The sequence below is a fragment of the Chlamydotis macqueenii genome, chromosome Z (assembly GCF_036417535.1).
Source record: "Chlamydotis macqueenii isolate bChlMac1 chromosome Z, bChlMac1.mat, whole genome shotgun sequence".
NCBI classification, from domain to species: domain Eukaryota; kingdom Metazoa; phylum Chordata; class Aves; order Otidiformes; family Otididae; genus Chlamydotis; species Chlamydotis macqueenii.
In genome coordinates, this window is record NC_141593.1 from 43,850,950 (window position 1) to 43,995,128 (window position 144,179).

Genomic DNA, 144,179 nt, shown 5'->3' on the forward strand with positions numbered 1-144,179 from the left:
GAGAAAGTCATCGGCCCCGCCTCCAGAGGCGGGGTCTGAGCGGGACGCGGCTTCGCTTCTGCCGCCCTATTGGACAGGCGCCCGGCTCGCCGGCGGAATTCGAAACTGAGTGGGCTCGCGGGCCGCTGGGGCCGCCCCGCCCCGCCGCAGCGCCCTGCCTCAGAGCAGGCGCTGATTGGCCCAGCGCGGCAGGGAGTTAGCGGGGGGAGAAGGGCGGGGAGGCGCGGCTGGCGCGCCCTGGCAGGCTTGGCGCGCGCTGGCTGTGGTTGGGCTGCCCGGGCCAATCGCTGCAGCTGGGCAGGGGCCTTGGCGCGCTCCGCGCGCGGCGGGGCGCGTCACGTGCGCAGTTTAAAGGGGCCGCGTCGCGGGATAGCGCGCCACGCCGTGGTGGTGGGGTTCAGTGGGTGTTGTTCCGTGTCGCTTTCTTCTTCCTTCGAGGGGGGACCCCCTTCTCCTGCCGCGGCCGTACCCTCACCGGAGCAGGGAGGGGTTCCCCTGTGAGGTGCCGCCGTAGGGCGGGAGGGCGCTGCGGAGGCAGCGGCGCGGCCGTTTCGGCCGTTGCTGGGCGGTGGCGGGGGCGCGTGGAAAGAAACTCCCTCCCGCTCCGTCCCCCCCGCCCAACTTGGCAGCGGCCCCCCGCGGCGATAAGCGGTGAGGGGGGTGGCTGGGGCGGTGTGCCCCGCGGAGGTCGCCAGCCCGGCCTGGTGGGGGTCCCGCTGCCCACGGGGCTGGCCGGCCCGACCGGTACCGCCGCCGTGTTGCTGTAGAGCCACCGGTACCGGTGCCAGGAGGGCAAGAAGCGGGTAGGAGGAGCGCGAAATGGCCGCGGGGGTAGCCCTGGGCCGCAGCCACTTTACCGGCTCCCATGGGCCGCCAGTCGGGAGTTGTAGGAGGTTTTTGAGGCAGGTGGTATTAAAAGTTTGTACATTTTAGTATAATATTGTTTGAGGGGGGTGTTGTGGGGTTTTTTTTTTTCCTTCCCAATCTAATATACCTGTTTGGGTATTTATACTGAAATATTTTATTTTAAAATCTAGATTTTCAGCCTGTGCCCTTTGAAACTGAGGCCCAGTCTGGTTCTGCAGCCTGGTAGCACAAACTGTTGCACACAGAGGGGCTGCAGGTCCGCTTGCGTGCAAGCCTCCCATGGCCCCAGGAAACTGGGATTCGGGTTGGCTTTTAACTCAGGTATCTATGTGACTAAGAGGTACATGGCAGATCACTGAAAGGTTCAGTGGTAACGAGGAATGATTTGGGAATACAGTGGCATACGCTGATCTGGCTTTAGTTGGTAAAAACACTGGAACAAGTTACATGTTCAGTTTTTAAATCTGCAAGTAGCCATCGTGCCTCATTTACCAAATCTTTTGGAAGTCTGGTTACTGGAAACGAAAAAGGATTTAGCTTTGTCAGATACAGCAGCACTTAATTTATTTTATGGTGGTTTTCTGCTTTTTTTTTTTTTTAAGCAGTAGATCACACTGTTCTAAAGCAGTACATTTCTTGGCACCTGGTGCAGGCCTTTTATGCTGAAGCTAGCTAGTAGCATTACGTAAACATGCCAGTTTTGTCTCACTGTCTTAGCATCAGTGAGTTTTACTGACTAGCTACACGTTCTGAAATATGAACTCATATTTCTTACATTAACAGCTGAATTTTGAGACAAATATCAAGAGCCCAGAGAAGACATGAAGCTGTAAAAACAGTGAAGTTTTTTTTTCCCAGTTACGCTTTGTCCACTGCAGTTCATATGCTGTAGAAGGCTGCCTTTAGCAACCATGACTGCTGACAAGAATGGGAACGTGCAGGGGAGGGCAAATTCACAGTGTGTGACCACTGTCCCCCTCTGGATAACGAGAAACTCCTACCAGTTCTTCCAACTTAGAGACTGTAGTACTGGACTGCAGTATTAAGTATCCATCCAGAGAGAGGCAGCCCTTTTGTTGTGAATGATGGTTCAGTTTGTCACACTGTTCTTTTAAACTAACTAAAAAACCCCCCATAATTTTTGCTTAGGGAAATTCTTGTTCATTGTAGTGACACCCCAACTTCTCAAACTTGGTGTTACATGTCAAAGTCCCACCACTACTGTGCTGGGTCGGGCCATGCTTTACCAGGCCAGAAGGAAAACACTACAGCCTGTAACTTTTGTTTCCAAAATCACCTGACCGGCTTAAAAAGTTTCAGCCCTAAAAATAAACTGTGGAAGAAAGTTCCAGTAAGAGAACGATGTTGTAGAGGAGTGGTATTAAAGATATGTTAAAGTCTATTGGGGGAAAAAATTATTTGTCTTAAAATAATTGCATCCCAAAAAGCAAACTGTGAATACCCTTCATGACCTTCCAAAACTACACAACTGATGCTTCAGGTCGTACATGTAGCTGCCGAGGAACTCCAGTGACCGACGGAATCAATGCTATGATCTGGTTCATAAAATTGTATATACTGTGAGTGGTGCAATGCATTGCAAGTAACTGAATATCTCTGTGCTTACCCTGTGTCACCTCGGTGTGCACATGCAATTTTGTAATGACATTCAAGGGCCTGGCAGCAGATTAACTTCTTTATGTGGATCTTGTACGTTTTTCTAATGCCAAATAATGGATCTTTGTTAATGGAGGGAGCACAAAAGGAGGAAGAGGTGAGCTAATGCCACTTCTGGTATTTTAACTGCTATGAACAACAGTGTTTCTTTCAAGTGGTGATAACAATGACCAAAAAGAGACAAGGCACCTCTCTGTCCAGCTCCTGCTACTGAAAGAGGAAACATACACACAGAGAACATGTGGCTTAAAGGCTTGCTTTTCAGTACATACAGTCATCTCTATTAAACTAATAGCTCATGTATCACAATGTGAAAACAGTTCTAAAGTAATCATCTGAACTGTAGTGTCTTAACAATATTAAATGCTCTTGATAGTATTTTGATGCTACTAGCTTAAAGTATAAAAGCATTAATATTTTAAAGTTAGTGTAGAAACAAGAAAAAGTTTTCTCTGAGAGGTAAAAGACTAAGATAATGAAGCATTATACAACCCACAATTGAATCAAATCCCACTTACTGTTACAGCAAAGCATACCCTTTATTACACACAACATAATATGGAAATAGTGAAAGGACAGGGAGCATGAATTCAACAGAAAACAAGGAGAAAGAACCTGTGTTCTATCCGGCTAGAAGGACTCAAGAAGGACTTCCCAATTCAGGAGTCTGAGAATAATAAACTATTTGAGAAATAAAAAGTAGAACAACTAACTCTGAGGTAGGTAAATGTATATTTCTGAAAGTGAAACAGAACACAAATACATGATAAACAAAGAGGAAAGAAAGTACTTTGTCTCTCTGCAGCATGGTTCAACCATTTCTAGTGATATTCCAAAGTTCAAGCAAGAAAACTTTGAGACAGTGATGGTCTTTAGGCATATACTAGCAAATACTTAACCACACTGCAAGTAACTTTACTGTATGTTGTAATATGGATTTATATAATAACTTAGCAATAGTCATAATATCTTTTATCTAAGTGTTTGTTATTACACTTTCCAAGTTTTGCTTTATATCAAAGCAATATATCAAGACAATAAAATTGCTTATGTTAATAGCACACTTGAAGCTAGCTACTAAGTATTCCAGAGGGAAGAGAAGAGAACGAGGTAAGCATACCCATAACAAAGATAAATTCCCATGCCTTCCTTTGAAGGTGAGAGAAGAATAGTAGTTAGCATAAGCAGGTCTATCTTTGGTGACATAGCTCTTTAGCGCTCAACTTAAAACTCCATGTAGTCGGTTGAATTCAGTAGAATTACATTGATGGAAAATGTATGTGATGGCTAGATCCAGTAAGTGACACAGTGTTGCCCTCTCTACCTGTTTGGGTGCTCTTCCCCAGAACAGGACCTTGAGCCCTGCCGTAGATTCAGAATGTTTCTACTCCAGGCAGGGGAGATTTAGGCACTAGAGAATGAGATTCATGTCTAGGGATGAGAGAGTGGCTGTAGGAAAGGTCAAGGACAGGATGCCCCTCGCTGGTGATTAAATGCTTAGCTGTAAAGGTCAGAGGAACATCAGCCTCCATTTGCAATTTAGTCTCCTATAATTAGGCACCTTTGCCCTTTAAAAAAAAAAAAAAACCATGAAGCAAGGAGTCTTTTGGTAAAGATGCCATATTCCATATCTATACTTACTTGAGAAGCTTGTGTAGGGCTGCTGTTCTGCACGTGTGTCGTAGTTTAGGCCCACTCGGGACCAGGCTACACAGTCTCCTGCTTTACTGACTGAGCTGGCTGGGCTGGGCCGAATCAGGCCCAGACGGCTGCCTGGCGGGAGGCCAGAGGGTGAGGGGCGCAAAACCCCCAAGGCTCATGCCTCCCCTCTCTGCCCTGGCTTCAGCTTCTTCACATCATATTTTTTTTTTCTCCTGTTTTTCCCCTTCTTAAATACATTATCGCAGAGGCGTTATCAGGGAACATTCTGCTACCAATTGGTTCGGCCTTGGCCAGCAGCGGGTCCACTCTAGGCCCGGCTGAGTCCACCAGACAAAGGGGAAAAACTTCTACCAGCTTCTTACCAGAAGCTGCCACCATAGATCCCCCTCACTAAATAAAACCCGAACAACATGTGAAAAATCCACTTGTGGAGAGAACCTCGATGGAGGAGCAAGTTTGGCAGGCAGCCCTTGTCTTGACTGAAATAAAATGAGTAATCTGGTGTTAGAAAGGTTAAGCACCCGTGCTCAGCACTACAAATGTGAGAGTCAGGCTTTGCGCGCAAAATCCATCACTGTTACTTATTCAGTATAAAAATCCAGGCAGAACATTTGGTTTCATGTCAACTGTAAAATTGAGGTTTTCTTTGTCCATCTCTTGTTGTTTGTCTAAGTATGTAATTTGACAATCACACACTGATTACACATAGTGAAAAGCTGTAAATGAAGAGATTACACTAATCTGCCATGCAAGAATTTTAATCAATTGAAGTTTAAATTACAGAAATTTTGCTTTGAAATTTTGCTTTAATTGACAACTCAGAGCATCAGAAAACATAACTTTTTGTAAAGGTTTACTTGCCTTTTAGAATTACACAAATAAAGACAATGTATTTGTAAATAGCGCTATTTTTGGCTATCATTGTGGAATCTCTCTGAGAAATTACACTTTTGTCTCTTGAAACTTTGTGAAAAGAAAGCCAGATTCCACAAAACACCAACTCTTTAATCTTACTGCTGAAATATTTCCAAATTCCTCCTATTCATCCCTCTCTAAGGATAATTTGACCTTCAAAATGCCTGTTAAAACTGCAAGCACATTGTCTCTATAGTCAACAGTCTGCTGTCTTTCATATACAGCATAACTTCAGGAGGCTTTGATTCAAGCTTGTAGAATGCTTTAAATAAAAATAATGTTTCAAAAATTTCTAGAAAGCTTTCTAGGTACAGCATTTGTTGAGGAAATCTAGAGTTGATGATGCTTTTGATACCAAAGGGCTCCACAGAAGCCCGCAAAAGATTTGGTGTTTTTTTGTTGATGTGTTGTGGTAATGTGGTGTTTCTCTAGACTAGAACATGACAAAGTAGCTTTCCAATTCCTTCTTTGGACCAAAAATACATGTAGGTTCACCTTTCTACAAAATAAAGCAACTATTCAGAGGCAAGCAGTTGATCTAGGTGAACATTTATTCAGTTGATCTAGATAAAAATTACTTATATAGTATTTTATTACTGTATCATATTCAAGGAAGTATCATCAGAAATTTTTATTTTGTTGTTAATTATGGATAGCTATTTTTTACAATTTAAGAACTGTGCAGAAATAATGATAATGTATTCTCTTTGCTGAGTTAAAATTTTCTGCTTCGAGTTGAAGTATGTCAGAGCCTAAGAGATCTGACTTCACTATCAGGATTTTGTAAAGCTGTCTGTGGGCAGGTAGTAGCCCTAACTTAGTTACTGTCATTATTTCCATTGATGCCAAACTCTTTGTGATGTCTTAAATTAGGATGAAGCTAGACAGGGCACAGTCTAATGAAGTTCGTTTTATTCAGTAGCAAGCATACTCTTTGTAAGTGGGTCTACATGAGAGCTGTGGGAGATGCAGTGATTATGTTCAGGGCTTGGAGCAACGTGTCGAGGATGCATCGTATTTTGTTTTACTGTTGTGTCCAGACCTGTCGGCACCTCAAGATGGAAGGAGTCGTCTGTTGTTCTTCTGCCAGTGCTATCTCTAATCCCAATTTTTGAAGCACAGCAGGGACTCTGATTTATTTTCAAGGTCCTGTACTAAGGATAAGATAAATTTCAAAGCCAGGTGGAGATAAAGTGAAGTTATCATAGTAGACTAAGTGTTGTTTTCCCGTGAACCGTCAGGATAAAAACATAGCCTTGTCACAGAAAGTCACAAGTGCTATCAGCATTTTTTGGGCAATTGTGTCTGAAGGCCTGAGATTTGTATAGCCTGTGTTTGGGGTTATTGTAGCTGACAAGAGAGGGCAGGGTTGTTTTGTCTGCACATTCCCCAGTCCCCTGTGAACGTACTCTGTTGAGTCTCCAGCGGTGTATACACTGTTGGTCATATTTATAAACCTCAGAGATAGCAAAAGGACATGCAGCTCGTTCCAGGCATCGCCGCCTGTGACCCACCTGGCTCCTGCAGTCACAGGGGTGCCCACACATACGGGCTGATGTTGCGGAGCCTCAGCGATGGCCAGGGAGCTCCTGTCACTGCTTTGCTGAACAGAGCAGTTCTCCAGCTCAAACTGTGAAAGCCGCACGCCTCACTGTGGCGCTGCATTTGTCAGCTGTTGGAAGCATTACTGCATGCGCTTGTGGGGGTCCGCTGCTGTAGTGACCACCACCACCACAGTTTTAAGCAGAAAGGGGCAATTCAGAAACTTTGTGGGAACACCAGGCTAGTTCATGCCGGTGTGCTGGCCACCTAAAGCGGGGTTGCCCTTGGAACTCCCAGTTCAGTGTGCTCAACTCTGCCTTCCTTAAAGCCACTCATTAGGGACCCATGGTGACACCGTTGGGTGATGACATCAGATGACAAGCTCTTACTCTTACGTTTGCCAGCCTTCTGCGGCCGCTGTGTCCAAAGCGCCGCCGGGCGGGCGCCGGGGCTGCGGGCCCGGCAATAAGCGCAGCCCCACCCCGCGCGAGGGCCGCGGTCTTGAATAATGCACAGCTCATGAATAATTAATCAGGTCGGCGCGTTGGTCAGCGGTCCGCTTATTGACTGTGCCGGCGCTGCACGCTAATTGGCCGTAGCCGCACGCCAGGGGCGGGGCGGAGTCTAAGGCCGGGATTGGTTGCTCGCGCCTGTCGTTATTTAGCATTGGTCGCGCGTGCTGGTGGTGGGTGGGCTTGGTGACGTTGATAGGTAGCGGCTGCCGGGCTGCTCGGAGCTCCGAAGCCCGATTGGCTGTTGGGTGCTCGGCGAAGGGCGGGGTAATAGCAGCGGTGCAGGGGTCTGGGTCGCGGTGAGCTGGGGCCGGCGCCGCGGCAGTTGCCGTGCTCGTGCACGCGCGCGTTGGTTCAGCCCTACGCAGCGGCGGTGCGGGGCAGAGGCGGGCGGCTGTCGCCCGCGGCGATGATGAAGGGGACGGTGGGCAGCCCAGTGGCTGCCGTTATGCAGGAGAGCTTCGGTTGCGCCGTCGCCAACCGGTTCTACCAGCTCCTGGACGACGAGTCGGACCCCTTCGACATCCTGCGCGAGGCCGAGCGCCGCCAGCAGCAGCGCAAGAAGCGCGACGAGGCGGCGGCGGCCGCGGCCGCCAGGAGAGCCGGTCCCAGCGGCAGGGCGGGCGGCGGCAGGAGGGAGTCCCAGAAGGAGCGCAGGCAGCCCGGGAGCCCCCCGGCGCCCGGCGGGGCGCCGCAGCTCGGTACGCTGGCAGCGCCTCCTCGGCGGGGGGTGGGTGGCGGCTCGGGGCGGGCGGGCCGGCGGGGCGAGCCGGTTTCCCTGAGGAGCGAGGCCCCTCAGGGCGCGGTGGCAGTGCGGGCAGCCCGGGCCCTGCGGCGCGGCGCGGCTCGGTGCCGGCCCCACGCTTGCCCTGCCTCTGGGCAGCCGTGGTGTGGCATGCAGCTTGCTGTCGGGTCGAAGCAGGGGTGAGAAAATCCAGTTCGCTGTGGTTTTGTCGTGGTGAATGGATACGTGAAAGTCCATTGGAGAAACGAGTGACAACCGGAGCGTCGCTCCGGCTGGCCGCGGTCTTGCAGAGCTCTCCCAGCCTGCGTGGGAGGCTTCAGATGGGAAACGAGTCTTTGGAGCTGTAAATTAAAACTTCAGAAATAGTCCTGAGAGGCAAATGGCAGAGCATTAGCTCTTCTGCTGCAGCACCTGTAGTTTTCATGCTGGTTTAGCATCCCTGTTGATGCAGTTCGTCACTTGTGATCCTGGCCATCTCCTGCGGTGTTTGATGCTTTCAGGTTTGTTTCTTGGTACCGGTGAGTTTTCCGGCACTTCAGCTTCTTCAGGGTTATAGCGTGTCTGGTGATCTGTGCTTAGTTTGCTCTAAACCTGCATTGATATCCAAACCTTTAATAAAAACTTATTTCTTTGGTGAACTCTTTAGCACAGTGTTCAGGGCTGGTCTAGGTTGTTTGTCAGCTGCTAAGTTTTGGTGCTGAATGTTGCTTGGGGGAATAGGGAGCCGATCAGCTTTTATATCAGAATGTCTGGCACAGTCCTCTTGGCGGTTGAAGGCTTTGCTGGGCTATAGCTCCTTGCATTTAGAGGTGCTTTTGTGAGTGTGATTGATATAACTTAACTGGTATTGAGCTTGCTGGATTCAGTATTTGAAGTATCTGAGATGGTGGTTTCCAGATATTGAGAATCTCTGCACAAAAAACCTCCTGTTTTACCTTCTTGAGTTGTTGTTAATTCCCATTCTCCTGCAGTAGGCATGAAGCTTAACAGACTAACTATTCTTAAAATATTAATTTCTTCCTGTAGTAAAAACTCATGTTAAATTCACAGTAACTGAACTGTGTGTTTAAATGCCCTAGAAGAAGGTGTGGCCTTTGAATCGGGTGCTGCCAGTTCTGTTGTTTAGATTGACAGTCTCACACTGCTCCAACAGCAATCATTTGACCTTGTTGGAGCAGAGAATCTTTTGGTGCCAAATACGCACTATTTAATGAGCATCTTTGTAGAGAATGATCTTAACAAATTGTCACTGTCGCTTTGGACAGTTGTGTGAAACTCGTCTTTTGAGATTCCTATGCAGTTGTTAATGTGACTTTGTTAGAGATCTCTGCCTGCAAGACCGATAGTCACACTAGTAGCAGGCTTATCTTATTTAAAGGCTGCTTTACGGTGGTTATCAACAGAAGGCGATGGAACTTGTTTGGTGGAACAGCAGGGCCTCCAGTTTTGATGGAAAAGTTCTTGAACAAGAACTGGTGGTTATCAGTAACATACTAGGAGTGTGGAAGGATGTGAAGAACATCCTTTTCCTCCTACTTCTCTGTAGGTATCTTAAGCATACAGGTTCTGAGTGTAATTCTGTGGTAATACACAGTGACCCTATGGAGTATCTTCGACTATTTTCTGCTATGTTGATATTAAAAAACACAGTTTCTCATATAGAGACATCAGGCACGTGCACCTTGTTTTAATTTCCTGCCAATTTAAAATGGAGAAAAAACTTATAGGCGCCTTTGTGAAAGTGAATTAACATCTATATTAAAAAGAGTTATTTGCTCTGAAAAATGCTGCAGTTTCTTGTTTAATGAAAGTGATGATCCCGGACTTCGTATGTACAATAGGTTTATGTCTTGGGCTTGTTGTGAAGTAAGGACTGTAAGTATATGTTCTGGTTTAACCTCAGTCAGCAACTGTGCAGCCGCTTGCTCCCCCTTCCTAGTGGGATTGGAGGGAGAGTCGGGAAGAAAGGAAAACTCGTGGGTTGAGATGAAGACAGTTTACTAGGATAGCAAGAGAAGATGACAGTAATAACAAAATATAGGGATAATAAAATGTACAAAAAGAATGATGCACAATTTCTCACCACCTGACAGCCTGATGACTGGTATGACCCATCCCGAGCAGTGATCATGGGGGAAAAAAAAATGAAAAGTGATCCTGGAAGATATCAAGCAGTAAGTGAAAGAATGAGAGCCCTGCCTATCAGCCAGACCTCACTTATATACTGAGCATGACGTGAATGGTATGGAATAGTCTCTTTGGCCAGTTTAGGTCAGCTGTAGTGGCTATACCCCTCCCAGCTTCCTGCACCTGCACATTAGCAAAACCTGGGAAGCTGGAAAATGTTCTTGGTCTCTTTAGCAACAACTCATAACATCAGTGTGTTACCAACATTCTTCACATACCAAATCCCACGCTAAATCCAAAATATAGCAGTTACTCAGAAGAAAATTCTCTCCATCCCAGTCAAAACCAGGACAATGTCTAGTGCTGAGGATGCTAAACCAGGGCAGAGAGTTGAGACTTGGACCTGTCTGCATGCTCCTCCTTTAGATGTGCTGTCTTAGCAAGCCTGTTCTGAAGGACAGAGATCACCTTCTGACTTAAGGCAAATACAGTGTTGGTGTAGCTGACAAATACAAACCAAGTGGTGGGCTGAGGGAATAATCTAGATTTTTTGGGGGAAGAGAAGAGGTAGCTTTTTATCTAAGTTGATTTGTTATACAGGATTCAACCAGAAAACTTCTGGATACAGTAAAAGATTCAGGGCACTATCAGCTTAATAATTGGGAATGAGTAACCACTTGGGAAGGTCCTTGTACTCAACTTGTACTCAACTTGGCATAAAGCTTCTAATGATGGATGGAGAGCACCTCTGTTTGACGAAATAAGTCAAAATAGTATTGATTAAAATTACTAAATTGTGAAACTAATGACTAAACTTGTATTCAAAAAAACCAAACCAAAACAAAAGATTTTGTTTCCAGTCGTCTTAGTGGTTTTTTTGTTGTTTGTTTTTTTTTTTTCCTCCAGATTTTGGGCATAACTCCCTCTAATGTCATTTCACTGATTAGGAATGAAACACCATGAGGAAGCATGTAGACCCACCTGAACAGCTGAATCAGATTATAGTATTATGGTTGAAATGACAATTTAGTCTGTTTTGTATTAGTGTTCATAGAATCATCACGGAACAGCCCAGGTTGGACGGGATCTCAAAGGACTGTCTAGTCCAACCTTTTCTGTGAAAGGCAGTGTACAAAAGATCTAGCACCCTGTCCAGTCACTTCTTGTAAACTTTCAGTGACAGGGACTCCACTGTGTCCTTGGGGAGGTCGTTCCAGTGAATGATTGTTATAATTTTCTTTCTGATACTGAAATGAAACCTCTCCTCCTCAACTTGTATCTGTTGGCTCTTGTCTTCTCCATGTGGTTCCTTGTGAAGACAGTCTCCATCCTTTTTTTAAGCTACCCTTCAAGTACTGGAGTACTGTGATGTGGCCCCCACCAAGCCTTCTCTTCTCTGGGGAGAAAAGACCTAGCTCCTTCAGTCTTTCCTCTCAAAGTGCGGGCTCTCCAGCACTTCGATCATCGTCTTCCTTTTGGACCCTCTCCAATCTGTGATCGTCTTCATGGCCCTTTGTTGGACCCCCTCCAGACTGTTTTATCTAGTTACTGGGATGTTCTGCTCCTTTGGCTTACGAAAAGTCTTGTTAAAAAGTTTCACGATTTTTGTTTTATTATTGTATTGTTTCTTGAGCATACTAAATCTGAGCAAAATAGTCTTTACTTTTAGAAATACTTGAAGCAAGCCTAGTCTGTGATCTTGCAAGATATAAAAAGTTTTACAGTAGTCTGAGATATTTCTTTTAGTGTTATGTTTTGATGTTAAAGTGGAAAACTTACTCAGAAAGTCTGGAAGTTGGCATTTTTTAAATTTAGTTTTTCACTGCATTTTCCAGAGGAGTCTTTACTTAATTTCTGGAGATGTTTTCAGTTTGAAACAAACCTCCAAAGAGGACATTGCCAGATAATCCAGTACTTTGACCTTTAGCATCCAAACTATTTATTATAAATTGACACAACTGTAAGGAGACTATTTTTTTAATCTTTCTTTGAGGAGAAAATAGAATTCTGTTTCATAGGCTACCAAAACATACACTTTTGACCCTAATTATGTATTTTTTCACTTACTGACTGTATTTTGTGATTTTTAGACTATATGCTGAGGATTTGGGTAAAGGCTCTTTGTAGGTATTACAACTCTTACAGTTGCACCACTTAATGTTAACTCAGTTCATTCTTAGCGCAGCAGCCAAACTGCATTTGCCAGCTCTTTATTCAAAAGGCCTAGTTGCAGAGCTTGCATTCTTTACCAGTCCAGGCAAATTAAATTTGTTGATCATGCAGTAATAAGCTCTGTTCTGTTGAAATCTCTAAACCTTTGTTGCTAATACCTCTAAAAGGTTTTCTTCTTTCATGTACATTTGATGACCCGTGTAACATTCAGATGTAGTTCCTGGGTACTATGCGTTTGAGTTTTTAGCTATGGTTTTTAAGTTACTATGGCACAGGGTGTTTCCAGGGAATTTTGTCTTATACTGACTGTGGTTTTCTTATTTTTAAATAATTTATTCCAATGTCATTCTTTCAGCTACATAGTCATAAGAGTTGTCCAGAGGAAAGCTGCAGTAGGCAGTTCTGTAATTGAATACTGGCACACATGAAAACAAAATACTGCAGAGTAGAGTCCAGCTTTCTTTAATGTGTTGCATGCAGTAGCTGAAGCCTTTTTTTTTTTTTTTTTCCCCCAAATTTTTGGTTACTGTGGTATTTTGCAAATCATGTAATTAACTATGCTTTAGTTAAAAAAATTAATTACTTGAAGTTTGGAATTAAAATCATATGGACACACAAATGCAAAGGGGAGGAAGTAAGACTGTGGTGTCTTAAATCTCCTATACTTTAAAATACAACAAAATAAGTCCTTGAGAGTGTGAACTGTCTTTTACTATTTCCAGTTGTGAAGCTTTATTGTAAAGGAACATCAGTTGTTCGTGTTTAGGTATTATTGTGTTACTGAGATGGTAATGAAATAGTGTATTTGCATGCAGCCATAATTAATGACCGAGATCCTTGAATTATAGCAGTTTCTCCACTTGCCCTCATTCCAGACCGACTGGAGCAGTATTCGTGTTTGATTTTTGTACTTAATTCATCTCCTCTGAACTATCATTAAATTGTTTCTTGAAGCTCAGATTTTTTCCTTTTAAACATGAGCTGTTAAGCTGAAAGCAGAGGAAATAAGATTCTCTTGGAATAAGTGGAAAGAGAGATTTGAATTTAGGACTAGTGATTGTGCTGCTGTTAGCTTTGTTTTGACATCAAGGCAGTTGAAACTTGTCTGAAATGAAAAATTTTAAGCACAGTTTAAATTTTTATTTTTGTGTGTATGTAGGTGACTGTGAGAGGGATCAATAACTGAAGTTTGCTAATACAAGGTTATTTAGCCCAGTAGAAGAAGAGTTGTAAGGCAATGACACAAATTACATACTATAAATAAGCTATAAAATGGCAGAGGAAGTTTAGGGTCAGTAACTGTAAAGCAATACGTATGGGAGAACACAGATCGAGGTTGGGGGGCAGCATTGCAAGCTATACTGCAATGTGAAAGATTTTTCTAACTCAAACTTTGGCAGTTCAGAAAAGAGAGCTTGGAGTCATTTGGACTGTTAATAGTAGAACAGCAGATCTGTTTCCAGTTGCCATCTAGGAGAAAAGCAGTGTTGGGAATTACTGAGGTAGCAGTAGCAAGGAAAATAGAAAAGGAATTGTTATACCTTTTGAAGGAATTTCATCTTCCCACTTCTGAAGTTTGTCTGCTCTTTTGGTCACCTCAATGATGTTAAAACTAGAAAAAGCACACTGCAGTGATGTGCATGATGAAGCTTATGCAATAGTTTACGTACGGGGAGAAATTTGAATTAAGGTTTTTGTTCTGAGAGAAGATGTCTGAGGATACAGAAGGAGTGTATACGGAACTGCAGGTGAGACTTGGAAAAGGCAAAGAATATTTATTTTTTCTTATTTTACAGAAATACAGGGATATAATTTCCAACAGTTTTTGTGAGATAAGGAGAAAGAATGCTTCACAGAGACTATAATTGACCTGTGGCAGTTCTTGCTATAGAGTGATGTTGATATATCAAAGCATGTATCTATTCAGACAGCAGTTTGGGTAAAGACATGGCAGCCTATCTATGGATCTGTCACCCATAAATCAGTGCTTATAGTCTTTGATTCAGAAAAGCTCTAAGTGTAGATTGCCACATGGAAAGTATTTTGTCTTTTTTGTTTGTTTGTTTCTCCAAATACATGCTGTAAGATATACAAGTCTTTCATCTACTACTATGCTTGCTCTACTGTTCATCCTAACTGAATCAAAACTACACCCAGTTTGTGTTTGCTGTTTTCCAGTGTGTGCTACTTGGGCAAAATAGAAATAACATCCCAGGTTGCATTTCTGGGAATTGAATATTGATAGAATTGCCTCACTGGATTTGAATGTCACCAGTTTTGGTGGTCTTGGGCTTGTGAGAATATATAAAACATTATAGTGCAGTATTGTCAGCTAGATTTTAGGTTAGAAGACAAGGCTTTGGTGCCCTTTGCAGCAGTAACCTCCCTCAGCCTGTGAATTGCATGCCAGCTACCCACCCTCACCTGCTGTGCCCCTTACATAAGGAAATGGGAGAAACAGAGCAAGATTTCTGCTCTAGCTCGTAGTCCCTGATAGCAGTTGCAGGCTGGGCTCCTTGTGGCGTTTGTCGGAAGTCAGTTTGCTGCACAAAAAAACCTCATTTTTCCCTTAACACTAAAAATAATTTTTAAAAGGTGACAGCACGCTGTCTCAGTGAGGGCCAGTGGAGAGCCCACAAAACCCAGAACACTGTCTCTTCCCAAGCAAAAGTCCCACTTGTTTGGGGACAGATGATAAGGATAGAGAACCTTGGTGTGAGCTAGACAACAACACTGCAAAGACAGCTAGATTTTGCTGTGTTGTTTTAAATCTGTGTGGTAATATATCCAGTGTCTGGGAAACCAGGCAAGGCAGGTCTTAAAAATACAGTTTCTGCTTTCTCAGTTGTGAGTTCTGTGATAACATGCTTGCTGAAAACACTTTTCTAGGAAGTCGTCCTATCTAGCAGCTGCACTATGAACAAAACTAATCCGGATAGTGAAGTGTTACTGTGGGGAAAGTGAAAACTACTTATGTTTGTTAGCTCTGTATGATTTAGAGTTTTAATAATAGCTTGTAAAACTGGGCTTTTTTGTTTAGTAATGTCTACTTCTAGTACCTGGTAATTTTAGTATTTGCATATGTCTTTCTCTCTAAAAGTAGTTTGGCTGCTTCTTCTCGCAAAGGAAAAAAAAAAAAAAAAACCCAACCAAAACAACAAGCTGGTTCTGTTGTGACAGTTTAAGCATCAGATTTATTTTTTGATTCCTCAGTTTAGAAAGTAAAGTGACAGGCAACTCAGCTGACAGCCTGCACTGCTGCAGTAACCTTCCAGGGAAGCAGTAGTGAGGTGGGGAATGATGGGCAATGTTTTCGGCTGAATATGGGTTACAGATGTAACTGTAAGACATAGGAAAACCACATTAAAGAGAGGCTAAACTTGATAACTGGGAAAGAGTGGTCTTAGTTTTCAGCACAGTGTTTGCAAGACCTTGAGTAGATGATCTGCAAAACTCCAGAGCTTTCTTTGTAGTTTTGAAGAAAACTTGCATACCAGTCTATATATGCAAACAAGCAGACAAAAATGGGGTGTACCTGGAGAGGTGGTTAATAAACATTCAGAGCATAGCCCAGTTCTTTTTATGTGAAAGCTATTATGGCAGTGCTACACAAGATTGCTCATGGTTTTGTTTGGTTTTTTGTTTGTTTGTTTGTTTTTTCCCAAAGGGTAGGTGGCCCTTCATCTCCTTAAATAAAAATGAGTCTGCATTGGGACAGACATATGGCAGAGAATTAAAATTGGATAGCTTATACTGTCACTGATGCCAAGTTCCAGTTTAGTTTGCCCTTATATGCAGAAAGGGAAGTTGTGCTGGTATTTCAAGTGATTTACAAGCAGGTCACAAGCTTCTGCCCTGTGGGTGACTGCTGATTAGAGAGGTGTCATTACTGCATACCGTGTTATTCCACTGCTGCATGTCTGTCAAACCAGTTTAAAATGGTTTTATACAGGTAATAATTCTTTCTAGTATTTAAAATTCATCTGCAATAATTATAAGCACCTGTTAAAATCAAAGTGAAATAGTCTTGTACTGAAATCAGAGTATAGCAAACTGCTTTGTCTAGTACAGTCAGTGCTAGTGACACGTAATACACATATGAAGTTTAGAAGTACTTTTAGGTGGTACAGGGTAACAGAATCGGAGACCATCTTTTTAAAATGACTTTTGCGTCTTCTTTTTTTTTTTTTTTTTTGACATGGCTTTACTAGTTCTAAGGAGCTCTTTGAATCTGAAAGTGAGATTGATGTTAATACTAAGTACATAGGTCTCTGAGTATGGCATTCTTACCAGGTTACTCTGCTTAGAATAGCTGATGTTTCTGATAGCCAGTGAGAGGCTAAAAAATAAAAAAAAATGCACTCTTGTATTGCAGTTGCACATTCAGATCCAAGCAAAATAAGTAAAAATTAGGTCAGAAATGAGTAGTCACTTCTTCCACAGCAAATTTCCAATTTGGAGTTAACAGTTATGTAGTTGGTAGTGTAGCTGAAATGTGTGTAAAGCAGACATGTTTCCCGACAGCATGTACAATTTTGTATTTTTTTTTTAATTTTGCTTTTTATTAAAGCATCCTGGTTTGAAACACTTACCCTGAAACTGGTTTTAAAAGTTGTCCTTTGTCCAGAGATTATGTTGCAATTTTTGGGATGCAAATATGCTCAATGTTCTAAGGACTGAGCAACTCTGAATCTTGAGAAGAGAGAATTACTGGAATATATTATGTCAAGTGGTGTGTAATTTGAAGGAAACCAAAACTAGGGTTATTTCTGCAGCACACATAAAACTATCTTCTGTATACAGGTATGACTGTCCTTACTGCATAACAAAAAACTTTATTTACCACCCTTCTACATTATTCACCGAGTGGATAGTTCTTTGAAGTTTTCTTTTTAAAGATGATGTTATACTTCATGCTTGCCACCTAAGCTGTCATCAGAGATCTTATACAGGCATTTCTATGGAGCTGTGAGTTAATTTTAATCTTAATATTGTGACATAGAATAGGGTTTTTTTTTCTCTTTGTGTGCTAGCAAGAGAGGCACTGTAGCCAGGACTGTTGCTTGTTTACTAACCTGAGTTCAGTAACTTGCTCAGCATTGCATAGATGCTTCTTATGGTAAGATTAGCTCAGCTTCATTGGTCTGAGAGCAGTGTTTCTGTAGTCACTTGCTTGATTGACTTAAACCAACACCTTTTTCAGCCAGTAATGTAAGTATAGGGGCCTAGCGAACAAAAGGCTTCCTTGTTTCTGGAGAACTTTGTCCTAAATACAGCACAGAATTTGGGAAAATGGGGAAGGAAGCACATAATTAATGTGCATGAGTTGAGTGATAATCTCAGTTTATTCTCCCTTATACTACACAATTTCTTTGCATTCACCCTACTAAGCCTGCTCCTCCTTAACAGCGACAATGGCTGAACAAAACCCCAGAAAGCTTAAATACATTTTTCTATTGAAATATGTTGACATTCTAGAATCAATTGGTGGTGTTGGAGCCTTGGTACTTACTGCTTGGGTTTCTGCTACTTAAACTCAGTGACTTTGTGTTGGTGAATGATCTTCTCCTTCATAGAACAGTAATAGAAGGAGGTGACTCTCTCTTGGTTGTTGGATACCATAGCTGTGAGCTTAAAGTAGAGGTGTGTGTTCAGATTTCTAAATTCAGCTCATCTGGCAAGAAGTGTGTTGTCCCATGATCAACAACTAATGCTTGTCCCTAACGACCCTCCTCTTTCCCCTACCTTCCTTGCTCCTGCAACCATCTTGCAATTCATGTTTTCTGTTGAAGCTTCTCTGCCTTGTCCTGTAGTACACTAGCAAGATCTTTGAAAGAGCATGAGAAACAGTTTTTCTTCTCCATTTCTGCAACTTAATGTGAGCTAAATTAGGTTTTTCTTTATCTTGTGTTTTCTGTAAATGTCTGAGCTGTGTCAGTACCCGTAGTAGTTTTTTGCCTGAGGCAAGTTCATCAATACAGAAGGAAAAGTAAGTAAATATCTTTAAAACAGAAGTGCCTCACAACATTAACTGTAAGTGCTTTTAATATTTTGGTGGACTTGCAATTGGAGAGGGTAAGGCAGAAGTCTGTGGGGTGTAGTCAACTCACTTCAATCAGTAGTTTAGTAACTGCAATTCAGTTATTAAACTGTTTGTACTCTATATGTGTGTGTGTGTGTAGGCCAGAAGCAAGTACCTAAGCGGGGAGAACAGCAAGGATTCAGTAACAGAGGAGCAGAGGTGAAACAAGACAAAACTGAATGGAGGCCATCCTTCAGGGAGTACCGTTCCTATGAAACAGGAAGACAATCGGAATCCACAGTGGAAAGGTATGTATCGTACAGGGAGAAGTCAGGTGCCTGATGGAGGATCGGCACAGGGTGGGAAGGTAAAGACTTAACCTTCTTAAAACAGATCTGGTAGCCAAATGTGACTTGGAGGCATGGTTGCATTATTAGTGTGTGGATTTGTTGCAAGACGACTTATTTCACGCCCCTCAGAGCTGTAGTTTCAGCTTCCTCGCAAATTGATTTGGAGTGGTTTTGTTAAATGTTAGAAATATAAGGTGAAACTGAAAAGTGTAAAGATCTGAAAATACAGCCCCTAGTCTCCAACATAAATGAGCTCCTGTACCAAGCTTTGCAGAACATTTGGTGCAGGTTCTAAGTTGAATGAATTTTACTGTTCAAACTGAAAATAAACCTTTGTCATACTACTTTCTGCTTGGACAGTGAATATGTATCAATTTTGGTTGTTTTTTTTTTTTGTAAGTACTAGAAAATTCCACCTAAACCTTTAAAGCTTGAGAGCGTGGCTGTTCTTACTTTACATCACAATAGATGGTGTTTAACAAGTTCCCTGAAATTTTTAGCAGTTGCATATAAATCTAGGTTTAGACAGTGGAGCTATTGCCTGATGAAGTTGCTGAAAAATTGACAGTTTTATAGTGTTTTGTTTAACTTCTGTAATGTTTTTAGTATTATCAATAAACAGCTGAACTTCTCTATTCCTGTTCCCTGTAATAATTCCCCCTGAGTTCAGTTCACATCTGTTTTTAATGACAAAACTAGTACAGCTGTACTGTGTGCTGCGTAAAGGTGCACTCTGAAAGTTGTACAGTAGTTCTCATATGCTGCTGTCTTTCAGAGGTGCACAAATAGAACCATATGAATTTTTTTCTCCGTGTTAACTGTTCTGTAGGAACAAAAATCTGACTAGAAATCCTCTTTTTAGACCAAATGAAAGATTAGATCGTGAAAGGCCAATAAGAGGACGTGGTGGAGGAAGAGGTGGAATGCGAGGTAGAGGAAGAGGTGGTGGAATAAATAGAAGTTTCAATGGCTTTGACCAAAGAGGAAAACGGGAATTCGAAAGACAAAGTGGGAATGATAAAATGTAAGTGTTCTGTGTGTTGCTTCTTACTTGGTGTACAAGTAAACAGTAGTCAGCACTGCAGTCATGTCTCTTAAATATTATTTTCCCTTCTTCTGTATCCAAGTTGGCTTGCAAAAAGCTAATCCTGTTTTCAGTTTGAGGTCCTAGTGAAAGAAAACTCTGAAACTCACAGGACCCTGTTTCTCTCTCTAGAGGAGTGAAAGCAGATGACAAAAAGGGTGGAGCTGGAGCTCACAACTGGGGAACAGTTAAAGATGAGACAAGGTACAATATATACTTGTGCCCACCATAGATCATAATTTTCTGTTCATCTGTTTCATGTCCATTTTGAGCTTTATAAGCCTTGCTTTCTATTAATTGTTGTGATGAAAGCAGTTTTATAGTTTTCTGAACTCTTTGTCGTCATGATGGTGAGATTAAATTGTAGCAAAAGCATGGTGATGTTTCTTCATTGAAGACTACCAAAATCTTTTGACTGGGGCCAACTTGTCTTTTAACTGAAGTAAGTTATGACTTTTCTCAATGGTCAAATAAGTGGGACTCAAGTTCTTCTGAGAGGTTGTACAAACTTCTAACTCTTCTGCTGTACTAAAAGTAAAAGATTGGTTGGGCGATCTGGCTTTTCAAAACAAAAGATTGGCTAGATTAACATAGTTCTGAGCTGATAGTATGAAACTAACTTCCGTAGGATGTCAGGGAAGGTTGTATGAAGTTCATAAAGTAAAATAAATTTAAGTTTCCTTATATTTATTCTCCCTAATTAAGTTTTTGGTTTTTTTTTTTTTGTTTTGTTTTGGTTTTTAGTTCAGTAGCATCACAGCCTATGATATAAACATGAGATATGAATGCTTTCTTGTGATGTGTTGTGTGTGGTAGAAGTGACATTAAATTGGAGTTGTTTAAACAATTCTAAAAGCATATCTGTGCCTTAATTGTGCTCAATGATGCATCAAAGCTAGCAGGTGTTAATTTTAAATATGTATGCCCACTAGTGGAATGAAAGTAAGTGAGCTCCTGCTGTCATTTGACAGTGATCTAATGTTTGTGTTACAGAAAAGAAGAACTTGAAGTATGAATGTTACTATTTTAGTAGTTGAAAAGAAACAAAAAGGCAAACCTAAACGTCAATGATATACTGTAATCAAACTAGCATTAGTTTTAATGATTGAATTATTTTGTCTTCCTGCATTCTTTTTCCTTTTTTAATTAAAAGTACATAGAAGTTGAATTTTCCTAATACTTCTCATTTTGTTAGTTGCTTAACTTGTCACTTAGTAGATAAACTCTAGGATTATAAGCAGAAAGTATTTCTCCTCTATTTTGTTTCCCTTTCCAAGGAATTCTGAAAAAAAAAAAAGTGATGTGTTGATCTGCAGGTTTTTTTCCATTGTGACCCATGAAGACTTTGTGGTTTTTTGTTTACTGTTTCAGTGGGATGGAACAGACTGCTCCTGTGGAAGAGACTGCAGAAACAGCTGAGCAGCCAGGGGCATCTGAAGGAGAGCCTCTGAACAAGTATAGTCTGACTGAAATATTTTATTTATAAATGCAAAGAAAACAGTTGACTGCCACTGATATACTTTTATTGGGAGGCACATTTGAAATGTGAACTGTGTAGTTTTGCTAGTGCACGTATTTAAAAATAGAAAACTTTGTCTATACTTGTAAGTCTAGAAAATATATCCCTAATTCTGACTAAAACTTGGTTTATATGGCTGCAGATTCCATTTAATTGCCCAATGATGCTTACGTTCCAAAGATCTGGTGATAATTTAAGGGGGCGCTACATATTGTTTCTTACCTTTTTAACTTGGCTAATTTGTAAACACTACCCTGCTTTTTCAAGTTCTCTGTGAAAAAAAGGTATTCAGGGTGCCTATGCAATCGTACAAATGCAATTAAAATACACTAAGATAATAGTATTTAAGACAGTATTTATCAATCACTAATACCATGTAGTTATCATCTGTTCATGAAGACTCTCTAGAACTTGAAAAACTTGCTAGAAATGGTCTTGTGGTGAGCCTTAGAAGTAGGGATATTGAGAGAGAAATCTGCCCCTCGTCTTCTGGCTTCTGTTCTTATTAGTGTACAGTGGGAATTTACTTTACAGTAAATAAACACTGGCTTAAGAAAGGTAACAAGACAATCTTCTCCAAGTAAGAGACTTCAAAGAATAATCATGTGGTGCATATCTCCTAATTAGTGAAAGCAGGTCAGTGCAATATGTCAGCCTTCTGTTCTGTTGCTGCAAAGTCTTTTTTACCTAATGATCCAGGTATTAGTGGCCTTGGTTAGTTTCTTAATTATATAGCTGACTAGACTACAAAACTTGTTTTATATGTTCAGGTTGTGTAACCTTGTAAGAAGTTGAGTTGATATAGCTTTGATTCTTTTAATTTTAAACTAGCTTTTAATAAATAGTTAGAGGTTTTTATACATGAGGAAGTCTGTCTGTGAAATTGAATGACTATGATTGGATTTCCAGAAAACTGTTTATACACTAACTTAAATCAAATACCTACTATAGATAAACTGTCAAAAATGTACTATGTTAGCTAAATATGAGAACAGTTATTCAGCATCTTGGCAGCTACTGGTACCTTTACTTGTTTCGTATTTGTATTTGTTTCTACTCCAATTCAAGCTCTTTGTAGATGTGTCCTCGCATCAGGTCCTTGTAGAGTGTAAGGCATGAGAAGTGTAAGTAGTAGCAAAGGCATCTGACAGAATCTGCTGGTTGTTTTTAATTCTTTTTTGTTTCTCAGACATCACTAGGTATTTAGTCAGATTGTGAGCCTTTCTGGAGATTTTACTCCTCTTCATGTTTTTAAGAAAAGCTTTGTTTAGGAGTAGTCCACTGAAATCTGTAAGATTAAAAAATACAGGTAACCTACAAGTACAAAATTCTGTATTGTGTTCTCTTTTCAGTGCGATAAATAGTCTCCTGGAGACTCACAAATCTGTATACAAAATACAAATTACACATACCTCATTGCACTTACGTTTGGGAGCAGGGCCAACTTGGTAGCTCTATGTGTTTTAAGATAGAAGAGGAGACATTGTGCGAATAGTGCCTAGGTAATTAGGGATGGTTGTATGACTGACATCTTAACAATGTGTAATTTGTTCTTTTAATATTTAAAAGCAAAAGCTGATAGCGTATGGCTTTCAGGCTTCAGAATTTTAAGATATTGTGTGCTTAGGTTGCCCCTGCTCTCCAGAGTTGCTGTCTTTTGGCAGGTAACATACACCAGCAAAAGATTCTGGCTAGGCTACATTCTATTTTTGCTACAGGCTCAATATTGAGGGTGTACGGGTATGTGTGTGTTCACTTGAGCTACTGCTAAGATTGTTCTCATTTTGGCTCTTAAATGCACCAATTCCAAGGAATCAATTTCTTTTTCTACTGCTTTGTTGTATGCTTGTATTGAGGAAAAGATGGAAAGCTTGGGTGTTTTTCTCTCATTCACTTTCCTATTGTAACTATTTCCATTTAAAAGGGGAAAAAAAAAAGTATTCCTGGAAATAGGGAATAATCTCTCTATATGGAGATACAGGTTTCTCATGTGGTACTAGCTAATTTCAGTGCAACTCTGGAAAGACTTCTGTGGTCTTCTGTAACTTATGGGAGCTTGCCTTCAGGACTGCATCGGAAGTGCTGTTCTTGAGCTTCCATTTGTATAGTACTGCAGGACAAGAGTTTCTTTAGTACTTCTGTAATATAAATCCAGTTATTTCTTTCCATATCTTCAAGTTCCCTTGAGTATATATAAAAAAAAAATCTATCTCTGTTTATAGCACCCCAACCTGCATGCTAGTAGGTGTGGGGTTTTTTGCTGCAGGTAATAAGTGTAAAACATACAAGCAGTGCAGCAGTATAAGCTTTCCTCACAGCTACTTTCTGTTGAACTTGTCTTCACAGTCTAAACAATGTAACATACATATGTTGACTGGTAATTCAAATGAATAGATTTTTATTCTTATTCTGTATGACAGATAGTCTAATCAATTCCTATTGAAGGTATTTGCAGAGGTTTTTCTTCATTTTTTCACACAGGACTTTATTCCTTTTTTGGTGGAGCTATGTATTCTTCTGGTCACTTAATAGGAGGCTTTCAAAACTTGTCTTCAAGTTTACTGGGCTATTTACCTCTCTTGTTTCTTTGGGGGTTGTTTGCTTTTTTTCTTTTTTTTTTTTTTTTTTTTTTTTTAGTGACATAAAGCCATCCATTGACCAGGCTAAATCTTCATGAGTATTTGCTTCAGTGTTTTTCTTCTATACTTTACTTGTACGGTTGTCACTTGGTCTTTATTTAAGTTTGAATTTTGCTATAAGTGGTGGTAATGCTCCTGTAAATTATGTTTAATAGGAAATATTAATGTCAGTGATTTCTTGATAAAAGATGAATAAAAATTTGCTTTGTGCAGCTGAATAGTACAAAAACTGGTTTGAAACAGAACCGCTATCATTATTTTCAATGATCTGAAAATAATCAACTAAACAACTGAGCTGAATGCCGTTGTTTTCCTTTTGCATTTCTTCTGCGTATTAGTGGATGCACGTAGAGCAGTTCCCACAAGAAAGGTATGCACAGTAAACAAGGCATAGCTAGAGGCTTATGGCCATCCATCGAAAACACTGAAGCAGTAGGAACCATTACTGAAGGGTCTCATTTGATGGGACTTCTTTGGTGGCATGTACTTGCATTGTGAATTCAGTTTGTTCATGTCCAGAGGCCGCACTTAGGTTTCTGGCAGTATTTTATTAGCGTGATTGTTGGTGTGCCAAGGAGCTTATTAACTTGATTAATGAAAATGCACACCAAGCAGTTACTAAAAATGCGTAAGGTTAGAAGGTAGAAAGTAATGCAGAGAGTGCACTTCCATGCAGACTTGATGCTCAAAATAACCTGCTATAATTGAGTCTCTCTCCAAAATGTAATATGCAGGTTCCTGTTGCTGTGCTTCACTAATGGGAAGTGTTTCCTCTTGGGAATCTTGGCATCCTAAAATAAATTAGTACTGCTAATAACCTAGCAGTTGAAACCATTCTTTGGGGTAAAAATCAAGCCATACTTTGCAGTTGAAAAAACAAACATCTGCAGTATATATCTACCAGTATTCCCTTTAGAACAGGCAAGTGGTCGCTTTTGATAGAGGTGTGTTTTTCAAAGCAATACCTGTGACTGCTCTTTTGAGAGGTCAAGTTGCTGTGTAGTGAAGTGTCTTCATGTTGTCTTATAATCACAGTAATTCAGGTCTGAAAGGGGTCTTGCTGACCCAAGGCACGACCAACTGTACCTGTACCGCTTCTCATACCTGTCTAGTTTATTTTAATGTCCTCTATTGATAGAGATTTTGGTGTCCCTTGATGGTCTTTCTCACACTATGAAAATAAAAACTGCTGTATCTGCTTTTTTTTTTCTCATGAGTGTCTTGCTGTAACATCATGGATATGCAAAATTTTCTTTTTCTTTTTTTTTTTTTTAGCATTATGTGTGTTTCCTCCTCAGCATCTCTTTAAGGGCTTCCCATGTAGATCATGTATTTTAGACTTCATGTGTGTCTTGCAGTTCTATTCTGGGCTTTCTACCTGTTCCTACATAGAAGACATTACTCAGTTGAGACCTTGTTCCACCCTACCAGCAGTGACATCTGTTCCAAACAAAACTGTTGATGTATCTTCTTATAATAGTACACTCCTGCAGGAGGGACAAATGCTGTTGATTTAAAGTTCAGCTTGACTGGGTTACTTGCAATACTCTTGCGTGGTTTGGGAGGTGCCTTGCTAGTCGTTCTTTGTGTGTTTGGGTGGCTGATACTTATACCTGAGAGTATGTATTTTTGCTTGTCCTTGGGACTTCTCGGTGGTGGTTGTTTTTGTTGTTTATTTTCAAATCACTTACTTAATCTCTTTAGCATCTCAAACCACTGGTCAGTCCTTCAGTATTCTTCAATGCTTCTGTTATTCCCCTTTTCTTTCAAGCTTTGCGTCGTAGAAAATGTGGTAAATGTATTACACTGTGGATAACTGAACAGAGTGGCCTTGCAGCTCCACTCAAATGCTTGTTTTTCTTTTGCAAATTGAAAGATTGATAGTTACTTTTCAAGTACTCGTTACAATCAGTTCGGTATCTTTCTACAGCTCTTGCCAAGGACTGAAACAGTGTCTCCCTAAGGTGGGAGAGGACAAAAGACTTCCTGAAGTTCAGATATGCAATTTACTTGTTCTGTCCTGAGGTACTAGCTTAGGAAGAAATTAAACCAATTTAATAGAGCCCTTTTTTATTCATTTACTTTCTCTTTTTTCCTTCCTCTGGCTGCTTGCAACTAGTCTTGTTTTTCCAGCACCTGTTCCCAAAACTGAAGCTTCAGATAATTCATTAAAAACTGTCTGCCTTCTTACTCCTGAAGACAACAAGTTTAAATGGTTGGGGTGCAGCTGGTTCTTAATGCTCTTACATGTGGAACAGTATCTGTTGGTGTTTTTCCAGTAGCTACATCTTTCACCAGTATCCTTTTTATTTAACTCAATAAGCCGGTTGATTTTTTTTCCTTAATAGTCCTTCTAATATAGTTTCAGATCTTCTTAATCAGTATGGTACTACAGACTGCTTACTAGTCTTTAAACCTTTAAGTTCTGGTTAATATAGCTGGAATTTTCAAAATAACAGAGCATGAAGGCATGTCAGAGGGTAGGCATGTAGTACAGGACTTGTGTCTTAATTTTTATTTATTTTTTCTGCAAAGTGCATTTAAAACTGTTTTCATGCTAGAACCAAAATTAAGGGCTGTCTTACTATTCATTTCTGCTTCTACCTGTCGTATGCTTCAAGGATTCTATAATTTTGACTGGCAAGAAATAGAATGATTCTCAGCAAGGTCAGGTAGGAAGAGGAAGCAGACCTGTGCCTACATAGGCTAGTTCTAAATGTACAGGACACTCCCAGCAAATGTGTGTGTGTTCTGATGGAGTGCTTGTAGAACTTCAAAAACAAATGCGCCGTTAACTGACTATCATTTGACTCTGCATCTTTCCATGATAAAATGTATTTCCAGCTTGCAGATCATCAGTTGTATATTTACATTGGAAAAATAATCAGCATTTGGTTGAAGAATACTTGGAACCTGGACTGCGTGAGGAAAGACAAATTCATAGTTCTTTCACCAGAGAAGACGTAATGAAAGAGTTTTCTGGAAAAAATCAGTGTTAGGGAAATACTTAACCAACTTCAACTGCTATTGCAACGCATAATAGTTTTGTGTGGGAGAAGGGAGAAATGGTTTCTCAAATGTCTGGGAGTGATCAGAGCATGTTTTCCTGTAATTCATGGTATTTGACTTGTTTCTACAGCAAACAGTTTTGGTGATGAAGTGAGTTGTGCTCCCTGCATGTGATGCTGCTTAGTAGGGAATAGCTTTCAGCAAATATTATTAAGTAGTACACCTGTAGTATACTCTAATAGCTGCTAATGAGTCTTGGTCAGCATCAGAAAAGCGGCAGAAGAGTAGTCAAGACAAAACTAAAGATTCTCCTCCACTCATCGCTGCTTATGTATCTTGTCTTACGAATACAGACATAAAGCCTTGGACTTTAGTCTTTCCAGTTCAAAAATATGCAAGGCAGACTCCAGTGTTCTCAATATGTTTTCCTTGAACACACATATCATCATTATTGCACTTTGTGTGAAATTAAAACTGGACTAGAATTTATCTGGTTTTGCCTGCTGATAAATACTGTCTCTTTGTGTGCTACTGCATCTGACAGAAGAAACCGAAGAAAAGTCTTTTGAAACTAACAAACAACATATTAATAATTACCTAGAAGATCCCATGGTACAATCATCATGTCTTTTTGATGACTGAAAGCTGCACACTGAAACGTGAATCCATCTCATATTGTCATCTTGCAGTATAAGTCAATAAAACCATGCAATTGGGGTTGTTTTAAATTGCTCGGTATGCTTTTTTTATTATGGCTATATTTGCTAGGAATAGAATAACTTTTAAACAGTAGTGTTGAGAATATGCTATATAAAAAGACAAACAAATTTTGTCTAGAATCTAAAGTGCTTGAACTTAACTTATGATTAGACTGGATAAATACTGGAAGTTACTACAGGAGGCTGGAGACAGCGTTTGTTCATATGACTAATTTCAAACAAGCCATAAGTGTATTTTCCAACTTACATTAATGTAAAACTCGCCCATCAAGTTACTGTGGGGATTAATGGAAATTGAGGGTAGTAATTTGGTGAGAAACATTCCAGATGTTTTGTTTAGTATCCTTACTTTAGAGACTGGTGTTCTTGTTCATCCTGGCGTGTTGCAAGCTAATGGTTTTTGCTTTACAACTATAAACCTTTAGAGTTGCTGAAGGGGAGCCAATGGAAGAAGTAGTTCAAGAAATGACATTAGATGAGTGGAAAAGTCTTCAGCAACAGAATCGACCAAAGCCTGAATTCAACATCCGGAAGCCAGAATCCACTGTTCCTTCCAAAGCAGTGGTGATTCACAAGTCAAAATATAGCGATGATGTAAGCATTGCCTGAGGAACTCTGTAAACTCTGCTTTATGCCCAGGGTTAGGAAACTGTCTCTATTCTTTTTCTATTAGTATAATCTGAACAGACTAGAAATCAGTATCTAAGCTTTGTTACTGTAGTCACATATGTACCCAAAAACTTGATTTAAACTTAACTGCCTGTTCACTTTCTTCTCTCAGATCATCACCCCTATTTTGTGTGCAAATACATATATATCAAGTTGTTCTACCTTATGGCTCAGTCTTAGCAAAATAAAACCTGTGTCCTTGCTGCTGCCACCTATGTTGATCTCTAGTAAACCACGTTTCTCTAGCAGCATTACCAAACACTTCTTATCCTAACTTTGATTCCTGTTTAGCTTACTTGCCGAAATACATCTGCATGTATATATTAAACTCAGGTTTTGTCATCTGTTAGTCTGGATGCTAAGTGTCCTATTTCTCATCTGTGCTGAATGCCAGCTTTCATTGTGCACTTAGAACATACAATTTTTTTCCCCCAGTTTTAGGGTCCTGCTTCTTAGAAGTAACTCTGGAGATCTTTTTCTATAGTAATATGCTTTCCCCCACCCCCGCCTTTTTGCTAACTTTTATTCCACGGTATTACTGGGATTTCAGGGAGAACTTCTAGTTTATTGATATGATTGGAGAGGGAGAGGAAGCGTCTTTCACAGGTTCTTCCTTACTTAGATTTGGGATTTTGGTGGTCACAGAAGTATATGCGTATACTTGTAGTCTAGCATGATGGAATTTTGATCCTTGAGGTCTGCATGCATGTATGAATACACATATTATCTTTTGTTTAGTTAACATAAAACATTAACATCAAAACTTTCAGCTTTTTAAGCCTTAATCGCTTTAGATTGTTGAGCGCTTCCAGGGACAGACACTAATACTGAAGTGGCCTGAGTCCTTTTAAACATAGCTTTTGGTGGTCACACTTGCCACTATCCCCTCTTCCTTCTCTGAGGGAGATGGTGGTAGGAGTAGGGAGAATATCTTTCACCAGCTCTGAAGAGAGTGTGCAAGTATGTGAAGAGTGCATGCAGGTTTCTGTTCTTTTTGCCTGCGAGGCTTCTTTACTGGCAGTATCAAGGGACCTTGTCAAAATGAACATAGAATAGGAGGTGCAGGAACTGCATAACATGGACAAGTAAAATCCCTATATTAGATATTGAATAAAATAAGTTATTCATCACTTTTTTGGATGAGTTTACATGTATATTAACATTACTACAGTGCACATTAAAATTATTATGGGAAATAGTCTTACATCCACTAGCTACTAGCAATACACAGAGTTAAAACAACAGTAATCTCATAGCTGTAGACAAATAGATTGGTTGGTAGCCAAATACTGTGGCCTTTTAACCATTACTTGAAGAAAATTGTAGAAATAGCTTAAGCCTTATTCTCTAGTCCCTTAGAAAACCTCTTAGATGATACTTCTGAAAAACCTCTTCAGTGTTACGAAGCTGGTATAGAAGACTTTATTGCCAGGACTCTCTGAGACAACAAAGAACTGTCCTAGGCATCTGAGAAGCTACAATTGCCTTGCCTCTGTTAAAACCCTGTGCAAGTTAAGTCCTGTCTTCTATTCTGGATGTCATCTTGACTTACCTGCTGCTTAGTCTGTAACACTTGTATTAGAAGGTTGTACATGGAAGCTGTAGGCTTTAACCAGATCTTCTTTTTAGTTGCAAAAAGACGATTTCGAAGATGATTTTCATGTCTTTCGAAGACCAGCAAATGACATAACATCTCAGCTGGATATTAATTTTGGGAGTCTTCCTCGCCCTGGCCGTGGATCAAGAGGAGCACGAGGTGGTCGTGGTCGTGGCAGACGAGTTGAGGAGATAGGACCTCGGCCAGAAGTGGTGGTAATGCTTTTTATGGTTTTTGTTGTTTGCTTGAAGACTTTTTTTTGTCATTGTTGGAGGGTGTTTGTGTGTCCTGCCCACATTTGTGTGGAATTATTGACTTCTGTAGTGACGGACTAGCTTCTGATTCCTGCCTCATAGTATGTTGGCCTGGTTATTTTGAGTTCCTGACCCGTATCATGTTACTTAAAATTAAATAACTAGTTTGGGCTCACAACTCTTAACAGATAGATTTCAAGAGGTCTGATTACTAGTTGCTGTAATGGTAACTAGAGGAAAGGATGAAATTAAGATTTGTTTCTGAAATTACTTTTAATATAAACTGGGTCTAATTAAAATGACTAAAGACTTGTATCCTTTACAAAAAAATTCAGTATAGTTCAGTAATAGAACTTTGATTACTGAGAGTGAGATCAGTAAATCTGGGATCCTGCAGATGAAGACAGAATCCTACAGCATCCTAGAGAATGATACAAGTGTTCAATGTAACCATTTAAAAATCTTCCATTGACCTGTTTCTTCTGAAAAAAAACAACCAACAAACATTTGTGTCTTGAGAAATGACATCGAGTTTACTTTTGTTTAGTAGGAGTAAAGTACTTTAAGGCTGGGAACTTACAGAATAATACAGAAGTTATTTGATGCATTTGTGTCATCTGAATGAAAAAAGCTCTTTATAATAACAAAACATAGAGTTTAAAACTACAATTTAGTATGTGCAGTAGCCTTAGATTGTAAAAAGATAATAATGTTGCTTCTAAAAACAGACAGTATTTTTTGTGAGATTGCTGCACTTTTTCTTTTTTTCACTTCTGAGATAAATATGTAGTATTTCTGTAATAGTGATGGATACACAGCATTTAACTTAAATAGAAGAATTAACCTTTTTCAGAGTAAAGTACATATACATAGCTGTCAAATGCTTTTGAAATGCATTTGTTTTTATAAAGCTTCCTTTCTTACTTTATAGGTGCAGCTTGTTGCTCCAAATCCTGACGATCCTGAGGATTTTCCAGCTTTAGCTTGAAGAACCATCATTAATGGTGGTATCTCAAAGTAGCTTTGGTGTAGCTGTGAAAAGACCAGTTTTATGCTGGTGTGGATAAAGAAAGTCTGTCTCTACTGGAAAAGCTGTTTGGATATTTGGTGTGGAATGATTGCAGCCCTCTACTAATGGAGTTGGGTTCTGGAGATACCAGTGGACTGGGATCCTGTCACAGGTTCCAGTGTCTGTCTCCATTTGTGAAAACTGTGTGAAGGCTTACAGTACTTCACTACAAGGCTTTAAATGAAGTTCAACAGTACAGTGTTTAAAAATGTGTATATAGAGATTATATCAAGTTCTCCATGACACCATGGTGAAATGTAAACTGTACAACATGGTCTGCAATTGGGACATTCACTGTACATTTGAAAGCTGCTTTCCCTGTTTCTTTGAGTGAAGTGTATTTTTCACACAGTCACCAGTTGCAGTTCTTTACAGTTTGGCAAATAAAGGAAAGTGTTTATTGGTTTGGGTTTGAGGTATTATTTTCACAAGTCAAAGTAGCAGATTGAACCTTGTGCTATTTGGATGTAACCTGGAGGAAAAAAACCAAACCAAAGCAAACAAAAACCCCCAAACAAACAAACAGACAAAAAAAAACTAAACCAAAACCAACCCAAACCTGAACAGTAGACCTTACTCACCTGAAACAGTGAAACAGTGAACATGTCTCTAAAATAGAAGTCATCTTTAAAATGAAGGCAGCACAGATGCTTTTAATTGATAGCTAACCATACTTCTTACTTCGATAACGAGATATGATCTGCAACTACTTTGAAGATGTTGAAAGTGAGGTAAAGTAAGACTTCTGAGCTAAAGACAAAACTAAACTGTTAAGGAAGCTTTTAATTTTAGCAGAAGCAACTACAAAGTAAAATGTTTCATGCCTTACCAAAAAGTTCCTGTGATGTTGGGGATGAGCTGGCATGTCCGTTCCTGGCAGTTTTAACATACTTCCTCACTTGAGCCAGATATCCTAACTTTTTCTCTGTCAAAGGGAGCACTCAGAGCCATTCTCAAGGATCAGAGAGTAATGAGGAAATGGTGCCAGAAGTGACGAGGGAAAGAAATGAGAGGACAACCACACTGGACATTTTGGAAGTAGCTGTCAGCCTTGAAGGAATGCCTGCTTGATTTGAACTAATTTTTTTCAATTTACTGGGAAAGCAGATTAATATAAAGCGTTCCTTTTTTTACTGTTCTTTGCCTCACTTTGTTTTGTATCACTTCTGACAGTCTCCTTTGAGGGCAAATAATGGATAAGACTTGAAGAACTTTGGAGTAAGCTCTAAGAGTATTCAGGAACTTAAATCTTATCTCAGTGGTAAGGCTTTATGCAAGTAGGATATAATCATCCTAGAAAGACTACTGACTGTTTTCTATATGCTCCAAACAGATGGTCTGCAAAGTAGTGCTGCCAAAAGGACTTTTCTTACATTGTTAAATTACTTACACAACAATTTGCTGTAACATGAGATTTCGGATTCTACAAGGAGCTCATTTTAGAGATACTCTGACAGCCTGTAATAGAAAGAATGTGCAAAAGCAACCAAAGTGCTAGTGTTAGAGGAACGTGTGCTGCTGCTTTTTGAGTAATTGAACTGGATGAGATAATGTAAATGACTCTTTCACCTTGTAGGAGCAAGCTACTACTTGAAATCCCTGCTGCTGTTCTTTTAATAGGTGTTTGGGTGTTTCTGCCAAAAATGGCAATTTCATTATTGTGGAACAGAAGTTATTTTGTCTATGGGGTCTTGAAATTTTTTTGCTTGTTCTTCACTTCCTGTTCAGCTTACCTCATCAGACAGGGAAGAATGTGTTTGAAATTTTTTGAATGTTTTTGCTTTCAAGGCTGAGTGTATGTATAGGTGTGGAGAACTTCTTTGCAAGACTCACTTCTATTTTCTGTCATGTTTTGATGGTGTAGCCTCTTCTTTTACCCACGCCTCTTTTTGCTAAAGAAAGCAGTGAAATACTTAATGGTTTTTTTTCTACTAAATATGTGAAACCTTGTTATGCTACGGGGCTGAATTTGGTATAATGCAGTTGGTTCAGTTCTGACTGTTCTCTGGCAAGGCTGACAGGATTGACAGTCTGGTTCCTACTGGTGCAAAGTTACTGTTTACTTCTCTAACTTTGATCTGTTTTTCAAAACAGAATGATACATAGGTTCTTCGGAGAATACTTTAAGGGATTTGTCAAAGTGTATCTGTATCAGCATTTGGTCAGCAGATGGTTTAAAGACTCGTGGTTTAACAACAACAAAAAAAGTGGACTGGTTTTCAGACTGTTAAAAAAAAAAAACAACCCAAAAAAACTCAACCAAAACCAAACAAAAACCAACCAACCAAACAAACCCCCAAAACCCAAACCCCACAACGCACCCAACCCAAAACTTTGTGAGAATGAGACTTAGTGTAGTTGGTTACTGCTCATTAATCTAAAAGTGTCTTCAGAGCAGCTAGGTGTGACACTTCTTTTTCAGTCTGTCAGATTTGAATATGGCTTAAGAGTTTAGCTGATACTATCTAAGTATAGAGAAAAAATTGTAAGTGGTGACAGTGATCCGATTCCTTTGCCTAGCTGTGAAAAGAGAACTTAGTAAATCTCTGTCATCTGTTATATTTAAGGTACTAAAATAGCTGTATCTATTAAGCACATTTCTGCTATTGGCAGTTACTCCTGATTTAGCTTTACTTCCTCACGTAAAGCAAATGGTAACAGGTGTAAATATATACACATATACACAAACAGTAGTAAAACATGGCATGCATCTTAAGAAGAGATTAAATTGAGTTGCAGGTCTTACTCATGTTACTCTAATGCACTCTTATGCGGTATTCTGCTGTTAGAATTACTGTAGTGAGTGGCCTAGGAAAAACAACTGCTATTTCAGTTTTGAGGTTTAGATTAATGTAAATCACAGTAAGTTTGCAAAGAAAGGAATTCGCCTCTCTCCACAACTGTCATTTGAATATGATATAGTGTTGATACTATGTGGTCCACTAGTATCATACGTAGTACTGTGCTGTAGGATTGGCAACAGTGTATTAATATGAAAGTGCCTTTAAAGAAAAGAGGAATGTCTATGCTTAATAGAAGAATACTAAAAAATAACTAAAAAGACTCAGAAGTGAAAAGCCCTGGTAAAACACTTTGGTTGATAAATAACACTATTAGGCAATTGAGCCCATGGGAGATGAGCTTTCAGCTCTGGTTACACTTTTTCTTGTGGAAAAAAGGGTTAGAGGTATACCCAGACTTTGGGCCCCAAACAAGTCTGTAGCCCTAGTGCAGTTATGTCATCAAGATGGTTCTTACCTAATGTTCAAGCCATTTGTTTTGTTCCTGTCAGAGCTGTTACAGGCATGTGTGCACATACGCACACAGACATTAAAAAAAATTATATATATATACAGTGTTGAAAGTAATGTGACACTGGCTCATTGTCAACAATTGAATGTGAAACATGGTTATGTTTGCAGAAAAAAGTATGTTTCAGCCACTGAAGAACAGGCATGGAATTAGAGCTTTTCCTTTTCAGTAACATATGCTGGCAAGTACTGAACAGTTTGTGCTTGGAGGGGGAAAACCTTCTGTCTTTGGAAGAAGTAATGACTGTTATACTTCAGCTCTATTACTTAGAATTTCATGTGGAATACATTAAATCTTCAGCTGGGTTTTATTTGTCTGCAAACAAATGCCTTTTTGAAGATGTGATGCAACAAATGTTGCAATAGCTGCCTCTTCAGAGCAGCTTATATACTGCATCGCATTTAATGGGAGTGCTATGTTTGAGACAAACTAGCACTTAATGAATAAAGTTTTTGCTCTCCCTGTTTGGGTAGCCAGCGTGAATATATATATTTTGTGTTCTGTTGTCTCTGCAGTGTTTTACAGCTAGTTAACAGGACTCAATAAGCTGCTGTCTCCTTTTAGCAATGTTGTACTGCTGTCTAGATTTGTAGTCGATACTATTTAAATAAAAGACACTGAGTTTTGCATAATGTAATTGAATTAGCAGGATAGCTTTTCCAAAAGGTGAAAATGGCAGCAACGAGGTACAGATTTATTCTCTCTGGCAAGAGGGGAAAAAAAGCTGACATCCTATAATCCAGTAATCCTGTGCTTGTTAGTGGTTTGGTTATATTTCTTTTACTTACACATTGAATGCTGTTTTCAGAGGTTTTCCCATCTCTAGCAAAGGCTCTGGACCTTGGAAGCTATTGTGGGAAAAGTAAAACCTAGTAACCTTTTCAATGAAGCTTCCACTGAAGTGAAAGACCATAGTCTGGAAAAGGTCTGCTCAGTGGGAGGAAGGGAAGGAACCCTTCAAATAAGGGGTAAGAAAACCCAACAAACCAACATTAAATAATAGCTTGCTTAAGAGAGGTGATGCTTAGAGGTGATGTTGGTGTGGAAGAGATGGACAAAAAGCACCTAGAAGCCTGAAACCAGGACAAATGTCACCTGTTGTGAGTACTAAATAGAGATTCAGCCCTAGCAGAATGGCATTTTAGGAAGAACCATGAAAGGTGAATCTCGTAAATGGCAGAACTCAAGCTTAGGAAGAAACATAACTGGGTCTGGAGAGAAACTATGTTTGAAGGAGGGATAATGAGGAGGCTGAGCCCCTTCCACTGAGTAGAAAACCAAGGAACTCTCCTGCCATCGTAAGAAAATGGTGTCAAACAGAAGGTAAAAGCAAGCTCACACTGATGAGAATGGATCTGCTTCACCATTTGCATAGCAATCACTTTCGATTTTCTTGCATTAATAGCTGCTGCCAAGGATAATCTTCTGTCTGCTCCCTCTGTCCTGTCAGGGAACAAGGTGTTTGGGATTCACCACTTTACCCTGTTTGTGGCATAACTGCTCTGTAGGAACTGGAGTAGTTGGAAGAGCTGGGAGTGGGGGTTGCTGGTGACACACAGAAGGGCTTTTTATCTGCTCTCCAGCAGAACCACTGCATGCTGCTGTACTGAGGGGTTGAAAACAGCAGCTGCTGCTTGGGCTGTCCGGTTTTGCCCCGATTCTTTAGCAGCCTTGTGGACTGGGACAGAGTTTGACAGGGAGGACATGGACCAGACGTGGAGCTGTTTAAAGGCCGGACTTGCTAGATGTCCTCCCCCAGTGCCCCTTGTCACAGTCCAACACTTAGACCAGGTTTTTTGGAGATATCCGATGGATGGATGGTGTCATGCTTAATACTAAATTTACTTACTTAAAGACAGTTGATGTCATACAGCATTTCTGATTTACAGTGATATAAACTATTCTGAAAACACAAGGCAAATATAAGTTACAGTTTGCAAAATACGGCAATTGTAATACATGGCTCAGTGACAATAGTGGTGTGATTCTCATTACTGGTCACCATGCAGTGTATCCCCAGTCACCAGGAAGGAACAGGAGGATTGATGCCAGCTCAAGCCCCTTCTCTCTCCAGAATTACTTTGGCTTTTGTCTGAGGCTTATACTCTGTGTATTCACTCTCCCCATGCCGGTCTGGGCAGCTCAGGGAGACAGTCACTCTCTTCTAAAGAACAGGGGGAGAAACATGTACACCACTAGCTGCTCCGCTTAGCTGCTGGTAGCCCTTTGTCTGAAACAAAGGCCACCCTCGGGCCCCATTTGTGTTGAGATGAGATGAAGTCATCTTTGCAGCAGCTGTGGTCCCTCACACCCTGCATCAGTTCCTGAACCTCACAAGCTCAGTATCCTTGCCCATCTCCTCTCAGCCTTACTCCATTTTCCGGGCTTCCTGGTCAGTCACACCCATGTGAAACCAACTCCAAAAACACAAATGCAAGAAAAATCAAACATCTCTTCCTTAACAAACTCACAGTTAGTTAAAATCTTTGGAACAAGTGAAACAGTACTTCTTGTCACACAGGCTCTGCGTAGGTTGTGCAAATTCTGCATTTTCTAATGTAGGTACAGTAACGGTGTACAGAAGTATTTGAGTTGGTCAGTATTTTTTTGCTGTTCTGTTTGCATTTTTTTTAAAGAATACTAAACTAGACCACCATCAACTCTTATGCGAAAAGAAGTGTTCCTGAAAAATTATTGATTACTTTTGAGAAACTTTCACTTTCACAGTAAGTATTGAAGTATATGCCTGTTCCAAAAACTGAGTACTATAGGATCACAGAGGAAACAAATTAACTAGAGCTTCTTCTGTGTTTTTTACTGGGTAACAGTATCCAACAATTCAAATACTATTGCTTTCCAGAGTCCCCTGAAATGTAAAGCCAGAAGTTCTCTATTTTTGAAATTAGAAAAGTGTAGGTTTTAAAGATTTGTGCTTTAATTAGAGGTTTTCAGGCAGCTGACATTCTTGCATTATTTTTCAGAGCACATACGAGTCAGTGTGGTACAGATATGAGAGGTTTGTGCTGATTTTCTTTTAGAATGCTAGAAATAAAAGTGAGAAAAAACCCTTTTGATTATTATTTTTAATTTTACACAATTCATGTTTACAGTTCTCACTATTCAGTATTTTGTATAAAATCAAATACAATATGCAGTATTTTAAAATGAGACACAAATGCATATTGAACTACTTAATATTACAAGATAATATGAAGCTTTATCTTAAAAATACCTTCAGCAAAATAAACTCCCATTCTGTCAATCCAAGTTAAAAAAATATGATTAGAAATATACAATTTAAAAATAATCAGGATGAACAGTACTGATTAGTCAAGAAATTTTAGATCTTGATAGTCTGTACATGAGTTTATGCAAGACAAACAGTCTGCAAATCATTAATATAAAAACTGCAGTGCAACAAACTGGTGGACATCATGTTTTTCTTTTTTTTTTTTCCATTTTAATGCAGGAGTCTCTACAAATCTTTTTTTTTGTTGTTGTTGTTTTAAATCAGCAGCACTTCTGTTGTCATACTGGGGCAAAAAGACAAAGTCTGGGTTAACATCTGAGTTAAGTTATTGATGCTGTAATGAAAGCTAGAAGTTTGACCAGAGATATTACAGCTTTTAAGTATGTTGCATACTCTTGAAAAACAGATCAAGGGAGAATCCATCTGTTATGTATTTGAAAGAGGGGAAAGAATTTCTAAGGAAAAACTCCTAACTGATGACAGCAGAAATCATTTCCTTCAGCTGCTCTGGGGTACAATGGTGATCCAGCTGCTGCTACACATTCCATTTTGGCACATAATGCTTCACAATTCAAAAAAGGTTTAGAAACCAAGGACTCCCTCACCCATGCCCACTTTTCTTTCTTGTACTTAAGACAGCTTTGGTATGGTATGATAAAAATGCTAGACAAAATTCAGAGGAACAAACTAAGCCATACAATTAGATGGGACACAATGAGGTAATGAGTTAGTTTTCCATATAAGGCTGTTTTGAGAGTTCAGATGTAAAATCCCTTTGACATTTATGTGTTTCTCACTAAAATACTAGGTGGTGGAAGGGATAGCTTGAAACACATTCATGCCAAGCATGCAGTTTTGGTTTAGCTAGAGTTGCTATTGTGTGTGTTTGTGCACTTTTTCAATGCACATTTACTTCTGGTGAACCTGAAAGTGCTAATGGCTCTGCTGGTTACTTTAAAAAAGGCAAATTCCAGTTTGGAATTTGGAAGGAGTGTGAAATAGACCGATTATTTTTAGGTTAAAAACAAAGATGCTAGAAGAGCAAGCTCAGCTGAGAAGGGCAAAGCCAAACACAATAAATATTACTAAATCTTTGCTGTTTTGACTCTCACCCTCCCACCTCACTAGTTTCATCCCTTCTGCCTTCCCAAATGCAATGTACCTGCTATTGTGGCTACCTGTACTTCAGGTTTTGTGGAAGTGGCTTACTTTTTTTTTAAAAAAAAAAAAGAAAATAAGACAAATTTTAATCGCTGTATCAGGGTCAATTCTGTCCCTCTCTTTTGGGTGCTTTTCACATTGAAGAAAACAGTGGTGAGTGTCTGAGACTCAATGGTTCTTTATTTTGCATCATACTAGCCTCTTCTGTTTTTTTTTTATTTATTATATTTGCAGATTTTGACTATCTAAACTCATGGATGCTACCTGTAAGCTTACTTACACTTGACATCCTGCTTTCCCTCCAACTCATGATGCTTTTGCCATAAAATGTTTTCAAGACAATGTATGGTTATTCATATTGGCATTCAAAAATCACTAGCCTTACAGAAATCTTAATTTTTAATTTAAAAGAATGTAGACTGAAACTAGTCACTGAACCTGCCCATTTACATTCATAAAAAGAAAATTATCCCCATTGCAGAGGTATCTTTAAAAACTTCAGTTATTCCACTGCTTACATTTCAGATCTCTTCAACTTTCTACTGTAAGAGTCACTAAATCAACAGATAAATGTATCATATTTAAGGCTATGTGGTAACAGTCCTCGTCTGAGGGATAGGCAGCTATAAACTTCAGTTGGCAGACAAGGGTACATCACTGCAAAAACAGCTTTGAGGTTTCATAATGTGAAAAGTGGTGGGAAAAAACGCTGCCAGTGTTTGAAGACAGTCTTGTAGTGGATGAAAATTCCAGTCTCAGATAGATTCCTCTAAAAATTACACTGCTTTTTAACAGAGGTAAGCTGTAGTTTTTAAGGTGTTAATTAGATGTTAAAAACTATACCTGCCCCTGAGTTCCACTACCAATCTCAGTTTTACAGCAAGCTTATTTTCCCTTTTTTTTGTGTGCTGCACTCATTAAGTGTCTCAAAGCTAAAAAACAGTGACACCCACATGTTATCAAGTATACCAATAAAACCTGGGAAAAATTCTTACCTTTTAGATTTGGTAATCTAAAGTTTTACCTAAAAGACTTGAAGATAGGAAAAGAAACAGTAATGATACTTCAATATGACAGCACTGCTTTAAATGGTAAGCTGTTTTTCCTCCCCCTTAAAATCATACCAGATTTAAAGCAATTACAACTAGTTAAGAGAGCCACTGGTTGTGAACAACTAGAAGTCCATTACTATTAAAAACAAGTGAATAGCTTATAGTTAGTTTTTTTTCAAAATACACAAACCACACAACCTTTGAAAATAAAGCACTCTTTGGTGGACAATAGTTACTTTGTGTACTCAATACTGCGGCTTCATAAAAAACTTCATACAAAATAAGAAAGAATAGCCAATTAACACAGGAGAGTACCAATACTATAAGAAAAAAGCTTTTGTAGTTGATTTTCAGTCTCAAGTGGAGACTTGAGCCCAGTCTGAATGGACAACACAGATTTATATATTTAAAAGCTCCCACCATTTTTTAATTTCTGGTGGTCAGCAGCTAAGTGATTGCCATCACAATTTATACACATGCATCATACATACTAGCAAGCCCTCTTTACAATAGAGAGCTTAAGTATTTACACCTGAGTCTAAATGTACATAGATTTTGTTGGTTTTGTTTGAGGGAGTGTTAGCACATTAGGTAAGTGTCTACCAAGCACATTGACAGGTCATTTTATTCTACAAGTACAGAAGAGATTCTTCTCTTTCACTTTTGCTGAAAAATGAAGTCAAAGTAATCTTCCTTCAATTGCATCAAGTCCCCTCCAGTCACATCCCCTTCACTCCTGAATATCCTCTTCAACACTGGTTGCTTATTTGAAATTTAACGCAATACTGTTCTAGTCCTTTGGACGGATTGGCCGCTGAAATAAAACATATTTGAAGAAAACAGTTAAATATGTACTCAGTATGTATTTAAAGCAAACATTTCTGGCAAGGTAAAATGAGCAAACAATACTTCAAAGAAAGAAACAGAAGATAAGTCACTGCATTTAAGAATACAGCAATATTGGTTGCAAAGAAAGCATGGACTGGTCTGATCACAGACAATATGAAGAAAGGTTCTGTTCCATACAGAAAAGCAACAGAGGAGTCAAAGTACCATAATTTCATTAAGCGCATTTGCTGTAAAGCATTCCTTTTCTTTCTCTCCCTCTGAGGTATCAGACTGTAGGAAAAGTAGAAAGAATAGTAAAGAAACATTAATTTTATTAAAGCTAGATTTAGATTACATATAGACAAGCTCTAAAATGCTGCAGGTTGTTTTCAGTGTTTGAACAAGTGTGCAGAAGGCTGCTTTACAATTCCGAGCAAAGCAAAAGCATATGAGATTTTTAAAGCGTATTGCTGTTAGTTTTTATGATACACCTCTCTGGTTAAAAAAAGTAAACGAGTCTATACAAGACATTTCACACATTTTCCCCCATTACCAATTATTTTTTGTAATAACTTTATCTACATTCCCTTAAGCATCTTTACCTACTAAAATTCCTTCAGCACACAAGATTTCATTTCTAATCAGCTACTATGTACAAAATCCTAATTCTGTTATGTGTGGTTACACAGAAAAGACTTTTTCATTTGTGTCTTACTATGATTTAGTTGATTTGGATCTGATATATGCACCTTGTTAAAATACAAACACAAACTTCTCAGTAATTTACAAGGAAGATGTCTTAACTGGAGAAACAAGGGCATCCACAGAAAAAGACTGTGGATAGTGCTCTAGTAATGCTATTTCTTGCAGTTCAATATTATTTCAATCACAAGAGGTAATGTATTATGTCCACCAGTAGTGGTCTTTCGTAGATGGCAGCTCACATCTAGAGATGTTCTGCAAAGGAAACGCAGTGAATGTCATGAATAGGATTCAAATTCCCTGAATTCTCTTTGCAAAGCCAGAATAGTGTGGTTTAGCTGTAAAATGGCAGCTTTGGCGGAAACAACATTCTGAGGACATTCTATGATAGTGTCTCTGGAAGTCTGAAGGATGAAATGGCAAATGAATTACCCAGTTCTGCAGATTATACTGCATTAGGATGGGTCACCAATGTGATTTATCTACAGTAAGAATAGAGTAAAATGACCTAAAGCATCAACAAATGAGATTAATGTAATAATAATGCAAGATGTTTCTACTGGAATATATCAGACAAGAAAAAGAAAGAGAATAAGGGTACACAGTGATGTTGAAAGTTCAAAGAGGACAACAAGGTCTTGAAAAAGACAGATGTTGGTTAGGGCATGATCCCAATTTTATAATAATAATTATTCTCCTCTACCCTGCAATCCACTTGATCTGGAATAGGTCAATCAATTTGAGCACTATGAGATGATGCAAATTGCACAGACTTCAAGAAATTAAAAAAAAATTAAAAGAGACAAAAAAACCAAATGGATGCTTCAAAAAAAATGAGTGAGGTTTTGCCAAATACTACAGGAAAAAATAAAGGGACACATACAAGATCAACCACAAGGTACTTGCATTTTAAGCCCACTTATTTATACCAAAATACCCTTTAGAGGGACCAGCACCCAATTAGCCCTCTCAGATGGGAAGATAATTAAGAACCCCAGAACTATGACATAGCTATTTAAGACAAATTTGATTATTGGATCCAAGCATAAAGTGACTGAAATACTTTGACCTTGGAAGTTAGAAGAAAAGAAACAGTATACAGAACTAAATATTTAGGGTAGAAGTTTTAGAAAATCCATTAAAGTATGAAGTAGTTTATGAAGTTTTAGATCAACCTGATCCTTGGTCCTCAGAGTTATAAATCGGGTAATATACCTAAAGGATTTCTTTCAAAATAACAGTCTTCTGTCAACTCTTATTTTAAGGATGTTGTTTCCTCCTAAGGATATGTATTCTCATCTCACACAACAAAAGGTCAACTTGGAGGTGTATTTTCCAGGACCATCTCTGTTCAATTACACATATGCATGTGTACAGCTACCAAGAGTTGCAAGGAGCTTAAAACTGGAAGAGGCATGAATAAAAACAGCAGGCAGAATCCCATCAATCTGTTTGGACCAAAACTGACATGGTGAAAACAATGCAAAATGAAGCAAAAAACCAACCAAACAGAAAAACCTTGAGAAACAGTTCAGATTTTTAGTAAAACGTGATTTCATGAAAACGATATTATTTTTTAAACATATTGTTTTATGAATCAAAATGCAATTCATATAGCCACTGCTAAAAATTCTCTGACTAGCATTTACTGCAGTTTACTATTAGCTACTATTTCTGTTGCCTGATAGAGTGAATTTTTCATAACTTCTGTTACCTTCAAGGTAACAGGATGAGGAAGAGGAAAGAAAAGTTGTGGGGAAAAAGCTGCAGAACTTTGAATTTTCAGAAATACTTATAAATCAAGCTACATAACTACTTTTTCTGTTATTTGCTACCTGTTACTCTTGCTAACAAAAGTAGGTCTCTTCAGCACCTGACAGAAACATTCAAAAGTTTTTCACTATAACCACAAGATAAATTCTGCTCGATTGTAACCACTGGAAAATGCTTGGAAATGGTTTTAAGCTACACTCCCAGGCTCGACACTGTAACGACCTGGAGGGCTGCCGTAGAGGGGCATGAACACATGCACACACAAAGAAACATAGAAGTAGTGTGGCCATATGAATCTGGGTCAAAAGGCACTTACGGCCTTGCATAAACCGATCCGAATTTAAAACTTCATTAAGCTTTACCAAGCAGGTTCAGTTCCGATTATCAGTCATACTCTCAGTACAAAATCTTTAACAGTATACACACGCATTTTATACTCTTTGCCTCTCCCCTACTACTGCATTTCAGTTGTCCATCAAATTCCTCTTCGTTTTGACTTCATGTACTGATTCATAACTGACTTAATTCTGTGAACAACTTTTCCATCTCTTACTCCAGGCAGAAGTTTGGTTACTTAAGGCTTTTTTTTTTTGTTACCAAAATCCCTCACCTTCAGTAATTCTGAATTACAATGTAAATTTCTCAAAGCCGAAAGACTGAGCAACATAAACAAATTATGTAAGATTTACGGTTCCAGATATTCTCAGTACATGACATAAACTGTAAAATTGTTTCTCATTTCCCATTGCTAGGAGGAGTTGAATTGTGGCAGAAGCTCCTGTCAACAATGGGTACACCAGCCCAAAATATTTGCCTAGAGAACAGTTACTGGATCTGTAAAGAGGGTAACTCTCACCTTTTTAAACTGTTTTTTCTTGCAGCAGACCTGGTAGTTCTTTTAGTAATGTCTGTACTGTCAGAAATGCTAGGTTCAGAGGTTTTATTTTTCTGAACACTGGACTGCAGAATTACTCTGAAAAGAGTAGGAAAAAAGAAAGATTATATAATCTGAAAGTTTCTAGGAAAACACTGAATATTACAGTTGGAGAACAGCTAACAAATATTAGCTGGCTTTTCACTAATTCTGAAAAGCAAATTGTTCTGCCTGAAACACATCCTTCTCTTTATAGCAACCTTGTTATAATTATGATAATGCAAGTTGTTTTGTTAGAAGCACAGTCATTTGGTTGGTTGGTTTTTATTTTTTTGCTTTCAAAGAATGGATTAAATTAATGGTTTTGAATTCCCTGTTAGGTTTTCGGAAGACAAAAAGCTAAGAAATTGTATTTTAAATTATTGCAACAAAACAAGAGAAAATCTGAAGTATGCAACAAAAACATACGTTATTTTCCAGACTGACATAGAAAGAAATTCAGAAGAAAAACCCTCAGGTATTTCAATTTGTGAAGATCCAAGTCCAAATCTCCTGCAATTAACCACAAGACATGCCTTTCAAATACAGTAGCCTAGGAAAATCATTGCATATGCTGGCATTTTATGCTTACAGGGAATTACTACACCATACTCAAAACTCAGCTTTACATGCTGGTTGTGCTGAACTGCTTCTCTGAAAGACTTTAGAGCAACATACTGACTATTCCCTAAAGAGGCAGTTAAATTCTGGTGTTGGTTACATCAGTAACAAAAGAACTCCAGATTATGAAATGCAAACAACTATTTTTAGCCACCAGACAACCGGTTCGAAGGGAGATCAGGTCTTCTGTATCCCTAAATACTTGCAGTGAAATTATGATACTATAGAGACAAAAAGTGACAACTGGTCAATGGAGTCCACAGATATTTATTTGGTGCATAGTTTTATATATCTATTCCCTAGTCATGCCATCTGTGCAAGTTTCCAACTATGAAACTATGCATCATTTTAGAGATTCTGAGTAACTTAGCTATTACTGTTTTTCTTTCTCCTGCTGTTATTAGAGTCTAATTTTCAGTGGCTTCAATGAGTCCACCTGTGTCATCAGATTATTTTAGACTGAAAATCAAAACCTTAATTAAGTTGTATAACCTGCAGTCTGGTTGGTCAATACTCTGAAGAAACTGTTTTCAACAAATCCTGCTTATGAACATAAAATGTAACTTTTGGAGCAAAAGTGGACAGACATACATGGGAGAAAATATGAGTATTTTCATACTCATGTAACATATTCACCAAAAACAGATACGGAAAAAAGCCCGTATGCTTTCACTGTTTTATATGAGTTTGATACTAGAATTAGAATATGCATTGAGGTAACACAACTTCATCTAAAATAAATCCTTTACAGCAGTTAAGAGTGATCAGCAACCTTATTTACCACATACTTCTATGTTGTTTAGCAAACAGATGACTACAGATCCACAAAGCTCAAGTATTTTAAATTTCTACTTGAACAAATCTCTTAATATTTCAGACTTGCAAAATCCTCTCACTTGATTTGCAGAAGTCCAAACCAAACAGTCTTCTCTTCCTCCAAGATAAGATATAAGATTGTAATGGCAAGTACTATCAAAATGCAAAGCAAATTCTACTGTAAACAAAATACATGCAAAAATACAGAAGAATCAGTTATTCAAGAGGCTGAAAACAAAAACCAGATACCTTCAACATCATATCATGCTTCTGTACACAACACAAATTCTTCCACCAAAAATCTGTTTTCCTGGCATGTTTATGGTGAAAAGGTTCAAAACCTGGAAGTTCACTTTATAATTTCCATTATGCTTGTAAACAAGTTTTAACAAGTTCTAATATTAACATTATTTTCTCAGTGCCACAGCTGTCATACAACATGAACAACTTTGGGCTACTGCACTTTCAACTGATCTTTAAAAATGACACCAGTGGTGAAAAAAGACTTGCATTGTACCTTTTATCTGTGCCACTAGCTACCTTCATAAAGGTACAAAGCATGACCAAATCATGGCACATGCTGTTTTATCAGTGCTCATGCGGATAGAAATATGGAAAAATCATGTTTTGTCCTTAAATATATACAAATAGCGTATCTCTGTAGAAAATGCAGGTAATGTACATATAAAAGAAAGGAAAAGTTACTGGAACATGATCTAATGGTTTCTATTCTTTCTCTTATAGGTGTCCATTCTTTCCGGACAACAAAAGTTCAGAAAACAGGTCAGTATACACGGCTTAAAACCACATAGTTATCTAATATGAATTGAAGTGTTAATATACCATCTTGCACAAACACTTAAATATTAATCTTGCAACATATCGTAGGTTAAGTCCTTGCTTCCCATATAATTTCATTTCATCTGTGCAAAACAAAGCAAGAAAATAAGAGCTTCTAAATGGGAACATGATTCAAAAATACTCTCCATATATAATTGCACCTTAAAACTAAACCAACCACAACATCATCCTTTTAAGACTGCAGTGTCTACCAAAGTGGAGAGAGAGAAGAAGCTGACTTATGGGATCATCTCAGTGCCAGCTGTGAGCATGGCAGGACCTTTAACATCATCTGCTCTTCAGTAGATAGGTTATTTTTACAACACCATGATACACAACTTCACATGGCTACCCAAGAGTAAAAAATAATTTAAATCCCTGTGAACAAAACATTTATTGAACGATTAAACAGATATGTTCAAATTAGACTAAAATTCTAGAATTCCACCTCAAGGAAAACAGACGAGGTCCCATTTACACCACTGTCTGACACAGTGTTACAACTAAACAGCCACAGTTGCCTTCAGGCCCAGCAACTGTCAGCTTAGGAGCGGGAACAGTGCTCACAGCTTTTAATTAGAATGCTACTGCGTAACACATTTAAGGTAAGAGAAGAAACTATCTTTAATGCATGGAATTTTGATTTAAAACAATTAGACTAGCAGCCTCAGTTGATAGCAGGCTCAACAGATAAGTTTTATAATGGACATGAGATAAGGCCACAGTAGAGGAAATCCTCCAAAAATCTCTGCTCTAAAAAAAGTTGCAAACTATACTAGAGAAGGGTAAGAACCTCACAACACCTACCTTACCACTTTCTAACTGCTCATGTAAAATAGCATGTCAGGCTGTACGAACTTCCTGAAACACCAGGAGAAAGTGCATCTGATGTACACAAAGGTTTTCTAACTCAATGAAATATAATTAAAAAAAAAAAAAAGGCAAAAAAAAAGCAGAACATTTTCTGAACACAGGCTACAGGATGCTCTAATAGCCATGCTACTAAAATAGGTAATCCATAGATTGCAATAATTTTTCATCTCCAGTTAATTTGTAATGGAACCATCACTTGGTAGTTCTGACCCTAATATACTTCCCAAACACCACACTAGTTTATACACTAGTTTGTTATGCAAGCTAATATATTTGCCTTTACAAAAATCAAAAGCTGTTTAAATGGAAGTGTTTGGGTCAGTAGCACCATTTTTTAAATAGTTCACAACTTTTTTTCACCATTTAACTCAGAGTGGGGTGAGGGGACAGGTATACCACGAGGACACAGAAGCCCAAACCCCATAACCCAAAACAAAATCCACAAAACCCGAAATGCCAGCAAGGTAATGTATCTTGGAGAGAAATCAATCCATACAACAAGCTTTTTTAAAAGAAAAATGACTACACTATCCTAGGAAGGAATGAGGGGAAGAGAGGTTACACAGGAGCATGTCTTCTCTGACCTCTGATGGACATTTTATTCTTGCCAAGGCTACCTGTTTTATGAGGTCTGTCAAATGCAATATTGCTTTCTTTTTCATCACTTCATAACTGTTAGGAAAACAGGCCTGAGACCTCTACCACCGTTCCAAGTCATTGACAGGCAACAAGTGAATGATACTCTTCAGCCTACAGGGCTCCACTCTACAGGACTGCCACAACAGCCCGGAGAGATTCACAATCCTGATTAATAATTTGATCTCTTAAAACACAACGGACATTAGCTACAAAATGGAGAGAATGTTAGTCCAGCTTTTAAGAAACCCTTAAGCGGTTTCTCTTCCCGGACATAAACCAACATTGTACGATTGTCAATCCTGGAAATGAGGCAAGAGCAACAGTAAGCCAATTGCTTGCTTAGTGACACATTTACCAACATCAAACAGTCTTTTCTCTTTCCCTCTAGCAAGGGAATTTTTCGACAGAACACAGAAACTGTAAGAGAAAGAAAAGGTGACAGTTGAGTGGAACTGATCTCACAGCACAGGAAAACAAAGGACAGATTGTTTCATTTTTTTTAATCAGTGTTTTAAGTTTAGCTTTTTAGCCTGTGTTTAGAAATCTGAAGTCTGACTTCTGGAAAACACTGAGACAAGAGCTACTGCTACATTCAGTGTAAAACTTCGGAAACAAGCCTCTCAGGTATGTTCTTTGACAAAGTTAAGTACCAATGGAAAAAACAAAACCAGCTAAAGTGATCTTTAGGTTTTTTTTTTGTCCAAAAGAATAGATTAAGATGACCTCAGTTAAGGCTAGTAGGATAAATAAGTTGTCCACGAGTCCCTCAGTTCTCATTCTTTAGTTATTAAGTCATTTACTTTAACAGAAAGAGTCTCATGCTTTTCAAAAGCACGGACAAAGTTGCAAGGCCAAAGGTAAGAAGGACAGAAACTCTTAACATTAATGTTCTGCCAGGAAAGGATGTCTTTTCTTACTTAGTACTCTGGTGTAAAACACTTTTTCCGATCTACTTTTTCTCTGAGAGCACCAAAGTTCCAAGCATCCACCCAAAGTTACCATTTGGCTTTGAGGGTGGCAGTGGGGCAGCTCCAGGGAGACATGGCAGTAAGCAAAAAGTTCCTGGCTTGGGCTTTGGGCTTCCTTTGGGCTTCCTGGCACTTCTGTGTGCTGCTGAAGTTTTCTTTGTCCAAAGGATGGAAGTTGTTGTTTGATGAAAACATTGCACCTTTTAAAGTAGAAGTGAAGCACAGCAATCCCCGCAGCCACTCCGAATAAAGCAGAGTGGGGAAAGAGTGAAAACTGTCCTCAAGGAACTAGTATATTTTTAATGCTTTACTCAGCTCCTGATTCCAAGTAACAGAAAAAAAAAAAAAAGGTATTTAACTAGTCTCACAAAGTTCTATTAAAAAAATAACTGAAAACAAAAGAAGATGAAACTAGATTGGCTGGATAAACAAACGAGCCTTGACCTAATACTGCAACTTGCCTCCTCTTCCATTATGTTAAAAAGGAAAAAAAGTCTGATTTTACCGCCTCTTACAGCATACAATACTATAATCTCTTAGTGGAAAAAAAAAACACCTACTGACATTTCTAACAAATTGTAATTCCTGGCATTTCATGTGAGTGAAAACATCCTTTGGGAAACTAAGCTCCTTTGCAAGTTTATGAATTTCAAAGTAAGACAGGAGCTAACATCTTTCTTCTTTTGCAATATGCAAAGGATAGGATCATATTTTAAAGCAGTACTTTTTCCTTTTTTCAAATACAGTTTTGCTTATTTGCAGGAGCATGCAGAAAAGAAGGGCTTCAAAATTATAAATTATGCTAATTATAAAAAGCTCTGCACCTTTTTGCATTGCAAGCCAGCCACAAAAATTACTCAGTTATTCTAAATAATATATGCAAAAATACAACAAAGCCAGAGCAGTGAAATTTACTCTTGCAGCAAAGCCAGTAAAGAAACATGACATGAAAACATGCATTTATGAAACATACTAGACAGAAAGCGTGAGCTATTGTAGAGAAATGGAATGGGACACTTACACAGTGGCTCTCTCTCAGGGGGTCCTGATGGTTACTATGTTCTTAAACCATCTAGACAGAATAGCAGGCTCGGCACAAGGGAGCCACATACAATCCACCAGATGACAATGCTACACAGTGCAGACACCAGCATAGCTAGGAGCCATCTAAAAAAGGGGTTGGAGGGGGAGGAAAAGATGAACAAAAATTCAAAAGCAAAAGCTATTGCTGCATTTTAGCTTGTTTCAAGTTCTTTAAAAGCATATTGCTCTATAACCTTTGCCAGGCATTTTCTTACTTTCTACAACTGTAAGAATTCATGCAACTATATATTGCCAAAAGTAGTATCCACATGTTGCTGGAACAAAGCAGACTTCGTGAAATCCTCACTAAAGTCACCTACTCCAACAGTAAGTTGCTATCACTCTTTTGAAAGTAAGTGCACGCTGGAGCAGTAAATCTTGTGCAAAGCTTTTGACACTGTCCCGCATGACATCCTTCTCTCTAAACTAGAGAGGCATGGGTTTGATGGATGGACCACTCGGTGGATAAGGAGTTGGCTGGATGGCCGCACTCAGAGTGGTGGTCAACAGCTCGATGTCCAAGAGGAGACCGGTCATGAGTGGTGTCCCTCAAGGGTCCGTGTTGGGCCCGGCCCTGTTCAACATCTTTGTCGGCGACATGGACAGTGGGATAGAGTGCGCCCTCAGCAAGTTCGCCGATGACACCAAGTTGTGTGGTGCCGTCGACACGCTGGAAGGGAGGGATGCCATCCAGAGGGACCTTGACAGGCTGGAGAGGTGGGCCTGTGCCAACCTCATGAAGTTCAACCAGGCCAAGTGCAAGGTCCTGCACCTGGGTCATGGCAATCCCAGGCACAAATACAGGCTGGGCGGAGAATGGATTGAGACCAGCCCTGAGGAGAAGGACTTGGGAGTGCTGGTGGACGAGAAGCTTCAACATGAGGCGGCAATGTGCTCTTGTGGCCCAGAAGGCCAACTGCATCCTGGGCTGCATCAAGAGGAGCGTGGCCAGCAGGTCGAGGGAGGTGATTCTGCTCCTGTACTCTGCCCTGGTGAGACCCCACCTGGAGTACTGTGTCCAGTTCTGGAGCCCCCAACATAAGCAGGACAGGGACCAGTTGGAGAAGGTCCAGAGGAGGGCCACAAAGATGATCAGAGGGCTGGAGCACCTTTCCTATGAGGACAGGCTGAGAGAGTTGGTGCTGTTCAGCCTGGAGAAGAGGAGGCTCTGGGGGGACCTTATAGCGGTCTTCCGGTACCTCAAGGGGGCCTACGAGAATGATGGGGAGAGGCTGTTCAGTAGGGCCTGTTGTGATAGGACAAGGGGTAATGGTTTTAAAATAGAGAGAGGTAGATTCAGATCGGATATTAGGAAAAAATTATTTACAATGAGGGTTGTAGAACACTGGAACAGGTTGCCGAGAGAGGTGGTGGATGCCCCATCCCTGGAAACGTTCAAGGCCAGGCTGGATGAGGCTCTGAGCAACCTGATCTAGTCGGGGATGTCCCTGCTCCTTGCAGAGGGGCTGGACTAGATGACCTTTGAGGGTCCCTTCCAACTCTAACCATTCTATGATTCTATAATTCTCTCACCACTTGCTGCCATTCTTAAGTCATTTGATCAGCCTGTATTCATACAGCCTACTTCGCATCAAGTGTTTTAATACTAAAACATTACATCAGAGCCAGATCAGTTTGTAGGAACAAACAGTTGATGTGAACACCCAGATGACCAGGTATATTACCTTCCTCTATACGAAGCAACAAGAACTAATTCAGAATCCTTTGCCAAAGGTGCAGAATACTGCTAATTAAAACATATACAAAGCATACAGATTTTATGCAACTAGCTTCAATAAACATTAACAAATGTTATACACAAATCCATTGCAACTGAAACATAAGCAAAGCCTCTAGCTGTCAAAGACTGTAATTGTCTCACCTTCTTGGTCTTCTTACTTTGCTTTTTTTTTTTCTTTTCTGTGAAATAAAACTACACAGATGATTTAGAAGCTTCTTTTTGTTTGCTTATATAAAATTAATCAATTTTACTGCAAGATTAATTATTTTTAACAGTTTGAACTTAAAGGGAAAAAGACTGACACCTCTTCTAGTATGGAAGACTTCTGACTCAGATAGAGCAGCTAAATATTCCCAGTGATATTTTGTTTTAATAACAGTATCACAAAGAATGTAAGAAGTTATACCAAATTATTTCAGTAACAGCTGCAAACCATACAAATAACTCAGGGGTACAGGAGGAGGGAAATTCCAGCTCCCTGTGCGACAATGCACACTATTAAAACCAGCTATAAGCTTGAGATCAATTATTTTAACTCTACAGAAGTACAAGCTAACTAGTTTTAATTAGAACAGCCATGTTGCAGAATGCTTCATGAATGGAATAATATTTTAAAATTAGATAGGCTTTCTGCTATTCAAACAATGGCTCTGAATAGATTATCATATCATCCACATTTATTCTATACAATAAACGAGATCTTTCACAACCTCTATTACAGGAATTAAAGTACCCTTTATACAAATATGTTATGAAGTGGAAACTAAGGCAGTACTTGCCTCAGTAACTAACGTGCAAGGTAGCTGGTTTTTGCTGTGCTATTTGAGGTAACCGATGTGATGTGTTTTGGTGTTTTTTAATGTCAGTTGGGTATAGGCTTTGTTCTGAATCTGTTGTTTCTTATATGATTGCTTGTGTAAATGATGAGCATGAATTAAAAGAAAAGCTTTTAAAACAAAAGCAGAATTCATACATAGCATGTGTGAGAGTTTTCAAAGACCTTTTTCTTTACCTTAGAATCACAGAATAGTTTGGGTTGCAAGGGACCTTTAAAGGTCATCTAGTCCAACCCCTCTGCAAGAAGCAGGGACATCTCCAACTGGATCAGGTTGCTCAGAGCCCCATCCAACCTGGCCTTGAATGTTCCCAGGGATGAGGCACCTACCACCTCCCTGGGCAACCTCATCCAGGGTTCCACCACTCTCATTGTAAAAAATGTCTTCCTTGTATCTAGTCTAAATCTACCTCTTTCTACTTTAAAAACCGTTACCCCTCATCCTATCACAACAGGCCTTGCTAAACCATTTCTCCCCATTTTTCTTATAAGCCCCCTTAAGGTACTGCAAGTCTGCTATAAGGTCTCCCCAGAGCTACCTTTTCTCCAGACTGAATAGTCCCAACTCTCTCAGCCTGTCCTCACAGGAGAGGACAGAGTGCTCCAGCCCTCTGATCATCTTCGTGGCCCTCCTCTGAACTTACTCCAACTGCTCTATGTTCTTCTTATGCTGGGGGCTCCAGAGCTGGATGCAGTACTCCAGGTGAGGTCTCACCAGAGCAGAGTAGAGGGGCAGAATCACCTCCCTTGACCTCCTGACCATCCTCCTTTTGATGCAGCTCAGGATGCGGTTGGCTTTCTGGGCTGCATGTGCACATTGCTGGCTCATGTTGAAGCTTCTCCACAACCAACACCCTCAAGTCCTTCTCCTCAGAGCTGCTCACAATCCATTCTTCACCCAGCCTGTATTTGTGCTTGGGATTGCCCTGACCCACATGCAGGACCTTGTACTTGGCCTTGTTGAACTTCATGATGCTTTCATGGGCCCACCTTTCCAGCCTGTCAAAGTGCTCTCTCGCCCTCAGCACATTCTTAGTACGTCTCACTTTTTCTAGAAGTCTGATCACATTATTTGGTCTTAAAAAAAAAAAATAAAAAGAAAATTTAAAAACAGGCCAGCAGCTAGCAGCATCATCCTCTACAGAAAGACACCACAACAAAAGACAAGTTGCCTTTAGTCTAGGACTCAGGTGCTGTGTTATTTGCAAAAATCTAACAGCCCGGGGTCACTACTCCATTCCTAGTAATCAAATGAGATCCAGATACATCTTGCATTCTTTTGCAGCCTGTTTAAGGGCAGACAGAAAGTTGTTCTACCTACAGTTGCTACAAGCTACAACAGATGCAAAGATGACTATGAACTTTCTTTTACAGGTCGTGTTTCAGTATTTGACTAAAATAACGACACTAGAATACCAGGTTCCCTGACAGAAATGCACCCCTTTTGAATTTATTTACTGAAACAGAGCCACTCCTTCCCTTCCAGATCTACCAGCCATTATCCCAAAGCCTACAGGATTTAAGGAAAGTTCCTCTCCAAGGCAGAGGAAATGAAAGGAAGGTAAAGATTCTTCTTTCAACTCTTCTTCTTAGGTATCTGACTTTACTTCAAAAAACAGCATGTACCTTACTTCAGCCATCAAACACCACCACACGGTGTCATACTCTTCTCTTATACCACCACAGGAAAGAAAAGGGAATGCTTGTGATTAAACTAAAGTGTTCAGAAATACCGTGGGAGCTTGTAAAGTGCAGACTACTGGAACCAAAAACAATGCAGAAAACTAGAAATTGAGTAATACAGTTCTTTAACCAAGTTCTCCTGCCTTCTTAGTGCTGATCAAGTCTTCAGAGAAACAGAGAATCTCATGTTTATTTTAAATAAGTAAAAGCAGCCTTGGCAACAAACTTTTGGGGGCAAAGGGAAATACACATAAAGGAGAGGGAAAAATTATTTCTGACATTTACACGTTCAGAACCTGACTTACTTTAGTGGAGACGCAGTTGGAGCTTTTGCTTGCCTCCTACTTTTCAGTGCACGAAGCTTATCCCCTTGTGTCACACAGTTTGTTTCATCTTCATCACTATACTGTATAAGTGGAGGCCAGGAAGGGACAAATAAAGATTAAAACACAGACAGATATTTAAGGATTAACCTTATCTTAAATCTTAAAGCTAGAATATCCCAACAGGAAAGTTTGCCAGCATAAAAGCAAAGGAAATTCACTTGTATAAATACAATTCTGTTATTTCCACTTTCCTGTTTGCTGCTTTTAAACCTGTAAACCTTTAAGTGGTGTCATGAATTACATGCATCAGAATGTTGTCTGTCTTTAAAACATTATCAAAACATTCAATATTATCAAATCTTTGCTTAGGTACAGTACAATCTTCACTCAGCTACAGCATGTCCCTCTTTCACTTGCCTTTTTAAGACAAGCAGTACTGTTTTTTCAAAAGCAGCATCAAATGGTATTACAGAAGTTGCAATCACTTAGAAACTAAAAAGAGCCCAAAATCTTTCATGCCTTTCCTTCAAACACAGACAACTAAGTAATACACAATCCAAAACAAAATCACAGTGGCTTTTAATTGCAAATCATGAGTACTTTTTTTGCTCTAGTATTCATTACTGAAGTATGACAACAATGCTCCTGCTTCACCAGTGTAGTGCACTTCATTTTTCATTCCTGTCCCCAACTTCCCTCCCCTGCCGCCAGCATCCCTTGATACAAATAGGGCAAACAGAAAAAGAATTTGATTAACATAGTTTTACTGTACCCACAGGTTTGTCCAGAACCTGAGAGATTCTCAACAGCAGTTACAACTTTTACAAGATCACAATATTCAGACGGTTACCAGTTCAGTGTCCCTTTGGATGGTTCTCCTGTTTCTTGTGTCATTAATTGAAATATCATCTACTCCTGACAGAATTCTTGTTACAGCAATTTTACGGTTTCCTTTCAACTTTGCACGGAAAATATCTCCTTCTGTCCAAAGTTCTGCCTGTTTGCTATCATAACATGGAAAAAAATAGCCAAAACCACCACAAATTAACATCAAAGATTATTAAGCGTACAGTAAAAGAAGAAGAAGACATCTAGATCTATTTTTTAAATCATTTATAGTCAATGTACTTACTCCATCAGGAAGTGCTGTTGTGGTCCAATTACTGAACCAGGTCTATTTATTCTAATCCAGGCAATAGTTTCAGCAGCTGTCATCCGAAAATGCTTCATAATGTAACAGGCAATAAGTGTGCCAGTTCGCCCAAGACCCGCTGTGTGAGATAAAAGAATGGCTTCTTTTATATACCCATCTTTAACTGGAATCTGCTGTAGCTACAGGCATTGTAACTTAGATGAATAGTTACTTGCCTAGTTTATAAAACAAACCTGTTACTGATCAAACCTGGCAAGTACAACTCACCTTTTGAACTTTTTTTTTCCACATACAAGGTTACTAACAAGGTTAAAAGGTTGTTCACACGTTTTTTGAGTGAGGTAACCTTCCAAAGCCAGCGACTTTACAAACGTCTGTAAGTCTATCTATATTTACCTGCGTATCTATGAACATGTCTATAGGTATGAGATTGTTTTTATAAAAGGGATAAAACACCTGGCATTTTTTCAAAAATCTCAAAGTACCTTCTTGCAAATTGATCATACATTGCACTGAAACCAGTTGGTCTTCCAGTCCCTCTAACTAATTTCTTACTTTAGTTCCCAAGGAAGAGACAAATTTTGCAATAAGCAAGTCTGAGTACTAGCCAGCTCAGGCAATAAGTACTCCAGAATGAGGAACCGTCTTTGCAACGGCCCTCAAAACAGTTCTATTTACCCCGGGAAATGAGAAGGAAAGGAGGACAGCTCCAGCTAAATGGCTCCTCTCCACTGGCTGTAAATGTCAAACACGCATGACCTTCTCTCATTTAACAAGTGACTGATCAACACCAGTGTACAATCTTCAGTATAGCCCAACATCCAAGACAACCACGCAGCACTTTCCATGCCTTGCCTAGCTTTAAGAACAGGCTACATATAGCATTCTACTCTTTCTCAAGAGTAAGAGCAGGATAAAGAACATAAGGCAGTCTAGACACCATTAGTATGATAAACATCAAAGAATAACTTAATTTGAATGAAAACAAAGCACTCGTATGCAGGCATAATCAATTCAGTGATACACTTGAATTTCTCACTTCAGTGGAGAGTAAGAGTATGCACTTGCTCCCCAATAGTCAAGATGAAGTTTTTAACAATTCTTCCACTTCACAGTGTAATTCTGTTAAACCTGCAGAAAATGGATGGCAAATCCAGGAACAAAAAGGCAGCCTTTGCAGGTTGCAGGCAAAAGGGCTAAGAAAAGGCCTTTCTCCTTCAGTCATGGCATTATCAGATACGCTAGTAAGGTAAAGTTTGTGGAGAACAAATGTCTGATAGACTATTAAAAATGGTGTAGAGAAGGGAACATAGTTCCTCTAAAAGCACAGAAAATTGTCTCTTTATAATAGGTGCACTGGGCATGCTCTGAATATCCTCAGCAGTCTAACTCTGGAGGAACAGATATTCAGAGCATGCCCAATGTAGCTATTGTAAAGAGTGTCTGAGGGATAAAAATTTCTGTGGTTCTGGAAGAATACTCATACTTTAAACGGAATCTCCTCAAAAAGCTGCATTGGTACTTTCAAAATTTTATGACTTGGTATATTTAGCCATATGTTCAGAAAGACCTATAAACCTTGCCAGGACTTCAAATTCCTGCTCAAAAGCACCCTCTGAAAGTGCTAACATTTTCTAGCAGAAAGAGCTGTTAATACTGGCAAGCTCACCTTCCCCAGCCTCATTCTTGGAAACAGCTGGGAAGATTTTTCTGAAACTTAAAAAAATTACAAGATGAAGAGCAGAATCATAGAATCATAGAATGGTTAGAGTTCGAAGGGACCTTCAAAGGTCATCTAGTCCAACCCCACTGCAAGGAGCAGGGACATCCCTGACTGGATCAGGTTGCTCAGAGCCTCATCCAGCCTGGCCTTGAACATTTCCGGGGATGGGGCATCCACCACCTCTCTCGGCAACCTGTTCCAGTGTTCTACAACCCTCATTGTAAATAATTTTTTCCTAATATCCGATCTGAATCTACCTCTCTCTATTTTAAAACCATTACCCCTCATCCTATCACAACAGGCCCTACTGAACAGCCTCTCCCCATCTTTCTCGTAGGCCCCCTTGAGGTATTGGAAGACCGCTATCAGGTCTCCCCGGAACCTCCTCTTCTCCAGGCTGAACAGCACCAACTCTCTCAGCCTGTCCTCATAGGAAAGGTGCTCCAGCCCTCTGATCATCTTTGTGGCCCTCCTCTGGACTTTCTCCAACTGGTCCATGTCCTTTTTATGTTGGAGGCTCCAGAACTGGACACAGTACTCCAGGTGGGGTCTCACCAGGGCAGAGTACAGGAGCAGAATCACCTCCCTTGACCTCCTGACCATCCTCCTCTTGATGCAGCCTAGGATGCGGTTGGCCTTCTGGGCTGCAAGGGTGCATACCCAACTCATGTTGAGCTTCTCGTCCACCAGCACTCCCAAGTCCTTCTCCTCAGGGCTGGTCTCAATCCATTCTCCGCCCAGCCTGTATTTGTGCCTGGGATTGCCATGACCCAGGTGCAGGACCTTGTACTTGGCCTGGTTGAACTTCATGAGGTTGGCACGGGCCCACCTCTCCAGTCTGTCAAGGTCCCTCTGGATGGCATCCCTCCCTTCCAGCGTGTCGACGGCACCACACAACTTGGTGTCATTGGCGAACTTGCTGACGGCGCACTCTATCCCACTGTCCATGTCGCCGACAAAGATGTTGAACAGGGCCGGGCCCAACACGGACCCCTGAGGGACACCACTCGTGACCGGTCTCCTCTTGGACATCGAGCTGTTAACCACCACTCTCTGAGTGCGGCCATCCAGCCAACTCCTTATCCACCGAGTGGTCCATCCATCAAACCCATGCCTCTCTAGTTTAGAGAGAAGGATGTCGTGCGGGACAGTGTCAAAAGCTTTGCACAAGTCCAAGCAGGTGATATCTGTTGCTCGTTCCTTGTCCACTGATGCCGTCACCCCATCATAGAAGGCCACCAAATTGGCCAGGCACAATCTGCCCTTGGTAAAGTCATGTTGGCTGTCACCAACCACCTCTTTGCTCTCCATGTGCCTTAGCATGGTTTCCAGGAGAATCTGCTCCATGACCTTGCCAGGCACAGAGGTGAGGGTGACCGGCCTGTAGTTGCCCGAAAGAAGAGAAGCATAACAAATATTTGTATTGAAAAGCTGCAGTTTGGCAGAGATGTTAATAACTAGATATAATGGAATTATAATGCAAAATACTTCAGCAACTGTAAGTATAAAAATAATTTGTAATACAAACAGTTTTTACACTATACCTTTGCAATGAACGGCTATAACACCTTCGGCGTTTTCACAAATATTTAGAAATGTTTTAACTATAGTATCACTAGGTGTGCTTCCATCAGCAAAGAAGAGGTCAAAATGCTCAAATCCAGCATCTGTAAATCGTTTGGCATCATACAGTTTTTTGTTGAGGCGTATTATAGTGGTGACCTTATGCTTCCTGAAGTATGGGAAATAAGCCTCTGGAGCATGTTGGGGATAACCTATTTGGAAAAAGAAGGGGAAAAAAAAACAAAAAAGAGAGTAAGACTCAAACTTCAGAAATAAACATAGATTTAAAAACAAGAGATGAAAACACTTTCAAAATAGAACTCATGTTCAACATAAAGAAATAGACTAACCGAAAATGGAATTTCAACATAAACACCTAGGTAAGATACAATTAAACCAAGCATTAAAATTTTACTGCCAGAGTTCTTATAAAAGAAAAAGAGCCAAGGAAAAAACACACTATTTGAGGAACAATTTTTAAAGCTTGTTCTTACTGATAACAATCAACTAAGAAAGCAGTGGGCTTGTGTCCCCCACCTCCTTTTTTAAGCATACCATTTTCAATTTTACTTCTTGAATGAGGTCCACTGAAGGCAATGAATTTGTTTGGTATTATCCAGTTAAAATCTCCATTTTCTGCTCTCTGTCAAGAGAAAATGCTTGGTTTATCATTATCCCTGTATTTTCAGGCTTTTCCTTATTGTTTCAAAATACATGCTAGATAGAAGTGATGCACCCTTTTTCCAAAGGAAGTTACATTAGTTGCCTGCTTTATGTTCCATTGGGAGGATGCCAGATGCTCTCAAACTCACTTTTCTTGTCTATACTCTCCTCTTTCTAAATTATAGTTTTAGAATAACATAACCGACACCCTTCAGATGAAGGGCAACTTCCAATTTTTAATTTTTTATAGGTTTCTAAATTATTGCCTTGGCCTTATCTCTGTTCACAATTTAAATAATGATTTTTTTTTTAGATTCTAAGAATACTTATTTTATCTTTACAGATAACTGACAGCTTTGCATTTCTGAGACTGCATATAGTCGAGACTTGCAGTCCTTCACTGTCACATTTGTTCATCATGCCTTAAACTGAATTTTACAGGCTTGGAGTTTTCCAGCCCTGTTTCCATCTTTACCTTTTGCCATGTGTTCACAGATACATCCTTTAATTGCTCTCCAAAATTCTGCTAGACTTGGACTTGTATGCCCTCAAGTTTCTCACTAAGTCTGCTCAAGAACACGGATGACCTCTACAAGGTGGCTAAATTCCCACTCCCCAGTCGTCTTCCAGGGCTTTAATAACAATGGAAAAAAGTATTTATTTCCATTCTGGTTTCTGCCTTCCTCCCCATGTTTGAGACTGACTATGCTTCAGTCTGAATTTTAATATTCTGTCTCTAACCACACACCTTTATTTAACAATCAAAGTTTAAAGAGACAAAACAGAAATGGAATCTAATACTACAAAAAAAACCTAACACATACTATAAACAAACATCTTAGCATTACTAAAAGCAAACAAATTAGAAGACTGATATTGAACACTTACTTCATAATGCTCATATTCATTTACATCAAATGTATTGAAATCCAGGAAACCATACTGCAAAGCCTAAAATTCAGAATACAGCTTTTAACAAAGAAAACATCTTTTTGATTGAGGACAGTTTATCACTCTTTTTCATCACATCCACTAAAAGCCCCTTAATACCCATTCTACTCTTTCAGAGAGATTTCTTCATATATTTGGAAAAAAATACAGATCAACTCAGATCAGATCAACCTATTTGCAAATTTTAATACAAGTGAAGTTAGACACACAAATCCACTCTCTTCTGTTTTCATCAAATCACTACAAAATTCCAGTTTACAGAAGCTATTCACTCTTTTTATTGCTGCTAGGAGTACAAAATAAAAAAGAGGAAAATAACTGGCAAAAATTATCTATTGAAATTATGAGTACATTCTAAAGGCTGCATTCAAGGACTGCAAATATTTTTGTGTGTGAATGCTATTCACTCTCATTACAATACCAACATCTTCAGTGATTTTGAGTTGTTTGCAGTCACACAGTCCTAAGCAGACACTAGTGTGGTCCCTGATGTCCTGTAATTATCAACAACCATTATATTTAATACTGTATAACAAATGTAAACATTTGGGTAACTGGCAGTTTACCCACTTGTTAAGTCAGGAAGCCCAAACACAGATAATCCCATATCTCTAGATATTTAAAATACCACATTCTGATCATCTCTTTCACTGCATAAACTTCCGTAGTTTTCCCTGCTGTTCAGGAGTACTACGAAGAGCAATTCACCACACTTGGCAATGCCAATGCCAAAACATCCAAAAAAGCTGAAAATCACAAATCTGCAAGAAGCTGGCTTAATCAGTAAAGACATCAGTATTTGGCAGAGATACTCATAATACAAAAGACAGTAGTCGGGTGGAGAGCCGCAGAATTCCCCATTTCACTACTCATTCAGACTAAAAAGAATGCATATAAATTCCCCTCTGCTCCAATGCCATGTTACTTCACCACTGTGTTGCTATAAAACACTAATTATGATAATTTGTAGTTTAAAAAAAAAAACAAACCTGCCTCCTGTTCTGGCTTTGTTAGTGAGGGGGGCCTAAGGTGGTAGCTTCTGTAGGAAACTGCTAGAAGTTGCTCCCCTTTGTGCGGTGGACTCGGCTGGGCCTAGGGCGGACCCGCTGCTGTCCTTATCTCAAACCTTCAGCCGTTTTTCTTATATCATCTCCTCCTATTCTCTCGGAGGGTGGGGGGAGTGAGAGAGAGACTGCGTAGTCTGGTCCCGATCGGGGCTGAACTACGACACCTCCTAACATTTATTCTATGCTTAATTACTAAAGCAAAACCTGAAGTCATTACCACAGGCTGCAAATGCCTAAAAAGTATCACTAACCAATTACAACGCACTTTCAAATGCTATATTCAGCCTAAAATGTACCACCAGGGGGCATATAATAAACGTTTCACACAACTCTTAGGGATTACAGCTGTGAATGACTGTCCTGAAAGATTACATCAATAAAACTAAAAATTCCCCCTTTAACAACTCACTAGTTGATTACATAAGGTGTCAGTTGACCTCTATGGATGCTGTATCTAGAAGTTTTGTTACAATGCATAATACAAAATAAGCTAGGCAACAATCAGAAAATCTGCTACTACACAGCTCTAGCTTCCTAAGACTTCTTTTCCTGCTGTGCAATATTTAGTGTACCTTTTGCAAGAAGAAAAATATTGTTTTACTGACCTTGTTTATTGCATGAAAACAGTCCAGCAATGTCAGATGAAAACTGCAAGTACCAAAGGAAGCATCCCTATAACATAAGATGACCAAGACCAGTGAACTTCTCCCATTTAAATCCAAGTGAAAGCAATTGAAGATACTTCTCTAAAATACCTTTAAAAATTGCTTGAAGATAATAACCATTACAGTGAAATAATTATGGCAAATAATTACTTCATTTCCCTCACCTTGCATTTTACAATAATAACAAAGCATAAAGTAAGTTACGTTACCAGATGATCCAAGAGTAAGATTACTCCAGTTATAGTCTTGGTAAAGCTGACGTGTTCAATTTCTGACATGAATATTGAAACTGGCATACTTCAGTGCTCATGTCAACAAAGAACAGATAACACAAACTCCATGTGGCAAAAGCGAATGCCTAAATTAGTACCATATTCTAACATACACTCTTAAAACATTTTCTTCTGAAGTACTGTTTCAAGAAAGTAAAATTGTAGTACACAGCAATTTTTTTCTTCCAATTCCATTTAAAAGAAAAAAGATGCTGCACACATGCATTCTACATATACATTGACAGTATCTTTTTAATAAAACTATCCAGATAGACTTTCCTGCAGATATATGAAATGACTTTTCTTTATGTTTAAACACATAGAGAAACTGTTTTTTATTAAAATGTCTTCTTCCAACTAAAATTTTTAACATTCTGTTAATCCCAGAATGGTATGTTTCTAGTATATTACCATTATTAGATGCCATAAGCACTGTAGAATAAACGTTCTACAGAAATACTACAGTTGAGTCAAAAAATAAATTTAAACTGAATCAAATCAAAGAATATTACGTTTTGGCAGAACATATTCTTTTGAGACCATGCAGCCTTCATCATCAGAGAATCCTTAATGTTTCAGAAAAGTAAAAAATGTATCATGTTTAAATTTCAACGTTTCAAATTTCAATAGGAAGAACTTCTGAAGAACCTGGATGCCTGTCTCTACAATTTGTTTGCATCCTTTTCCTCCCTAATGAATCAGTGTAGAAGGTCAGGGAAAAAAATCAGCAGAAGAAGGAAGTAGCAGAACCTCAGGTAAAAGAGAAGACAAGTAGAGGTGACATTGCAGTGGGTGTCTGTTAGGCTACCTGACCAGGAAGAACAAGTGGATCAGGCCCCCTACAGACAGATAAGAGCAGGATCACATTCACAAGCCCTGGCCATCATGGGGCACTTCAACCACTCCAGTATCTGTTGGAGGGACAACACAGCAGGGCATATGCAATCCAGGACGTTCCTGAAATGAACTGGAGACAAATTCCTCCTCCAGGTGATACAGAAGTCAATGAGGAACAGCTCTGCTGGACCTCGTACTCATCAACAAGGAGGTGCTCACTGGGGATGTGAAAGCCAAAGGCAGCCTTAGCTACAGTGACTATAAGATGGTGGAGTTCAGAATCCTGAAGGCAAGGAAGAGGGTGAAAAGCAAGCTAGCAACCTTGGACTTCAGGAGACCAGACTTTGGCCTCTTCAAAGATCTGCTTAAAACAGTCTCATGGGATAAGGCCCTGGGAGGAAGAGGGGCCCAAGAAAACTGGTTAATATTCAAAGATCACTCCCTTCAAGCTTAAAAGCAGTACAACCCAATGAATACGAAACAGGCAAAAATGTCAGGAGGCCTGGATGGATGAACAAGGAACTACTGGCCAAACTCAAACACAAAAAGGAAGCCTACAGAGGGTGCAACCAAGGACAGGTAACCTGGGAGGAATATTGAGACACTGTCTAAGCACTCATGACGCGTGGATGAAGTTAGGAAAGTTAAAGCCCAGACGAAATTGAATCTGGCCAGGGATGTCAAAGAGAACATGAAGGGCTTCTATAAGTACATAGGTGACAAAAGGAAGACTAAGGAAGTGCGCTCATTGCTCAGTGAGACAGGGGACCAGGCTACACACGAGATGGAAAAGGCTGATGTACTGAATACCTTCTTTGCCTCAGTCTTTATTAGCAAGACCAGCTGTCAGAAATCCCAAGTCCCAGAAAGCAGGGGGAAAGGCTGAAGTAAGGAAGATGTTCTCTTGATGGAAGAGGATCATGTCAGGGACCACTTCAGCAAACTGCACATACCTAGGTCCATGGGCCCTGATGACATGTGCCCACGAGTGCTGTGACAGCTGGTTGATGTCATCGCAACGTCACTCTCAATAATCTCTGATTCAACACGGCAACTGGGAGAAATGCCTGAAGACTGGGGGAAAGCAAATGCCACCCTCAACTTCAAGAAAGGCAAGACGGAATGCCCAGGGAACTACAGGTCAGTCAGCATCATCTCAATCCCCAAAGAGGTAATGGAGTAGCTAATCCTGGAAAACACTTCCAGGCATATTAAGGACAAGAAAATCAAAAGGAGTAGTCCGCATGGATTCACGAAGGCAAAGTCATGCTTGACTAATCTGATAAACTTCTAAAATGAAACGACTGTCCTGGCAGATGAGGGGAGAGCAGTGGATATTGTCTACTTGAACCTCAGTAAGGCCTCTCACATTGTCTTCATAAGATCCTCGCAGACAAGCTAGTCATGTGTGGGCTAGCTGAGCAGACAGGTGGACTGAAAACTGACTGAACGGCCAGGCCCGAAATATGGTGGTCAGGGGCACAAACTCTTGTTGGAGGCCAGGAACTATCTGTGTGCTCCAGGGGTCAATACTGCATCTGATCCTGTTCAGCGTCTTCATTAATGATGTGGATGAAGGGGTAGAGTGTTCCCTCAGCAAATTTGCTGACAACACAAAGCTGGGAGGAGTGGCTGCTACACCAGAAGGTTGTGCAGGTCGTCCCTCCCTACACCAGAGGGACCTTGACAGGCTGGAGAAATGGCTTGACAGGAACCTCATGAAGTGCAACAAGGAGAAGTGTAAAGTTCTGCACCTGGGAGGTACAACCCCAGGCACTATAAAGGCCAGGGGCTGCCCAGCTGGAAAACAGCTTTGCAGAAAAGGACCTGAGGGCCATGGTGGACACCAAGCTGAACATAAGTCAGCAATGTGCCCTGTGATAAAGAAGGCTAATGGTATCATGGACTGCATTAGATAACGTATTGCCAGCAGCACTTTGTCTCAGCACTAGTGAGACAATACCTGGAGTACTGTGCCCAGTTCTGGGCTCCTCAGTACAAAAGAGGTATGGATATACTAGAGAGAGTCCCTGAAAGGGCCGCAAAGATGATTAAGGGACTGGAGCATCTCAAACAGAAGAAAAGGCTGAGAGAGCTGGGACTGCTCAGCCTGGAGAAAAGAAGGCTCAAGGGGTACCTTATCAAGTTATATATCAGTGACAGGACCAGAGATAATGGGCACAAACTGAAACACAGAAGGCTCCCTCTGAACATCAGAAACCATTTTTTTTCACCCTGAGTGTGACTAACCACTAGAATAGGTTGCCCTGAGAGGTTGTGGAGTCTCAATTCTTAGAGACATTCAAAAGTCATCTGGATGTAATCCTGGGCAACTGGCTCTACGTGGCTCTGCTTGAGCAGGGATGCTGGACCAGAGGACCTCCAGAGGTCCCTTCCAACCCCACTGTGATTCTGTAATTCTACAAGTGAAAAAATATTTTTTTTTGCATCCTGCTAACAAAAGTTTTCATGTTGATAATGCCTCTAAGTAGCAACTACCTGATTGACTTTTTATTATTCTACGGGCCAGTACTGTTTTTTGCAGAGATTAAGAAAATCTTAAAGGAACAGAGCCCAGACCAACACTTCAGTTGATCATTAATGTAATCTGTATTCCTCTGTTTGCACCAGGTTTAGTTGCACTAGTAAACTCAAGAAAATGGTAAAGTTTGCAGACACTCCAATAGACTATATTCTTTATCCCAGAGGCTGGACATGTCTTCAGAAGTCAGCTCTCAGTAAGTCTCTGCATTTATTTCAGTAGTGCTGTTGAAGTGATGGTCTGGCAATTTGGGCAGGGTATATGACCTGAGTAAAAAGCTGCTATCTCCATCACCCACATACACCTTTATGATATTTAGAAACAAACCTTACAGCCTTCATAAGGAGAACTATTTTTCTTATGGGAATATAAAAATGGAATTTAAAAGTGAGAAATGGGATGATGGAAGTAAGCAAATAAGGAGAGGTGCTACTACACCATTATACTGTGGTGATGGCACGGGGGAAGTAATAGAAACTCAAATCATCCTAAGTCCATCCCTTGGTAAGAAAGATAGAAAAAACAAACAAGCAAGGACTGAATTTATCACTCTCTAACAATAGAGGTGGACAGTAAACTTGGCTTCTAAAAAGTTTTTTGGCCATTCTTTTCTGTGTTCTTTTCTGTGGCAGCCAATGGAACGTTAGTTCAGTCCAACTTTTAGAAACTCTTTTTTGGAAGAAATTAAGAAGTTGTTCCTCTGCACAACATATTGACTTTATTTGCTACATTGAACAGCACAGCATATACCACAAAGAGAATTCTGTGGTCTGAAACAGCTAGGATTACATTCCCTCAGGGTCAAGCAACCATGAACCAATCAATGGTTTTATACATTTCCTCACTGGTAAATGGTAATACTGTATAAGTTACACTAAAACGTATGTGGTTAGCTAGCCTTCTTTATGCACAAAACAGTATTTGTGGGTTGCTGCATACGTTCGACAAGTGGGAAAAATGAGTGCTATAAGTATTGCAAAATATTTGTGATGAATGATAGATATTTTGGTATGTTTAACTATCAAGTATTGGCACAAAACCAGGCTGCCAAGTGAGAAGCAATGTAGTACAAAAGTACCATGGCTCCTTCACCTTCTGACACTACACTTCAGTACCAGCTGCTAATAGCCCTATTCAGCAGTCTGCACTTAAAGTTCAGGCAGCGAATGTTGTCAGCTGTTAAAACTTCAGAAAAAAAACTTCTGCAAGTTAGTACTGCTAAATGCTACAGTTTTCTTCAAAATATCAAGGTACAGAAAGTTGTAACAATTTGTTACTTACCTGAAAGGAAGATACGAAACGCTTCCAGTCAATAGAAGCCTGTACACATCTTCTGGGGATTCTCTCAGGTATATTATCTATTTTTGCGGAAAAAGATAGAAAAGAAAATAAAAATACTATTGTAAGATTTATATTAATAACTTCAAGTCACTTATTTACTACAGAAGGCATAATTATCACAGACCTCAAAAGTTCTGGGAAAGAGTGGCATCAAGAACTAATGTATACATGTATGCAACAATAACACTAACATAAACCATATAAAATACTGGTTAACCTAAAGGAATATATATTTTTAACCAAAATTATGGATTTGTGAAGGAGTTGTTCAGCTATAGGCAACAGTGAAAAAGCTTCTGCCCCTCTGGATTCTTCCAGGTTTCTACTATGACTCTGCTGGACTAGTTTGTAGATTTTTTTTTTTTTTTTAATTAAGCTTTTAAGTTGTAAATCAAAACACAAGAACCCACAGAGATATCAGCAAAGCTCTGAATCCTCTGGTCTACGAAACAGTGTGTACACTCAGCAGATAAGATTACAACAGTAATTCGTGTATGTTTTGATTTTCCTACAGAAGTACATTTGCATTACTCCTGCTACTGCATTACTCTACTACTTTCCTCCTCTGCAGTGGTAAGGCAGTATTCAATAACTAAATCCAGATGCCATAAAGGCAAAAAAAAAAAAGAAATCTGTAGCGTCAGAGGCAAAATCTTAAGGACAGAATGAAGTAACATACTTGAAATACTACATATCAAACTTTCTACTGACAAAAATAGAAAAGAATTCACAAAAGACCCACTCACGAAAAATACCATATGGTCTTTCTTATCATGACATGCTTGATCCCTCTTCATAGAAACATAGAATGGTTAGGGTTCGAAGGGACCTTCAAAGGTCATCTAGTCCAACCCCCCTGCAAGGAGCAGGGACATCCCTGACTAGATCAGGTTGCTCAGAGCCTCATCCAGCCTGGCCTTGAACGTTTCCAGGGATGGGGCATCCACCACCTCTCTCAGCAACCTGTTCCAGTGTTCTACCACCCTCAGTGTAAAAAATTTTTTCCTAATATCTAATCTGAATCTACCTCTCTCTGTTTTAAAACCACTACCCCTCGTCCTATCACAACAGGCCCTACTGAAGAGGGTGTCCCCGTCTTTCTTGTAGGCCCCCTTTAGATACTGGAAGACCGCTATCAGGTCTCCCTAGAGCCACCTCTTCTCCAGGCTGAACAGCACCAACTCTCTCAGCCTGTCCTCATAGGAAAGGTGCTCCAGCCCTCTGATCAGCTTCGTGGCCCTCCTCTGGACCTTCTCCAACTGGTCCATGTCCTTCTTATGTTGGGGGCTCCAGAACTGGACACAGTACTCCAGGTGGGGTCTCACCAGGGCAGAGTACAGGAGCAGAATCACCTCCCTTGACCTCCTGACCATCCTCCTCTTGATGCAGCCTAGGATGCGGTTGGCCTTCTGGGCTGCAAGGGTGCATACCCAACTCATGTTGAGCTTCTCGTCCACCAGCACTCCCAAGTCCTTCTCCTCAGGGCTGGTCTCAATCCATTCTCCTGGGATTGCTACGACCCAGGTGCATGACCTTGCACTTGGCCTGGTTGAACTTCATGAGGTTGGCATGGGCCCACTTCTCCAGCCTGTCAAGGTCCCTCTGGATGGCATCCCTCCCCTACAGCTTAGTGTCGTTGGTAAATTTGCTGGGGGTGCACTCTATCCCACTGTCCATGTTGCCGACAAAGATGCTGAACAGGGCCGAGCCCCTGGACTGGGCCGGGCTGGACCCCTGAGGAACACCACCCGTCACCAGTCTCCACTTGGACATTGAACCGTTGACCACCACTCTCTGAGTGCGTCCATCCAGCCACTTTAAAAAGTCATTTTAAAGCTCATGGATAGCTTTATCCTTTAAGGTGACTAAGGTGTCCTTAAAGAACACTGTAATATTTCTCTTTCACGCAAATAATATCTTCCAGTACTATCAAGCACCATCCCCAGTATGTCCAGGCAGTAACAACTGTTAATAACAAGCTGTCATTAACAGGTCACTATTCAGTCATTTCAAGTTAATACTTTTTCTTTAAAACTGTATTAACTAAGCTTTAACACACTACAGAAAGTTATATTTTTCACGAATGTTCAGCAGAGTTATTTACATCTCTTATATTAATGAGCTTTTTCCTTAGAGGCTTTTTGAAAGTAAGAATCCTAATGAGTATTAATTAAACACCTCCCAAAAATCTGAATGTGGCATTTTTGCTTTCTGTTGCTTTTGACATTTTTTTCTTCTAAAAATTGGCATTGCCTTTCAAATTTCTTTGATGCTGCTGCAAAGCCAGCTTTAACAAATGTCTTAACATACTTTCAACATCCTCTCTCTACACATACACACACACATACACACACACATTCTTCTGAGGTGAGAATGGAAAGTGGAAAAGATGTTGGTATAAAAAAAAAAAAAAGAAACCAAACTCAGCTTGAAACATATCCTAAACAGACAGTAAAGCATAAGTGGCAACACATGACCACTTTCATTTTTCCTCTGATTCAATTACTGTGGTGGTATTTTCTGAGCATTTTTCCTGTGCAATTAACAAAAACGAATGAAAAAAACCATGTTGTATTTAAGTAGTTTAGTTAAGTAATGAAAACTGCATGTTTTGTGTGTGTGTGCTTTCACTGGGGAGATGTAAGTGACTTTTGCATTTATATTTGCCAGCATGCACCTGGAATAGAAAAGTGACTTTAAAAGCCTCCAAGATATCACTGAATAGCTGCTCCCCATATGCTAGAATTCACTTCCTGTTCTGCAGCCATATTCATTGTCTGAATTGCATATAAAGTTACATTCCAAGAAATTTCAAGTTCTGTGCTTTGATATTGTCATACTTAGCATCTTGCAGCACACATCCTGCTAGCAACCATATAAATCCAGCACTGCTTGCTTACCAGAAAAAAAGCCCTGCTGCAGAAAAACTTAAGAAACCAGAGATTTGAAATGGCACTAGAAAAAAGAAGGTAATTAAACAGCAGAAACACAGCTGGTAGCCAGAAATTAGTCACCTGGACAAAAACTGGGATTCAGTGCTGTAAGGCTAGGCAATATACAGGGAGTACTACTTGTACAACAGGCAAATAGCAACACAGCTGATACCAGCTAATCCTGTCAGTGCATGTAGCTCAGAAGGGCCAAGGATTTCTCCTGCATCTCAGCTGAGCTTTTATCAGTTTCTTAAAGAAAACAGCTTCAACACAGAAGCATTTGTTTGCAAGTGTAACAGCTGCAAGAGGCAAGTTTTTTTTCCGTATCGTTAAGTGTTGTATTAAAATAAGTCTAAATAACGTTACAGTATACTGAAACTCATTAGCTCTTAAGCACAGATCCCACTTCTGAAATTACATTACCAGTGAAGTTGCTTGGAACAGCATTTTAACAATCAGCTACGTGTGTATGAACTTCCCTTAACATAGTTATATGAACACTTGCTACATACAAGGACACTTTAAAAAGCCAACCTGATTTTGACACAAAAATCCAATGTCTACCATCGTTTAGTATGTACAAAAAGCACACTGCAAGAAGATGGCATTTTTCAATGTGGACAAGCAAAAATATGCAGCACTTCCTGTACAGTGCAATATACAAGCAATATACAGTATATTCACTGAAGAAGGAAGCTCTTTGAGTTGAATTTCTCAGAATTGTCTGAAATTAGAAGACATCCTACTACACTTCAGCTGTGATACTAGTACACACACAAGATACAATATGTGAACAGCTGCAGAGAAAGTAAAACAGTCAGATGGTGTTCTCAGAGAAAAGTGGCTTACAAAAAAAAATTAGGTTAATATGAGGTTATCTGGACAGGTGCAATGGTCTCGAGTGCTTCAAAAGGGATGAATGCCATTCAGTCTCTAAACAGAATGGGAAAGACCATAAACAGATACTTACTTCACAAGGAAAGTATCCTGGCAGTAACACAACACAAGAGGCTGTGACAGTAAAAGTAGAGACAGGGTCAGTTTCTGTCACAGCTTAAAAGGATAAGAGAGCACCAAGCTGGAAATCCTGGATGCAAACAAGGCTGGATAGAACATGGGTGAGCCTGGGTTCAGCTTCTGGGTGAACCAAATTCCAGATACGGAAAAAGGTTAAGACTGAATGAGTGAGGAAAGGAGCAGCAAAACCCAGGGAAGCAACTGATGTCAAGGAAGCAGAGGCCACATATGCATTAGGAAGAAGTGTGTACCAGCAGAAATGCATCTGTAGACTTAGAGCCAGCACCGAAGATCTGACATCTGCGCTATACATTTCCAGCAGCTTTTAACCTTAACAGCTAGTCCTAGTCTGGTCCTGTGGACTGAACACCCATTACCTGTGGGGATTGCTCCTAGATTGCTCCATGACATGAACCAAAGTGCAGTGAGCAGAATTTAAGAAAAGATTCACTTTAAAAACATACTCCTGATACAAACGGAAACTGTAATATGCTTTTTAATATAAATATAAACGGAATATAATACTGTTTCTGACCAGGAGGAAGCCACTAAAGCCTTAAAGATGAACAGTTTCACTGGAATTATGCGAGTGAACAAAGGACTAAAGAAAGCCAGTAACTGAGAGAAAGTAAAAGTGATCAGAGACACCTCTAGTAGATAGAAGTGTCTAAAGAGAGAAGGACTTTCTAAGGCAGTAAGCAGAACCGAAGTTTACAGAAAGAAGAGAATAAAAATGCTGATCTGACGAATAGCAAAATTAAGATATAATTTGTAAATTCATTCATCAAAATATACAACAGCTGAAACCAGTTGGTCCAGATGCTGATTATGTTTCTGCTGTACTTTCTAAGATGATAGAAACTTTCACAAATAAAGCTGTTTTCCTAAGTTTAAAAAGTTTAAGTTTAAAAGACAAGCAGATGTGGCAGTTCAGGAGATGGTTTAGTGGTGGACTTGGCAGTGTCAGGTTTACGGTTGAACTCTATGACCTTAAAGGTCTTTTCAAACCTAAATGATTCTACAATTCTAAGTTAATGCCAATAAAGCAACCAACAAGAAACACTATTAAAAAGATGAAAAATACTAAAATAAATGTCAAGCAATGATATTAACTGTTATTTAGCAGAAGTGGGCATTTTCAGGGATAGTTTTTGTCCATTCTTGTATAGAGAGAAAAATTCGTCAGAATTTTATACTGATTTCCCAAGGGGCTCCTTCCCTGCAGGTCAAGCAAATACATGTATTAAAAAACCACCAGCTTTTAAAAAAACTTAGAAAATTCAGCAGACTTGTAATAAATCATCCACAACTACAGTTGTATTGGTTTTAGAATATTCCTACAATCATATACAAGTGCAGATGCGTGTACATACACACCTACATACATGCACACACACACAAATACACACGGAAAAACTTACAAACCTTTACAAATCTTCTACTCAAGTACCTTCCAGGACAATCATTAGTATCAGGAACTGACATACTTCAAGCCAAAATAACATACCGTTTTATCACACTGTGTAGTCACTTGTGTACTAACAATTTAGAAATTTGCTTTCTTTATGCATACAAAAAAATTCCTACTGAACTTCAAAACACAGCCAGAAATCTGCGACAAGTAGCTGAACCATCAACACTGCTCTAATCATCCTTTTCATTTAGGACATCTGTTTCTAATTAAGGGACTGCAGGCAACTCAGCGAACGGTCAAGAACCAACCAAGCGTTGAGTAGTGGGAAAGGTGCACTCAAGCACTGTTCCTGCCAACATTGCTGTGTAGTCAAACAGCTGCTATCGTGTTCACTGAATGAAACAGAAGAGCTTGCAGGACCAGGGAACCCAGTCTTTATTTACGAGCCTTTAAAATCAACCATAGAATGAGAGCTTTTTTAGCAAGACATGCTACTGTCTGATTCATATTAGTGTTTTCAAACCAGCCCTATTTTTTAAACAAATAAATAAAAAATTTCCTAAATTAGTGTTACAACCACGAAAATGGTAGTCACAATAAGATGAAAAGTATTCCTAGTAGAAAAGGAAAAGGGGGTCTGGTTGAAAAAGACATCTTAATCTTCAACATATGGGATTGACAAGTGAAATAGTAATGCTGCATGCAAGACAAAACATGTTTGATAATAATAATCTATGACACAACTTGCTGCTTTTTCAGGAAAATTAAATAGAGGATTTAAATGTGCTGTTCTGTTAGAAACTGTATCAAGTCCGTAAACAGCACTTGAAATTCATGTCTATGATGTGCTTACTGCAATCAAGTTGATCCACCTGCTCACACTTAACTGCAAAATCTACTTAAGGTTGTTACCTAAATCACACATTTTACCAACCATATTGGCTTAAAAGCAAGAAAATAATGAAATTATTCATTTTAAACTGCTTACAAGTAAATTTCACGTGATACAACTACGTTCCAAAAATGTCACACACTCAAAATACCCAGAGCTGTTGTAAACTGCAAGTAACAACTACTCACCCATTCTGAACAAATACAAACAGCTACTGTGTGTGACTAGACTCAAACATAAGCTCACATACATGCATAATTTTACTGCAACTAAAAAATTATTAAATATTTTATTTCATTAAAACCTTCACTGGATATACTAGTCAGTTAACACATTAGGTATTTTAGCAATATTCCTTAGAAGAAGAGATTAAAGACAGCAAAATCAACATAGAAATACATTAGAATAAAAAGCTTCCTGTATGGATTTGTGGTGTACTGAAGAAACGCACATGTGGCCAGCAGTCCCTTCATTAGCAGAAACACAGTCATTAAGCGGATAAAAGTGGCAGAGAGGGAATAACTGCCTGTCTCTGGCAGCTCTCTTTGTTCATCATAAACAACAGCAAGAAACCTCCAAATACCATTTAAACAGTGGAGGTGGGGGGTTTAGAAAACCCTCTTAGCTGGGAACTGACTGGACTGGGAACATCAGTACTTCACAACACCCAAGAAAGCAAGCTAGAACCATAGTGAGGGACTCCCAAAGAGCAACCCTTCTTCTCCTACGGAGACAAACAGTCTGGCAAGAATATAACGAATAACCCAGTACTAATAGTGGGAACAGCTGCCGTCATGAAGGCTACTCACGATTTCACAAATACAATTCAGAGAAGGCAGCTTTTTAGAGGACATGAACACAGAGAAAGCCAAAAAAACTCGAAGCAACTTTACCTTAAATAAAAGGCTAGTACTTTGTCCATCTCATCTCTGCTACTTGCTTGTCAAGCATAAGCACCTCTCCCAAAAACGCAACTAAGGGTAAACATGGTTTACCCATCTGTAATTTGAGCGCTGCCACAGTTACCCATTTACCACCACTCGGCCAGGACCACTGAACAAACAGGTTTACCTGTTTTCCCACAGCTTAGCCAGAGATCATTCTGCAAATGCCACAGTAAGAACAGAGCAGTTCAACGTCACACAGACGGGTGCTAATCGCTTCTGCAACCTCCAGCTTGTACCTAGCATTAGGCCCACAGCTAGGAAGGACACTAACAAATTGAAAAGGTAAAAACACCAGTACTACGGATCAGAATGGACGAAGGAAACGCTGCTTACCCTGAAGAAAGAAGATGAGAAAATAGACAAAGTACAGAGATGAGTCCTGGAGAAGATGACCTGAATTACAGCAGTTCATGGGGCGGTACCCTCGGAGGGTCACCCTCCAAGTACATTATTAGTGCCAGGCCTGAGAAAAAAAACACTGTTACTAAGTTAATGCAGCCAAGGGGAGAGGGGGGAGCTTGGGAACTGGGTGGACAGGGCAGAAAGGGTACATTTTCTTTCTTAATATAGAAAGAGCAATGATGGAAGAAGCAGACTTTCCTCACCCACAGCCAAGTCCTGGTGAAAATCAAGAGAAGCCACTGTAGAGATCAACTCAGAAGATCACTGCTGCTTTGGTAGAGTGGTAAGGCCTGAACAGTGCAGATAGCTTCCAAGGAAAAGCAATTTTTCTTTAAAAGGTGAAGAATAAAGGGTTTTTTCCCCCCACCCCCTTCTTTCCCCTCACCCCCTCCACCCACATAAAGAGTAAACATTCAACCCCAACACACTAAATTCTGGCTACACTTTGTGTGGCTGAACATGCCAAATTTATGCTAATCTACACAGAAGAAAATTATTCCCATTATGCAGTATATAATTTGTAAAAATGAAACAAAATACAGAATTAAAATAGATGGAAGATGAACAATAAAGGGATTAAGATCTAAATTGTTAAGATTTACTCTAAAAGTTATTATTTAATTCTATAACTACATATATAACAATATATTTGAAAACTTTGTTCTTCACGTTTAAGGCCATGTTATACTGAAGAGCCCTGTAGCTTGAGTTGGGCTGTGCTGTCACATCAAAATACACCTGGAAGGAAGCAGCAGATGTGGGAGTGGGGAGAAAGATATGTAGCCTGGAGAGTTCAGAAACTATCTCCACTGAAGAGGAAAGAAAGACAAGTTAGATGACGTGGGGAGGGAAACATTAAAACACACCAACTGTGAAGAAAAGACTAAGAGTAGACTTTACTTGTAAACCAGAACTCATAAGAGCTGCCCTTACACTTCACCACAGCTAAAGAAGACTTTCATAATTGCCTTAGTAGTCAAAATGAGCATAACCCCACATGACATATATACACACAAATATACACTTAAACAAAAGATGTTGAATGATAAATCATGCTAATACATCCCAATTCCTTTAAGCAGAATTTAAATAATATTCTGTTTAAGAATACAAATTTAAGGTCAATAAGCAGTTAAAATGACAGGCTTGGAAGTTGCTACCACAAAAATATTGAATGTTTATGAGAACATACAAGTTCCAGAGGAGAACTAGTTATACATAGTTCACTATAGTTTAATGGAGTTACGTGTTAAAATGTGGCTTTGTTTTAAAAAAAAGGAGAACAAAATCAGAAAGCACACACACTTACTGCATCTGTGCTATTCCTGAAAACCTCACAGCCCGTTACTCTGAATGGGTAACTTAAAGCACCTGCATCTGCAGAGGACTTTGCACTCAAAACTATGCTGAAGTCATCAAAGGCCTTGTAACACATGCAGACAAGTGATTAGTTTAATGACTAACTCTTCAAGACTAAAGACTACTTTCCCTTTCTGATTCCTTGCTCTTCTCACCTGAACTCCTCCAACCTGACGCACTGCCAAGTAGTTCCTCAACCTAACGTAAACTCTTGAAATGGGAACCCACCATGAAGCTAAAAAAACAAAATCAAACAAGAAAATCCATTCAAACAAAAAAACCCCCACAAAATGCAGTGGCAGCCTAGCACTTACACTGTAAGGGATCAGAAATGTAATAATGATACTCAGTTCAAGCAGCAAAGAATGTTACCAACAGGACACACTCTGATTAACTAAAATTATAGACAAGTTTCTTAAAGTTTTGACCAATAGCTGGATGGATCCTTCTTCATCAAAAAGCAAAGCACTCTGAATTGAAGAAGCAGATGGATGCTTAAGCCTACATATGTTTAAAATAAAGAAGGCCTCACTGTATTTTCTTTCAATCAGCAGATATGCTTATAGACATACATTTATCATGCATTCTGAACAGACCCTACACCATTGTTCACCCCACAGAGAACAATCCAATTCTCCCTCCAGAAAGCAGAAATGTGAGGTTTGTTTGTCTGAACACTTCAGCAGTCAGTGCTGTAATTAAGCCTGCCGCTTCCTGAAAGACGACCAAAGGGCACCAGGGAAAAAAAGTGAGCCTCAGGGGCACAGCCTTTCTTCTGTGATCTTCCTTCACTGGAATCCCTCCCACATCAATCTGGGAACAAACTGTACTCTACTTCATAGAAAAAGCAGTACCAAAGCCAAAGTCTGTTGCAAAGGAAAGAAGATTAGCATCTAGCTAGAGCTACCTCACCATCTAGGACTCGCCATTATGCAAGACACCACCGCCATTCAAGGAGGGGACTGATACTCACATAGTGCTTCACTTTGCCATAGGTCTTCAAGGGAAACTGCTGAAATATTCAACCCGTACAATGCAACAATCTAAGCAGAAGTCTCTGAACTCTGACAATTACCAATGGTTTTGACTAGCCTCTTTCTGCCATATACCAGCTGTCTCCAACTAGCCCTCCCACATGCATTGACTAGTCAGCCACAGTCTTGTGTCATACCTCAGCTGGATCTGTGTTAGCATTGCTTTCTGTACTCTGCAACTCCCACCCCCTTCGCTGTGGTTCTCTGAAGGAAAAATTGTCTACTCCTCTGTCCAACAGCCTCTGTTTTTAACTACCCTGCTTTGAACTGTAATAATCCAAACATATTAACCTTGGAGCTTTACTCAACTTGGCCCAAGCATTCCCCTTCAACTGCACATTGTTATTGCAACATGGCAGGACTACTGGATGATCAGAAATAAAATTTGTGCTAGGTTTTTTGTATACTTTACATAGTCAACCACAGTACTTCCGTATCAGATGGTTTTGCCAGCAGTTAATTTTCCATACGGTGGATTCTGCTCAAAATGTCAGCTGCTGAGCTGCACAATCCTACTACACATATTCAGAACTAAAGCTTAGGGAAAACCAAAACCCACTTCCTTCCAAATAATGGCTGATGACTGAAGCCAGTCCCTTCTCCCTTTCTGGGCCTCTTTGATTATGATCAAGTCACTAGGAAGAAGCAGTTTTCCTAAAAGCTGCAGCTGTTTTGTCAACATAATGCCTTAACTGCAAACAAGTTTAGGAACTAATGTTGCCAGTTTCCATGTGGTTTAAGAATGCAAAGGTCAACAGCAACATTCCCAAGCATTTGTGTTTCAAATATGAAGAGTGACATATTTTGAAATCTAATTCTTAATTTGTAATAAGTACTGTAGAAAATAGACAACAGAAAACCCTGGGGAGCAGGAAATGGACCTCCTGCAAGATGCAGAGAGCAAGGAGACTGCCTGCAACACAACAAGTACTATACGGCCTTGCAGCTAATAAATAGGAACAACCTAAAGCTACATGAACTCTGACCCCTCAAGTCTCCAACATCAAAGAACAGGTAGGTTCTCACTTCATTTTATTACTCCGTAAACAAGAGAGATGGTTACATTCAAAGTGTGTTACAAGTTAAAGCAGAGAATGAATATGGTACATCACATCTTTCATTCTGAAGCATGCAGCATTTTATTTCTTGACTATACTTTTGTGTACCAAACACTGATTCTTTAGTTGCACATGTGATGTAAAACCAGTCACTTTCCCCACTGCAGTCAGAGACCTGCCTCAGTACATTTTCAGCCACCTTGTATATTCCCAGGCTTTATACCGGCTCCAAGCCTACCACATGACACCACTCCTTCTCCTAGGTTAACTGAAGAGATCACCTTACATTAGAAAAGAAGCAGCTGGGGAAGAAAAGGCGTATTTAAACGTGCATGCAATGGGAAATTACATACTGTACTTTGTGCAAGACAATATTTCTCTATTTTAAAAAAGAAAAGAGTATGTGTGGGTCTGGGAAAGTAAAAACATCAAGAAGCAGTAATTTCTTCAAAATGAAAATATTCATAAAGATTTTTTTTTTTTAGAGTCCTCGTATTTCTTAGGAGCACAGACTGCAGTTGAGAGGAAAAAACCCAAAACCACACAACTCCAATCACATAATTGCCAGACTTTAAAAACTGTCTTAGTCTGTGGTATCTGACTACAAAATACATTAGTAGGAAGATTATTCAAGAGAAAATAATTGTTTTTATCTTTCTGTTTTAAAAATTGAGTATTAAAAATAAACACATTTAGCAAGCTGATGTAATGTAAAAATTTCAATACTTACTGCGTAGGAGCCTATAAGGAATGCAGCATTTGCTTGTTTTTTCTGATCAAAGCCAGTATAATGAATTATTTTCTTTCTTATCAATGAAAATGACTGTATAAAAAAATGAACAAGGTTATGGTTTGGCATTTTAGGCTTTTCACACCTTCTTTTATAAACTTAGAGGAATGCAAGGGTCTGTTTACTGACTTTCAGACACTTGTATTCAGAGGACCAAGTATACTGTAGATCAGTCACTCAAAAGCTTTGGAAAACTCTACTGCATCCTCACCTAGATTGTTCCAGTATTTTTCCCAGTATCTAGCCTCAGTAATTTTAAATACAAATTACAGTAATCTTTCTCCTTGAATGCATTTACTATTACTAACTTCAAGCTCTATGTAACAGATATGCACTTTTGAGAAGTAAATACAAAGTGGTATTCACAAAAACATCACAGGCATGTTAAAGTTGCAATAGTTTTGAAAACAGAATTTAGAGTTTTTTTGTTCTTCAAGAAAACCTGACTCCAGATAAATCGACGGGTAGTCGTTTCTAAGGATCAGAACGACCAGAAAATATACGCTTAGATTAAATATTTTGAAAATATTTCTAAACTTTTATAATAAATAACTTTTTCAATTTCATCTCAGCCTGGCATACAGTTTCAAAAATTACCTCAGAAAAGGGGTGGAATGGCACTACCAATAGGACGGACACTTACATCTGTGGTGGCAACAAAAACTATCCCCTAACTGGCCCTTGTAACAATTTCTGATGCACTTGAAACTGTATACTTTGGTCAACTGCTAAGCTACCATAAAATGTCACTATTTAAATAGCAATGTTACTGGCTCAGATGCTATTCAATGCACTCAAGACAAATAAACCCCAGATCACTAGCAGCAGTACCTTCCCAGCAATCCTAACACGCTTCTCTAATATCAAACCCAAGATATTCAAAGGGATTATAATATAGACTTGTGTCATTTCAGAGCATTCTGTAAACAAAAATCATGGAATCATGCCTCTGGTAAACCTGTTCGTAGTGCCACAGGGACAAAGCAAGTCTGAACTACGCAAACTAATACCAGTGACAGACATGAAGGAATGAAAAAAAAAAAAAAAAAAAAACCCACCCAAAAAACTCTGTTAAACTTCTGCATACTTCCCAATTTTAACAGTTCAGTGGCAGTTTCAAGATCTAAGCAGTTCTGAAGAGGCAAACTGTGATTCACATTAATGCTTATAAGCTTTTTTATCTGTCTAACAGGTTTTATACACCAATATCTGTTAGAGGTCAACTAACTTGAAGTCATTCATGTTAATTAATATAGGAACTCTCTGTTTTAAAGACACTATGCTCTATCAGGAACCCAATCCCAAAAATTACTGAGTACCCCTCAGAGAAGAAAATCTGCAGTCGGAGCATGGCAAGTCTCCTCCAGCATGATGCTAGAAACACTATCAAAGATCAAATGATGCTTCTTACTAAAGACATGTCAGGACGAGAAGAGAAGCCTAAGCTGAACAAAAAAACACCTCAAATAAAAATGTGTTGCACTGCACCCTCAAGCTTGCTCAACACTGGCAGATTGCCATGAAAACTGAATTCCAGAGGTGAGCTTTTCCTTTAAAGTCTGTACCCATTTAGCAACTGATCTTTTAGGAGCTTAACATTAGTCACTGCCACAGCGATGCATCTTCTGAATCTTAAAAGTAAGCAAGTTTTCCCTCCTGATCCTCCTTCTCCCTAAATTCACCTTGATAAAATTTAGCTTTTATGTTAAAAACGTAGCTGGATTAGGAACCCAGGAAAGCACCTGAAGGAAAAAAAAAAGAAAAAACCAAACTTTTGGCCTATTTGTTTCTGTTCTTTACAAGCCAAGAATATTGAATAAAAATCCCCAAGTGTTACCTTTAATTTCTTATTTAGCTTGCAGCAGTATCTGTAGACCATTGCCAGATTGAGTGGTCCAAAGTCTGCATAGAAGCTGGTAGGAAAAAGCAGGAAAATTGTACATGACCTCTGTAAATGCCTTTTTTTTCCAATCAGATGCACAAAGCAAGGAGTAATAATATACATGTGATACATACGCATCATTCTAAAAACAAGAATGCCTTCTTATATACATACTATTTTGTTGGAGGAAACAGTTTTGTCATCTTTAAATAGGGAGTAAAACTTTTTTCTTTGTTTTCTACACATCACCACTCAAAGCCAAACTGGAATACTCAAGGTTTGAAAAACTCTCACTAGAGCATCACTCTGTGACACCAGTTTAGAAATTCTATTTTAAGAGCAACTCAACTTTAAAATAAGGCAGTTAATATTGCTAAAGAAAAGTGAACACACAGAATAAAGATTGATTAGTACTTTGAAAAACATAAGCATGCCCTCAGTCAAAAATATTTAAAGAATTAGCAGCATTCCAGGTCATGTACAAAGGCATACACTGTTCACTACAGGGGAAATAATATATCCATTGTCAGCTCATAAAGGCTTGAATTGATTTTGCCAGTTTTTTCTCTCATTCTAGGAAATTTAGACATTCCACTTAATACTTGAACAACTAAAGACATCCCCTTCAGCGTGGTAGTGCAGCGCACACTTCTGAATATATATTGTTGCATCATGTTCCTGTGTCTTCTAACAAGAATGGGTACAATGAAAGCTTCTGCTTTGAAAAGATATTTAAGAAATCCTGATGGGAAGCCAAGAAACCATTCTAAGACATATAAATCATCATGGCAGATAAGTCTGAGATGACCAAACTCATGTAATTAGTTCTATAATGGGAATGGTATGTTTCCCTCAGCTACATTTAAAAACAGAATGTCAATTAGACTGGTTCCTCACTGCTGTTGTTCCGACTAATTTATTTCTGTAAAAAACAGGAAAAAATAAGTCTGTACTTACTTCTCATACACAAGTTCATCATCTGTGCAGAAATAATGAGTATTTGCAGCTCCACTCTTTGGTTTTTGGCAGAGAATTGCAAAATAAAGGCGATCTGAAATGCAAGAAAATTTAAAACTTTTATAAACATCACACTTTTCTGCTGAAAGTCTTAAGTATTACCTGTCAACAAAGCAACTTTAAATGGTTTTTAAAATGAACCAAATCTTCTTTTAAGTATTATTGAACTAGATATTATTTTTACTCTGGAGTTAAGCAACAAGGCACACAAAGATTGAGGCTTTTTGCTCAGCAGTGTTCCCGTAATCCACAGCTCTTTAATGTTCTTTCCCAAACAAAGCGTTCCCAGGAAAGCTACCCGTTTGATGACTTTGCAATACAGCAGGAGCCCGACTTGCACCCACGCACACAGCAGAGACCCACCTCCTTTTGGCAACAGACCCTACGTGTTACACTCCAAATACCAACACATAACCCCTTGCTCCCACAACTAAGTCACAAATCCCTTGGTACCTCACAGCATCTACAACACAGCGAAGCGCACTCAGGCTGAAACACAGGCACTTTCCATTTTTCCATAAGACGATGATTTTGACAGCAGTGTCATGCAATTAAAGCCTGTGGGCGACAGAGGCTGGAGGCATGTGAGGGGCGAGGCAGCAACCCACCACTGCCCATGGGAGCACCAGCGCAGCCGCCACCTGGACATCCCTACCCACATCCCCATCCCCACCCCGGCTGCCCCCGAAAGACTGCGTGCATGCGGGCAGGAGGCACCCTGCACTTGCCCTCGCTTCCTTTGTTAAGCTGAGGGGGAAAACCACCACTGGTATTCACATAGATATAAATTATTTTTATGGCTAGGGGAACTGTAGCCCCAGTGAACTTTAAACACCGACTGTGCTGCTGCTGTAAATTGCTGTGCTTGTGGTAATTGGTCAATAAAAATTAAGGCCTTGCACAATACCACAGCAACGCTTTCCTTCCTCCTACTTAAAAAAAAATATCATTATAAAATACATGGATTAAAATTCAAGCCTAAAAGGAAAGATTTTATTTTTTGCAAAATAATTGCCTGGAACATATATATTAATTAAATATCAAAACAGATCACCTGCATATAAATGTGTAATTTCTGATAAAGACAAACGGTATTTCCCTTTCCAGAAAACAGGAAAAAAAATCACTTCATGCTTCAAAACAAAATCCTCCATGACTCACACCTTGGAATCATTACTTGTATCTTGAAAACACACAGTAAGGTACGCCATGAAAGGAGTCCCCATGCTTGTATTCCAACACTCACATGCTCAGTGCTCACCTACGTACAGCAATATCTCGGGGCGTGGAGGCAGACAACCCCACCAAAAAGTGTACTTTTGCTAAATGCACACTTCAGTACAACAGTTGCCTGATGTGAATGGTTTGGCTTAAACATTTACAGGTCAGATGTAACCAATGGGAGGTACAGCAACTCCTAAGCAACTCAGGCACCTACTCCCTTACTCTCTCAGCAGAAGCAAGGCACCAAACTTGCTTATTTCATTTCCAGTAGGCCCATCCTGCAGGCACAGCAGCTGCAGTACTAGCTGGGATGTGCATTACCTGCTTAGGAACTTCTGCACCTCCCAGCATTTACCAACGCATCTCCTGAAAACAAGGCACAGGATAAAATTCACAGTAATGCTGTGCATTTTTAAGAAGTGGCCCTCAAAGGGAAATACGTGTGGAGAAGCAAGTGCATTGATATGCCAACTGGACGCAAAATACGCTATGTGGAAAACTGTTTCACAGAAAAGCAGATCTGGGAAAGCGTTTAGGCTACACTTTGCGGGCGGAGGGAGCCCCAGCTTCCCACAACTTGCCTGCATCTGTGCCCACCACTGTGTTACTCCCTGTGCTGTATCGACGTGGATTTGTGTGTATCAGAAACTGTTAACAGGTATCCTAGCACACTATTTAAAGAAAGAAAGAGAGAAAGAGAGAAAGAAAGAGAGAAAGAAAAAAAAAAAAAGCTGCTTTGCTGGTTTACTTCCCTCTGCCCTGAGAATAAGAGCTTAACGTGGGGTGGGGGGAGGAGGACTTGAGGGCAAGGAGGAAGAAGAAAGGAGAACTGAGAGGATATGATAACTAGGGATTGTGTTTAAACTGGCATTGCTAGATTAAACACATCACACTACAGCCCCAAGCTATAATTTCACACCACTTCTAACGTGATTTAATGGCTAGCTGCCACCAGGATCCTTACAAGGAAAAGTTTCCTCCTGAGTTAGCTCACGCAGCCAGCCCACGGGGGGTTAACAGTGGGAATACACAGCCAGAATTTTTCCCTCGATGGCATCTGTCCTTTAGATCCAGTCTCGCTATTGACTTACAGTGAACTCTGCCTGTACATAAACATCCGGGCAGAATGGCTGTAGTGCTGCTCAAACTGACACAGCTTCTTCACATAAACTTTACATAGCTTTTGAAAATACAAAAGCACTACACAAAGAGTAATCCAAAATCCTCAAATACAAAAGGAGGATGGAAATGAAAAGAAATGGTTTTGCCCGGGTCAAAGACCTAAAATAATCCAGCATTTTGCTCCTAAACAGGATCTGGAGTAACAGAATCACTTGCTTCCTCAGCACTCCTACTTTTACTGAAAATCTTCTGCAGCTTTTGCAAAAATGTTCAACAAAAATAAGAATTCCTGTCTTGAGTGAACAGTGTGTACACGGCCTCTTGAATTGCTGTTGGCATTCAGTTCTGCACTGGTATCTCCAGATCGTGCTAATTGCTTGCTATTCTTAGAACACCTTAAAGAAATTCGAGTTTAATGAATTTACAGAACTACCTCACAATAAGAGCAGTGTGTGTCAAAAGCCAATATCCTCACAAGCCAGTCCGCTCCTCGCACTGCTAACAATCACTCCCTGTTATGTAAACAGCAGGCTCCATCTTTTTAACATGTTTCCTAAAAGAAGATTTTAGAAATGAGCTACACAGAGAAGTCCTTTCCCATAGGTTTATTTACCTTTCTACTGGCTTACCAGTCCGGTATCAGACAAATGCTGTATTATTTACCATGCCTGTTTTTACCTAGTTTTTTTGCAAACATATTCCCAGTTCTGTTTACAGGAGCCAACAATTAATGTGTTAATTTTTGAACAGGAGTAACGTGCTGAGAAAGGAGAATTCCTTCACTAAGGATCGGATTGCAGGATGAGGGCTTATACATAAAATACACCAAAGCACTGATGAACTGATTTCACTAGGACTCCACAAAGGTTTGGACTGCAGGAGCAAGGCTTCCATTTTATTACTTTTATGCTTCCTTTGCTAATTTTAGCTTTTTGGTATTTAATCTACATGCAGTGTGCTTGAGCACTTCCAGATTCCTGCAAATTTCTGATAAAAGGTCATCCTAAAACTATCAAACTAGAGCAGACCTTTCTAATAATCTCTCCCAAGAACGACAGAGTAGGGCTCACTGCCTTACAGGCTGCATCTGCACTGCAATTAGGGGATATGACTGCAGTATGTCAGGTATACTTCAATTATACTTAATTTTGTTAGCCTCACATAACAAAACAGAAACATGGACGTCATTGTAGGCAATTAATCTGACTAAGCATCCTATGTGCAACAAAATGAGCCTATGTGCCCCTAACTGAGGACTGTTACCACAGCTTTGCTACTGCTGGTACGCGACCTAGAGAGATTAAAGCCAGCACAAATGTGTCTACACAAGCCATAATAATCACACATCTGACTGCAGTGTGCACACAGGAACAAAAACACTTTGCTTGTTTTTCCCATCTACAGTGTTCTACGGAAACAGACATTTAGAAAACTGAGAGCTACCACCTCAAAATCATATTAATGTGAATGCAGAGATGACAAAATAATCTCCTTCCCTTTACTCTCAATAAGCCTGATGCTTCTCGAAATCTACTGCACAGGCCTTGGAGAAAGACATTTCAGTAATTCAAGAGACAACTAAATACAAAACAGGCACTCGCTGCAGGACACGTCTGCATATGATCAGCAAAGATTATTTCATAAAAAGAGAAATTCTATAGTTCCATTGTTAAACAGATGCCTTAGATGAGAAATTCGGAGGAGACTGACAGTACAACAAAACCCAACATCACTCTGTTTTGAAGTACCAGGAATGAACCAGAGAGTTATTTACAATTGTAAGAGGAGTGTATTTCTAAATCCATATTTGGTACATGGTATTTTGTTGTGTTTGATTTAAAAGACTCCAAAATATTAGGAAGACATATGAGAAAACACAAAAGACAAATTCTGTTGCAATGTCAAGACGAAGAGCAAAATTGTAGGAGATTTTCTTTTTAGTCATTCTATCCTTGAAAAGATTCATTCACTCATCACTATGATATTTCAAATTTAAGTGATGATAGATCTGGCAATTAGAACAAAACCCTGGCCTCTGAAAAGGAAAATGGAAGCACACTAAAAAGCTAAATGAACTTTTTATTTAACAGAAAACCATGAAAAAAAAATTTCACAGCCACGTCATGACTGATCAACAACACTATGTTACTTTACTCAGATAGAGTCCTTGCACTCTGTTGCTCTTGTCTGATATTCAAGACCATTTTACATATGTTCATGCGATGGATGTTTCAGCGATGGATTAGAGACTAAAAGCCTTAAACTCCTATTTAAAATCTTAACTTTGAGAAAGACTCACAAGTATTGAGGTCATATGAATAAAAGAGTAAATACAACTTTTGTTCTGAGATAGTTGTAGAATGAAAACTAATTGAAAGTGTTCATAGTCAAAGTGTTGTAAAGCTCAATGACGCTTGGTAGAAGTGTCCTCAGTATTCAAAAAAAAAATAGTTTTCTACGTAATACACAAAGTGTATAATAACAAGCCCACAATATTAGAAAAACAAAAGACAACTCAATGGTCTGAAAAAAAAAAAAAAACAACACAAAACCAAAAAAACAACCCACCTATCAATGAACATATTAAACCCAGTGCTATTGCATAACAACTCCAAATGACAGTGTAAGTAAAATGATTCTCAATAAAGAAAGAAAGGCATATACAGGACAGCTTAGAGCATGCTTTAAGATGTTAGTTCCTCCATGTAAACAAAGTGGATATACATTTAGCAGCAGGACAAATAAATGTCAAGAAATGCCCCACACTGTTGCATCACTTAGAATTAAATTAAGTTACTGTAGTTACTTCATTTTAGAATTAACTACTGAAAAGAGGTGAGAAAAACACACACCTTTTGTCTGAGGTTTGTGCACTATAATTCCACATGTTCTTTAAATGTTATTTATAAAATCAGAGCAATGACAAAGAAAAGCAGGGAAGGAAAGAAAATCAACAGCTTTCAAGCATCTCACACAGAATTGCTACATTTTCTTTGTATCATACAAATGACTTCTTTCAGGGATCAGACGGATACAGGAATACGCTTCTAATAAACATAAGAAATGCATCCAGTTCCAGCAAATTGAATTCATACCAGCAAGCCTCACGCATTACTTGACAAAGAGAAAACAGTAAGGCTTGCCATGCAGCTTAACAGACCAAAACAAACAATTTTTTACAAGAATAGCTTTCCTGAACTAATCTTAATAGTAAACAAAAATATTTAGATGATTCTGATTAAAAACTATTCAGACATATGGCTGATGCATACAACACATTAGGAAATAAGGAAATGCAATAATTAGTGTAAGTAATCGAGTACAAAATCCATGCAAATAATGGATCACAAACTTTGCTGTTTACAAATGTAACAGGACGCAAGAAAAGATTCATAAATCTTTACAGCTATTTGAGTTTGTTTTCCACCTCTGTCTCTCAGTAAAGACGAAAATGAGGGTAGCCTGCTATGTTCTTAATGAGTTTGGCACTGTTTCTGTAAGAAGGCAAGCTAACACAGATCTCGCAGCCTTTACAGAGGCTAAAATACTTACTAGTATCTCCGTTTGCAAGAATAAGGCCTTACACTATAATCTATCTCCAGTCCAAAAACACTAATTCGTTTCTCAAGACTGCATTATGAGAAGGCAGAACTGACAGTTCAAAACTTGAAATAACTTTTAAAACATCTGAAAAAAAAAGGTCAGCCTCTAGGCTTATTCTTTTAAGGTTTCTCTTTTAGAAAATACATATGATATACAGGCATAATAAAAATTGGACTATAATTGTTCCATTATTGGAAGCTGGTAAACAGCAGCCACTGTATGCAGTGAGAAAAGAAGATCAAGACAAAATGAAATATTATTAAATGTAATAACCTGCCACATTTTAATTGAGTTTGTTATACTGTGTAATGCTGCGTGTGGTGAAATCCCACTGAAAAAACACAAGTCAAAGCCTAGGTCCTCTACTGCATTATTTAAACTCCTTCTCTGGAGGAGAAAACACAGTAATTTAAGGGGCCTATTGATGCCAGATGTGTATCATCAGATCCAAGCAGCTGTAGCATGAGAACAGTTAGACAGACCTGTTTGCTGGAGATCTGAGCTGGACGGGACTGCACAGCATTCTGGGCAGTTAAATTAGTTTGATACCAAAAAGCCATCACCTGCCAAATGAGGGGTTTCTGCATTTAACCTTAAAACTATACCATCATCATTTCCTATATAAACAGTTGCAGTTATAGAAAATACACTTAAGGAGTTATTGTAGCATTATAGTTCCGCATATAAATACACCATTATGTTTCTCTGTGTAGATTAGGCCTAAAATGCTGTATTTCAGGCTGGAGTATTTATTATTTCATTCTCCGACAGTACTGGAGCTTTTAAAAAGAGTAATCTCGTATGCTTTAGGAGTTTACATTCTCCCTACATCACCATGCCCAATTTTAAAAACAAAATCTTACTGTTTTCTAAACATATTGTTATCTAGGAGACACACTAACTAATTTAAGGAACCCCGCTTCTTGGCACAGGTAGGACTGGTGCCCTTTGTCCATGTTTGCTCTCTGTATTTGCTTGCTATGTCTACAGACAACTTCCCACGTCCTTCACAAAGAAGTAGTGAGTGAGGTTTATTTCTTGTTTTTTTAAAGAGAAGTTGCAAATACTGCCACTCTCAGATTCTGACAGAGGACATAAAAAGGATTTTTTAAATAACTTCTTTTTTTTTTTTTTTTTTTTTTTTTTTGCTTTTAGGCAAACTAGACTCAGGCACATCTTTTAGCCAGGGAACTCAAACCGAAATTCCGAATTATTCCGGCAGCGATCCAATACGCTCCTCCACAGAGGCAGGTTCCCGTGCCAAAACAAGGCACGCCTCAAATCACAGGGCCGCGAACAGGACGGAGGACACCGAGCAAACCTGCCCGCAGAAGCCGCTGGCACTCCAGTTGCCAACAGGAGGTGCGACGCTCGCTCGTTATTTTTACCCGTTAGCCAGCACGCACAATATCAGGAGAAAGAGATATATCCCCAACACAGACAGAAGTATGTTATTTTTGCCCCCCCCCGCCCCCGACACGTTTTACTGCTTCAAACACATTTTTTTCCCTTTGCTCTCTCGCAAGCAGAAACAGACTGCACAAGGCAACCGCTCGGTATGGCCAGGGTTATCAAACACCCACGGTATTTGTTTTTCGGGAAGACCTGCCGGGCTAGGCATGCATTTTCAGCGCAGACCTCGCTGTGCGCAACGCCAGTGAGAGGCAGCAACCGACCCCACCGCACAGACGGCGCAGAGGCGGCCGCCGCCGGCCGAGCGCACCGCGGTCCCGGCGGGCACACCGGCCACCCGGGGGAAATCTTCCTGCCCCGGGGACCGCCGCGACGGGCGGGACAGGACGGGACGGGACGGGACGGGACGGGACGGGACACTCCCAGTGGCCCCCGCCCCGTCCCGTCCCGCCGCTAGCAGCCCGGCCCCGACTTGCGCCTCAACTCTCCCGCCACCCGTCGCGCCCCCGCCCCCCCGGCACGCCCCCCTCACCGGCGATCCCCAGGCAGGTCTCCAGCCGGGCGGGGGGCGGCGGCTGCCGCCGCTCCGTTTCGCCCCCCGCCGCCCGCGACACCGCGCCCCGCGTCCTCTTCAGAGCCGGCGGCGCCGGGGCTGCGCGGCGCCGGGCCTCGGCCCAGCTCTTCCGCTTCATGGCGGAGGCGGCCGCGCCGCTACGGTGGGGGCGAGGCGGCGGCCCGCCTCATCCCCGCCTCGCCGCGCCGCTCCCCGCGAGCCTCGGGCCGCCGGAGGGGAGGGACCCCGCGCCGACGGCGGCGGCGGCAGCGGCAGCAGCTGACGCGTATCCCCTCCCACCGCCCCATGCACCTAGGGCCCCCCCTCCGCCCCGAGCCGGCCCCAGCTCCGGGCACCTCCGCCGCTTCTGATTGGGTCAGCGCGGTCTGGCGTCACCACCGCGGAACGGTGGGGATGGTGATGTCATAGTGGCCGCTGTAACAGGTGGGCCAGGGGTGGGCAGCCGGGAGCAGTCCGACCCCTCGCCGCCGCCACCGCTGCTTGTGGGGCTGCTGGCGGCCGGCGGGGTCCGCGGCACCCCCGCCTCGCCCGCCGCTGTGCGGGCTGCTGACGTGGCGGCGGGCTGCTCCCGGAGAGGGGGCGCGGTGACAGCGTGACCGCAAGGCCCCTCTTGGGGGTGCGCAGGCCCTGGCTGCGGGAGGGCAGGGGAGTGCCCGCACCCGCGGGCCGGCCGGCAGTGCCAGCGCTGGCGCAGAGCTGCCGCCGCCGTTGGGCACGAGCGGGTTCGGTTGCATTTCTGGAGGCGTCGCAGCCTCCCGGGTGCCTCTCTCGCCGCGTAAGGCCGCTGGAACCGGCCCGGTCCGCGCAGCCGCCTCCTGGTCTGAGCGTCGAGCGGGTTTGTCTGGAAAGTTAAAATCGGCGAGTTTGAGGCTGCTTCTCGGACACTGTGGTGCTTCAAAACATGCCATCATTTCAAGTCGGTGTTGAAATAAATCAAGCTCGTAGTTAAAACAACTTCTGAAAACCGCACCCTCCCCACTTCTGTCTGGTTGCCCATGACAAAAGCCCTCGCTGGAGCATCCCACCATCTGCTGAGTGCGCGGCCAGCGATTATCTCCCACCTTTCACTGCCCAGCTTTTAAAAAATACTCTTTCTAAATACTCTTTCTAAATAACCCTAGAGACCTAAAATCCTGCTGACACTTCAAAAAACATTTCTGCCACGGGTGACTGTGGCCATCGTTGTTCCAATTCATGATGCACGTGGGAATCGGCATCTCGCAGGGCGCCAGCAAACTCAGTGAAGCTGTGTCCAGATGCAACAGTCCATCTCCACGCAGCACACACAGGGATGATGCCCTGATTAGGATTGTTCCGCTGCTGAATCCTCCTCTCTGTTTTCTTTCCTCTTTTTGTCTGCATTTTGTTAATCTTTCTGAAGAAGTGATTTTGCTGGGATAACACAAAGGCCGTGGTATGGTTCCTGTCAGCATTGACATGGTGAGGGTGGATGGCTCCAACCTACAGAGCTGTCAAATTACAACTTAACTCATTCCGATCCTTTTTAAAAGTCCACAGTTCTTTTAGCTATGGTGAGTTTTATTTAACATATTTTAAATGCAGCAATAGAACTATTCCTATTGTAAAGCAAAACAAGCAGAAAACCAGCTAGCCAGACACTTCCTTTAAAATCAAAAGCACCAAGAACATGAAAGTTAAATGATTGCAAAACAAAAGTGGAACTAGAGTCAGTGTGCTTGGGAGTGATGATCAGGTGAATGAAGCAGAGTGGAAGCACTACGAATAAACTGAACATTTGTCATTCTGTCTCTCTGAAAATAATGTAATTTTTCTTCCTTTCTTGCCTTTGCTTTACAAACATAAGACCAGTTTTCTAGCTTGCTTTCTAGTGTAGTTTAAGTAATGTTGAGGCAGCTGCATTCCAGAGTTTCTGACGTACTCAAAAACACTGGTGAGCTGGGGGAGCTTCGGAGAGAAGGGGCAGGCAGCTCCTTCTTCGTGGATGTCAGGGCAGTGGTCATGAAAAGCAGACGTTACTCCACTGTGAGCTCCGGCTGACGGTCCCAGTCCGTTAGGCCAAGTTCTGAGGAAGCCTCTGGCCAGCCCTGAAATCACGCGGGTTCAGAGGTCTGCACATGACTGCTTTTAGCTCTGTGCCGAGTGCCATTCAGTCAAAGCAGGGAATCGGACAACAGCATTTTCACATTAACAATATCCTCCTTCTAAACACACCATATCAAATTGTGTATGTAATTAATAAGGTGCTAAGGCATAGTACCTTTAATGGAATTACATCGCTCAGTATCATTATGTTTCTTAAGCAAGCCTTTTATTTTTCATCAAGGAACACTGCATTTAATTTCACGTGCTCTTAATGGTGTAGAGCTCTCCGGAGCTTGCTCTGGGCCTGTCAGTGACCTTAATGGATGCAGGGATGGACGTCTTCACAGAATACCATTTTACAATTGCATTAGTGTTAAGGCTTAAAAGGGGAGAGCATTTGCAGCCAAGATATGTATGAATAGCAGCATTTTACAGGGAAGGCCAAAGATCAGAAACTGCAGAGGAGGATATGCTCCTCCATAAATCTCAGACAATCTTATTTTAAAATAGCTAAAAAGAAGTGGCTTATGGATGAAAGAGGGTACATCTCCTTTAATGAAAGCAATAGATTCTGAACATAAATATTTCTAGAAAAATGGATAGTAATGAAAACTGACAGAACTGCAAACCAAAATGCTGTTGTCCTTAGCTCAGTTGACTAGGACAGAAATAACTACGGACATTTTTTCAGACACCTCTTGCTCTGAGAGACAGTACACAGATACAAGGGAGAATATTCTGCTGCGAATCTTCAGAGGAAAACATGTAATTGGCTATGATCTACTCCAAAACTGACAATCTGATGAGAAACATGTTTAAGACACACCGCTCCCGCGTCTTAACAGACCCACCTTTTAATACGACGCAAAATAATTGCAGACAATGGATTATATATTTAAAATATTTATTTAAAACTATAAAACGTATTTCATAATGTCTCCCAGTGCCAGATGCAAAAGCAGGCATAAGCTTAAGTCCCAGTGTTCAAAACTGTGGTTTTTCAAGGTTCATTTTAATAGAAGATTGTCGCATGGTGCTGGAAGCTTTAAAACATCACTGAGAAGAATTGGATTGAAAGTCAGTGTCTCTGCTGAAGGCAAGAATCCCAACTTCTTCCTGAGCAAACTCAGATTTTTTAGTTTAGTGCACCTTGAGCAAAGATTTTTGAAATATGTTAGCAAGACTGTTTGATGAGGAAATAATAAGCTACAGGGTTTTTTTTGCAATAAGCCTCAGTTACATTTTAGTTTTTGTCATCTTGCATGCAATGGAAATAGCACTTTTGTGCCCATGTTCAGTGCCAGGTGGTTTATTCTGTGCTCCGATTTTCTAGACGGATTCAGACATCCCATAAAGACACAACAGTACTGATGCTGGTGGGAATTTGTTGGGGAATTGTTCTTGTAGAGCACAAATTAAAAAAAATTACGTACTGTGTCAGTGTCATATGTCAATAATCTGGGGTTTGTTTGTGAAATTTACTGTTTTAACTTCTGCTAGCTGCAAAATTGTGTTAATGGGAACATGATCCAGCCTGTTTCTATCAAGGTGCAAAAAATGAACTTCATTACCTGGAATGGAATGAGAATAAACATGTAAATGGTTGAATAAAATATTTATTTCTTCAAAGACATAAGTGAATCAAAGAAGTACTCCGATTTCCTGCTAGTTCTTGTACTAATGTGTACTAGCTCTATAGATTGCACAGGATACTGTATTTTAAACAATGACATCTTTTTTTTTTTAATTAAGTTACAGAAACAAGGAACATTGAAGCATCTAATTGAATTAAATCTGCTGCAGCATAATGTTTCCTAATGATCTGATACCTTGTCATGTTGCCATCCCTGCTTTATGCATTATTCCTCTACTAAAACAACATTAAATGCCTAGAATCAAATGTGAAAGCAGAATGTAAGTGAACACCACAATGTCAAAAAAACCCTTCCAAAATCTGAGGCATTTATTCCATCAGCACTCCTATTGATTTCTGCAGTACTGTGATCGGCTTTGTGCCACCTCGGTGGGAGGTGGGACTACAAATGACACTTCCACAGGTTACTTCAGCTGCCAAAATCACACAGTTCTACACAAAACTGTCTCCTTGGGATGCACAGAGGCAGCAGCTGAGATGGTAGCATTAAAGCAAACAGCCACAGGAGAAGACTGTAACTTTCACACAAAACAAAGAAGCTCACCTGGACCTAAAATCAAAGCTCCTCCCTGCTGAGACGGGTCTCCTTGAAAATCAAATGCCGGGCCAGTCATTGCTCTCCACATACTCTTAATGCTTCCCAGGAGCGTGTTTGATTTCACATGAGGGCTCCGCACTCAACAAAATAGGAAATACGTGTTATCCAGAAATACAAAAGTATATACGGAGAACAACAAAATCAGACAGCTGGTGTGAATAGTTTCGTTTCCTGATTACAAGTGTTTGACAAAATATAGGCTACAAGAGATGGTCTGGTGGGCAACTCCCTTCCTATTTACATTGCAGTTGTACTATTTTATCAAAGCATTCTTGTTTTATTCAGTGTAAGTCCAAACAAGGTGAGAAAATTATTCTTACCTGCTACGTTATTACCTTCACCTCTTTTCATGCCAAGCGTTTTATAGATTTCCCTTTGTGGATCTACATACATTTCATGTGTATACCCAGTTAAAGTGCAAAAGGGCTGCAAAATATATCATACAAAAAAAAAGTAGTATTTTTAAGGTTAAGACAGTAATTAGTTAGGATCTACTGACAGTGAAAAAAATAGACACCTTGTCAGCCCACCCAAGATTTGGAAACCTGTGGATCTGTCGTGTTAAATTAAAGGCAAAAAATCTTTAGCCTCAGAGCTTTTACTAAAACAAAGCTTCCAGTGAAATTAAGAAAATATGTTTCCTTAGCAAGCCCCAGTGTTTTTTAAACTGAAAGTTTTAGTTATTTGCTTTATTCACGTACCACTATTAGAATTGCTTCCTGGAAAAAGAATACTGCCATCTTTTTCTGTGGTTGCAAATGACCATCTTTTCACTCAGAAATCCCTCAATGCAGACCATTAAGACACAACAGAGGATACAGTGTACTTAATGACGACTTTATTTACCTTGATGTGATGATGAGAAGACTGTCCAATAACTATAAGCCTCACATTTGCTTCCTAGAACAGAACATGAATATTGAAACTGTAAAGAGGAACTCTGTTTCTGCATGCCTGCAAAGCATTGGCAGAATCTCGTGTCCTGAGTTAATGATCACAGTGCACTTGAGTTAAAATTATTTGAAATTAGCATCACTTGCATGTTTGGAGCCTGCACCTTTGTCTATCACCTACATTTAGCAGCTACATTAAATAACATGTAATTTTTAAGTTACAGATGTGTAAACTTTATTTTTTTTCTGTAGCATTAGTAGTGTTATCTTTTTAATTAATTGTAACCTGCTATGATTTTGGAAATTCAAAATTTCCACTCAGTTGCACATGCAGCATGCAAATACTGATGCACATACATCTGTGATTGACATATACCCATAACAGATGTAACTTGCATCTGGATGTACTGCTGTTTTTTGCAGGTGCAACACTAGGCCTGAGTCTAAAATAGAGGCCAAAACTTAAGTTCATGTAAGTGCCAGTAAAACAGTGAATAAAATATGCTGTTTTAATATCAGGGTATAATACTTGCCTTTCCCATATAGAATCATTTTGTTTGTTAGGAAAAGAAGCCTTCCTAAAAACAGAATACTCGCACTGAGAAAAGCATAGATGGTTTTGATTCTCTGTGTAGTTTTATTTGAGCAGCCAAATTAATGAAATGTCATTGTGAGTAACACTGATCAAGCAGTTTAGAAAAATCTGTCCTGAGAAGGGCAGCTGCCAAAGAAATTACCCCTTTTTATCCCCAAGTTCCTAGTCCATCTAAGGCTTGCTGTTAGCAAGTAGCCGAGTCTCTGTCATCGGCTACGTTGCTGTTGGGAATAAAATATGACAGAATTTCTATCAGCAGCCTAGAAGAGACAGATTGACCTTCCACATTTAGCAGGGGATCATTGTCTTTCTCTGGTATTTCCTACCACCCAACAAATACCCATCCATAGCAACCCCTGCCCACTCCATTTCTCCTTTCTGTCACTATGCCACTCCTGTTTGTGCAGCTGCCTGGAGAACTGGTCACACAACTGATGTAGCTTACAAATAACCATAGAAAAATAGACTATTTTTAATCTGATTTTGTTCCAGGCACAACCATCAGTCAGCTGTGCCAGCATAATGGAAAGGGCAGTAGTTAGTAGTAAGGAGAAGACAGCTGCCCAGGGCACTACTAATACCAAAAGAAATGCCTGTCAGATGTTGTCTAACTGTTCAAAACACAGCAGAAAAAAAAACCAGCACTAAGCTAATAGGGCAGGGAGAAATAATGCTGCTGCAACAGAGCATGTAGTGCAATAAATCCTTTCCTTCATCTCCCAGGCAGATACATTATGGCTATTGCAGCAAACAGCGAAAGCAGTAACTTTCTTAGGAGCCTCTTTGATTCCTAGAAGGTTTTAAGCCTCATGCAAGCCTGCAGCAGGACGTAACAAATCTGCTACACCAACCCCACATACATGCGAAGAGCAGAATACTTACTTGTAAATACGCCTTGGGGACTTTTGCCAGGTCTTCTACATACTCCTTACAAGTGTAACATAAAAAATTCTGCAACACAGCCAGTTGGACGTGTCAGAAACAGACATAATTCCACAGCAATGAAGCAGCAGATTCTGACTTTGGGCATAAACCATTTTGGAGGTGATCAGGAAATAGGAACAGGAAAGATTCAAGTTCTTTGCAGTCATCAAATGTGGATTGGGAGCCTGGTTTAATCCAAGCCTGCACAAGGATGCTGGGCTTGGGGCCTTGCTAATGTTTTTATCTCTAGATATTTTAGGAATGTGAGAGCTGTCTGGCCAGCTGGAAAATCAGGGAACACAATACTTGTTTCCCTAAACACAGGGTTGAAGAATTACTTCCTTTCAGGGAAATACGGTATCATTTTACCAAAGAACGGGGGTTCTTAGAAGCAGAACTGACCTGCCTTGTATTTTATTTCTCTTTCTGCTGCAGCCTAACTTGTGTCAACTCCCCCCACCCCCCGCCCCTATCCCAGTCAAGTGGGGGCTCCCCGCAAGCGGCCTGTCTGGGCTACCGGCCGGCGATCCAACCCTCCCGGGCGGCCGCCCCCTCCTCACCCGCACGAACACCACGATCGCTCTCTGCTCCCCGTACAGGGCCTCGAAGGGGACGCTCCTCCCGTCCGCGTCCACCACCAGGCAGCGGGCGGCCTCCCGCAGCTCCCCGGCCGCCGGCCGCGGCCCCCCCCCCCTCGCGCGGCCCACCTGCCGCGTCACCGGCTGCCCCGCCATGGCCCGCTGCCCTCCGCCGCCCCCGCCGCGGCCAGCGGGGAGGAAGAGAGAGGCGGAGCCGGGGAGCAAAGCTCGGGGGTTGGGGCGGGGGGGCTGCCAGCAAGCGCCGGGGCTGGGCGGGAGGGCGTGGGCCCGCTCCTTCCCGGTCCCGGAAGAGGAGGAGGGCGGGCAGCCGCTGCGGCGGGCCCGACGGGGACTGCGAGGGAGCCGGTGAATAGAGGGTAGCGGTGGCAGAGTCGCACCGAGCCTCCCAAAAACTGCGTGCAAACGGAGGCAGTGACAGACATTATTATACAGTCCCAAGGTCGTGGTTCACTTTGCGGGATGCCACAGCATTTCAGAGAGCTGTGAGCATGCTAAAAAATTCAGTTTTCGAGGAACCGTCGAGCTGCCTTATCAGAAAAAAAAACAGACTCTGTTTCCCTAGTGAAGTAAAAGCAGAACTCCATGGGGCTTTGGCCGATGAATAGCAGAGGATGCTGAGAAGTAGCAGTGCTCATGTGAGCGCATCGAGCGTGCACGCAGAAATGAGTGATCCGGCCTTCCTAAAGGAGGAAAAGCCTGGGCGGTTGGAGAGTATCTCCAGTCTCTTGGATAGTTGCATCAGCTGAAAGCAAGTGAGGTGGGGAGCACTTTCCTTTTCTTGGTGGGCAAAGGAGTGTCAGAGGCAATAGGACTGGGGGATCTCCAGAAGTTGCTGTCCTTTATGAAGCTCTCTGATAATTTTAGTTCCGGAGTCTCTCCTTGGCAAACTGTCCCCATGTCTATAATGATAATGTTATTCAAACTTACATCCTGCGTACTTTGGGTTAAGCCCTTTACATTTATATTACTAGGAGCGAGCACTCAGAACAGGTTAATCCCCTTACTGCATTGACTTTTCAGCTATACATAGACTATTGCTATGTTGTCCTCAGTCTTCTGTTTCCTAGACGAAATCATCTCCCCCCACCCCCCGCCACTTTTTTTTTTGCGATACTTTCTTCTCATATGTCATATTTTCTAGAATTTATAGAATACAGATTTTGTCATTTCCTCTGGACTTTCTAGGTGGTTTCTGTCATTCCTGAAGTTCAGTGCCTAAAACTAGACACCATATTTTAGCTAAGTGTTAGGTTTTCTTCACTTCTTGCATCTATACATCCACTTAAATACGGTAGCATTGTGGTTGTGCTTTTTGCAATAGGACAGTTTTATTGACTCCCATTCAACCTGAGAGCCACTGTCACTCCCGGTTGCTTTGCTCCAGATCTTCCCTAGAAGGGAGTGCATGACTACCATCTCTCTTAGAGTACTTGATGAAAGAAATTCTCTCTAATGTCACAATATCTGAAAAGTCAAATTAGTTCTCTGTTGGACATTTACACAGGATGATACAATATAGTTGGCCCACCAGTTGGCATACCTCCCAGTTCTGTTTTAAAACTCTTGCCAAAAAGACCTTCAGGGCACATAAGGTGTTTTGTGCCATGTTAACAGCAAAGACAAGTCAGCTTTGTATTATTGATAATAACATGAGGGAAAGTGATTCCTGGCTGATAGCTCTTTACAAGTTTCCAGCACATTCACACAGGTGGAACTATCCAGCCACAAGTATAGCCCTATTGCTTCAGTAATGAAAGTTATTTCATGATATGAAATAGCTTGTGGCATTGCTAGGTTAACTGTGATCATAGTAATGTACTTTACTGAGCTAGCAAGTCAGGGTTTGAATGTTAGCAAAGCACTTCTTGCATGTTTGCCTGTGGCTGTGTAGTTCAAGGACTCATCTTGTGGTTCGTTTGTCCTCACAATGACTTTTATTTCAAAGGTGATAAGCTTAAATTAATAAAGAATTTCTGAAAATTGTGAAACTTAGATCCTGCTAGATAAGAATTGGGGCAGTATTAATTCCCCATTGTCGTTATCATCAGGCTTCTTTATTCACCTAACAGTTAGCTTTGTATTATGCTGTCAGACAGATTTCTTCAGCTAGCAGCCCATAAACCAAACATGGGCTGTGCAGCACTGCTCTGTGACCCCTCAGCAGTACTGATGAGAATGGCCTGCCTACCCTTGACTACCACAGAATGTAGCAAAGCATGGAGAACTCACCACTTTTGACATACTTTCCTCTTCGTCTTGAGGCTGAAGTGGGCAGGCTGGGCGCATAACCTTGCTATGTTATAGCTGTGGTAGAACTTGCGGGTAGCATTGGGCAGGGCTCAGGAGCACAGGTCAGCACTTGATCATCAGTACAGCTTGGTCCGGGGCCCTTGCCATCACCACTGGAAATCAGAGCGTGCAAAAGAGACAGTCATAGCACTAAAGGGGATCTACTGCCACAGCCTCTGAGCCAGAGCATGGATAGGGATGAGCCTGCTGATGAAAAGAGTCGGGCAGTGTGGTGTCACAAACTCAGAGGACACTGTCCAGCCTCAGTCTGTGCATAGCTGACCTTCTGCCTAGAGTCCAGAGAGCTCATTCTCACTTGATTTGAAATGAAATCTCTGAGGACCTCAGCCTGTCTGAGAGAGCTGGTAAACATCTCTACTAAGCCAGTCAAGACTGCCTGCAGGCCTCACTCTTTTATGCTATTTGGCCTCCTTAAACTAGCTGAGGAAGCATATCCTTAACATGTGGTTTTAGCAGTGTACAACTGAGGAATAGCAACTTTCTTCCAAGGATATTTGCCAAAGCATTCTCTAAAGCCCCTTAAGCAACATGGTTCTACTTTTTTTTTTTTTAATGGAGATTCTTAAGTGTTGCTAGAATACAAATAGAAATTTCTGTCACCCCCAGTTTTATCGAGAAAGAACAGAGGCGAAGGCAGTTGAACGCTGATATGTGAAAGACGAAACACTCAAAATTAGCAGTCACCTTTGGAAGCTGAAGTTTAAACCCTTCATTTATATATGCTTAAGAAAAATACAGGTATAAGTTCCATGGAACTTAGATGGGAAGAAAGACTCTGTATCTGCTGATATTCTGGACAGTACTGACTGTCTAAGAGTGCAATCTACTAAAACCATAAAATTCTTCAATGTGAGCTGTGATTAGGGAAACTTAGCCTGCTTTCCCTTCTCCTCTTTTCTTTATAGCTCTTAAATATAGAAATGTTGATAACTTAAAAAACATAGTTGTCAGAGTGATGTCTTTTTCTGTGACTTAAGGAGAATCAATTAGTACATTGGCATTATTAATCATGATGTAACATTCGAGATGCAAGTCACTTTCTTCACTGCAGTGCAATTTACAGTTGTAAAGAGAAACTTTGCTAATATTTAATTAACCAAGGGCTGGGTTACTTTGTGCTGTGAATAGGAAATTCAGATTCCTACCATTTCAAGAAGAAGAAAAATAATTACACACAGATGTGGAGTAATTTATTTGCTCTTTATTGAGGAGTGAAACAAAATACCATCTGTAATTATGCAACCTGAATTTCTTTATTTACAACAGCTGAACAAAATATGTGACAAGAGAGCAGTGGCCTGTATCAATAGCCTAAACACAGTCTAGAGTATGTGCTGTGTATTTGTTAAGCAACATGTTATTATCAATTTACTGCAAGCACAAGTATTTAGCACAAGTATATTTGTTGTTCTTGTTTATCTAAGTATTATTTAGCTAGAGATAACATGGTTATTGCTTATTAGCTAAAAATAGTGTTTACAATTCCAGAGTAAAGACATCATGCTAAGTGCTACCTAAGAGTGAGTTGTTTTTAAACTGTTGTTGTAATTAAAAAGCGGTAAAATTTATACTGTCCTGTAGATAAAGGCTTTTTATTTTATGGTTACCTTTCATTGTTTCCTTAGTGTCATGATATAGTGGGAATACACTAGATTTCTTGGCATAGTGTCATGGGACTGATACTTCTGATCAGCACAGGGAATAATTTTCAGCCTTGAAAGCCATGTTGCAAATGCTGGCTTCATCTCTATTTTTTTTTTCTAGCTGGTGTGTGCTCTCGATCTCCTGATAGGGTTTCTCTTTAGTTTTAGTTTTTATTTTTTTTTTTACTGAGGGAGGAGATATTACAATTTCAAAACTTGCCTAAATTTTGCACTTTGCTTTTTCACTCCCTTTAAAAATTATTCAAATTATTTACAAGTCTAAGGACTTTGTAAGTCTGGTTGCAGTGTCAGTATGTATGTGTTGCATACTGATTAACTGTTGTTTCACAACACAAATAATGTAAATGCAATTAAAAATCTACTCTAATGGTTTCGTGATTATACTGACATATGGAGAGAAGAATTTTCTCATGTTATGTTTGGCATATTTAGTTTTGTAGTACAGACCCTACAGAAAGAGCAGCAGCTACAAACTTTACTGTACAACAAAATGTAACAATATTAAGTGAAATGCCCACAGTTTGGTTAATATAGCCTCAAGGCAGAAAGAGAGCCTTTAATGCATTTAGTAAGAGCTCTCTGTACTTGATCTATTTCTGTTTTGCAGCCACGTACTCTGTATGCTAAAAATGAAAAATGGAGATGACCATCTATATGTCAAGAATAGTAAATTATATATGAAGACACTGTTTAGTTGCTCTAAGTGCTACTGATTTGAATCTGTCTTTAAAGAGCTAAGAGGCGGCAAGTCTCTCACCTGAATAAATCACTCCTTAAATTGATAAGACACAGTTAAAAGGCAAATAAAAGATATGCTGCAATCCAAACTGGACAAACAGACTTGTCTTATATCTTGTTAGCAGTAAGGGTCTTAGAAAGTAAGCTAATTTTCTTTAGTTTTAAATTATAGTGTAAACTAGATCAGAGGATTAAGAGATGAAGAATGTGAAGAAAAGTGGAGGTGATCTCATGGAGTGTTCACACCAAATTAAGCCCTGTTATTTAAGGCTCTTGCACTGGTGTCTTACAAGGTGAACAAAAACTGTTTTGAAAGCTTTCGATATTGTTCCTTTTTTTTTACTTCCAGCATAACAATCTAAAACATTTTCTTTATTTTTTCCCCACAGTATTGTACTGGTTTTTGCCTATGCAGGAAAAGCATACTGCGAGCAGGTTGTAGTTCCCAGCTGCTATTTCTGTTTTCTGTGTTCGTAGAGAGCTGGGCATATACTTAGCAGTGGATTCAGTTCAAATCGCTCTTTTACATATGGCAACGTTGACATTTAGCTACAGTTAGGAATTCTCTTCTTGAGGCCATTTGCTGGAGGCTAATAACTTGAGCAATTTTAGCACACACTTGAAAAAGATTTGATTTATTTCCTGGTATATAATTAAGAGTAGCATCACTTTAACATTAGACATATCTCTTGTGCCTCTTTGTTAGAGGGATCAATTAGGAACCCAGGCCAATTCCCATATAGAGATAGATTTGATTTTGTTTGCAAGCACTGAAGCTTGACTGAGTGCTTGTATCCTGAGGACAACAAATCCATGGCCCCTGCCCACCCTCCTCCCTTTCAAAATGACTAAAATGTGTTCCCTAATTATCTCTTATTACTCTGTGTCTGACTGAGATGATGTATGTGCCAAACTTGGACAAAGTGAGCCACAGGTTTCATTTAGTAAGGCCTTCCTAAAGAAATTATTTAAATAAGAAAAAGGAGTCCAAAGATAAAATGTCTAATGGCCATCATGTGAATCCTCTGTCAGGAACTTTAGAGATCACAGCTTTCCAGATGGCTTTCCTAAGAGGGCCTTTAGAATCCTCTCCAGTGGAAATAATGTGTTTGGTTTGTTAACAATGAAAGCTTCCACCGCAGCCAGTAAAATTCATGCCAGAGCTGAGACGGAGGGCCCAGCCCGGAAAGCCTTTTGGGTCTGGAGTTTGCGTGGATGTCGGCATGAATCCTGCACTCAGTGCTTTGAGAGCTGATACTTGGCTTAAGGCTCAAGAATCTGGCCCCTGCTGTATCTTCCCATGTTTAAACAAGAAAGCTGTTTTTCTTCCTGCTGTTGGCATCATAATAATGTTACTTGCTTCAACAAAGATGACTATCTGCTTCAGAAGATTTTTGCTTCTTAATGAAGCTGTTTATTCTTTCCTTATTTTCAGTTGCTCTTTTCAATTCTCTTTATTCATAAATTTCTAATGCAGTCATTTGTTTATGCACAAAGCTAGTGGCAAAAGTGAAGAATGGAATGAAAGGAGGGAATACAAATACGTTAAATCTGCTTTAGTTACAGGCAACCGTAAATAAAAACACATTAACATATCAGCTAAAACACAACTTCTTGAACTGAAACATCTGTAAATGTAAAAAAAGTGTTATCTTTCTTTGCAGATTGGTGAAAGGTCACTTAAATTAGTTCCAGTTTATACTCTGTTGTTCCATTACACTGTCATCTTTCATATTACAAGTTAGTGTGTGCAATATCCTTCAGTCTGCAACCAAAGATTTAGCATGTAAGACCTGAAGAACAAAGTACACACCAAAAAAAAAAAAAAAAAGAGAATGGTAAAGGAATGAAAAATGGCTGATTAAATTATCGTTAAAACTCTATTAATTTTTTTTTGCGTTTTCCTCATTGTTTCTCTATATGTTTGCAAAAATTTTAACTTAGTTTCTTTGATGCTGATTGTCATGCATCAACGATTTGTTAAAAGCAGCTGCTGCCATTTCTGTTTAGTTTATTTTTTTCTGGCTGAATTTATTTGCTCTCATGCTCTCTCCAGAAAGAGTGATCAACAGCCACTGTTTAAAAATTCTCATTAGGCAGTTTAGTATTCAAGCTGTGGTCCTGCCATGGTTTCTGAGGTCCTGACATAGTGACTTCAGTATAGATTTGATGACACAAATAAATTAGCTAGATATCATAACAGTCAATCTGTAAAACATATTTGTTTCTATACTGGTGCTAGCATTAATTCTTTAAAGAAGCAATAGCAGTTGTTTGAAAGTATCAGACAACTGAAGAAATCTGTCTGACAGTCCAAGTCGGATGAGCACAGCGTCTGGAATTGCCATGCCAGGAGGAATCGCTTCTTGCTAGTCTAATTTGTGTGTCCCTTTCTGAGCAGTTAAAACTACTATTGCTTCTCTTAAATGGAAAGACCATAAGACAGAAAAAAATGCATCGGAATTGTTTGGGCGATCTTTGTGGATACCATCCTACTTCCCCCTACTGCTTAGTAGGCTGCTAATAACTACGGCAGATGAGTCTAAGCAGGGATTAAGTATGTATGTATGTATGTATTTATTTATTCATTTAAACAAATGTGTAAAATGGGTTTTGATCGGCTTAGGCTGTGGGCATATTTGTTCTACTCTAAAAATGTCTTCTTCAGGAAGTGCGGTCCACTTGGGGGATGCATGTGTAATTATTCTTTTCCTGCATAATACTTTTTTTTCACATGTGCCGGTTCTATGTGTGTAGCTACTTTGGCATGCTTCTTTTATGGTCTGTTCCTCTGTGTCCTTACGGCAGTAACTTTTGCATAAAAGCTTTAATAAGTTTTTTTTTTTAAATCATACTTTTAATTATTTTTCCTTGTATATTATCTCTGCAGCTGTATTCTAACCAGATCATTGTAATTCAGCCTCTGTTCCCAAGAACATAATAAGGAGCTTGTTCACACTTGAAAGTTAATTCTGATTAAAGTAGATGTAAATTTAATTTCTGTAGCTATTGCTGAGTAACTCCTCTTGTGGATGTGCTTATTTGAACTCTGCTTATCTGAAATAACTTTCAATGAATGAGACTAAATCAGAATAAGCTATAATTCTGCAGGAAAAGATGTGTAAAACATGAAGTTGTTCAGCATATCTATACCTCATATTGTGGACAAGCTGGGATGTGGTACTATTTTAGCCTTCTGTGGGAGTATCAGGTAATAAACATTTCTGAAGTCTTTTTGTTGTTGTCTCTGATGTCACTTAGATAAGAGATCTTTTATCTAATTTGAAATTGAACTAAGAGGGCTGCTTTCTTTGAAGAAAATTGATGGTAATCTTCTGGAGTATGTTATTTACTATATTCCAGTTCCAGAAAAAAAGCATGAACAACAAGGAGTCAACAGCTGGCTTGCTGTGCTGAATGATGGATAGATAAGTCTTTGCACAAATAAGGTCATACAGTCTGTCTGTAGTTTTCCACACAAAATTAAGTAATATAATAAAAAAAAAAGGTCATACCTTCCTCAAGTGCTAAAGAGTTAGAGTCCTAGAAAGAGTTTTCCCACATAAAGGGGAAAAGTGCTCTGTTGTGGGTGTAAAAATTCCATTTTCCTAGGTGCACCATATTCTTTTGTGCATTGTTGAGGCATTTGTGAGATCTAGACAGTGGTTTACTTCTAAGCGTAGCATGCCACAAAATTTAGTCCTACGTTTTTGTGGGATATACTAGAACTTGCACTGAAAGACTTGTAAAAGATGGAGCGAATGGGAAAGTAGTATGTCATGGGTGTGGAAGTCTCTGTCATTAGTTCTCCTGACTGTTTGAATGGCAACTGTCAACCTGAAATCACAAGCCTTCACTAAAAAGTTACTAGTTCTGCTTCTCTAACAAACAGAAGCTTGAAAATAGTACTCATGTACCTAAAAATTCAAATTCAGCTTAAGAAGATCTCCAAATGTGCCACCCTTGAAAGGATTCTGGGCCAAGAACTACCTTTATCTGAAGCTGGCAATATAGAAGTTATTACTGGTCACCTCTTTCTAATGCTTCCTGTAAATGCTGCAGTGCTTAGCCTGTCCCCCTTCAAATTAACAGTGCATGGCCTGTATGGAAGGGGGCAATTTGATTGTACCACTATTCTCAAGTCTGAGTGAAATTAAAGCACTTTTCCCATTGAAGCTGTGACCTGACTTTGTGTTTTCCTCTCCAAGCCCTTATCAACATGTATGCTTCTAAAAGTATGCACAAATACTGCATATCAGTTCCAGACAAGAGGCAAAGGAGTGTGCAGTATCTAAATGAAAATGCAGTGGAAATTTAGGCTGACAGAATGCAATTGCAAAAATGTGAGTTAGTCGGAACTCCTGGGATAACCTTGTCACAGTGCAATGAAGATCTCTGAGGACTGTAAATACTTCAGATATAGGTTTAATACTGCTTCTTAAAGACAGTGCTTCTAACAGTTTAGCCTGACATTGTGCTAGCATATTATTTAATACCACCTCAGGGGTAAGGATACTCCGTAATACTACCTGTGGATTCACCAGTGTTAATACCTGCTGTCTACCTAGAAACAGGTGCTATTTCGCAGTTATTTGTTACCTTAAAAAGAAGAAACCATACAGCTTACGTTTCATATAACTTACTCTTAACAATCTTTCAGATTTAGTAGTCTTCCAGAGGATTAGTGTATACAGCAGTACTTCGAGCAAACAAGAATTTGCGAAACTTCAGTGCCAGGACTGAGACAAATCCATTATCTCTGGGTGTGCAGGATGAGCCGGTGGGGATCCACCTCTCATGTACCCCTCAGGTGAATATGTCTCAGTTGTAGGCTCCATGAGTCTCTTCCTTCACTGAACCTTGTAAGAGCATCCTGAGCCAGTGAGATTCCACTGGGGAGCAGCTGAGGTGGTGTAACAAGAAAAACAGCCACGATTTGGTGAACTGGGGTTGGGGTTGTACATGTAATGGTTTCTTTCTGCCAATCTTTTCTTCTTGTTTTCCTCTGCTCCAGCATGGTTTATGCATGGGTCACAGTCCCTTTGGGGGAGTTCTTGCCCTGGCATATATTCTTAATGAACCACAGTCCCTTTGGGAATGTCCCTGTCCTGATAGCGGTCATCCATGGGCTGTAGCCCCTCCAGGATGTCGCTACCCTAGTGCATGTCTCTCATGGGCCACAATCCCTCCAGAGCATCCCCACTGTGGGCTGCAGTCCTTTCAGAGGTGCACTTTCTCTGGCATGGAGCATCTCTGAAGAACATATCTCCACCTGTGCGCTCAGCAATGTCCCTGTCCATGTGTCTCCTCTGTTTCTGCTCTCCCAGCAGCTGCCACTCTTTCTGAAACACATCTGAACAGAGGCACTGTGTGGTTGGTTGAAGTTTTGTTGTGTGAGATGGGATGCACACTGGTTTCAGAGCAAGCTGGAAGCCGCTGTGATTGCACAGGGCAGCTAATGGGATTCCTCTGTGACAGGCACCCTTGCAGCCCCTGGCTACAGAAAACCTGACATTTGTGCCCAGTAACAGCTGGATGCAGTCGCTCGGCATGGCATGCTATGCCCCTGCAAGATAAACTCTTACGGAGTGGACTCCCAGAAGGCCCCAAGGTAGTTCAGGCTCTGCCTAAATAGAAAACTCTTTTGCTGCCTTTTGGTTTGTTTATCCCGTGGTCGTGTGTTGTTACTTGATGTCTGTGAAATACTTAAAACTGAAATAGAAATCAATTGCACTTGTTGTTTGTTAGTAGCAAAGTCTCTTTTGAAAATGGCTTCTCCTCAAGGATGGACATAACAGTTGAAAACAGGGGAGCAAAAATTAAAGCAAATGGAATTGAAAGGCTATTCAGAAATTAAATGTATTAACTATTTGTCACAACCCTGACTTTCTTTGAATGTACCTGCCTTCAGCTACCAAAGATGAGTCTTGCAAAGCTCTGAGTTAGTAGAAAGCCTGAGGAGATGCTTTCTTTCATGTCTAGCTTGCTAGGCAAAAATTATTATACTTTATCACAATAAGCTACTGACAACAGTCCATCCCTGTGGTCATCATCTCAGCAAAGACTGCTGTAATGATTTATATCCAAAGCTTGAGGTAGGCACCTGTTTTACCTGGTGTAAATGCTGCAGTTAATTTTCTTTGTATAAAAAATATGCTACCAGCAGGTTGCTGTAGTTGCTAGGATCCTCCACAGTCTCTTATTTGACTTAAAGTATCCATTCAAGAGCCTTTAATCTATTTTTCTTCATTTGCAGCTTGATGTGAAAGCTGTGCTCTCAGGAGCCATGTAGTTAGAAAGCTCTGGACGGATGAAAAATGTTCTTGGAGGACAGCAGAGGGAGCTAATGGATGAAATAAAAATGAATTTAAACTGCAATTTGCAATGTGTACCTGCTAGGAAAAATCTTTTCTGTGTTGCTACAGACACAACTGTATTGATAGAAAGGTCAGAAATTAAAGAAATCAGCAGGCAAATGAGAATTTGGACACACTTGCCTTAAATGTCCACCAAGGACAAACAGAGACCAGGGTCCACGGTGAAGAATTCACTAAATGTCCTGAAGACTTGAAAATGTGTAGGAATTGTGGTGATGACTGCCTTATAGGGAGCAGAAATGAACATAATTGTCCTCATTTTAATTGTTAATGAGACATAGAAATTTAAAAGGAAAATGGGCTTTTTTTTTTTTCCTGAATGCTGATCACAGTCAGTCAATAGAAGCAGGTTTTTTACTGTTGAGAGAATCTGGAGACATCTGGGTCCCAATAATCATTAACTTTGAGAAACAACTGGTCTCAACAAAATAACAATCATGCTGGTGCATTTGTTTTTCTGTTTTTCTTGGCTGGTACGTTTTGTTTTCTAACTTGCTTCTGTACTAGCAGTAGGGGAGGGGTACAAGCCTGCTCCACTGCAGGCTTAGTTTTAACTCCCGTTGGGGCTCTTTTATTGTTTGTGAGTTCCTTTTAAAATATATTGTGTAGGTGTTTAGTATTCTCCACAGAATGTGGGTACAGTTTCTCATAGATGGGAGCTTTTAAAATACTTAATCTGACTTCTGAATTGAACACTATTTTGAATATGAATAGATTAAAATTCATTTGAAAGGTAAAGGGGCTGGAGTGAAATTTAAAAAAAAAAAAGTTTAGTTGACATTATGTGGCATTCTTAGGAAGGATCGTCTAAGGACCTGTAACCCAGCCGAGGGTGGGCTGAGGAGGATTGTCTTTATAAGCATCTCTGAGTACAGCTTTGTTTTAACAGCCTTTTGAACGCGGAGGAGCATGTTCGAATGATGAGCAGAATGCAGCTTTGCAGATTTACCACTGGGTGTCACGAAAGCCTCGCCCAGCATCGCTCAGATGTTGGGGTGTCAGTCGGCTGACTGTGGCAAACATTGCCTAGGCTGTTTTTTGAGATGTGCCCTCCGCAAAAGGCTGGCTCTTCTGTTTCTTTATTCTTAATTTTCTTTTATTTTTTCTAGTCTTTACATTTTCATTACTAATTTCCCTTTCTTTTCCCTTATTTTTATCTTGCTCTTTTGCTGCGTATTTTGGTTTGCTGAAGTGCTGGTAAAACCAAATCCTGCTGTAGTGTGTTTGGCAGGAGGTTTGTGCAAGAAACACAAGCCTTTCGTGGGATATTTTCTGTGCTCAGAGTTTGTCCCCAGAATTGCAACTTGAAAGAATGAATGAATCTTCAAAAGAAATTCCCTGGCCTTAAAATTATTTATACAGGGGAGTAAAGAAGTAGGTTATGCATCTATTCAAAAATTAACAAAACTCCCCACTGTTTTAATTAGGGAAAATAGTGCTGTAAACTGAGCAAAGAACATCAAGGACAGCTAGATAACAACCTGGTGTTCTTTTTAAAGATCTAAATGAGCTTTTTTTTTTTTTCCTTCCCCCCTGTATAACCTTTGCACAAGCATTCAGCAAGATACTGAACAACCTATCTCCATCCCTTCCACCTTATGAACATTTTGCAAAGCCATAGCAGCAATGATTTTGCTGTCTCTGTCCTGGGAAAAGCACAGTTCATGTTGCAGCCAGTTTCCCTGCCACTGTGCTGCTCTGAGCGTGGAAAGGTGAGTAAGAAAGGAAGGAACAGCTCTGATCAGCCAAGTGGAGAATGTAATATAGAAATGTGGGGTACTATACACATTTCTAGCCAAGAACTTCCTCTGGGGAAATGCAGTGTGATATATTTCATGTATCTCAAATTAAAACACATTCTTATCTAATACCATGGTGTCGAGGTATTTTAGAGTATCTAAAATCTAGGTCTGTCCCCAAGTTTGACAGCTTGAGTTCTCTTTTGAAATTATTACAGCTTCTTTGAGGTCCTGGCTTCTCCTTCGGAGAGAGCAGAACTTACTCTGAAACCAAGTGGGTTCATCTGGATATTCAGTTGTTGTCTGCTTGCTTAGGTAGTTGTACTTCAGGTGCTCATGTTTTTGTGCCAGTATACTTGTCAGAGAATCCACAGTTCCCTTCAGCTTTGTGCAAGTTCCCTCTGCAACAAAAATGAAATTTAGGTTGTGACTGCCTTTTCAAGGAAGCGTTGCTCGGAAGATGTATTTGTCCAATCATGAGTTAAATGGGATTTACTGAAGTGATGATTTAGGGAGGACACCCTCTGAGAGTACAGAGGCATGAAGCCAGAACAGAGTAGATCCTATTAACTCTAGTTTACCGTAGGCTAAGATGAATACTATCTCAATACTGGTCCTTTCAAGCCACAAGCAACTCTGTCAGAAAATAATTTAAAAAGACAGTAACCCACTTTTGAGTTACTAAGTGGAAGCTGCAGTGAATTCCAGAAAGTTAAGTCCTCTGACTCCACTGCTGACTGATGCATTAGCTGCGGTATGTTTCAGAAAATGGAAGGAAAAAGTGAGATACACTAAAGAGGATTGTAGTTGTTGCGTATACAGTCTTTGTAGTTATATAAATAATTGGCTGTCACATCACCTGCTTGCTATCTTCTAGCTAAAGCTTTCTGATACTTTAGTGCTGTAGTTCTTTGAAATCTAATGCAAATATATTTAGAACGCAAGTATGAGGTTACAAAGCATTGTGGCTTACAGGGAATTTCCATATACTACACTTTTAATGAAGCTTCCTATCCATTTCCTTTGTGATTCAATTGATCACTCCAGCCCTTGACATGATATTCTGGTACCTGACAGCTTTTCTTTTTTCCTAAATCAAAACTGGCCTGTGGGCATCTTAACCATTTGAATGTGGAAATCTAATTTTCTGTCCTCCAAGGCGATCAAAAATAGACCAATTTGGAAAAAATGTCTTGTCTCTTTGAAATAAAGAAGAAAGAAAAGGAATATGTAAAGCTACAGAATAATCTTGCAGTTATTATATGCCATATCCCTGTCACTGCCCTGACTCTTTACACATCCGCTCTAAATTGGTTTAAATAGTCATTAGCATTCCATGTAGTGCAGCATATAATAGGGATTGCGGTGCTGATTGTAGGCGAATGGCAACGTGAACTTCAGGAGGTTTTTTAATATTCACGGCACATGCTTTGAAAAAAGACAGAACATGTTTTTCAAACTTCACTGCACATCTGTGCGTCATTGCATGTGTGTTGTGGGCCCTGGTGGCCGCTGAAGGAGCTGGGCCAAATCTGCCCTCCATTGCGCGGTTAAAAATCTGGATGAATTCCATTCTTCTAAAAACAGAGATACCCTATTTACACCGCTGTGGCAGGAAGCAGATCAGGCCCACTGTTTGTTTCTGGCTGCTGTGATCGGCTGATGGTCTGTGCTTAATGATATTACAGGCCTATAGGGGTGTCTGTACAAGAGTCTCAATTCAATTTGCTGTTTTTAAATAAACACACTGCACTGAGCCTCTTCTGAGGAAGAAATAAAAAAGAAAAATGAATGAATGCCAGCCTCCCCTGATTTCAAAAAAGATCTTTTGGTAGAGCCTCCTGGTCCCTAACCTTCCATTTCTACATGCACCTGCTTCCCCAAGAGCTTGTCCCCAGGGTCAAAGCCTTAGATCCTCTTGGATTTTCTTGGCTGTAGAGCTGGGCTGGTAAAAAGTTTGGCATGGTAGTGTGTCAATGTACTTCATCTTAGAAACTGCAGGATCATCTCTTGCAGTCTGTATACTGCTGTACTTCCTTGCTGAGTGCTAGAACCAAGCCCAGTTCTCACCTGGCAGAATACACCACTACATACAGAGCTATGTCAGGTAGTCTGAAAAATTATTTTGGTTTTTTTTTTTTTTTATTCCAGAACCACATCCTGAGTTATGTGGTTCTGGTTGCTCTTTTCTGATTTTCTTAGTTCATGTTACACGTCATGCACAAATACAGGCTGGGCGGGGAATGGATTGAGAGCAGCCCTGAGGAGAAGGACTTGGGAGTGCTGGTGGATGAGAAGCTCAACATGAGCAGGCAATGCACCCTTGCGGCCCAGAAGGCCAACCGCATCCTGGGCTGCATCAAGAGAAGCGTGGCCAGCAGGTCGAGGGAGGTGATTCTCCCCCTCTACTCTGCCCTGGTGAGACCCCACCTGGAGTACTGTGTCCATTTCTGGAGCCCCCAGCACAAGAAGGACATGGACCAGTTGGAGAAGGTCCAGAGGAGGGCCATGAAGATGATAAAAGGGCTGGATCACCTCTCTTATGAGGACAGGCTGAGAGAGTTGGAGCTGTTCAGCCTGGAGGAGGCTCCGGGGAGACCTGATAGCGGTCTTCCAGTACCTCAAGGGGGCCTACAAGAAAGATGGGGAAAGGCTGTTTAGTAGGGCCTGTTGCGATAGGACGAGAGGTAATGGTTTTGAAATAAAGGGGGGTAGATTTAGATTGGAAATTAGGAAAAAATTTCTTACGATGCGAGTTATAGAACACTGGAGCAGGTTGCCCAGAAAGGTGGTGGAGGCCCCATCTCTGGAAACGTTCAAGGCCAGGCTGGATGAGGCTCTGAGCAACCTGACCTAGTCAGGGATGTCCCTGCTTCTTGCAGGGGGGTTGGACTAGATGACCTTTGAAGGTCCCTTCCAACCCTAACCATTCTATGATTCTATGATTCTATGATTTTTCCTGTAGCTGCAGAAGTGTCAGTCCTAACTTTATATTGAGCTATATTTGAAGGAAACTGAGGTGCAGAAGAATGCTGTGGGGATAAGTGATTTCTGTTTGTTCCTGTATGCCTACTGTCAGTAGAAATCCTGCTAATAAAGCGTGCATGAGCTAAGATTCTTTACTTCATGGTCCTTGGTATTTAGAAACAGTACATTTCTGAACTGACTGTAAATATGGAGAAAAATTTTATGCCAGCTATCCTCAATAACCAGTTCACTGTGTAAACGTGACGTATTATGGTTATAAGAGGTGCTTGGTGAATATAACAAAGATGTATTATTTTTAGATACAGCTTTTGGAATTAGGGGAATATATTGAATTATCTTTATGCAGTGCCAGGAAAAATAATCTAAGATATTTTTCTGACCTCTGCCACCATAGTTTATAAAAATTGGCATTTATAACACTTCATTCTGAATCACTGATATTATGTTACAGTATATTTATTCTTTCGATGATGCTGGTAGCGAATTTGCTCATAATGTAGGGGTCTTTTTTTTTCCTAGCTGCAGCTGAACCTGGGATCTGAGTTCTGAGCATTTTTTCCTAACTTAATTGGCCCCGTCCTGCTTGGTAGCAATTATAATCTTAATGAAGGTATATGAGAAAAAAAGTTTACATAACTCTCTCCTTGGGGCAAAGGTTAAGGAAAAAACACTGTAATAAAAATTGGAATGGAAAACATGAAATTGAGAAAAGTATATGATGCAAGATGTAATTTATCTGTACAGAATTTCAATCAGTAGATATAGTTTAAGCTAGGAGTTTTACAAAATTTAGATATGGTTGATATATTTTCCACAAGTACATGCCACTACTAACATGTGCTCCTAGCATTTTCATTTTTGGTTCTGATTCTTCTTATTTACATGAAAGCAACAGAATAAACACTCAGTAAACACTTCTTGGCCGTCTGTGATACTAAATGTGACCTGCAAGCTCTTCTTCACAGCTGTTGCTCAAGTACAACTTCATGTCAGCCCAAATCTGTGGTCCTGCTTCTGCTTACTGAACAGTGGTACTCATGTTGTTGTTTTTACCAGCACAGTGCTGTACACACCTGTGACATCCCTTCCTGACTCCACTGATGACATCACCTTGCAGCAAAGAATGACTGCTTTCATCCTTTTAACTGGTGATACTCCACAAAAAAAAAAAAAAAAACACCACAGCCTCCAATTAATCTCTCTGGGCTGAGCAGTGCGTACACACTGTGCTGCACTGATTAAAAGTGGGCGTCTTTTTCTTGTCCTAACCTTGAAGGTGTCACTGAGTGACCTTGAAGCCATCTTTCGTGTTGTAATAGATTTATTTTTGCCCCTTTCTTCTCTGCCTAGAAACCCATTTGCCTCATTTCCATGTGGTGATGATTTTCATCCTCCTCACATTAGTTGTCTTGACCACACAGTAACATCAACTTCACTCTCATTAGCTTCATCAGCACTTCAGCAAAGTGGCGATTTTGGCAAAGTACTATGAAACCTGTGTGAGGATAGCCTTTTCTTTCTCAAAAAATTGCCAAAGAAGATGCAATCTCTTGTGCTATTGCTGTCTTTGGCACGGCTGTAGCTTAGCAGCTGTCCCAGTTGATAAATTTAAGGAGTGATAATGCTAGAGAGGGGACTGGGCTTTGTTACTTCATAGTGAAAATACTTTATAGCCAACACAAGTTAACTTGGGAGAACAAAGATTGGGAGATTGCAGTTTGGAGTTTGTTTAATATCGTACCAGGGGGACAAATACTTCCTTCATCTGTGAGTCAGCTCTGTAGGGAAAAAAAAAAAAAAAATAAAGAAACTAAAATTGAAGTGTGATCCCTGGAAATTACTCTGAATGATGAGAATAAACAGAGACCAAGCAAACAAAAAGCCACAAAAGAAGTGAGAACCAGAAGGGCTATATCTTTTATTTCTTTGGTGTTATGGTGATATGACTCATCCCTCTGTGGCTTTCTTTATTTGGTATTCATTAATCACTCCATAAATAACTCCCTGACTCATCTGAGCTTGGAAAGCTAAACATCTCAATTTTTGAAAGAAGTTTCATGCTTGGGAAAGTTGCCGAGATAACAAAACTGTCCAATGTCTGCATCTATTAATTGCTAGGTCTTAAGTAGGACAGCTTCAGATTTTCCCCCACTGCCCCACTGTTTTTCCTCAAACCTGCCCCAAAGGATACACCTCCCTGAGCATGATAACCCTTCCATCGCCTTGCTTGTTGAGTGTGGTCTTAAATGTGAAATAAAGCACTTTAGCAGTTGTGTACATCTTGTAAAATGGAACAGACAAGTGTATTTATTTGTTTTACTTCTGATTTGAAGCAGTGCTTTAAGGGTGAAACGTTTTTTGTCTTACTTCCCAGCTACGACATCCCAATGGAGATGCAGCTGATGTAACCTTATTTTCTGGCAGTGCAACCTGGGTTTCAGACTCTCCGTTGCTTATGTATCTTGGAAAACTTTTTTTTTTTCCTTTTAAATACCAATACCCAGCTCCGAAGGGAGCAAAGCAAGCCCCGGGGTCTCTGGAGCATCTTCTGCCGGGCAGGGCTCCGCTAGATGGCAATGTGCGCCCGCCGTCCGTTTCCATCCGCTTCCATGGGAGAGCCTCCCAGTGCATCAGTAGATTTTGCCGGTGGAATAAAATATTTTAAAATTCCGTATGACAAAAAGCTCTGTTTAATTAACTAATCTTAATCATTTTGTTGAAATTAAAACCATCGCGCCTTGTTTTAATAGTGGCAGATTAATGTGCAAAAAAAAAAGGTTGTTTTGTAAAATGTATGTTTTCTGTCCCTGCCCCGTTCCATATCATAAAATATATATTTGTTCACGCACTATTATTTTATTGAGACAGATGACTCTATGGAGCAAATACAAGTAATTATGTCCATTCATAATTCAAATAATACCTTTTTTTTTTTAGTGAAAGAAACATCACAAGTTAATTGTGCCTGTCTTTGTATCACTTTCTCTGCTTGACTCTGGCTTTGTTGAAGATTGCTTTTGAGAGCACCCTGACTCATACACGTACATCGTAAACTGGCAGCCAATTCCGTACAGATGAGGGAGGTCTGTGTGGGGCAGAGAGATGAGCGAGGTGGCGGGGGGAGGGGGGTGGTGGGGGTGGTGGTGTTCTCTCGTCAAGAGACATAGGCAGGAAATACTTTCCCAGTGATGAAAGGTAGGAATAACTCCCTTTTCAGCCTGTGTAGAAGATATTCCTCAGTCCTTTATTACTACTGGGCTCTGGTGCCTTCCGTCTTTACATGAAGTAATGGATAACTGGAGGCGGTTGATCCCCTCCTAGGTGCAGTAATACTTGGGAGCAGGACTCGGCACGCAAGAGGCTGTCTTTCACCATGCAAGCAAAGTGGAATCAGGGTGGTACTGAGGGAAACTGTTTTAACAGTTCATCACACACACACACACGAAATGAAGCTCATTTGTGAGACAATGAAGGAAGAGGGAGCAGGGCTGCAGGAGAGAGAAAAACAGTTCCTCCAGGAGCTACAGTAGCATTAAGACCTGGTTCTCGGTGAATGTCTGTTCCTTATGGGGTCTAATAGGTATGTGCTCCAATGTAATCTTTGCTGGCAATTGGAATATTCAGAGACTGCTGAGAAACACCAAGTTTCTCTTTCAGGGGGTATCTCAGGTGACTAATAATGTCAGAATGCGTGTGTTAGTCTCTCCATCTTTGGGGCAGTAATGCGGTCTCGCTCCTTTCCTTGCCTGCCTATTTCCAAGCAACTTCCTTTGAGACTTCTTTGTCTTATTTGGCTGAAATCGAAAGTAAGGTTCAAAAATCGTCAAAGGGAAAGAAACAGGCTGAGGTATAGGCACATAGCAAGAGTATGTAAAAGCAAGTTTTCATCCCTCTTGGTGGTGCTGGGAAGGACAGAGTAAAGAAAATCAATTTCTCTTCCTTGCCTGAAACTTTTCAGGAGACACAAGGTCAGTACTGAGGAAATTAGGCTGAACTGTATCTCCTGCCACACATAAGATGACATGTATTTTAACAAAGATGTAAATATTTTGAGTGCTGGATATTCATCTGATTTGTATTCCTCAGAGTGAATGGAAATGGACTTTATTTTATATGCTGGTGGGCTGCATATCTCTCCTTTTACCCTCCTTCTAGCCTCTTGAATTGACAAGAGCCTGATAATTTTCACCAGTAGAGCATCTGAACAGTTCTTACCAGACACAGTTGCCAACTTTCATAGAACAAAGGCAGCTCTGTAGAGGTTCATGTTACTGAGGGATTTTGAAAGACTTGCTTCTGTGTAACAAAATCTTTGAACTATAAGGATTTTTATAGTTAATGAAATCTTTAAAGATTTAATTCTGGCATGTTGCTGAGTTTGGTTTAGTTAATTTAGTAAGGTAAGAAACTATTTGCACAATGTTGTTGCCCTGCCTAGTTGTAGTTTGTCTGTAGAGAACAGGAATTTTGCAATCTATAGGAACACCTCAAGCTAGGTGGGACTTTTTGAAATGCACATAGCTGATACTGAGAGCTACCTGGGGGCTATCAGAAATGCCTGTGTATAATGCCAAACTGAACAGAATTCTCAGCAGTCCTCCTGTTCTTCCTATTCACCTCCAATAACTAGCTCTGTGTGAATTGCTGGATGGCACCTTGGTGAATGTAGGCATTGTGCCACTTTCCACAGCCATTTCTTGACACGACCACTGAGCTTTGCTTTCCCATGCAGCGGGATTGTGCAATGAAATATCTTATTCAGGATAGTTGCCTCGTTCAAAGTAAGGCCCTGTGACCTTGGTTACTGCGTACTTGAAAAGTTCCAAACTGCATCTCAGTTCTGCAGGGAGGTAACTGCAACTGCTACAAAAACAGTATGCAAATGAAAATCATGCCCTGAAACTACTACTGGAAAAACAAAACCCAGCATGACCCAAGAAAACAGAAAAATCCTCCCCAATCCGCCACTCGATGTCCTATGACTAGTTTTGCAATTCAGTCACCACTGCAAACCAGACACCTCGGGCACACTGAACGTTCCTGCCTTGCACAATGCAAAACTGCAAATGAGCTCTTTGCATAAATACCAACCCCAAACTGAAACACTTACTTAAAATCGGAGGTGTGGTAAATGACAGCATCGGTAATGTGTGTCGCACAGCGTATGAATAAATCAAGTCCCATCGATGGCTAATGAAAGGCTTTTTGATATGCTTAACACTAAATTGCTTTTGATTAAAAAGCTTACTGGAGAGACAAATGTAAACTATAGCTAGGTGCACTCACGTTAGACAGTTATGTGCTGAATCTAATTTGAAATGGGTAAGTGCTAACACATTTAATTTCCTGCATACTCGGTGAGACAATGTTCACATTTTTTTTGAACAGTAATTTCGAGTGAGTCTTTCAAAGTGCTTGAGTCAGCAACATAGCAAGAGTGTTTGGAAAGATGATCATGCAAATGGAACTTCAAGTGATTTAATATGCTCACTATCGCAGGTAGATAGCTTGATCTATGGCGTACTTAGAATGATGGAACAAGCTGTGTACATCAGCAGCGTATTTCAAGCTGTTAGTATTCTTAGCAAATAATGTTTAATATGGGTTTATCTTTAGTCTGGAAAACTTACCAGGAAGTGTGATGAATAGCAAAATTATGAAAGCAACAAATAAATGAGAGTGGATATTTGTATGTAATAGCAGAGGGGACAGAGAAGATAAGCTGGCTGAGCTGCACTGTGACAATTTTTGAGCTCCTTTTGCTAAATTGTGTCAGAACCATGATTTCTTATGAGTATTCCTCAGACTGGAATCCGACAATCTGAAAGGAATAGCATGCATGGTACTAGTCATGACAGGAAGGAAAGTATGCAACTATGTGGGAGATGGTGCAACACCAAGTTCAGAGTCAAAGAGGAGAAGCAAGAACCTCACTAATATCTGAGTAACGGAAGTGCTGGAAATCAGGTAATTTGTATCAGACAAGGGTGTTTCTGAATGTGAAAAGCCTTGAGGTGAAGGAAAGAAATGTTGGGAACTGATAAAAGCTTTTTGAAATGGTAGAATCTGTAATGATTTTTAAAAACGTAGGCAATTCGGTTTGTGATTCTTTTTGCCCAAAGATAATTATGTTGTGTTCTAAACAAAGCAATAAGCACATCATCAGTCCTAGAATCATCCTTTTAAAACTCCCAGAAAACAATGAGTATGCAGCACTCCCAGAATAGTTATTGCCCTGGGTAACAGTGAGTATAAATAGAGTTTTTCACAAAATAAATATATGCCTTTTTGGAAAAGGATGTAGTCTTTGCAACTCTGGAAGTCTGAATAAGGAGACACTATTTTCAGCACTTCTGGTGTCACTTAGAATGGTTTTGAAAAGTACTGATATCACTAAGTTTTTCAATGCAAAGATATAGTTTGAACATAACTGATATTCTTATTTCTCTTCTGACCAGACTTTGTCCACAATTTCTGTGATGGCAGCAATCTGCTGTCTGGTTTGGTGTCTGACCCACCGCAGGAGAAGGAGACGTGAGGCAGAGTAGCAGCTGGGTGGACACAGGTCTCTGCCGAACTGAGCAGGGATAATACATTTGAACAGCCTCAAAACAGTTGGTTTTTTTACTGTGCCTCTTCTTTATTTCCCTGAAATTTCTGCTTCAAAATAATAATTATTCTTTATAATAATTTGTCTTTTGGTCCAATCTACAAGCAGTTTTCAAGCAAATTAAAAAAAAAACATTGATTTCCAGCAGGATATAAATGATAGAAAAGTCTACATTAAAAGGAACCCTGGAGATCACCTTATCAAATTTTCTGTTGAAAATGAGGTCCTGGATTAGGTTATCCAGGGCCCTGTCAAGCTAAGTCTTCAGCACCTCCAGCAATGGAGATTCCAGCACTTGTTAAGTTTTGCAGAATTGTTGAATGCTTGAGGTGTGAAAGGGACCTCTGGAGGTCATCTAATCCAGCCTCCCTGCTCAAACCGGTTGCCCAGGACTGTGTCCTCACTGTGAAGTGTTTTCTTCCTATGTCCAGATGGAATTTCCCCTGATGCAACTTATGTCTGTTGTATGTTCTGTTACTATGCATCCCTGTGCAGAGTACCTTCACCTCCTTTACATGTGCCCTTGAGCTGTCTTTAAGTCTCTGCTGAGCTCTCCCTTCCCTAGGCTGGACAAACTCAATTTCTTCAACGTTTCTTTGTATAGCAGATTCATAAGTCCTCTAATCAACTTGATGGTTCTTTGTTGGACCCTCTCCTATTCTTCAGTGTCGTTCTTGAGGTGCAAAGCAGGATGAATTATTCCAGGTGTGGCCTGACAAGGGCCGAGAGGAGTGATCACAGCCCTCAGGCTGTCAGGTTATCTCTGGCTGATGCAGGCCAGGACTCTGTTGGCCTGGTTGCTGCCAGGGCACACTGCTTGCTCAGGCTGATCTTGCTGTCCCATGGGGACCTTTCTAGAGAGGCAGCTAGGTGTCCCCAGCCAGGCAGTTAGGTCTGTCACTGGGCTCATCCATCTGTCTGTTCTGCTGACTCTTCTTACTCAAGGTATCTTCCCAGGCTCCCCTCCACCACTCTTTACTGCCTGTGTGTGGATCTCATGTGTGCAAAATCTGAAACACAAGGTAAATGGTTAATTTTTTCTAGTCTGAGGGAAGTAAAAATACAATGCTCCTGCTAAAGGTTTAGCAAAAGGGATAGGCATGTCATGTCATGATGTAGTAAGCTTCCTGTCAGAGAAAAGATACCCCAAGCCCAAATTGTTCTTAAGCCTAGCCATTAGCGAGGAGTCAGTCTGAATACTTAACCATTCCGTCTCTGAGAAAGGGATGACAGGCTGTTCTTTCTCTGTTCAGTGAATTATTTAATTAGTGATGGATATGTGCATTTTAGCTGCTATTTACCTAACTACTATGATTTTTTTTTTAAGTACTGGGTACCAAAGAAGTACAACAAGCTCTCCAGTCCAAGTGTCAGCCTCTGTGTTGATTCCATTTTACCTTACCTAGCTGAAATATCCCAGGCCTTTATGCCAAAATTAATTTCATCATAACTCTTCCTCAGCCACACCAATGGTACTTCTAAACAGAATACTACTAAACCATCTCAGAACAGTGGTTTTTTTCCTCTAACTTTTAGAAAATGTCAGCAGTTTAACTGCATTAAGGGTATTGTACATATTGTGTTTTTAACTGGGCACTGTTTCTAATGTTAATACCTAGCCTACTGAGACAAATACCTGTTCTTCATGATTCATCACCATTACCGTACCTATGGAAAAATGTGTATCCTTTTTGTGCTGAACCCAATTTGGGATTAAAAGGTACTATTTTAAACATTTCCTAAATCAATCATGGACATATTGTTATTAAAATGTTTTTAGTAAATCTTAGATTAACCCATACACATACACTTTAAACTGCTCTCTCATTTTCTGCAACCCAGAAGAGAACACCTCATTGTCAGGATAAGGAAAACAGAAGTGGAAGAAACCATAGTCTGTACTCCATTCGCAAAAACCTTTGCAAATCTGAACTCTGTGCCTAATAGAAATACAAGGTAAAACTTAATGTTTGAAAAGGAAAAAGTAACTGAATATATATTGCATGAACATACTGTAGTTATATAAATTATCTGAAATCAAATGCTTTAGAAGATGACATGGCTTGAGTTTATAACAAAGGCTGAGGTTTATCAGATCAACCTCTGATCTGTAGCTGGGTATAAATGCTGACATAGTTAGGCAGTGTTTCAGAGAGAAGTCAAGATAACTTCCAGTAATGTATCATTGGGCTCCTCAAGAAATAAGCAGTGGGATTCAGCTGAAAGTTTGTAAGAAAGGGCAACGTACTGTGGCTTTAGAATATCATCCCTGCACAGAACTTCACTTTCCTGCTTCTTGCATCCATGGAATTGGATATGCAAGCCCCCTGCACAGCACATGGCTCTCTCTCACCAGTCATTTCTTCATCTTCTGCAGTACTGCTAGCTCAGCTCGTCACTTGGGTCACAGCAGTCAGTGGATTACAGGGGCATATAGACCCTCATTTGAAATCTTTTCACATGCAGTGACGCCGGTGATGGTACCCCCTCTTGACATCTTTGCTATAGCTCTGCTTATGAGGCTTAACAACATAGGATAGGTGCAGATAGACACTTCTGGAGACAGGGAGTGTGTGGAGCCTTGTAAGCGAACTGAGTCAAGTCTGACAAGAGGAAAAGCTGAGACACAGATAACAGTCTAGTTACTATAGTGACGAAGGGGAGTATATACTGAGTCTGACAGTGTCCTTTCCAGCACTTGACATAATACATATCTTTTCTAAAATAACAATATAATTTACAGTAGTAAAAAAAATGCAAATGTGTAAACTGTGTATGCCGCTTTCTGTTAAGTGTATATGTATTTCACAAAGCAACAATGGGAAAAACTGCAAAATATCTAGCCTGGTGACATAAAAACCTGCATAAATAGGTATACATGAGCTGTTCCATCAGTGAACTAATGATTCACTAACACTGATGCTTTCATGTAAGTTCTTTGTTTACCTGGCAATACGTGGAATAGAATCTAATCCTTAAGACTAGCCCTGTTTTTTTTTCACCTCCCAATTTCTGTTTTATTTGTAAACAGTTAGCTTCCTTTGTGACACAGCTCCCACAGAGTGCACAAAGAACTGCATTATCAATTAATTTGCCTGGCTTAATTTCCCAGCTGTACATCAGTGTCATGCTATGCATTAAAATAGCTGTCTTCATAAATTTTCCAGTAGGAAATAAAAACAGAATGATACTTTTTGAAGCCTAACTGAGAACCAGTAACACAGACATGTAGTGTTTTCCCTACTGCAAAGGGAGAACTCGGATTTCATACTGATAAAAATCCCTCATGTTGAAAATTAGGAGTGGACTCCCTGCTCATTTTTTCCTAAGAGGCTTTAAAATTTCTTTTCCTCAGGCCTTCGATGTTTTCTACTGCAACGCACATATTAATATTATTATTTAATTCTTTCCTATTCTTGGGTACTATTTCAAAGAAAGCTAACTGTTTGTTATACAGTATTTTCTTCAACTTCCATAAAATGGTTGCATGTTTTAAGCTGCCCTCATCATGACACTGTTTAATTCGGCGTTCTCCTTCTTTTTAAAAAAGGATTTCTCCCAGGTCTGAATCTTCACTTTAGACAGAAGAGTTGTCATTACTGGAAGAACTGCTATCCTGGGTGGATCATTAATGCAGGCATTAAACATTGATCAGTCTAAAGGGTTAAATCTGTATGAAGGAAGAGCGTGGTGTAATGCTGGTGTACAATAGCTAGAGGTGACTGGCTGAGGAGTGCTGCAGGTCCTTATTCAGGATAGTATGTCACAATGATTGCTCTGCACTTCAGTGTCTCTCATCCCTGCCTTGGGAGAGCGACTTCTACATAGTGAGGTATAACGCTCATTTAATCTTTGGCTGACGCACTGATACTGCTGACAGAAGGGCGAGTTCGAGCCATCTGCAGTGGTCGCACTCTGGTGGACAACTTTGCTGTAGGATCTGGGCTGAGACGGCCAACTCATTTCACATCGATTACCCAGCAGCCTTCAGACATAGCGGTGTTGGTGGTTACTGACCTGGGCTGGATTCAAACTGGCAGTTAAAGCATGAAAGGCTCCATATGCCAGTGTCTCCCCTGAGCCATTAGGTGACATATGGTTTCATTCTGAGAAAAATGATGCTCAGCCAATATGAAATTATGTATGCAAAGGTTAAAGGCATCTTTTGCCATACCTCATGGGAGCTTTTTACAGATATTTGTATCACAGGGGAGAAATCCGTAGTGTGGAAATTATAAATCCCCTTATTCATTTAGTATGCCTATTCTTGTTAAATTGAATGATCAGTGGTATCTGAAAAGTACTGAAGAAGCCTTCAGGCCTTACAGTTGTTTTTTTTTTTAATTTGTTTAGTGGGTTTTTCTGAGATTTTTTTTTTCTGTGGAGAGTGAGAGTAATGATAGATGCATACTTATTTGTTCTGTTTTCGTCCAGCTGTCATTGTATGAAAAATAAGTCTGTTAATTTAATTTCCATCCACAGTTGCCATATCACCTGTCCAGAGTCCTTGTATAGCCTGGCCAACAGGACTCCTAAACCTGCCTTTGCTGCTTTTAGCTGATAGGCACAGGAGAACTCCTGTTTCTGTACTACTCCAAAATATGTTTAGGAAAGCTTTTAAGAAAATTTTAGGGGGGGACTGGAATAAGCTAGCTACAATTGAAGATCATGTTGAAATTGTAATTTCTTCTAGGCTATGGTAAAATTTAAAATATTCAATTTTCTTTTTCCGTTTGAGTGAGTCCTGGTATGTAAACAACAGCACAGAGGTTAGTTTGACCTAATTTGTCTTTCATGCAGTCTAGCAGAAAAAGAAGTAGCAGACTACATTTCCTTCCCCCACCAAATTTTTTAGAATTCTACTAAAGTTGAGCTTTAAGTACATGAATATTTGGAACAGCAAGGTGGCCTTATAGCTAGGTCTTGACTGACAATCTGAAAGACACTGAGTGGAGGAATGGGCTCAGATTCATTTGCCACTACTACTAGAGTTGCCCAAAATTTTTAGTAGGAAGGAAAAAGAAGGCTAGGGGGAGCTCAGGATCTGAACTCACAAAAATCTGGTCACAAATACATTCTTCAAAACTTGTGTCAATACCAGAGAATTACTGCTGTACTGACCCTTACTAGTTCTGACCTAAAATGCTTACGACATAGTCATTTTAAGTTGGAAATATGGCATGAAACCTGAAGCAGATCTATTGATTTCACTGGGAATTTTGTTGTGTTTTTATTCTCTTCACATTTCCTTCTTCTTAGTATGCAATGTAAGTGTAGACACTACAGTGGGCATAGGAGACATGTTGTTATTCTCAGACGTGGGTGTACAACTGTTGCACCAAAGAAATGTTTTAATTCCCTTGAACTGTTGTTGTAAATATGTCCCCAGAAGAAGAAAATATACTTGTTAAGGGAGGGAAATTATATGTGAGAGCATGCCTCAAGAGTAGGCAGACAATGATTGAAGTTTCAAGAGAAAGCCATAGGAGAAAAGGTCTTTTATAGACCACAGAGAAGCCTGGAGCATACTCTGTGGGATCTGGAGGAAGCGATAAAACCAAGGAATAAAAAAGTGTACACTGATAGAATGATGTAAGCTGCCAGGAGAAAGAAGAAGTGGTTGTGAAGAATGAAAATATGTAGTAGGCACCTGCTGGAAATAAAGGTGTGACGGACTAGAAACCAATTTAGAAAAAATCCTGTCACTAGCTATCTAAATAAGTCCCTGAGCAACATGAATGGAAAAGGTGTTTTTAGCCTTTGATGCAGATAAGAGAAAATAGCAGCTATTTTAGTAACTCAATTTCATATGTCATTTTTGTAAACGTATTGTAAAATGCTACTTAGCCAAAGAATTGGAGTTGGGAATTTTAGACCCCTGAGGATGACTGTGTGAATTGGAGTGACTGGCTGCTGGAGTAATTCTGAGGTTTGAATATATGAAATACAGTATATATATTATCCCACAATCAATATATTTTACTACATTTTGTTTCTGTGCCATGTCAGTCTTCTGTTTCTTTTTCTGTTCTATCTATCAGGTATAATTAACTGCAGGCTTGTTTGCTTGTTTGTTTGTTTGTTTTTTTCCTAGAGCCATCTACAAAAGCTCCCACTCTATGTGTTCATGTAGCTCTCAAGTACAACCATGAAAAGAGCTGTCAAAAAAGCTGTCATGAGCTGGGCAAAGGTCACTGCTAATTAACGGAGGAACTCGGAAGAGGAATAGTCTGATTCTGAGATCAAGCTTGGGATGTTTGGGCAGAAAAGAGCTAGGCAAAGCAGCTGTTTCTTTTAGTGTGAGAGCTCGTAAAGCCACAGAGGAGGAAGCTGCAATAGTAAAGACGAGGAGGCGAAGCAGGTACAGTGGTGGTGCTGTTTAGGCAGTGGCACTCCCCACCAGCTGCTTGCTGGGCGGTAAGGAAGGAGAGAGGGCAAACAGATCAAGGTTCAAGTTCAAGGTTCAAAACGGCATCAAAGTTTTTAGTTGCTTAAAATTTTTGCAGAGTGTTCAATTTTAAGTGTAAATCAGCACACTTTCATTTAAGAGAGGCTAGAAGGCCTGAAGGTATAGCTGGGGAGGGACTGAGGAAAAACCTGTAAATTTTTCTGTTCATGGGAGACAGAGAAGGAGAGAGGTTACTCGTGGCATTGCCCGAGTATCTTCTGAGCAGAAGTGGCAGCTGAAGATAATTTTGTTAAAACTGGTTGTACTATCACAAGACTGATCTGTCAGTTTTCCATGGGAGGACAGGACTGTTTTATCCCAAGGCAACTGCTTTGCATAGGGAAAATTAATCATTTACATTCAGAGTCTAAAACACAGCTAAACTGTCTGAGTCTGAAGATAACATGTCTCTGCAGAGTGCAAACCAGGATCTGATATAAAATATACACCAACAGTGGGTATAGAACTTAGTAATTTGTCTTAGGTTTTAAGCAGGTGGGTATTCTAGTGGATCTGCTCTGATTTTTTTTTCTATTTTATACTCCAGGGCTATAAATCTTTACTACTTTCCAGTGTTTTACCCTTTAGAGAGGCTGATTTTTTTTAAAGTTACACGCTGAGCTAAATGTTAACATAATTATGAATGGAACATGAAGTGCATGCATTTTAAAGCCTTTTAACTTGATATAGTTAAGCCAACACTTGGGTAATAAATGATTATTTTATGCAGGTTAACCGAGGTCTTTTTCATTTATGCATCTGTTTCCGATAGGTGGCACTCCAACAATTTCTGTAAATGTTACGCTGTTTGAGTCTGAACTCCTGCAAAAGCAGAAGAGTCTGTGCAAATAATGAAAAATTGATTTGTAATTCTTTTATTTTAGACATCACACCAAAGTCTTATGTGTTTATGAATTATATGTTCAAGGCTGTGAACTGGGGAAATTACAGGGAAGGAGGAGAAAGAAATATGTGGAATTGTTGGTTTATAAAATGTTGTGAAATCTGCTACGGTAATTTGATTTAGTATTCTCCAGTCATCTCCTGAGACTACTACAGTCCTTGCGCAGGAAGTCCAGACTGCCTGGCGTGGAGGCAGCTCTCCTGCCTGAGGTGCTCTGGCATGTGATTCAGGGAAGGAGAGATTCTTCTGGCCCTCAGAAGAGCTGCTGCCAGTGAGACAAAAAGGGAAAGAATACAGTTGAAAGAGATACCAGATTACAGACGGACGTAGAAGAAACTATGAGTCTGTATTTGCCTAAATTCACAATAACAGTAAAATATTCTGAGTAGGCTGATGGGCTTACTCCTAGAGCTGAGCTGACTCCAACTCCCAGCCATTCTTTGGCTGATGAATGAAGCTGGGGTGGAATCCTAGCGGCACTGAATGCAATGGCAGAGCTCCATTAAGTTGAAAGGGCTGAGATTTCACCTTGTGACACTTATCCTCCATCCACCTATAACCTCCATCCTCCTATCACCTGTGCTACAGAGAATAGTAAAGCTATGGGACAAAACATGACTTATTCTGGATGCTCTTTAAATCTAGTTTAGGGGAAAAAACAAAAAAGTGCATATGCTTCACTTTACGTGAAGCAAATTTGGTGACTCCGTGCGGTCTCTCTGTGTGGCAAGCGGAGGAAGGACATACAATTCAAAAGACTGGGGTATCTCATTCCAGAAATTTCAGCAGCAGCTTTATGACTGAGACCTTGTTGTGCTACTGGTATTATATATGTTTCCTATGGATTTTTAGTTTTATTCAGGATAGTCAGTCTTGCACAGTGGAACTTTGTCAAAGTGAAAAATAAGACCTTGATGATTTCTTAGTTTATGGGTGTTATTTTAGACATTCAGCCTGTCATTCTGAGTAACCATTCTTCCTTCCCTCTCCTCAAAAAAAGCAAATTTGAAGGTAAAATTTGTTTCTGAATTAACTTACAGTGTATTAACAAGCTGCTAGTTCCATTTCCTAAGGGATGGTTAATGGAGGTGGCAACCAAAATCCCTGCAGAGTAAAAGTGTTTTTTTAGATAACGTGCTGAAATCTGGCTAGCCAAAATGAGAGGTAATATTAATTAAGAAGTGTTGGCAATCTGAAGATTTGGTTTAATTTTTTTACAGTAAAGGGCATGGGATTTGCCTTCACTGCAGGTTTACTTGGAACAAGAGACTGTTACCCTATATTAAATGTATTCTTTTAAATGTTGATGGGATGAGAAAGCATCAATATGCAAAAACAATACATAAACATGCATTGCCTGATTGCGAAGAGCTGTTTATAAGCACTTAATAGGGAACTTTTTGGAACATTAACCACGTTGTAGAAAGTCTACTCTTTTGACAGCTGCTCAGATTGCTCATTTCCCATGCCCTTCAGATCATATTTGGTCAGAGCACCTCACTGTCTTTTTGTGTTGTCTATATTTGTGTTGATCAATCTGTCACATCAAGTTAAACAACACTACAGCTGGACTATGCGATATACTTTATTTTTAGGTTTCTGGAAAAGGTTTGCGTCCTATGTGAGAGCTATGGAGGAAAGACATCATTATGGAGGAATCCTAATTGTAAATTGAACCACATAATTTTCTCCATCCCCAAATTAGCAGTATAAGGTAAGAGAGATTGGATTTCAAAAGCTGTGGCACTCTTCTCTCTGTTCCAGTTTACTTGTCCTTGATTCATCTGGAGAGAAAACAAACATGTTAAAAGGCAGTAAAAAGCAGATAGCTTCCATGTACAAATTAGCATCTCCCAGCCTCATGCAGGTTTGAAAAGCTCGGCTATTTATCATGTTACATTCTTACTCATTGCCTGATTTCAGATGCCAAAGCAATGTGGTCGTACCTGTCAGGCAGAGGAGTGAATTTCTTGTTGTGCCTTCCTGCTGAAAGGTTAAACTTTTTAGCTCCTCTTTTGCCTCATTTGTTCATCCTTCTTGCCACCCTGCAAGGGCTAAGGTTTGTATCCTTTGATAATTTTCTTGTTTTAATAAATTTGAAAAGTAGTTGATTGGGCTGTGTAGACTAACCTTGGCTTTTCCTCGGTGCTGACCAAAATGGTTCACATAAGTTGGCTCTCTGTGACAGCTTCAGCTGGATGTTTAGGACCCTGACCGATCAGCTTAGGCGGATTAAGCTGCAGGAGTTTTGGATGTTACCACCCCCGCCTGCCCATTTCTCCTTACCAGCTGCAGGTTATTGCATTTCCTAGCCAGAATGACAGAAAAGAAGTTGCATCTGTACTTCAGTTGTCCTAGGTCAAGGACTTGCGTTGCAGTGCAAAACCTTCACTCTTGCCTTAAGCTAGTTCCCCAAATTGTACCTGTGTGCTTAGATGGGCTGGGAGCCTGGGAACCTGAGTCAGACAGTTAGGTGCTGCAGTACTAAATCTGCCAAAACACCTCTGCAGGAGCCCTAAAAATCACCAAAAATTGGAACTTCTGCCTTGTGTTGCACCGATAGATTAGTTTTCAAGCCACAGAGCAACAGCTTTTCAGAAGATAAGAAAAAATGAATTTACCAATTAGTATTTATTTATTTTTTAAAAAGGTTCAGATCTTTCCAGAATTCTGGCTTTTTTCTCTCTCTCTCCTTTTTCTTTGAACCAATAAAAAAAACATTTGAACTTAGCTTTTAGCTTGGCTATTAATAAATCTGTGAAATAAAAAATGGGGAAAATCTATATGCATAATTGCTAATATATTTTACATATGCATATGCTGTATTTAATATTAATATTTTGTACAGGTTTAATATATTGAATATATAAATAATATTTTTGTTAATTACTGCTCAATATTTTACTTGTATTTATATTATTTATGACAATATTTATATTTATGTATTTATATTTTTTATGACAATCTATGCCTACACAAAGTTGGTTTTTAACAGAAAGCATATCCTGACTTGGTTGTATTTGAGATTTAAGCTATATGAATGTCTGTACTCTAGAAGAAGGGTTGGATTTTACTGACAGATTTTTAAAAATATACAGTTCTCACAAATACAGTGTGTCATGAAATTTTAGAATCTTTTTAAGACTTCCTCAAAAAGTAATAGCATGTATGTTCTTGGAGTTCTATATTGTGATAAAACAAAACCTTTCTTCAGGGAGCAGGTAAAATAATGTCAGTGTATTACCTGGCAGTTGGGGAAAGATGCTAATTAAAGCATGAATTCAGTTACCTGAGCTTATTAGCCTATCCCTAACAAGGCAAAGGTCCCCTGAGTTTTGGGAACTGAACTATATTGTGTTAAACTCTTTTCCCCTGTGAGAATTGCTGAGCTGCATCTTTTAATGATGCTTCCTCTCTTTAGAGACAAAGGAATGTTAAATGCTGTCAGTACCCTTCTTCTCAGTTTCTCTTTTAGCTCTGTCTCAATAACTTTCTGCTTTTACTTATTCCCTTGATGCAATTTTTATTGAAATCTCAATTCCTTGTAAATTAGATCTCAAACTATCTTTTGAATTTTATCTAGAGGAAACACAAAGCTACTGAGAATGAGTGTTCCTCCTTGCCTTTCTCTCTCCATGAACTCTCAGTAACTCCATAGGCAGTGAATTATTATTTTATTTATTTCTGTGCCACTTTTGCTCTGCTAGCTGACTAAAATATATATGTCTTGCAGTGTGACTTGAAGGTCATTAACGCCGGACTTGCCAATGTAGAGAGAATTTTTAAAAGTCAGGACTCCTCACCAGTCCTGCTAATTTGATGAAGGAGGCACACTTAATCAATTGAGATTCATTATGAATCTGCTGGATTTCCTCTGCTGCTAGATGTAGTCAGAACTACTCTCAAGAGTTCTGAATCCCTTGAAAGTAAGGGCTTCCCAGTCAACCCTCAAAGCCTTGCCAGGGCTACAGCCAGAAAAGGTTAGACAGAAGATGACTGCTCATCCTCAGGTCACACCAATCATTGAATTAAAAAAGCAGGGGGCCAACATACCAACATACAATGTGGCTGTATGTTTACACTTATAACCGTAAAGCTGGAAGCAGGAGGCTATATGCTGCATTGACTCGATCTTCCAGGATGTCTCTCTGCTGTCTTCCAGGGTGTCTGGAAACACCCCGTGCAATTCTCAAGGCTCAAGGCAGCAATGTGATAGGTGAACCTTCTGGATGTAGCCCTAAATATTGATGACTGTTGAATCCAAGTAATTTTTTTTGTGCATTAATTTATTACATGTACCATGAAATTGCTTGGTGTGGCTGCAGCATATTTAATGTTCCTGGTGAGCTGTGGCATTAGGGAATCTGAACGTGAAGATACACCACATACCTCTTCCCCACTGCAGCTCCGCTCCCAGTTTCACTTATATGGTATTTCATTGTGCCTGCTCAAGTGGGCTTGTCAGACCATCCTGGGCGAGCCAGGTCTCCCTAACAGGAGAGGTCTCATTCAGGAAAAATCTGGCTAAGTTTCTGTGATGCCAGAGGACTGAATTGGAAATGTGTGGAGCTCTGCAGCTGCAGGGTGGAAAAGGGAGAGGAAATAGTCTTTTGTCATCATTTGTTTGGAAAGTCATAATTTGACTATTTTAACTGGTAGTCAGCACTCGAGATTGTATCTCGGACACCAGCATGTCTCAGGGTCTTTTAGTAAAAGCCTCTAGAGCTTGAAAGACTGAAGACAGACTGAAAGTCATGTTTTAAGGCTAACTGGGGACTTAAGATGCAAAAGATGCTTGAAGCCTGCAAAGTTGTAGGAAAAGGCCCAAAAGCTTGAAACTCCAGAACAATAAGAGTTCAGCGTTTTTAGTGATTGATCCCTTATTTTTTAAAAAAGTATTATGAATTTTGGGAAGGATAGTCCATGAAGTTTGAATGCCAGAAATTGGCAGTACCAAGTGTTTTTTTCTGTGCTGTCTTGGTTAAAAATTAGTGTGACTTTAATAAGAGCTCTACCATAAATCATGTTAACATAGAGAAAATGGGAACCTGAGAAAGCGCACTTCAAATAATGCATTCAAAATTTCATTTAAAGAGTCTTTTTTTTTTTTTTTTTTGCCTAGGGAAATATACAAAATGACTTTAAAAGCTTTATTTTCTGGGGAGGTCTGTCCTGTGACTGCCCTGCTGCCGTGGCTGGTAGCACTTGGGACTGACGTTAGAGCAGCCAGCAGTTCTCAAGCCGCTTCTGTCACAGGTGGTTTCAGAGCGACAGGGAAGAGGAGGTCAGGGTGTATCCAGATTCCTGTCCTCAGAGCCCCTCCCACATTGCTACTCATAGACCTAGCAGGCTGTTGCTCCTCCTGCTGATAACTGAAAGGCAGCTTGGGATGAAGGAAGACTGGGAGGTGGCTTTGGCTCTTAGCCCCGCTAGCAGGACAGCAGTTATGGAGGCAGCTGCCCTGGGCGGTTATCCATCCCTCTCTTATGGTCTTCTTGCACAGATCTGTGTGTCTCCTTGGTGCTCAGAGAAGATGGTGGACCCCAGCTCAGTGACACAGATACAGAGGCGTAAAACACATCCTGCAGGAAAAGGCAAAACTCTGTTCTGGACAGAGGAAGAAGCAGCTTAGCTTACCAGTACTATCATGGGGACTTGAGCAGCCATTCTTTGACCTTGCTCCTCTGACAGTCTGCCCCCTCCACCTCCCCCTAAAAAAACCCAATCCTCCCAAAACAACAGAAAACCAAAACAAAAGAACAAAAGTATTTTGCTCTAAAAGTAGCTTTATTTTGTGTTTAGGGCTTCCTAGAACCTGTGTGCTGGAGGCTGCTGGGGGGATGTGCTGGATCAGTGTTTTACATTCCCTAGCATGGTTTTCCTTTCTGATGTATTCCTCCTATGGCGGGCAAACAGCCAGGTGAAATTGTGCAGAACACCAAATATTAAGAAACCAGAAGACAGAGCACTGTCTCTGTGTTGCATTCAGATTGGAGATGGGGCATTGCAAACTGATATTTTCCTGAACTTGAGATCGGAATTGCTGAAGCATTTAGGATAGTGTGTCTGCATGTGCTTTTATTTGGAACAGAAAAGCTTGTTTTTAACTGTAATTCTTTGGCAGGTAGGAAGAAAATAAAGGTTACAAAGGCCAGGTATCCTTTGAGATGGAGATGGGATGGAAACTCCCCTTACCAACCAGGATATGCATCCCGGTCAAGGACAATAGTATATTCATAGACCAGTCAGGTGTATATTGTGTGTAGGTGATCTATGGTTTGTTACATAAGCCTACACTGGACTCTAACCAAAATTTGTGTCCCAAACTACCCTTAGGTGTTTTTAATGCTAAAAATTACATCCCCGTATGGATTCTGAGTAAGCTAATAAAGAGGACCTCCCTAAATGTTTAAAACATGAATATATGTAATCATGAGTTGTGGGAAAAGTATGGGTAACCAATCAGTTATTTTATTGTCATTTTTTCCTTGCTGTTATTTTGTATAAAAGATCTCTTGTATTTCTAAGAGGTGTGCTGGCTTTGTGGGATACCACCTAGCACCCGTCTTTGTGCAAACATGAGATAAAACAATACCTCTACCAGTGTGTTAATTGGTTTCTGCACACCAGGAAAACATACCCAGGTTTGGAACAACAATTCCACTCCTCCACGTGGAAGGCTTTCATTGTTTCAGTTATAACTGATTAAATGATGCAAGCAGAAAAACTGTATTTCACAGAGATGAAATTCACATGTATGTATTTAGCATGGCTTACTTTTTGATTGACATGTTAATCTGGAGTAATTTGAAGCATCTGAAGGCATAATTGATTGCTTTTATTTCTATTTGTTTTCAATCATTAAAAATTAGTTTTCTGAGACAAGTCTTTCAAGTACTATTTTCTTGTCAGAAAATATATGTGTGCAAGTCAGCAGTTGCTCTGCAGCTTAGGAGATACAGCTTGCAGATCAGGGATACACAGTAATTACATGCGAGATCAGAGCAAAGCTCAGGAAGGCTGTCACATTGACAAGAATTCACGCTAGGCAGCTGTATTTTTCGCAATTAAAATTTTGCTCTTATCTCTTGACAATGTAAATAAAGCTCTTCTGTTCAAAAATCCTGCAGCGTAGCTGTGAATTCTTGTCACCCACTTGTCAACAGAAATATCAGACTTTCTTAAGGTTCGTTGGGGACTGGCAGCCAGGAGAATTTGCACTTGGGTGGGAGCCTTTGCAACTGAGTCCCAGAGATTTCCAGTGAGAGGTTACTGGAAAGAGAAGATGGCACTAATGGAACTAGGCAGTGTACGTGCTCAGATTTCCCGGCTTTTGTTGAAGACAGTGGCTCAAATCTAGCAGTATTTGGGCTAGTTGGTATTACAGTTTCCAAAACCAGCTTGCTGGGAAAGATGCTAGCCTTGTCATTGTGGCCAGTGGTTTTCCCTAGTGATTCTGGGGTATGTAATGGCAGTGTCCAAGTTAAACTATGAATATAGCAGCTGATGTAGTTGAAGGTGTACTTATTTTCTGCATCCTTAATCTTTGTAGTGATATATTAACTGAGAGCTGTCAAAATCGCTGCACTAAAGCTGTAAGATATACCTGTACCTACTTTGAGATCTTTTTCAGAGGTGCCTTGGAATTAAAAAAAAAAAAAAGTTCTGGTTTTGAGATAAAGAGGATATCTTTTAGTGCGTCCACCAATTAAAGCAATAATGCATCCCATGAAACACTAGTATTTTGTCAGAACACAGTGAAGTGTTACATATTAATTACTTCCATGCATTGCTCCTAATTATCTGTAATGGTCAAAGGTAACCAAACTGAAAATAAACAAAACATATGCAGAAACTCTCTTGCCCAAACACATGCTACAGAATTTTGATATGGCTCCAGAGGGGCTTATTATGGGTTGGAAGTACTGAAATTTGCCTGTGGTTTAGGCAGAAAACTTTTCAAACACGGCTGCACTCTGTTAGTTTGTTGACAGACTCATTCCACACAATTGTCAGCCCCGCCAGTACATATTATAGAGGGGTCATTAGTTCTGAGAAAACGGAGTATTTGTCATCACTGCCGCAGAAGTGTGTACATATCATAAATGGAGCCTGAAGGGATTTAGTTCCAGGTTATTAAGTGTTCACTTGAGATGGTGGATAATAACTGCTGTTTCTTATATTTTAGATTAGACTACCCTTACTGCTTGTAGGACTTTTTTTCAGTGTCTGTTAGTCTTGTTGTTAGAAACACATATATGATGATTGAGGCAGTATCAACAAAATCAGTAAATTTCTGTACTGTCCAAATTCTGCAAAGTATCACTTCATTAGTTAGCACTTTATCAGTAACTAAGCTTTAACCAGAACTCTGCTGCAACTACGTCCAGTAATTAGTGGGACAGTATTGTAACTTGGAATTTTTTACATGTAAAAATTAACATTCATGTGCATTTGTTCACTTATTAGAATAATATAAAAGCACCAATACAAATATTACAGAAAAAGAAATTCTGTAAGTGGAGCTGCATCGGAATCAACATCACCCCGAAAAAAATAAAATTAAGATATCAGGGCAAGCAGTACTTTTTCAAAAGGTTTGTCTGAAATGACGCTGTTGTTCACCCCAGTAATAGTGTGTTGTCCTTGCCTAGTTGGACTCATAACCTATACTGCAAGCCCAAACTCTTAGCAATAGTGATGCTGTTGTTAACTAGAATAGAGGGAGAATAATAACATTACCTAGAGCAAAATCTTTTTTGAAAATATAATTTTTTGCTGCTTACTTGCAAATAGACAATACAGACTGACCTTTTAGTATCAGTATTTTACAGATAGGATTCTTGGATCAAGAACTTTTCACTATGAAGTCTATTTTTTTAACTGTTCCCTATGGTTGAACAGTCAAAATATATTGGGAAGTTACAGTTCTGATCAGATGGCGCCAATGTTCAGGCTTGATATGAAGTACAATCATAGTGGAAACCAAACACAGAGGGGCTATTCTTTAAAGAATAGCCAAAATAGCTAAACCAGATACTATCTTCCAGATTTGCTACTGCATCTTTTTTCTCCCTTTGATTGTCAGATGATTATTACTGCATTTTTTAAAAATTATAACTCTCCCTGATGACGCTGCTGTTTGCTATGTAAAAAATAGTGACCTTGATTATGAACCTCTGAACTCCTGCCGTTATGAGTAGATCCACTGAGGCTAAAAACTGGCACTGAGTACCAGGGAAAGATGAGGCCATTAGTCTCTCACATTTCAATAGTCACTAGTAGGAAATTATGATTTCATTTAGGGAATGGCATTTGAGACAAGTACACTTAATTATGGAGGTAGTGCATAGCAAGCTGTTGTTAAGATTAGCTTCCCTGTTGATATAACCCTTTTTCAGGCTATTTGTCAGACTGTCATTTTGGGGGCTGGAATTTTCCCTGCTTTGTGTCCACCTTAGCTTGAAATATGTTTAAAACTGTGGCCACTAAATAACACACCGATAAATACAAATAACTGAAATAGATGGGAAGTAGGAGAAAGAACTAGATTTTTGTATTGTCAGTCCTGACTACTGAATTTTTGTGTGCAATTTTGTCTCAAGTGCATAACACCATGGATAACCCCTGTCCTTCTCTGTAAGAAATAAATAGTATAGTAATGCTTAATTCATGAAGGGAAGCATCCTCAGAAACTATAAGATTTTCCAGAGCTACTCTTTATCTCATCCTCATTTATCTACAGGTGACCTTTTCAATCCACAAGTATTTTTTATGCACAAGTTTTATGTGATTTACTGTTCCGTATTCACACTGTGGCAGTGAAGCTCCAGTGAAGTGCTGTTTAATAGGCGAGGTAGAGCACAGCATCCCTCAAGACACAGCCGGTTTGTAATTAGGAGGAACATTTGGGCTAGGAAATTGGTAATTATCCTCATATTCCTATCATTTAACTGTAGAAATGAACCACACATAGCTGTTTTATGATTCCAGAAGCCAGATCTATGCTAAGTTTTATTGTAGTGTGTGTAAACTCTGTTCCAACATGTGCAGCTCTGGTAGGCTGGCTGACTGAGCTGTGCATAGTCATGTGTGCTAGCACCTCTGCATGGCTGTATAATTAAATTAACATTCCTGAGCTCAGCCCATTGTATCAGCTAAGGTCCACCTTTAGATCTATGTGAAATGTATCAGTGTGCTTTGATCCCATCCCTTTTGTTTTGGTTGGGTTATACTCATCTGCCTTAGCAAGTGACTCAGCACATTACCAGCAGCTCAGCAGATCAAAGTGGCTGCTGCTGAGGTCTCTACGTTAGGCTGAGCATGGCTCAGGGTTTTATGTCAGACTCAATCTAATTTGGTGAGTTGAACCAAATATCCCCGCTATGCAGGCATCTCAAAACTGTCTGAAGAGCCAGTGCCTGTCTCACATTCTTAGAGGCCTGGGTCACGGCTTCTGGTCTGGATTGCATGCCTTAAATTTGCTTTGTGGTCCGGAGCAGTGTGTGGTCAGTGCAGGCAATCAAGAGGTTCACTTAAAACAGGCTCTCCTGCTCTGAATTTAATTCAAGTGTAGCAGCTGACAGGTGTTGAGTTGCTGCTTACTTGAACACGTCCGATCTGTAACTGATTGTGTGAGTACTTCTGGATGGGGTCCGAATGAAGTCGGGCTGCGGCTGGATGCGGTTTGTGTTCACCCTGTTGACTGCCTTAATTTGGGTAGGCCAGACCTCTGCAACTGGCCACAGCTCAAGGATGGTTTCAGAAAGCAATCCTTGCTGTCCTTCAAGCGTTAGTCACTGCTTCTCGGATCAGATGCAGCACTTAAGAGCGGCCATGTGAACGAGTGCAGTATGTGCTCACATCATCTGCCATGGATGTAAATTTGGGCATTCGAAGCGGGTGTTCTGCAGCTCACGTCAGTATGCCAGCTTGAGTGCATTGATACAATCCACACCTATTGCATTACATATCATACGATTCAAGTCTCATGACCAAAAACATTCGTCTCTGCCCTATCCTGTACAAATTTGGTTGTTCTTTACTGGCATAGGCAAGTGGTGGGCTGGCTTATACGCAGAGGTAAGAGATGGTAATGTCTTGGTACTGCAGGCTCAGAGTGGTACTGATTATGCAGATTAACTGATATTAAATTCCAATTCTTTTTCTATTAGGCAAATTAATAAACTCCAAGGAAAAGCATATCTGGGTAATTAGTTTTTCTTCTCAAATAGCTAGTCCAACTTTCTTAATATAGCTACTGTAATCTAAGTTTTCATTTAAATCTTTTTTTTTTTTTTTTTTCCATTGGAAAGAAGGAGCAACTGGGACGAGAGAGAAAATTGCTTTGTTCAGTTGAAGGGGCCTGCTCTCCCAACAGCTTCTGCTGGGTATCCTGTTCTGTCAATGGGGGCTGTGTATATGAATGAGTCAGGTGTTTTTTAATGTAACAATTCAACTTGAACTGACTTGCTTGCTTTTCTAAACGAAAGCCAGGTTTGGTATTTTCAGGCATGTCTGAAACACCTAAATTCAGGCCTGAATTTCACCAATTCAGTGACTAAAGCAAAAAGGCAAAATGCTATCCATCACATTACTGTCTCACTTCAGCTTTGCAATTTGCAAGCAGCATATCTGGCTATTTCCGGCTGCTAGACTTTATTATTTCTAGTACTTGATTCCTTTCTGAGTCTGGTTGTCTGTGCAGTAGCAGTGAAAATGGATGAACACCCACATGTGGGAACAGAAAGCATCTGGTGTTCAATATCATGGAGGTGCCAGGATACTGCTGTTCTGTAAAATATGTGTTAGAAGAGATAAGCATGACTAATGCATATGCACTTGAACAGTTCACAAAGAGCTGCTTTTGACTAAGAGTGGGACGATTTTAGTCTTTCGCACTTGTGATATACACACTCCACGCTGCGGTGGATATATCAGAAACCCATTCCCGGCTGAAATGGGTTCCATCTACTTGTGAAGATAAACAGCGCCCGTGACACTCCTCTGGCGTGTAGTCAACGTGATGCCACCTGCTTGCAGTGGAAGTGATTTCACACATCCCTTGACCTCCCCAGAGCTCCTGATGGAAAACCTGCTGCTTGGAGACCTGAGGTGGTTTTCGGATACTCTCTGGGGAGTGCTGAAAATTGCTGCGTGTGGGTTGCATCTGCTTGTGTGGTCTTCTCCTGTGTCTTATGTAACTTTGTAAACAGTCAGGTGTACTGTCATAAAGGTGATTCTAATAATTAAAAATGTTTATATTAAACATAAAAGAACAATAAATGCTTATTGGGTCAGCTTTTCTTGGATCTTCTTCTCTTGTCATGCTGGCATAGACTGGGGGTAAGCTGCACTGACCTGGTGGCATTACAACACGGTAAAGCAGTGGTTAAGTTAGCAAATCTAGTAGATCTGGTTTTCAGAAGTGGAGAATCTGGCATTTCTCCATTTCAACAGGCCCTGTCTATGTCCTTTAGCAACTGCTACAGAACAGTGAACTACTATGTTTTTTGTGTAAGTGGCAGCAGGTTCAGATCCTGTTTGATCTTCTTCACCAGAGGTAATGTTTAACTTGAGTGGCAACAAAAGAACTCGCTCCAGCCAGCAAGTTGGCTTTGCTCGGGGCCCAGCTGAAGTGTCTATATACCAATGCACGCAGCATGGGAAATAAACATGAAGAGCTGGAGATGCGTGCACACGAGCAGGTCTACGACCTTGTTGGCATCATGGAGACGTGGTGGGATGACTCGTACCACTGAAGCGTCAACATGGAGGGGTATAGGCTTTTTAGAAAGGACAGGAAGGGGAGACAAGGAGGGGCTGTTGCTCTCTACGTCAGCAACCGGCTGGAGTGCATGGAGCTCCACCTGGGGATGGAGGAGGAACTGACAGAGAGCTTATGGGTCAAGATTAGAGGATGGGGACGGACAGGGGATGTTACGGTGGGGGTCTGTAACACGCCGCCTGGCCAGGAGGACAGAGCAGACGAGGCGCTCTATAGCCAGATAGGAGCAGTCTCACGGTCACAGGCCCTGATCCTCATGGGGGACTTCAACCACCCTGACATCTGTTGGAGAGACAACACAGCAGGGCACAGGCACTCCAGGAGGTTCCTGGAATGCGTGGACAACTTCCTCCTGCAGGCGATAGAGGAGCCGACAAGGAGGTGTGCCATGCTCAACCTTGTGCTCACCAACAGGGAGGGACTGGTCGGGGATGTGAAACTGAAGGACAGCCTTGGCTGCAGCGACCACGACATGGTGGATTTCAAGATCCATGGGGCAGCGAGGAAACTACATGGCAAGCTCTCAGCCCTAGACTTCAAGGCGGCGGACTTCGTCCTCTTCATGGACCTGATGGGCCAAGTGCCATGGGAGGTGGCCCTGGAGGGAAGAGGGGCCCAGGAAAGTTGGTCCACATTCAAGGAGCACCTCCTCCAAGCTCAGCAGAGGTGCATCCTGACGAAGAACAAGTCGGGCAAAAAGGCCAGGAGGCCTACGTGGATGAGCAAGGAGCTCCTGGACCAACTGAAAGTGAAGAGGAAAGCCTATGGAGAGTGGAAGCGGAGACAGGTAGCCTGGGAGAACTACAAAGAGGCTGTGCGAGTGGCCAGGGATCAGGTGAGGAAGGCCAAAGCCCTACAGAACTGAATCTGGCCAGGGATATAAAAAGCAACAAGAAAAGCTTCTGTAGGTATGTAGGGGACAAAAGAAAGTCCAGGGAAAATGTAGGCCCCCTCCAGAAGGAAACCGGTGTCCTGGTTACCCAGGACATGGAGAAGGCTGAGGTACTCAGTGACTTTTTTGCCTCAGTCTTCACCGATAAGGGCTTTTGTCCTGCCACCCAAGCTGTAGAAGGTGCAAGCAGGGACTGTGAAGATGAAGAACCACCCACTGTACCCAAAGAGCAGGTTCAGGATCATCTGAGGAACCTGAAGGTGCACAAGACCATGGGACCTGATGAGATCCATCTGTTGGTCCTGAGGGAACTGGCGGATGAAGTTGCCAAGCCACTGGCCATCATATTTGAGAAATCGTGGCGGTCTGGTGAGGTCCCCGATGACTGGAAGAGAGGGAACATAACACCAGTTTTTAAAAAGGGGAACAAGGAGGACCCGGGCAACTACATGCCGGTCAGCCTCACCTCTGTGCCTGGCAAGGTCATGGAGCAGACTCTCCTGGTAACCATGCTAAGGCGCATGGAGAGCAAGGAGGTGGTTGGTGACAGCCAACATGGCTTCACCAAGGGCAGATCGTGCCTGACCAATTTGGTGGCCTTCTATGACAAGGTAACAGCATGGATGTCCAAGGGACAAGCAATGGGTATCATCTACCTGGACTTGTGCAAAGCTTTTGACACTGTCCCACACGACATCCTTCTCTCTAAACTAGAGAGACATGGGTTTGATGGACGGACCACTCAGTGGATAAGGAGTTGGCTGGATGGCTGCACTCAGAGAGTGGTGGTCAATGGCTCAATGTCCATGTGGAGACCGGTCACGAGTAGTGTCCCTCAGGGGTCTGTGTTGGGCCCGGCCCTGTTCAACATCTTTGTCGGTGACACGGACAGTGGGATAGAGTGCACCCTCAGCAAGTTCGCCGACAACACCAAGCTGTGTGGTGCCGTTGACACGCTGGAAGGGAGGGATGCCATCCAGAGGGACGTTGAGAGGCTGGAGAGGTGGGCTCGTGCCAACCTCATGAAGTTCAACCAGGCCAAGTACAAGGTCCTGCACCTGGGTCGGAGCAATCCCAAGCACAAATACAGACTGAGTGAAGAATGGATTGTGAGCAGCCCTGAGGAGAAGAACTTGAGGGTGTTGGTTGTGGAGAAGCTTCAACACGAGCCAGCAATGTGCACTTGCAGCCTGGAAAGCCAACCGCATCCTCAGCTGCATCAAAAGAAGCATGGCCAGGAGTCTGAGGAAGGTGATTCTGTCCCTCTACTCTGCCCTGGTGAGACCCCACCTAGAGTACTGTGTCCAGTTCTGGAGCCCCCAGCACAAGAAGGACATGGACCAGTTGGAGAAGGTCCAGAGGAGGGCCACAAAGATGATATAAGGGCTGGATCACCTCTCTTATGAGGACAGGCTGAGAGAGTTGGGGCTCTTCAGCCTGGACAAGAGAAGGCTCCGAGGAGACCTGATAGCGGTCTTCCGGTACCTCAAGGGGGCCTACGAGAAAGACGGGGAGAGACTGTTCAGTAGGGCCTCTTGCGATAGGACAAGGAGTAATGGTTTTAAAATAGAGGGGGTAGATTTAGATTAGATATTAGGAATTTTTTTTTTTTACAATGAGGGTTGTAGAACACTGGAACAGGTTGCCCAGAGAGGTGGTGGAAGCTCCATCCCTGGAAACGTTCAAGGCCAGGTTGGATGAGGCTCTGAGCAACCTGATCCAGTTGGGGATGTCCCTGCTCCTTGCAGTGGGGTTGGACTAGATGACCTTTGAAGGTCCCTTCCAACTCTAACCATTCTATGATTCTATGATTCTAACTTTTTAGAGAATAGTGCAAAAGAAACGAACACAGAAGAAAGGCAAAAGCAGCTACAACTTTATTATTTTTTAGCATTGCTTTTCTAATAGAAAAAGAACCACTAGAATAAACAATTGCTTTTTGGGTTGGGTTATATGAGAAGAGACTGATTGTACATTTCCTTCAGTTTTCAATAACCCAAGAACATTTTATAAGGTTTTAATTTCTTTAGTCCTTTGTGAAATAACAACATTTTTGTGATAATTTTTTATTTTTCTATGGGAGACTGTCACATGTGGCCACATTCTATAAAACTGTGTTTTAATGACGTGTTGTTTTAAAAGGCTAAAAGAAAACATTTCTGTGAGATCAAAATGGTTTAATTTTTGTTTTGTTCTGAAATGTATAAAATGTATTCCTATCTACTTCTTCAGTGTAAACAAAGACGCAAGGTAAAATTCCCTCTGGCTCAATATTGTTAGAGAAAAACAGTTGTTTAGACTTAGGACTCTTCTCTTGCCTATCAAATAAATGAGTTGAAGAGTTTAATCCAAAAGATATGGTATTTAGATACACAGACATATAGGTAAACAGAACACACTGTTATTACCCTGTGTTTAGTTATTCCTCCCTGTATTTCACCTGACCTAGAAGAAGCTGAAATGCAGCAAGTGTTTGAATTAGTGCACACTAGGTATGGCAAGCGATACTTTGCAAAGCATTCCTGTGCTGTTATGATGAATTGATTCACTGCCTTCTATTTCAAACTCTCTTTCATAATCACTTGCTCTGACATTTCTCAGACTGGTTCATAATAGCCTCAGTAGTCTTTTTCTTACCTACCCCACAAAAATAAAAATCCTTTCTTCCGTTCATTTAATGATGAAGATCTGTAAATTTTCTTTTGTTTTGATCAGAAAAGCTTATTCTTTTTTTTTCCTAGTTCCGTTACAGAATATATTTCTCCTTCTCTCCAGCTGATCAGGCTAATCCTTAACTCCCTTCACTGTGGCTCATCAAGACAGGCAGAACAGCTTATATCTGCATTAAGCCAGGCTCTGTGAGCTCTGTAAATGGAAATGTGCAATTTTGCATGCAGCCATCTGAATGTATTATTCCTATTAAACAAGCAATCCTCTTTCCTAGAAATATGTTGTTGTCACTTGGAAATGCAGAGTTACATAAGAAAGTCCTGCTGCATCGCAGTAGTAATAGATCATGGAGAATGAAAGCCGTCTGCTTCTCATCTATCCCTCTACATTTTTTTTGAGATTATGTCCCGTAGCCTTGTTCTTGCATGGAATTTCAGTAAGGCTTTATTAGTAGCTCTAGTAAGTAGTCTGGAAAAGGGCCAGATTCTGACCTTCTGCTCGTTCAGCAGCACAACTCCTGGTTTACAGGTGCACGCAGAAGGTCAGAGTCAGGCCCAATGCTTTCTGTGCTTTCACAGTAACCTCAAGCAACAGTTTTATCTGGGGAGGGAAGAGCCTCGATGGACAGCAGCCTCGTTTCTTCTTTCTGTGCCTGGACCTGCCTTGCTCGGCCTTCCAACCGCAGAGTCCATTCCTGGCGG

At 40.4% G+C, this 144,179-nt stretch overlaps 4 protein-coding genes across 9 annotated transcripts in view; 1 reads left to right on the forward strand and 3 right to left on the reverse strand.

Annotated features, from left to right (window-relative positions):
- Positions 1-7,488: 7,488 nt before the first annotated feature.
- Positions 7,489-34,926, forward strand: HABP4 (hyaluronan binding protein 4). 2 transcript variants are annotated; one of them, XM_086771024.1, is made up of 8 exons: positions 7,489-7,876; positions 18,402-18,549; positions 19,454-19,615; positions 19,808-19,879; positions 21,047-21,130; positions 27,987-28,155; positions 29,860-30,042; positions 31,013-34,926. In XM_086771024.1, the coding sequence occupies exons 1-8, from the start codon at positions 7,585-7,587 to the stop codon at positions 31,067-31,069; spliced, it is 1,167 nt and encodes a 388-aa protein (XP_086627150.1). In that variant the 5' UTR covers positions 7,489-7,584; the 3' UTR covers positions 31,070-34,926. The 2 variants fall into 2 exon arrangements, with proteins under 2 accessions (XP_086627150.1, XP_086627152.1); XM_086771026.1 differs by lacking the exon at positions 19,808-19,879.
- Positions 34,927-38,944: 4,018 nt separating this feature from the next.
- Positions 38,945-90,607, reverse strand: CDC14B (cell division cycle 14B). Of its 4 annotated transcripts, none has more exons than XM_086770747.1 (14): positions 90,360-90,607; positions 82,029-82,122; positions 81,027-81,102; positions 79,130-79,222; positions 67,284-67,360; positions 62,292-62,358; positions 60,557-60,619; positions 59,561-59,648; positions 58,987-59,217; positions 55,699-55,837; positions 55,417-55,570; positions 54,546-54,646; positions 44,085-44,201; positions 38,945-40,739 (listed from the first exon to the last, which is right to left on the reverse strand). In XM_086770747.1, exons 3-14 carry the CDS (start codon positions 81,066-81,068, stop codon positions 40,700-40,702), a joined length of 1,212 nt encoding a protein of 403 aa, XP_086626873.1. In that variant the 5' UTR covers positions 81,069-81,102; positions 82,029-82,122; positions 90,360-90,607; the 3' UTR covers positions 38,945-40,699. The 4 variants fall into 4 exon arrangements, with proteins under 4 accessions (XP_086626873.1, XP_086626869.1, XP_086626872.1 ...); XM_086770743.1 differs by lacking the exon at positions 90,360-90,607 and adding an exon at positions 89,983-90,263; XM_086770746.1 differs by lacking the exons at positions 44,085-44,201; positions 90,360-90,607 and adding an exon at positions 89,983-90,263.
- A 915-nt stretch (positions 90,608-91,522) lies between these two features.
- PRXL2C (peroxiredoxin like 2C) lies at positions 91,523-97,496 on the reverse strand. 2 transcript variants are annotated; one of them, XM_086771167.1, is made up of 6 exons: positions 97,313-97,496; positions 96,711-96,779; positions 95,187-95,240; positions 94,661-94,766; positions 94,287-94,418; positions 91,523-92,090 (listed from the first exon to the last, which is right to left on the reverse strand). In XM_086771167.1, the coding sequence occupies exons 1-6, from the start codon at positions 97,484-97,486 to the stop codon at positions 91,837-91,839; spliced, it is 789 nt and encodes a 262-aa protein (XP_086627293.1). In that variant the 5' UTR covers positions 97,487-97,496; the 3' UTR covers positions 91,523-91,836. The 2 variants fall into 2 exon arrangements, with proteins under 2 accessions (XP_086627293.1, XP_010114969.2); XM_010116667.2 differs by lacking the exon at positions 91,523-92,090 and adding an exon at positions 92,976-93,659.
- Positions 97,497-142,662: 45,166 nt separating this feature from the next.
- LOC147596320 (protein FAM240B-like) overlaps positions 142,663-144,179 on the reverse strand; it is a 9,942-nt gene continuing 8,425 nt past the window's right edge. Inside the window, exon 3 of the mRNA XM_086770807.1 lies at positions 142,663-144,179. This exon is cut by the window's right edge and continues 3 nt beyond it. Within this exon, the coding sequence (XP_086626933.1) occupies positions 144,062-144,179 (118 nt within the window). The 3' untranslated portion in view covers positions 142,663-144,061.

What these genes read in the sequence shown, in the direction of transcription:
- CDC14B (XM_086770743.1), bottom strand. Translation starts at nt 90,142, where the DNA reads ATGAAGCGGAAGAGCTGGGCCGAGGCCCGGCGCCGCGCAGCCCCGGCG. An exon ending in TCCAAAGGGACACTGAACTG is followed by an intron (nt 54,647 to 55,416) that starts GTAACCGTCTGA and finishes CCACTTATACAG; the next exon opens with TATAGTGATGAAGATGAAAC. An exon ending in CCAACTGCGTCTCCACTAAA is followed by an intron (nt 44,202 to 54,545) that starts GTAAGTCAGGTT and finishes TACTCTTTTCAG; the next exon opens with AGTAATTCTGCAGTCCAGTG.
- HABP4 (XM_086771024.1), top strand. Translation starts at nt 7,585, where the DNA reads ATGATGAAGGGGACGGTGGGCAGCCCAGTGGCTGCCGTTATGCAGGAG. An exon ending in TCGGAATCCACAGTGGAAAG is followed by an intron (nt 18,550 to 19,453) that starts GTATGTATCGTA and finishes TCCTCTTTTTAG; the next exon opens with ACCAAATGAAAGATTAGATC. An exon ending in GAAGGAGAGCCTCTGAACAA is followed by an intron (nt 21,131 to 27,986) that starts GTATAGTCTGAC and finishes ATAAACCTTTAG; the next exon opens with AGTTGCTGAAGGGGAGCCAA.
- PRXL2C (XM_086771167.1), bottom strand. Translation starts at nt 97,486, where the DNA reads ATGGCGGGGCAGCCGGTGACGCGGCAGGTGGGCCGCGCGAGGGGGGGG. An exon ending in CTTCTCATCATCACATCAAG is followed by an intron (nt 94,767 to 95,186) that starts GTAAATAAAGTC and finishes TATATTTTGCAG; the next exon opens with CCCTTTTGCACTTTAACTGG. An exon ending in TGAAGGTAATAACGTAGCAG is followed by an intron (nt 94,419 to 94,660) that starts GTAAGAATAATT and finishes TATTTTGTTGAG; the next exon opens with TGCGGAGCCCTCATGTGAAA.